Source organism: Pituophis catenifer, unplaced genomic scaffold, assembly GCF_029215685.1.
Source record: "Pituophis catenifer annectens isolate HBS135680 unplaced genomic scaffold, rPitCat1.0.hap2 SCAF_6, whole genome shotgun sequence".
In the NCBI taxonomy this organism is placed as follows: Eukaryota; Metazoa; Chordata; class Lepidosauria; order Squamata; family Colubridae; genus Pituophis; species Pituophis catenifer.
Window position 1 is genome coordinate 95855502 of NW_027256886.1, and position 144179 is coordinate 95999680.

Consider the following 144179-nt stretch of genomic DNA (forward strand, 5'->3'; position numbering starts at 1 on the left):
AAGAACTTGAATATACATGAAAAACTACAGTGTTTCCTTGAAAATAAGACCCTGTCTTATATTTTTTTGAACCCTGAAATAAGCGCTTGGCCTTATTGCCATGCGCTCAAAAGCCCAATTGGGCTTATTTATTATCAGGGGAAGTCTTATTTTGGGGGAAACAAAGTATATATTTAATTTATAATTTAATTTTAGTATGTATGTAGCATGTTTCATTATAAGATTTTATTTCATATAACTCAATATGACAATAAATGAACAATTTATCAGGAAGTTTTCTGTTTGAAGAACCTTCACATCAGGGAAAATGCAAGCTTTAGTCTTACTGGCAGCAGATCTTTTTAGACAAAGTCATTTATATAATTCTGAAGATTATTTCTCCTCAGTTTCAACAAGCGGGGGTGGGGGAGTTTTCCAAACTTGATCTAATTTCAGGTTTTAATAACCAGATATTTACAGAAACAATTTTTGTTAATAATAGTGTGTAATATTTGGGTGTCGTCCAAGTAATTTGTTGACTTGTTGTGAATCAAGAGTTCCTGAAGATTCTTCTGGAGTTGTCTCCTTTTTCTTTGCCTGAAAAGAGCACAAATAAATTTATGCAGTTACTGAACTGCAATGTAAATTCCCAGTGATTTTTCCAGTTATTGATCCCAATCATTAAATGACTAGAGTTAATTTTGACAAACTGAACTGGTATTGTCAAGTCTATTATTTCTCATTTATTACTCAAACTAACAATTAATTTGATGGCAAATGTAGAGTAGTTGAATTTTTAAAATCTATTTCTGGGAATATGAGAAAAATGTATTGTTTTGGTCATACATTGTGACTAGTTTGGTTGGTCTTATCCTGCTAGTTGTTTTTTTTTAATCTATTATTTTCTACAAATAAATGTAACAGAAAAAAACAGAATTGGCAATATGACTTTTAAGATGCATTCTGTATAAACTATTTTGACAATGCAGCTAGCTCATACTTTCTATAACCACAAGGAAAACAATGAGAAGCAAATATGTAATGTACGGACCATTTCAGCAATTATTTTTCTTTTAACAAGTTTCCTTTTTTACAAAGCATTACGACTACTTCCAATTTTAGGATTTAATGAAGCATAGGATACTTTCATGGTACCCTTAGTATAGGCATGAGAATTATATGCAGTCTCCCAGATATCCAAAGCCCATTTTGGGGATATGGCATACTTCCAACTGTTTCTCTCAATTCTATTTTGTAACAATAGTTTAGTAATTAGGCATATGCTACTTGCATTTTTATTTTGTTTTGTTAGCAATAAAATCAGCTGTTTGAGTATTGAGAACTTTGCCTCTGTGCTATTCTTCTCCTATGTCAAGGAGCACACTCCCAATAACTGGATCAATTTTAACTTTTTGGTTCTAAAAAAAGATGGCAGAAATCAATAGAGTTTCAAAAATGCTACTCTTTGGAATTTTTTTTAAGTTTCAAAGCTTAAATTGGGATGTTCCAAAATCACCAGAAGTAATGTCCCTATTCAGAGGTCAAAATAAACATTCCCAATTGAGTCATTTCAAAGCTGAACTAACACAGAAATATTTCCAAATTGCACCTCCCAGGGTTGTTCTGAGCTCAAAATAGTTTGCACAGTTCTTTGGCTTTTTTAAAAAAAAGGGGTTCAGAGTGAGGATAACAAAAAGTTAAAGCAGACTCTTTTTTCAATGAAGAAATGACAATAGTGGTAGTGATGTTACCCTAGTCTTGTTTCTTATTTTAATAATGTAAATGGCAGTATTATGGGATCCAGCAGTATCACCACTGACTACTTCCCCTGGCTGACAAGTATTTTAAATTATTTCAAGAGCAATTTATTTAGGATTTCATATGCTACTACCAGTACCTTGAAGCATCCATTGTCTCTGCTTATATTTGCTAAATTATCATTGCTCTCCATTTTAATTAGATGAAAGTTTATTAAAGAAATTTTAAATAAAATACTATGCAATTAAAACTACTGGTAATTCTAAGGCATTACAAACTCAATATATATAAGGAAAACAGTTTATAGAATATTGGGAAAAAATAAAATGCAATTACTTCTGCTTTTGCTGCACATTCAAAGAATGTATTAATCTCCTTAGCACAAGCACTGTCACTGAACTCATTTGCCTTCCAGCAAGCCATCATCAATGCCATCTCTGTAACACAACTTGCCTCTGTAAAATAAAAAGAAACTCCCATCATCCAGGAGTATTTTATAGCTTCTACAAATCTATTGCAAAAGAAACACACAAAACGAGGAAGAAGATACAGCAGGCATTGATCACAGCATATTATTCCAAGAGGCTGTTAACTTCAATTGGAATTGAAAATTCTTAAATAGTACCTATAATGGGAAGGAGGATGAGGGAGAAAGTCACTGGTCAATGGAAAGACATCTGATCAAGGTGGGCCAGATTCCTGTATGTAATGCCTGGCACAAGACAGATATTCGATCAGATAGATTTTAGCAGAATGGGGAGCAGCAGTACATACATGTTGGATGTCAGTACATATGTACATGGGGTAAGCTTCCCTCTCTAGCTTATACCAAGGAATGAAGTCCACAAGCCTTAAAAGTTGCGGAGGTTGAGAAATAACGGTGTATATGGATAATTCTGTTCAAATATATATGCTTGTCATACACCCTACAAAGAGCCCATGGAAACTCAGGTAAAGTCAAGATGATCCGGACTCCAGGTAATGTTAGGGGCACGAAAGTGACTTGCTGCCTCCTCTTTCCTGGCGGTTTACCCCCCCTTACCCAGCCATTATTTTAACAGACATTTCTCTCTCAATGTGCTTTTAATGACTTGTGTATGAAAAGAAAAAAGACATCTACCAAATCAACATCAGATCTGCCCCCTTAAGCACTGAGATGTGATTAAAGGAAATCTTTCTATGGAAAGGTCACGTTAATTTTCAGAATGATGTACTACTTTTTCCTCTTCCACCCCTTTCAAGAACTGCTTCTTTAACAAAGACGTCTTTTTATCCAGTGTGATCTGAAGCTTTAATGACCAGGTGGCTGCTTATTAAGCCTGAAGCACTTGATTAGATTAACAGAGTCGGAAGGGACCATGTAGGTCATCTAGTCCAACCACCCACCCAAGCAGGAGACCCTACACCATTTCTGACAGATGGCAGTCCAGTCTCTTCTTGAAAGTGATGAAGCTCCCACAACCTCCGAAGGCAACTTCTGTTCCATGGGTTGATTGTTCTCACTGTCAGGAAATTCCTCCTTATTTCCAGGTTGAATCTCTCCTTGGTCAGTTTCCATCCATTATTCCTTGTCTGGCCTTCAGGGGCTTTGGAAAACAGGTTGACCCCCTTCCTCCTCTCTGGGGCAGCCCCTCGGATATTGGAAGACTTGCTATCATGTCTCCCCTGGTCCTTCTCTTCCCTAGACTAACCAGACCCAGTTCCTGCAACCTTCTTTGTATGTTTTAGTCCCCAGTCCTCTCATCATCCTGGTTGCTCTTCTCTGCACTCTTTCTAGAGCAGAGGCCTTCAAACTTGGCAGCTTTAAGACTTGTGGACTTCAACTCCCAGAACTGAGGCGTAGCTGGCTGGAGAATTCTGGGAGTTGAAGTCCACAAGTCTTAAAGCTGCCAAGTTTGAAGGCCTCTGCTCTAGAGTCTCAACTTCTTTTTTATAGTGTGGTGACCAAAACTGGACGCGGTATTAAGTATCATAGCACTGCAGCCTCTGGACCTCGAAAACTACCCTCGGTTGGCTCGACTGACCCACCACAAACCGGGCGGGCGGGTTTGTGCGCGGGGACCGCTGGACGCCGCTCGCCTTGGCCTACCTCCGAGCTTCAGGTGCCGGTTGGAGACGCGGTCGCTCAGCGCCAGAGGCAGCTTCGCTTTGATCGGGCGACGCCTGCCCGGGACCCTCACGAGGTCGGCAGAGCGGCTCCTCCAGAACGAGATTCCACCAAGCGAGCCAGCCATGGCAGACCGGAAGAGCGGCCGCCACGTGATTGCCCGCGTACCATAGAGCCGCGCTTCCGATGTGGCTCGGGAGGAGGGGGGGAAGGCTGGAAGGAGCAGCCGGGCGCGTGAGGGGGAAGGTGGGACCCCTTTGCAGGCGGGGTCCTTTGAGGGCCAATGTGGGTGCGAGGGCAGGAGGGCTGGGGTAGGCCCAGGGGGAGGGACGTTGTGCCCAATATGTAATAAAGAAAACGGAATACGTACAGCCTGGAGCAGGGGTCTCCAACCTTGGCCGCTTTAAGACTTGTGGACTTCAACACCCAGAATTCCTCAGCCAGCAAAACTGGCTGAGGACTGCTGGGAGTTGAAGTCCACAAGTCTTAAAGCGGCCAAGGTTGAAGACCCCTGGCCTGGAGGATAGAAGGGAAAGGGGGCACTTGATTGAAACCTTTAAATGTATTAAGGGTGTGAATAAGTTTAGAAGGCAGAATTTTCAATATTAAGCAAAAATCAAGACGTGGGGGGGGGCATAAATCTTCAACTGACAGGAGGGAAATTCAAAAGGAATGTTAGAAAGAGGAGGGGAAGCTTGGAACCAACTTCCAGCCGACGAAGTGGGCCAATCGTCAAGACTGACTGTTTATAAACTGAGTTTACAAACATGTTCGAGTTAAATACATGTCTTATCGCCAGACAAAAAATAAAAATAATTAACAAATTAAAAAGAAAACAAAAACTCTCAAAGGGCAGACTCTGGCCCAACTGGGTATTTTTCTGCCATCAAGTTTCTGTTTGTATGTTTCTATATTTTTTAAAGGCTTGGCTGCGTTTAACTTTTCAGCAGAGCATATTTTAATGATGTGCAGCCTTCTCATTTCTAAAAGAAGTTTTCTTTTTAAAAAATCCAGAAAACGCCATTTTACTTCTGTCCCACATATACTCAGGTTAAATTATCAAACCATAAAGGGACAAACAACTAAGTATACATTGTTGAAATAAATCACCTGAGTGTCTGACATACATATTTAATGTGAAATGACAAAGTTTGGTTTATTCTTGTACAATATTATGAAACTTAAGTGAAAGGATTAGGCTTACCCATAAATCTACTTATGTATGGTATAGTAGTGTTAAAAACAGTAGTAGAAAAAATAGGTGTCACTGTTTCTCTCCCCTCCCAGGTTCTTCAAATTATTCTGTTTTTATAAAATGATTTTTTTCTATTCACATGTTTACATTATTTTAGGATTATAGCCTTATTGAAAGGAAAGACCATCTTTGGCTTGTTCAGTGAAAGATATGGTTAGAGCTTTTTGAACTCTGTACCAATGAGGTCAGTGTAATTTAGTTCTGCATTAAGATCTGTAGGATTCCGCCATGCTGTATTGGGGGTATATGATTAAAACCTTACCAATCGATTGTTCTTCCAGTTAAATGAGACTATGTCTCTGTGTAATTTCACATCTGTAGGAGTTCTGATCTTTGAAAAGAAAGACTGGCATTTATTGATGCAGCCATTCAACATAATCAAGTCTCTTCTACAAACCAGTTATTTATTTATTTATTTATTTATTTATTTATTTATTTATTTATTTATTTATTTATTTATTTATTTATTATATTTCTATACCGCCTTTCTCCCGTAGGACTCAAGGCGATGTACAGTCAAGAAAAATATAGACATACAAACATCATATAATTGCTAATTAAAATTATTACTTAGTTTGGTCAATTAAATAAAACCCAGAATTAGATAACATTTAAAAAATCATTCACATGTTTGTATGTTTAGCCCTGCCTGTTGGAACATCAGGGTCTTGAGGGCACGGCAAATCAACTTAGTGATTTCATTTAAAGAGCTGCTAAAACTTATTCGAAGGGTCCCAGCATGCAGAACATTATACGTAGCTGCCTGAAATCCACTGAGACACAAAAAAACATAACCCATAAAGATGGCAATTATTCACTTTAGCTATGATAGTGATAGCTTTATTGTTGCATTCTTCAATAGAAAAATTCTATATTTATATTCCTCAGTAAGATCCTGGTCTAAATACTCTTATTGAAACCTACATATGAACCCAATAATGTGTTTTTAAAATACCAATTTGTTACATTTATTCAGATTCTTTATTGATGGATTTATTCTATTCCATCCTGTCATAGAGACTGAAGGGGATGACTGGAAACAAATTTAATGTTCTCAGCTAATATATTTCCCTTTCTGTAATATACAAAGTATAGTTGCTTAAGAAAATTAACTTTTGTTTTAGAGCAGCGGTTCTCAACCTGGGGGTCGCGACCCCTTTGGGGGTCGAACGGCCATTTCACAGGGGTCGCCAAAGCCCTCTCTCGCCCCCCCACGCCTTCACTCACCCTCCCTCTCTGCTCTGTGGGATCGCCGGCCATTCGCCTACCCCGCCCACCCCCAATCTATTGCTGTTTCCTGAGTCCCAGCTGATGGCTAGAGGAAAAAAAACTGTTTAAATTCTTGCCGCGGGGCTTGAAAGGGCCGCCCTATAGCCAGTGGTGCAGCCGAACCGTTTGTTAAATTGCTGGCTTGCCCCGCCCCTCCGCACCACTATTTATTGCCAATAAATAGTGGTGGGCGAGGGGCGGGGGAGCCAGCAATTTAACAAATGGTTCGGTGTTTTTTTGTAATTTTATTGGCCCGCAGAGCTTCAGCATAGGCTAATTAGCCCTTGATTAGATCGGCTCCCGACTCTCAGCTGAGTTGCTCTCAGCTGTTTTGCTCAGGGCTCTGTTGCTTGCTCGAGCAGATTTTTTTTCCCCTAGCTATGCTGAAAAATAAAACTGAAAGTAAAGAGGCTGTTGGCTTTGCTGTTGCTGCAAGTTGGAAAATTAGGCAGCAGATTTCTTTTCTTTTTCCTCACCAAAAAAGGTAGGTGCAAACAATGGAAAATTTAGGGCAAAAGAGGAGAGTTCAAGATTTTAAAACACAAAAGAAAAAAAGCTCTATTTAACTAGGGAATTGTAATAATTGAGATACTATTAATTGTATATAGTGTTGAAAGCAGAAATGGTTAAGTTGTGGTTTGGAGGAATATATGGGGGAAATTATTTGGTTTATTATTATTGGTAAATATAATTAATTGATTTGTAAGAAATTGGATTAGATGGAAATAATTGGAATATTCATGTTCATATTGATTAATATACAAAAAAGGTAGTTATATAACTAATTGATTTATATTAAAATGTTGAATTTATATTAAACAACTGTAATATTACATAATTAACCAATGTGAGGATGGATATTAAAATAGATGACAATGGGAAGGGGCATAATATACAATAGAAGGGAAAAAATGAATTTGATTAAGATTAAAGATGAGGATGAAGGGTAATATTGGTTTTTTACAAAAATAGATGAGGAATAAATATGGCAAAAAGGAAATATAGAAATTGTAAATTTAATTGAAATGACTAAACACTGTTTAAATTTGTGAACCGGCCAAATACTCTGTTCAAAGTGTTGGAAGAAATCTCCTTCTAGGTTCTGCTCCAAGTGGGGAAAAAGACACTGAAAACATGGAGACTGCTTGGAAAGATGGTTTAATGGTGGACAGGATCACATGGCTTGAGTTCCTGAACAGAAAAGGGCAGATACAGTAAATCCTCGCATTTTTATGCTCTCTCTGGCTCTGCATTTCTTGAGGCCATGAAAGAGTATCCTGATTGGTTGTCAGACTCCCAGGGGGTGGGGATCTTAGCTAGCCTTGCTGGCTGATGGTCACATGTGCTTCCCAGGTCACATGTGATGAGTTTCTGTTGCTAGATGGGTAGAGAGCTAATCCTATCTTTATTGGATCTTGGGCAATTCCTACTATGGCTCTGCCTGAAGGAGGTAGATCTTTGTTATGTAGAATAGACTGGCCCAGGCCTTAATGGCCATTGACAAAGGGTGGGGACAGGAAGATGGGAGCTGCTTCAAAACATGCTTATCCCAGAGAAATATAATATTCTGCCTTTTTCATATTTCCTAAAATATTTCACTCTTCCAGGAAGGGGGTGGGTGCTAACTTCCTACAAAAGAAAATACATTGTATGTTTGTATGTGTATTTCTAATTATTGTTATTTATTCATATTTATTCTCTTTTATTCCTTAAAGTTTAACAATTCATTCTTTATCTTAATATCTTTATATTTGTTTGGGGTTGGCTTTCTTCCCTTTCATCTTTTTTATTGTACAGCAATCTTTCTCCTCAAACCTACCATCTGTCTCTTTTCTTTCCTTCTTACTTTCTCTTCCTCCCCCTCTTCTTCTCCTCCCTACTTCCTCTTCCTTTCTCCTTCTCCTCCTTTCTTCCTCCCTCTCTTACCCTCACTCCTACTCTAATTTCCCTTCCCTTCCTTCATCCCTCTCTATTGCTGTATCCTTTTATGCATATGGACTACTTAGAGGGCTGAAAAAGTTATTTCTGACTGGTCCTCGCACTTTTGACCAGTCCTCGAACTTACGACTGTCCTCACATTTTATGTTTTTGCCCTATCTTGTCACCATGGTGAAGAGAAGCAGTTATGAAATGAGTGACATGGTTGTTAAGAAAGCTGCACGGGCATAAATGTGAGGATGGTCATAAGTGTGAGGACCAGTCAAAAGTGCGAGGACCTGTCAGAAATGACTTTTTTCAGCCCTCTGAGTAGTCCCTATACATATAGCCATGGCCACCCAGTCACATGACCAGCTAGCCACGCCCACCCAGTCATATGACCTCCAAGCCACACCCACAAAATAAGCTACGCCCACAGAACCGGTAGTTAAAAAATTTAGAACCCACCCCTAGTTGGGAGTCACCACAACATGAGGAACTGTATTAAAGGGTCGCGGCATTAGGAAGGTTGAGAACCACTGCTTTAGAGGAACCATATGGCGATGGGGAGTGAAAAAAGTTGCAGATGCTGAAATCAGGTTAGAAAATTTCTCCTTTAATAAGGAGCCTGGATAGCTCAACAGACAGAGCACTGTAATTTAACACCAGCTGTCTGCAATTAAAGTAAGATCGAATCTCGCCAGGCTCAAGGTTGACTCAGCCTTCCATCCTTTCTAAGGTAGGTAAAATGAGGACCCAGTTTGTGGGGGCAATAAGCTGACTTTGTATAAATATACAAAAGGATGAAGGCTATTGCTTAGCGCATTGTAAGCCGCCCTGAGTCTCCGGAGAAGGGCGGCATATAAATCAAATTAAAAAAAAATAAAAAATAAGTATGTTGTATTTAGCCATACCTGTTAAATGGCTCTTTGAAATGAGGATTTTAGAATTATAGGAATCTTCTTTTGAATTTGTAAATTTAATGAATGCGAATAAAGTTAATTTCTCATTGTTGATATATTCTAATGTTTGACCTCTTTTTTTTTTATGTATGCTTTTGCCAATCATGAATTATTTCTTACATGAAGGTACCTTTGGGTACCTTAGCTTTAATACCTGTCTTTCTATCCATCCAACTGCACTGAATATTCCGATGAAAACTTTACAGTAACAAATTGTGGTTTCATGCCATTCAACAGATTAGTCTCACTATTTTTTTCTGGCTACCAGATACCTCTTGGAGACTAATTCATCACTGGCTGATATAAGGTTCTGGTAAGACGCTGGATTGGGATTGATGGTTTCTATATTTTTGAAAAGGTTTGCACACCTCCAACAATTTCAGAATCCAGAATAATTGCTCAGCATGTCTAATGCAGCCTGAAACAATATTTGCAGTCCTGTCACCATTTTCCTGTTCAGTATTATATCTGTAATGTCCTTAGGTCTCCCAGTGCCAGGTATGACATAACGTCTGTCTCAAGCATTTAATGAGCAGTATGGAGCATCTTGGCTTAGCATGTGCATTCATTTTATATCTGATAAATTATATTTGGTGCTTTTTAAACAGCACCAGAAAGTCTTCCTCTGTAATTATTCTTCTTGAATCCTATTAGATTTAGTTATTACAGGTGAAGGATACCATATTTTCCGGCGTATAAGACGACTGGGCGTATAAGACGACCCCCGAATTTTCCTGTTAAAATATAGGGTTTGGGCTATACTCGCCGTATAAGGCTACCTCTCTTCCAACGCACACCAAATAAAAATTAAAAAAACATCAACTGGCTCACCCACAATGTAAAAGCAGCTGTGCTAGACCCAAAATGGCCCCTGCAACAAGCAGGAACCTCACACAGCCACAAAAAGCCCAAAAACCCAACTTTCATACTTTACACACACAAAATTCCACATACAGCTTTGTGAGATTTTGTGTTTGTGTTGTTAGAGTGAAACACTACAGAAACACACTAAATCTCAGAAAGCTGCACAAATATTATTTTATTTTATTTTTATTTTTATATGAAAGCTAAATTTAAAACTTCCTAAACTTTAAATGGCTAGGTCTAAAAAAGAACAACTAAAAAAAACCCCAATTAACTATTTTTTTTAAAGATCTCAAAGGGGAAAAAAACTTACCCAATAGAACAGGGGTTTCCAACCTTGGCAACTTTTAAGACTTGTAGACTTCAACTCTCAGAATTCCTCAGCCAGCTTTTGCTAGCTGAGGAATTCTGGGAGTTGAAGTCCACAACTCCCTGCCTGCTTGATTGCAGGCAGGGAGTTGCTTGCTGATGGAATGGATTCAGGCAAGCGAAGCAAGGCAAGCAGCTAAGGCAGTGGTTCTAAACCTTCCTAATGCCGCGACCCTTTAATACAGTTCCTCATGTTGTTGTGACCCCCAACGATAAAGTTATTCCTAAAACCATCAAAAATATGTGTTTTCCAATGGTCTTAGGTCAGGGGTCCCCAACCTTTTGGACCTCAGGGACCATCAACTTCATAATTTTAAATTTTGCGGACCACTAATACGAATCCAGTGCACCGCTTGCTGAAGCACCTGGACTCCCAGTACGGGATGGGGTCCTTCAGGCACTCTCCCTCCTCTCTCTCATTCTCTTTCTCTCATTTTCGCTTTCTCTCTCTCTCTCCCTCTCTTTCTCTCCCACTCTTTCTCATTCTCTCTCTCCTCCCTCTCTCCCCCACTCTCTCATTCTCTTTCTCTCTCCCCCTTTCTCATTCTTTCTGATTCTTTGATTCTTTCATTCTGTCTCTTTCTCTGTCTCTCATTCTCTCTCTCACTCTCTCTCTCTGATTCTGTCTCTTTCTCTCATTCTCTTTCATTCTGTCTTTCTCTCTCATTCTTTGTCTCTCTCTCTGTCTCATTCTGATTCTCTCTCTCTCATTCTCTCTTTCATTGTCTCTTTCTCTCTCTGTCTCATTCTGATTCTCTTTCTCTCTCATTCTCTCGCTCTCTCATCTCATGGGCCAGCCAGTGTCTTGGGGCTGAGAGGAAGTCAAGCATCTCCCTGAGAGACTGAGGGCCAGAAGAAGTGTGGGAGCGAAGCACTACTTGAACTTGTGCGGCATGAGCATTCGCCTTGGTATATTTGCGCCAGCCGATGGCCAAGGCAGCCCTCATCTCTCTGCTGAAAGTGCAGCATCAGGATTCTGCCTTGGTATATTTGTGGCGCAAGGCAGCTTTCGTTTCCTGCTGCTTGGGACTCAGCAGTGGTAAATGGTGACTGGTCCGGGGAGCAGCTGGATTTTGCTTTCCATTGCGGACGCCAGATCAGCCCCCTGCAAGATCTCATCTTTCAAGGAGCGCTCCCTGAAGTGGGGCTGGAAACTTTGGTCGGGCTCCTTGAGATACGAGATCTTGCAGGGGGCTGATCTGGCATCCGCAATGGAGAGCAAAATCCAGCTGCTCCCCGGACCAGTCACTATTTACCGGTCTGAGTCCCAAGCATCAGGAGAGGAGGGCTGCCTTGTGCCGCAAATATACCAAGGCGGAATCCTGATGCCGCTCTTAAGCAGAGAGAAGAAGCCGGATTTTGCTCTCCATTGCAGACACCAGATCGCCCCCCTGCAAGCTCTCCTCTCTCAAGCAGCCCAACCAAAGTTTCCAGCCCCGCTTCAGGGAGCGCTCCTCGAGAGACGAGAGCTTGCAGGGGGCCGATCTGGCATCCGGATTAGAGAGCAAAATCCAGCTGCTCTCCGGATCAGACGCCATTTACCACTCTGAGTCCCAGGCAGCAGGAGAGGAGGGCTGCCTTGCGCCACTGGCTGGCACAAATATACCAAGGCGGAATGCTGTTGCCGTGCAAATGAAAGGAGTGCTTCACTCCCACAGCTTCCAGCCATCGCAAATGCCGCTTCTTCCCGCTTCTGCCGCCCCCTCCCCCACCACCACAACAGCACCATTCATTCCAGATGGCGAGGGCTGCGCTCGTTTTTCTGTATTGCACCATCTGCAAAAATGCAAAAATACAAACATTTCTCCGCGGACCACCAAAGGACCACCGGTTGGTGACCACCGTCTTAGGCGACCCCTGTGAAAGGGTTGTTTGACCCCCAACCACTGAGCTAAGGTAAGCAAGCTGGAGGGGGAAAAGTTTTTCCCTTCTCCATGGCTCTGGCGATACCAGCTGAGTTGCCTGATTAGCAGATCGTCAGAGCTTGGATCGCCAGACCCATTTAAGGCTCGTCAGAGCCTTTCGGGCTGGTCTGCCTGGTTACAGGAGAACGACACCCGGCGTATAAGACGACCCCCAACTTTTGAGAAGATTTTCATGTGTTAAAAAGTCGTCTTATACGCCGGAAAATACGGTACTTAAAATAATTACTTTTCACATGGAAAAACAAGCCTATACATTAAAAAGATATGGATAGGTAGCAGTTCATGCTGGAAAAAAAAATCAGGAGGAACAGGGAGCCAGGCAGTGTGCCTCATGCTCACATTGGTAAAATGTTAATATGAAAGCAAAATGGTTGAATTTCATTTTTTTTTGAACTTGTTACAATATTCAGACATTTTGACCTTTGTTTAAATAAATTATATAAATAATAGCAGTGAATGTTAAGCTCTGGATATTATATACCAAGTCTTAGCAAAAATTAGTCACAGTTCTCCTAAAACTCCACCTTGCAGATAACAAGTTAATTCCCTTTTTCTAGCTATCACCTTTGTTATTCTTCCAGATTTCCCACTATTTTTGGATTATCCTGTTTTTTGTGCAGTGAAGTAAGTTTCAAAACCAAAACATAGAATCAGGATTGAGAGGGACCTTGGAGGTCTTCTAGCCAGTTCCCTTCCCAGAGCAGGAATCGTCATACCATTCTGGACAAACGCCTGCCCAATCTTTTCTTGAAAACTTCTGTGATGGAGTATTCATGAGTTCAGGAGGCCAGCTGCTCCACAGTTTAATAACTCTCATGTTAAGGAAATTCCTCCTTAGCCAAGTTTTGTCAAGCGCTCCCATGTAAAGAGAAAACATAATTAGATGAGCTAATTCAACTTTATTTAAGGCTACATTAACGGAATTTTGCAAACTTCCTGCCACCACTTATAACTGTTTGAACAGTTAAGGTGGGTTCTTCCTAAATATCTCCCTTTGACCAGACAAGAGAGAGAAGAGCATCGGGGGCTCTTGTCTCTCTTGTCTAATCATATTTCTTCCCCTTGGAAGGTTAAGGTCATCCGTATATTTCATTACATTTTTACCCATCAGGTGCTAGAGAGAGTAGATCTACGGTATTCTCTCTTTGCTATGATGTTCCTTCATGTATTGGAAGACTGCTATGTTGCCATCATCTCTAAGCTTGTTGAGGTGCAATTGATTTTTTTGTAGTAGTAGTACAGATAGTCCTCAATTTACGAGTATAATTGAGCCCAAAATTTCTGTTGCTAAGTGAGTTACGACCTTGCTTGCCACAGTTGTTAAGTGAATCACTGCAGATGTTAAGTTAGTAAACGGTTGTTAAATGAATCTGGTTTTCGCATTGACTTTGCTTGTCAGAAGGTTGCAAAAGGGGATTACGTGACCCCAGGACATGGTAACCATTATAAATATGAGTCAGTTGCCAAGTGTTGGAATTTTTTCTCTCTCTCTTCTTGCATGTGGTGACACCACTGGCAGATAGAGCCATCCTAAAAACATCTGTTCAGATTTTATGAGCTAAAATGAATAAAAATATTACAGCTGTATCAGAATTAAAGCAACAGCAGATTCTAGTAACCTCACTGTTTCAGCCCACTTCTGAATCATTCTAGGCTTTTTTTACACTCTGTTTTTTCTCATCCTCTTTTCCTCTTATTAAAGCCCTTTAAATAAAGAAGCCCAATGCAATTTTTACCTCTTTAAAAATGCATAAAGCATATTGATTATCTAATAGCACAAGAACTGTTGTAATATTACATTCGCAGCTTTTCAAATTAAAAGGGAAAATAGTTATTTGCATGATCATGCAAGCAGGTTTCTCTCAGGGTCCCCAGTTTAGCCATATACATTTCCTTGAATAATTTGGAGGCAGAAGAATTGAATTTATTTCCAATCTTAAGTAATTAGGCTCTCAAAAGTAGGTAATAATTAAAGATTTATTTGACTGATATTCTACCTCTATTCCTGATGCCCAAGGCAGCTTACAGCCTTCATATTTATCCCTACAACAGCAATCCTGTGAGGTAGGCTGGGCTGAGAGACTGGACTGATCCAAAGTCAGGAAACAAATTTCTACCATTAAGGGTTGATTTGATCCTAATACTTCATGGTCCCAGAACAGCACCTTAACATTAGTACACCATTCTACTTTCAATTCTCAGTATGTACAAAGAACTTTTATTTACAGAATTAAAAAGGCTATATAATGAATTGCAGTAGTAGTTACTTTTTAACAAAAATATTTTATAAAAACAATTTCTCATTAAAATATTTCGGCAAAAATGTTATTGTCTTATTCCTGAATGGTGGGTCTAGTATCTGCCTGATTTAACACATTTAGCTGTCACGTAAGGCAAGTTGGTAAGAGTACATATTCTGCCCATTGTTCATATAACAAAGAATCCTAATTGGTTAGTTATGCTGAGTTCTTTTCAAGAAGATTGTGTGCATATAATCCCAAAACTTCCCTTGATGAGTTTCATTATGATGAATCATAGCTGTGAGAGCTTCTCCTTGATCAAGACTCTGCCAGTAATCTTGAAGCCACATTTCTTTCCAGCTGAAACATATAGAACAAAAATATTCTTTATATTTTTTTGTCAGAATAAAGCATTATTTTGCAACTAAATGGGAAGATAAAAATGAAATAGGCTGTTACTCACTTGCCAAGCTCTTGGCCAAACATTTTGGTATTAATCTGGAACTTCATGAAATATTTATTTCTAAAGTTAAACCACATATTTGCTACAGAAATTAATAGCCTTGTTGAAAGAAAAATCTGTAAACAACTTTACTATATGTATTTGGATCAGGTAATGTAGAAGTGATTATAAATAAGCTATTACAGCTATGATCTCAAACCATTTTTGCATGCAGTAAAGATCAGTAAGACTAAATATGATAATTATAATGGTAATTGTTTCATCCTACGTATTTATGGTTACGTTGCCTCTACTGTATTATGCATCTAATCACCTGCCTATGTTTTGCAAACTTCAACATTTTAGGAGAAGCAGATTTAAGACAAGGAAACCTCCTCCTCTTTGTTTTCCTGACTTTATGGATGAAGTTGCTTTCAAAATCAAAATCCACTTTTCAGTAATTATGCAAAAGTAAATGAAATTGTCCCTCCCATTAAATTTGCAGTTTTAAATTTTATTAGCGCTTTTTGCTTATCATCAATTTCATATTCTAATACTGTCAAGTTTGTTTTCTTTGCACTATGAAGCGGTATATAAGTCTAAGTGCTATTGCTATATATAGCTTAAATGTAATTATTAAAAGTGGTATATTTTTTCTTGCCTAGTGCCCCAATGAAATTATTATTTTTATTCAAGGGTTGGGTGTCACACAGATGCATGTTATTGTTTTAGGACCAGGTGGTCATGGTATTGCATATCTTGAGAACTCTTATTTTAACTAGTGGAGACTGCCATATGAGAGACAAATGTTGTAGCATGTTAAGTGCTTCATATTCTTCTATTAAAAGCACAAAAACTGGGATTGGTTGAAAAGCTGGCATTCCATAGTTACATTCTATAGTCTGCAATACTATTTGATGTCTGCATTGAGAGAATGATCAGAACTACCCATTCTTTAAGCTTACTTTTTTATAGTGAGAATGTTAATTAAATAATTGTATTTAAAATTTAATTTAAATCTAGCCATTCAGTGTAATACTAGGTTGTCCTAAAATGGCTCTAGAGTACAATATATTTAATAATATAATCGGATCAAGTCTTTCCAGTCCAGTTTCACTAATATGCTGCAATTTTGCCACTAGCTACCATAAGAATGCATTCTGTAGTTTAGTAACTCAAAAGATAAAATTTAATTACAACACTGAATTAACTTTATATCCTTAATAATAAATGCAACTACCTGTCTCCATCAGGAATGTCTTCAATATTGCCATAACCAGGTGCTGGTGAAGGACATCCCATGTGTGTGGTCTGTGCGATATGAACTTCCGGAGCTCGTGATTTCCCATGAGTTTTTTTGTGGTCTCTCTCTGCATTAAGTCTTGCATTTTCTCGGTCGCAGACGAAGCACTCAAATCCATTTAGATAATTAGGTAGGGACATGTCATTTATCCCCCATTCACGTTTCCTCATGTTCTCAAGCAAGAACTGGTTTGTAATACCATGTGGACTCTTGTACTTTAGATATTTCAAATATTCGTCTGAGTTCCTGTCCAAAAAATCAATATATTCTGCAAGTTCTTTAGGGCTTCCAAAATCATCAATAAGAATAATGGAATGATCAGCAGGCATCCAGTCTCGTACAGATGGTGAACCTCGATATACAGGGATAGCCCCTACATGCATTGGCCTCCAAAGTTTCTCTGTCATATAATCAGGACATATGGCATTCTCCATAGCCAGGTGAAATTTGTATTTAGAAATAAAATTCATGAATTCAGAGTCCTCTGTAGTGGCTGTAGAAGTGTCCATCAATCTCATATTGGGAAGTTTTTGGTTGTTCAGGCATCTACCATAAGAGTCTACCTAGAATAGTGATGATAATGATCTGTTACATTTTTCCCCATCTTCTCTTCTCCCCCCCTGTCTCAGTGCATCTTTGCTATGAAAGAAGCAACTAGAGAATTTTAAATATTCTGTTTTTGTCTTTTTTCATTAATACCCTGTCATTAACCTGTTATGTGACAATAACCTGAGGGGGAAAAATCACATCTAGATAAACTAATCACTTCCTCAGATAAACTCTCTCCTAGTTATCTAACATACATTTGTGTGGGAAGTGCACCCAAAAGAAGACAATGCCAGGAACCCCAGAAACAGTGCAGAAAATAAAAACAGCCTTTTCTTTTAGCAGAGTAAAGACAGGGAGGCAAGGGCTCAGGAGATAATTGCAAGTCTGGGTATTACTAGAAATAACAAAGCAGATTAGGAAAATACTCAAACCCAAGCTAAAAATAACTCACCAAGGCAAAACCAGAATTTCCTTTTTCCTGCCCCCTGACAGGATTAACCCCCAGGATAGGAAAGACAAAGGTCCTGGGACAGGATTAACCCATTATGGCATGAAGACAGCTTCAACCAAAGGCACACATCAAAACCCATCAAACTGTAGGAGCTTCAAAGGAAAATCAAGTATAAGAAGGCATGGGTTTGCCTCCCAAATCTGCTTGCAAGCCAGGAACTTGAGTTGTGTCTGCTTCTTGCCTTCCTACATTACAAGAATTCCGCTTTCTGACAGCTGGCTTCTGAATCCATTTCTTCTCAGAGTCTATGGCGTGTCCCACCTGGGAACGAACCCAGGAGTTTTTCTTCCAACACTTGACACTCAAAGTTCAAAATATAATAATGGCAAAATAGGAACTCATCAAAAAATGTGCTAAACTGATTACCGTAACTATTGGTAAGACCATCAGCTTAACCCGAACAAGCTTTATTCAGCAACTTGTCAGGATTCTCTCAACCAAGAGCAACTAACAGACTTACCTAACTACATGTCTCTGTCTATCTAGCATGTATCAATATCATATCTCATGCTTTTCACATGAAGTAATTTCCAAAAGCAGGTTTCACACACATGGGAGGAAATTTCAGTAAACTTTATTGAATGTCCTTTTAATCTACGCAGAACCACACAGTTGCACTGTGACTTGCATGCAAATTGTAAGACATAACTTCTACAATATAAATGATTATAAAGAGGATAAGCAGATGTAAGCTGCTGAGTTCCAAAACAAAAGATTATTGGTGAAAAAGTGAGAAAGCAGGGTAGTATGGTTAAACAATCTACAGGACCTAATTAATATTTGGATAGAAAACCACCAGGAAATCCTAGTAACTTGGAAACATGGACATATCCATGTAGACACGAGTCACTGAGATCAAACTCAAGTGATTATAAGCCAGTAGTCTGGCAAAGAAAAACACTTTATCTATTTAGAGTAAATCTGTTTTTTAATGTCACAGAAAAAAACGTAAGCAAGTTATTTAGCAAAAGGCATTTAAAATGCCAATTTGCGTAGTGGCTGAAGTGCTGGACTAGGAACTTTCAGCCTAGTTCCTGGAGGGAGAGCCAGCTTCCAATCCCTGGAAGACGTTGCTCTTTCTGCTAACTAAACCTCACAGGGTTTTTGCGAGAAGAAATAAGTACAAGGAACGAAAGGTTGCTGTAAAGCTAATAAATAAAATGCCACCAACTTTGTTCTAGCTTTGTTATCAAACAAGGAAACGTTCAATAAGCAATATTCCCACTAGATTACCAGAATGCCTGCGAATCCCTCCTTGAGCGCAGCTTCGCACTAAGGGCAACGCTGGAGCCGGCATCAAAATATTCCAATTCCGGCGGCGGCTCCGCGCCTGCCCCACAGCCTGGCTAGTCTTCGTCTCTTGTGAATCGACCCCCAGCCCTCTTCCCCACCTTTGCGCTCCCGATTTCAGCGCCGGCTGGGGCTCCAGCTCCTGCCTTCCCCTTCCCCAAGTGCCCCGGGGCCCGTCCGAGCCCAGCGCCGCCCCGCGCCGGAGCCCTCTTACCTGGATGTGCTTCATGAGCTCCCGCACGTATCGGTCGCGGTCGGCGGGGACGTCGCAGTGCGACTGCAGGTAGAGCAGCGGGGCCAGCCCCTGGCTGCGCAGGCGGTCCTTCTCGGGCAGGCCGCGCGGCGGTGGGCGGCGCAGGTAGGCCAGGTCGGGCAGCCACTGGAGGCTGAGCGGGAAGTCGGACTGGCGGCGGAAGGTGGCGGTGTGGTTGAAGAGGCGGATGCCGGCGCCGTGCGAGAGCAGGTAGTTGTTCATGGGCGACTCCTCGTGGAAGAGGGCCCAGGTCTGGTGGGGCAGCCGCGGCAGCGGGGCCTCGTAGGCCCGGAAGTCCGTGCCGTAGAAGAGCAGCGACCGGGTCCGACGGTGCGCTCGCACGCGGCGGTCCTTGGTGACCAAGCAGGAGCCCCGCGGGCAGTCGATGCGCGCCGTCTCGCCGGGGAAGTGCGGGAAGAGGCCGCCGCTCCACCATAACAGGATGGGCAGCTCCCGGTTGGCGCGGCGGTCGCGGTTCCCAGGCCCGCGGAAGGACGGCGCGGCAGCCACCGCCAGCCCGGCGTGCAGCTGCGCCGGCTGAAAGAAACGGGCCGCGGCGTCGGCGTCTCCCAACTCCTCCGAGGCCTCCCAAGGCCCCGGGGGGACTTCCGTGCCGCCGCTTCCCGCGTGCAGCGGGGCCAAGCAGCAGCACCAAGCGGCGAGCTGGGCCAGCCGGAGGAAAGCCATGGCCGCTTCGCCTCAGCGCGCCCCGGGGCGGCCGTCGTCTCCGGGGCGGGTCGCCGGCGGGGTGACATTTCCCCGCTCCGCCCCGGCGGGGAGAGAAGCGGACAGGGGGCTTCCGCGCCCGCTTCTTTCTTGGCGCTAAGGAGGCTCCTCCGTCCGGGTGTTCTCCCTTCAAATACGGCCAAGCGAGGCAGCGGTTCTGGGCCGGGCCCAAGGATTCCGGGAACCCCTTTGTCTCGCTGCCCTGGGTAGTCTTGGGCCGGCCGGCCCAAATCTTAAGGGAAAAGGCAAGAACAGTCAGAGATACAGAAAATCGCTCGGGTTTTTTTTTTTTTTTTTTTTTGGGGGGGGCGCAGCCTTAAACGTTGAGCAGCTAAATTTTGCTTACTTTCCAATATGTCGACGAAGAGTCAGTTCGTTAGCAGGGGGAAAAGCATATCGTGCAATCCTGATTGGCAGCCTTTTCTGCGTAATAAAATATCTGATTATCTTCGTATATTGATAATGTAATTCAATCCAGCACTAACATCTTTAAACAGAAACAGAGCTGAAGCAGCTTCTTGGATGAGAAGGAAAACGTCTTCAAAGAAAAACCAGAAAGTCCAGTTGCCTCTTGGAAAAAGCAGCTGTTCACAAAAGTGTTATTCACTATTAAGATTTGAGAATTAAGAAATATTTAAGATTTAACAACAACAAAACCATTGTTTTGTTCTATGGGATATTACAACTCAAATAAACAGTATCCACTCTGTGTAGAAAAATACTGCAGATTTGGAATCCTACGCCAAAGCATCCAAATGATATCAAAAGGTATTTTAATGGGACCATAAAACTTGATTGGCGGTAAACTGATCCAAAATGCAGTATCTGTCTTAGTCCATGAACTTAAAAAAGATTTACAGTATGATAAATAATGCCTAGGTCAGATGATCAGAACTATGATTTTAGGTGGTTTTTAATTATATTGATTTTTTTTTGGTCTTTATTACTGTAATTCTCAAGAAGTCTTGCAATTGTGGCAGGCAGAAATTAAATAGAAAAAACAAAAGTTTCTAGAGAACCTGAATCAAAATGAAAGTTTTGTTCTAGTATTTGCCAGCTATACCTTGCAGTCATAATGGTCAACATTATGACTGCAAGGTATGACCCAGGGGTCAGCAACCTGCGGCTCTGGAGCCGCATGTGACTCTTTCACCTCTCTGCTGCAGCTCCCTGTCACTCAAAATATGCGGCACAACTGCCAATGTGCAATACCCGTTGATTTATTGAGGTTTTCAACCCCTGGTAGGCCAACCATGGATAAAAGAAAAGTTTCAGAAGAAAACAAGATTTAATTCAACTATATATGCTAGTTTTGTGGCCGCTCAATAAATAGTCATTTTCTCCGGCTAAGATAGAAAGAATGTAAGACGGAAGGATTTACAGCGTTCTACAGAGTTGGGGAGAAAAAAATTATCTAGACAGGCTTCCAACCAGCCCAGCTTCCTCTCAACCCCACAAACAGTAATAGAAAATAAATGCCCACAGTTGTTAACTGCATTTCTTTTTAAATTTTGTTTTAAATAAAGTTAATTTTTGGAATCTTGTCTCTGATCCTTATTTATGTGCCCATATTAGCATGCCATCCATGGTTCAAAGGAATCCATGTTGTTTCTTCTCCATGTTTTCACTCCACAAGAAAGCTTGTGGAGTGAATTTCTATTATGTTGCATTTTTTTTGCAGTAATCATGATTTAGTGCCTACATGGAGCTATATCAGTGTTCTACAATTACTGCATTACTTTTTGGTTGGAAAGAATAACAAAAATTACAACTATTATTTCTTCCATCTCAAACTGAATGAGAGTACAAATTGTTTTAAGAAACAATCTTTCCATCCAGTAACACAGACCTGTTAAGAATATGCAATAACACAAAAATAGAAATATATTTTAAGAAATTCAATATAATGTATTCTAGATCACAGTATAAAAGTTCAATTTTACAGTAAAATTATCTTAGTCATGAAGAAAGGTAATTTAGCTTTAGGAAGGGATATTGTATTTCAAAATAGTGCTAGCATACTTTGCCTTTTCATACGATCACTAGTTTTTCTCAGCAAGCACTAATGAAAAATTAGGTTCATAGATTAGAAAATGAAATGCTTTTGCAGATAAGAACAAGTTTATAAGTATCTGATAGAATATTGTTGTAGACCATTGCAAATTATAGTTTATTTGCCATTGTGGAGCTTGGTAGAGTCAACCTGCAAGCCAGTTCATTCCCCTCCAAAGTACAGGTCTTGGAAAAAATAATCAGTATTTATTTGCTAACAATGACATAAAATACATCTTTATATAATTTTTTACAAATTAAAAGATGAATTGAAAAAAAGTGAAAATACACTTAACTTTTTAAAATTTAAATTCTAGAAATTAGAATTCTGGAAGTTTCATTGTTGATTGTTGTTTTGGAGATGGATGTTGTTTATTTGTTTCAGAGATTTCCAAATTTTGGTTGGGATAATATATTTGGCAAGAAGGAGAAGGGCAATCTTAAGCACACCTGAAATCTTTATGAATCTTTTGGAAAAACTCCTTGAGAGCGAATTGTGTACATTTTTTCGCTATGGGATGAAAGGGAAAGCTGCAATAGATCAAACAAAATATTTGCAATTTCTCTCTCTCTCTCTCTCTCTCGCACGCACACACATACACAAAATAGATCATGGGATATGAAACTGTACTCCCTGAATATTTAATCATTCATGTACATAAAACTTTCGATTTCAAATATTCAATCTCAACCCACAATTTGCCTAGGAAAGCTTCCCTTCTCTCCCCCCACCCTTTCTCAAAATTCCATGTTCCTATTCTCTTAATACATCCTGAACACTGCAAGACAATCTAAGCGTAGCCTTTTTTAAAAAAATAAGTAATCTCCTTCTACAAATTAATGAGCCTTTATATTGAGTATGTGAAATGTATTTCATTTTTCTATCAGAACTCCTTTGGCCTATTTGAAGCCAGAGTAATTGTTTATCAATGGAAAGATTGCCTATCAAGTAGGCCAACTTTATGTCTGAGCTTGAAGACTAAATTCAGTTATGACTATCCAACACTTAACGAACCAGTTTGTTATTTTACCAATGACCAAAATTATTTGGAGCTATTAAGAGCCTGAACATCAGTGGCATGATTTGAACTTTACGTTATGAGCATTTCTTCCCTATAGAGATCTCAGATACTTCAGTGGATACAACTCAAGCTAGCCATCTCCAAGCATATTTCTATGCCACTTTTTGACATCTTGTTAAAAAACATTTCTTTTAAAGGAGAAATCATGGTCATCTTCTTCAAGATACTTAATTAAAACCTAGCATGTGAATAGGAAAAAAAAAAGAGACAAAACAAGATACTGGCAAAAAGATGCTTCTTTTCTCAAAGGAGTGATGGCAATACCAGTTCACACCAACCAAAGACAGATTTGACTTTCCTAGAGACAGGACCTGCTTGTTTCCATTTACTTATTTCAAGGCAAATTTGTGTAGCAACACAATTACAGAGTAAAGGCATGTCAATTTTTCCCCCAGCTCAAAATTTGGGATCTTTTTAAAAAGACACCATTTTATAATTTGATTACAGTATATTGCATCCTCAAATTTTAAGAAGTTACCACCCTATCTGACATCCACTTCCCAACTGGGTAGAGCCGACCACCCATCTTTCCCTATTTGGCTCATTTTCTTTTCATAAAAGACTATCACATACACAAACTTTGCATCACCATCTAATTTTGGAGAACAATTGCTTTTTCTTCTGATGCAGAATCACGTACATTAACTCAAAGGAACTCGGGGGACAGTAGATTTCTGCCAATCTCAGTAAGTGACGTAGGTTTAGGACCCAGAATCAAAGAGTGTTTTTCATCACCCTATGTAGATGTTTTGATTGTTCATGTCTCTCTCAAAGGTTTTGGGAGATGCTGAAACTTTATGAAGTATATTAAAATTATGGAATTATACAGGTTTTTCTATAGTCCTTCCAAAAGGAGATAGGGTCGCTTACGAGGCAGTCAGTGAACCTATAGATGTGAAGTGCTGGCATCCAGCATCATTCTGACTCTAGCTCAGCAACTGGCGAATTTCTTTGTGCATGTGACAGAGGAAGTCCACATATGAAGCCCCCCCATTCATGCTCTTATCTTCCACCAAGAAGTGTTTGAACAGCAGATCTAGTTTGTCTTCCTGCTTCACAATGATGAACTGAAAGCAAAAAAAAAAAAAGGTACACAATTTGCAAATAAGTCTTTTGCCATCTGAATTTAATGTAGCCACATTCTGACAGTGAAAGCAACGGAACAATCCATGCCCAGGTTTGAACCACCACAAGCCCATTTAAGACGACTACTGTTTCTTTTAAGGCATTCAAATCAGATTTTTAATGCCTGGGAATTGTAAAAGACAATCAAAAATGATTGTCTTTTACAATTCCCAGGCATTAAAAATCTGATTTGAATTTTTGTTATAATCATAAAATCAAAACCAGTTACCTTCATGTAGCGTGATCTTTGAGCCTGGAATATATCAATAGTGGATCGCACTCTTTTTGAAAAGGGATTATCCAAAACTGGTAATGTGCACTGTAACAAAGTTATGGTGTATCAGATCAAGGACCATTTAAAATCATTTATTAAATGAATTTTAAAAACATAGGTGACATCAGTTACATTACACAAATCATATTAATCACAAAGTGTGAAGATGCTTGAAACAGTGTTGAATGTTTCACAATATTGAAAATGAAGGAGAAGAACAGCAGAGCCTTAGTAAAGTCTAATATTTCCTCAATGCTGGCTTTTCATTCCCTTGATCATGATCCTGCCAAAATGTTATTATTCATTAGAAAACGGAGATATCCAAGGTCAGATATGACATATACTTAAAATTAAGGCAATTTTCTCTTTATCCAATCCTAACTTACCATAGAGCTGTTGATCTGACTGAAAGATGAGACTCCAAAGAGGTTTTGGATCAGCCCCTGTTGAACGTTTACTCCTACCCACAAAAATATATTCAGGCCATTTTCTAGTAGGTATATGTCACCCTTGGAGAGACGTTCTTCTGAGTTTCTGATCGCTATTGGTAAGGAGTCGCTGCTATAATCTATTTTAGTCTGTAGGACAGAATTTGCAATATACATTACACATACTTTTTTTTATTTTTTACACTGAATATTCTACATAAATTCAGATGCAAAACACAAAATGATTATTTGTCGGCTGTGCCTGATTTGGTTTGGCACCTCACAGGCATCCTGCCATCAAAGGCTGGCGGGGGGGGGGGGGAAGGGAGGATGGATGAAAGGATAATAAAGCTGTATGTGTACGTGATGGGAAATTGGGAGGGGGGGAATGACATGGCAGACAGATCCTGTTTGTACTAACATCCCACGACCAGGCACCCTGAGAAAATGTGGATTACCCCCAAGCATCTCAGTGTTCTCAAAACATCTTGGCGAGCTCTGGTTGATTGGAAAGGGACTAGTCATGGGTGTGTGTGTATGTGTGCGTGATGGGCTGTTGGTGAACCTTTTTTGTGTCTTGCAAGGTGCAGAATTCAGAGCTGGTTTGACTTTACTGCAACCAACACCATTTGTGACCAAATGGAGTTGTGGGTCTTTCTTTCCTAAGGGATCAGATTGGGGCAGGTCTGTCATTATTTGACTATCTAATATATTCCAAGGGATATGCGTAATTCTAATTTTCTTAACTCTGGACTCCAGTTTACCTCATGATCGTACTCTCTAAGGAAATATTATTTAGAACTACATCATGAGGCATTCATTTAAATTTATATTAAATGCCAATCAAGTATAATTTACATTTTGGTATAATTATACTACATAAAATGTTTTGTGTTTTTTTTAAAAAAGAATGTTGTCATAGAACAACTTGTGCTGCTTATATAACAAATCTATAAAGAAATATTAGCATAAAAATGTCATTAGCCTCTTTGTGGACCATGTTTTTCAGTATTTTAAATTTTGATGCTCCTCTGTGAATGTCAAATGTTAGTTTAAAATATTTTTTCAAGAATATTCATCATAGGTGAGGTCAAGTTGCCAACTAGGGAAATAGTATATTCTGCCATTTGGCAAATAATTTGAATGAGAAATTTCCAAAATAACAGAAACAGTAAACAGCAATTTTCCCACATGTGTACTACCCTACCAAACAAAAGTCCTATTTAATTACATTAGTTTTTAGTTGAGTCTATACTTCAGACTTAGACAATTAAAACCCATCTATATTTAGAAGTACTCACCAGTGGTAACAGTCTAGGATAAAAGAAAACATGAGTTTCTGCAACATCCATAGAGCTGATTAGCTGGCGGATGTAGGAGCGATCATCAGTGGTGACCTCGGACCCAGGCTGGAGCACATCACTTTTCAAAACACAGTTCAAATATACAGGGAGAAGTTTCATGCATTCAGGAAGAATCAGCTAAAAGTGACAAGAAATTTTAAAAAATCATTCTTAGGGCAGGAAAACGTCAGTATATTAGTTTTAGTTTTGTACAACTTCATCCTCACCACTCATTTTGGCTTCAATGAAAAAAAAAAGATAATATTCAATTAAATTCTAGCCTTGCAATTTATCTGAGACTGCAACTATTTCATAAGTCTGTATTTAGATACAGAGTCCTCCACTTATAACCATTCATTTTAGCAACCATTCGCAGTTACAATGGCATTGAAAAAAGTGACTTATGACCATTTTTCACACTTATGATTATAGCAACATCCCCATGATCACGTGATCAAAATTTGGATGCTTGCAACTGGTTCATATTTATGACAGTTGCAATGTCCCGGGGTGATGTGATCAGATTTTTCAACCTTCCGACAAGCAAAGTCAATGGGGAAGCCAGATTCACTTAACAGCTGTGCGATTAACTTAACAACTAGAATTCAGTCTCCTGTTTTCTATTCTGATGCCTTAACTAAATCAGCTCTCTTGAACCATACAATATACAATATTCCAACCACAGACAAGCACTTTCAACTACTATGAGAATACCCCTTACAGTTCCAGCTTTGGTAATTGGGGAGATACAACTGTGGAAATGTATGCTTTGGGTATTTCTGAATTACTGTTTTCTGCAATTTAATGCTTGCATGGTGAGTAGGCTGTGCAAAACAAACAGGCAATGGCCGCAAACCATGCTTTATTAAAACCCATCCATGTATGAACACTTTTTCAAATATTTCCGTAATTGAGAATCTGCATGGTGTAATGATTAAGGTATTAGACTGGCTCTGAAAAGACCTTCAGCCGGGGCCAATCATTCTGCTTCAGCCCAACCCACCACCAGTGTTAAGAGTGCCAGGCAAAAAAAAACAAAAAACCCACCCCCCACCCCCGATCTACACACAGTAGTTCCAAATTACTGTTTCCTGCTAAATCCTATGCACAGGAATCTTCTCAGACTCAGCACCTGGGTAAGCTAGATAAAGTTTAACAGCATTCCAGGGTGGTTGCTAGGGTCTCTAAACTAATCCTTCATTTAATTCCTCCTCCTGGCTCTGCTGCTCTCTTTCCTACATAGAGTTAGCGTTAGTAGAAAAAGTAGGGAAGGGAATGCTGTTTACCCTACCTTGACCTTCTGTAGGAAAAATGGGACATAAATACAATGATCAAATGCAGTATGATATGAATACTGTCCTAAGTGTTTGTATGTACCACTGCAGGAGAAACCAGAATATCATAAGGACTTTTGTTGATTAAACAATATATTCAGGTAGTCCTCAACTTACAACTGGACACTTAGTGACTGTTTGAAATTCTGACAGATCTCCTCCCCAAAGCTACTTATTTGAAGTTTTAATGGCTAGCCCCGCCCCCTTGATAACAGCTGATAACATCTGCATTTTGAGTGCTCAGCAACTCGCCTGCATTTACGGCTGTTTGCTGTGTCCTGTGGTCATTTGACCATGATTTTTTTACTTTTTTTTTTTTTTGCCAAAAACTGGGCATTTATTTTTGGTTTCTGGCAAAATAAAACTCATTGTAGATTTGCTTAAAAACTGCCATGTTCTCTTTATAACTGGCTTTTGCTTAATGACCATGGTGATTCAATTAACAACTTTCATAAAAAAGATTATAAAATTAGGTGCAGTCATGCACCTAATTAGGTGCTTAACAATTGACATGAAGTAGGGCCAATCTCAGTGCCCTGATTCAGGATTAGTATCCATCACCAAGTTGCAGGAGTTACCTGTCCAGCAGAAGAAGGGCTAGCACAGTTTTTTCGATAGCATGCTAAGATCTGGGCACACTGATTGATCAATGTATCTCTCACGGTTTTGACTGGATTGTTCAGTACTCCACGATACGCTTCAGGAAAAAAAAGTTCCTGATTAGAAAAGCAGTTAGCTAAGCTATTCATCTGTTAAAGGAAATTATTAATATTGAGTCATTGGATACGAAATAGGCAGCAAATAAATTTTATAATAAATAAATAAATAAATCGATAAAATAATAAGGGCAACCAGTTATTTTCACACTGATGTTCACTGCCAGTGTGCTCTCTTATCTCTTAAAATCAATTATTTATTTACAACTCTATCTGCAGCACTGGAAGAATCCAGGAAGTTTTTTTCTTGCAGCCTGTCACTAAAAGCTTTTTGTGCTCTCAAAAACCAAGGTTTCCTTCCTATGAAACAATTACAAGATTGTCCTTACCAAATTTAGCCAAAAAGTTGATAAGTGTGTCTGTCTCACAGTTCCTATAAAGATCAGCCAGCTGTGTGCAGCAGTTCAGGGAGAGATTGTGAATGCGCAGACGCCTCTGTCCTGCACAACTGGTATATAATACAGCACACTACATGAGAGAGATTTATAAACAGAACTGTTAAAATGTGTACATCAAAGATTTCAGTCAACTCCTAGCTTCCCATTACTTTCTATGGATAGTACTGCTTTTATGAACAAACATTAGATGCCCCTGGATTGAACTCTCAATTCAATTCAATTCAATTCAATTCTTTATTGGGCAAGTGTGATTGGACACACAAGGAATTTGTCTTTGGTGCATATGCTCTCAGTGTAGAGGCATAGTGGGAGGGCATAGAACCAGGAAAAAGAGAGCCTAAGATCTTAAATTTACCCACTGAATGGATCATTGTTAGCCCTTCACACCTGTCCACCAAGAAAAAGTGTGAATTCTGTGCTAAATAAAGTTGATTGCCATTCGACTATACAAAAGTCTTCTTCCCCGAGAACCACTGCCTGCATACCCAACAGCATCCCTTACACAGGAATTACCTGAAGCAAGGCCCCACTTTCTTCTCTTAGCTTGTCATCATGTTTAAATTCCACAGTGATTGTTTTGTCACAGTCTAAGCCTGCTAATTCCACATCTGTTGTATTGCTCATACAGAAAGCTCCAAAGAAGTCTGTTGCTCGAATACCTAGAGAACGAACAAAAAAAACCTTATCCAAGATGAAATCTTTTAAGGACTGGGTGGTGGAGAATTCAGCAATTCTCACTGAACAAATTTTTGGGACGATTCGAGGCATCAGATAGTACCCCTGCAAGGAAAGGTATGCTCCTAAGCACTGATGAGCAAGTGCTTGGCTTTGATGTTACCTCTGTCTGGAGGACATTGAGGAAAGTTAACATTTGGAAAGTGGCAGGCCCAGATAATATCCTTGGGCGAGTTCTTAGGGAGTGTGCAGATGACTTGGCTTGTGTTCTTACAGATATTTTCAATCTTTCATTGCAGCAGGCCTTCCTATTTTAAGACTGCAATTGTTTTGCCAGTGCCTAAGAAGTTTATGGGCCTTAATGATTATCTTTAGGTTGCACTTACGTCCATAATTATGGAATGTTTTGAAAGGCTGATAAAGGATTTTATTGTATCTAGTCACAGAGAATGCTAATTCCTCCACTCAGTTTGACAGAAAAATGACAATAAAGGTTATCTTATCTTTTAACTTAGCTTGACTTATAGACTTAAGTCAGTCCAGAATTTAAGCAAAGGTGAGCGGCAGGACCACTATAGGGAAAGTCTGCAAAGTCTGCAGTTAAACCTTAGGTGTTCTCATTCACTGTAATGGTATGTGGGAATGACCTTGGGAATGACAGGAGGAAGAGACAGAGCCTAGGCAATGGTCTGAAAAATGAAATCTGAGACTGAAGGAGGTGTGAGGGGGACGGTAGAGAAAGCATCTCAGAAGGGACCTTCCCTATTTTTCAGAAGAGCAAAAGTAAGGGAGGTGAGAGGCACTTGCAAAATTCTGTTCCTGTCACTTTACAATAAAGGTAGTATTAGTATTCATAATTGGTGTTTCTTGTCTGGATCACTTCAAGGGGCTGATTCAGTATTTACTGATTAGATATATGTTTTTGATATATAGATATGTGCTTACCTGTGCTAGTACGTACTCTCATCACAGCATCAAATCCAATTTCTTTTTGAACATCTTTACGTAAATCATTCAAGAAGCGTTCCTGATCTGTTTCCACCTAAAATACACAATCAACATACATCACATGGTTGACACACAGGTGATTTGTAACAGACCCTGAATAGCATTCCAACTAAGACCACTGTCTTGTACATCCAGTTTATGTAGGATCTAAACTCTAAATCACTTAGAAACTCAGAGAACACATTGTTGCTTTAAAAAAGAATCATCTGCAATATACACTGTAGTCTACAAGTCCAGAACTTTTATTTTTTCACTGCAAGGTGCCTAAACCACAGAAATCCACCTGAACAATTCAAAATTATGCTGTGAAGAATAATCAACTTCACCGTTCTTTACTTTTTAAACTTATGTAGAAGTCAAGTGTATACCGATCTCCTATTGAACTAACTTGAGCTAGTACTGATTCTACCTGGCTCCTGAAATACCATATTTTTCGGAGTATAAGACGCACCTATCTTTTTTGGTGAGAAAAAGAAGAAAAATAAATCTGCCTCTGTCTCTGAGCAATTTTGCCTTGTTGCAGCAAACAGCAAACTTTACTTTCATTTTCGTTTTTAGCATAGCTTGATTAGCACAAGGAAAAAAAACTCTGCTCCAGCAATTTACCTCTTTGCAGCAAGCAGCAGAGCCCTGCGCAAAACAGGTGAGAGCAAATCAGCTGAGAGTCGGGAGGCCGATGGAATCAACTTGTACTAATTAGCCTGTGCTGAAGCTGAAAGGAGCTGTTTTTTCTTGCTGTTTGCTTGCAAATAGGTAACTGCTGTGAGGCAGAGGCCAAAGGGTGGGGGCCAGTGGGTGGGCGGGGCTACATTCGGTGTATAAGTATAAATTTTCATCCCCTTTTAGGGGGGAAAAAAGTGCATCTTATACTCCGAAAAATATGATAGTTTTATTACTTGCCCTCTCTCCTTTGAGACCATAATTGCAGCCATAAAGTAATATAAATGAATAGATGTTAAAGCCAAGACAAATCATACCTGAAAATATGTGTATTTATAAATGGAGCCACCAGTCTGATATGGAACAACCCCCAAGGTAGCTACATCCAAATACTGATTTGGGAAAAGGAAAAGGTCCACACAGCAGCCTTGGGCCACACAATCCTTGGCTAAGTTGTTGTAGAAATTCGTTTGAGGCTGAAACAGAGTCTAAAGCAGATAAAAAGGGTAAACAGAAAACAGGATAAATATTGACCAATTTGGAAAATCCCATCTTAGAATTATCTCCTTTGTCCTAAACATGTGAGCAAAAATAAAAGTAAAACCAATTAGGTAATGTTATTTCCTGCCTATAAAAGCCAGGTGGTCTAGTGGTTAAAAGGCATCAAGCTAGAAAGTGGGAGATTGGGAGTTCTAGTCTCGCCTTAGGCATGAAAGCTGGTTGGGTGACCTTGGGCCAGTCACTCAATCCACCTCACAGGGTTGTTGTTGTGGGGAAAATAAGAGGAGGAAGGTGTGTTGGATATGTTTGAATGGATTATGTGTAAAAATAATAAAGGTGGTATACAAAAATAAATAAATAGAGCCTCATATTTCAAAATTACCATATTTGTTGGTTGAATTACAACTTGCATCAACAATCTCACAAATCATTTTTAGAAATTTCTTAAGAAAACTTTGCAAAACGATTTAATTTTTTTCTAATACAGTTTTTTCTTCCAGAATTTTTGTTGCTTTAATGGATAAGGAAGCCGCAATTATCTTCCAATAAGAAAAGCTTAGCATTTCTTTCTTTTTTTTTCTGAAAAGACTTACGTAGAATGATCTCTAGGCAAAAAAATGGAAGAGGGAGGTTACAGTGGAAATACCATCAAAATAGTAATTTATTATTTATTTTAATCATACTCTTTCAGAAAAAAATACAGTTTAAAAACAGCACTGAAATATGAATAAAATATTATGTTTCAAACTGAGTCTCACTGATTTACTAAGCTCAGGTCTTGGGCAAATAGATTATTTGCTGAAAACACAATAAAGAAGAAAATGATTGAAAAAAGGAACCAGATGGGCTTTCAAAGAGCAGAACTCAACGTGATATTCAAAGGACTGCAGTTCAAAAGGATGCATATATTTGCTATGACAATTAAGTCTTCTGAATGTTTATGTTACAATTTCTCTTCTTTGGTGTTCAATCCATGATTTATATATGACTGGGTTTCTTTATTTGGCTATGACAACTGAAGGAAGAAAAAGTTCTAAGATTTTCCTATCTCAGGAATTTCATTCAGCAAATTTTGTTTTTCTGTCTGTTGTGGTGAGGGGCTTTAATCAGTGAAGATTTCCTTCTCTGCTGGTTCCCTTTGGAATCCTGTTCCTCCCCTCAACCTTGAGGTAAGGAAGGTAAGGAGGCTCTCCTGGCCTTCCTGGGCTGCCATCTCATTTGAAGCTCCCAGAGGAACACTAGCAACCTGAAGACCCTCCCCCTCTTTTTCATTATATAATATTCAATTTTACCTATCCTTGCCCGCATTTTAATATTCTTATATTCAGATTTTGTTTTTCATTCGTTTGTAAACCACCCAGATTCCTTCTGTGAGGGAGATGAGCAATTTCTAAATAAGCCAACAAACCTGGTTCAGGTTGGGATGATGGACAGATCATTGCAATGGGAAGAGTTGGAAGGGGGCGGGGGGGGGCAAAAGGCACAAAGCAATTAAGGAGACATAAGAAATCATAATCAGACTTCCTCCCTTAGCCTACTTCTGTTGGAATATAATCCTTTACCTTTTCTTTATCAGTATTCATCAGTTTCTTGTCATCTCTGTTCTTCAGCTTTCCTGGAGCCTCTGCTATAGGCAGCGATGTGTGAAATATGAAAAGCTTGCCAGCACAGTCTGCAGCCTGTAAACAAACATGGAAGGGTCCTTGAAGTGACCATTTGAGACTCTTTGGTCCTTAAGAGCCCTTCTCCACGCCATCATTTATATTAAAATGTAAAAGGCTTTTCAATGAAAAGCAAATGTGGCTTTTCAAGTGACCCATCTTTTACAACTGGCACTTACATACTGATCTTATTCCCAACATGTTGCAAAAAAATAATTTTAAAAATCCAAATATCAATTTATGTGAAGTGCTTAACATTTTATCCATTTTGCTCAAGATCCTCTGCATTCACATTACAGATTTTTCTGCCTGATAAGTACTACCTAGAATTATATAAAATTCTATATGGTTCAGTTACCATATAATAAATAAACTGGATTCAGCATTTGATATAGAGTGCTGCTGTCTTGAGAAGTTTACAGAATACTCAAAAAAAGGAAGAGACTGAGAAAAATCAAGTCAAATTAAGCTGCTGAGGAGCATAAAAACTAACCTTTAGAGCTTCCATGCCAGCCTGAATCACTGGAGCAAACACTGTTTCTGTTTCTCTTGTATCAGCAAACATTTCTGGGATCTGATCCAATAGGCTGCAAAATGATGAAAATCAAAGTCAAAGTTTAGGCAAATCTCTAGCATCAGTGTTCAAGTTATTTCTTATCAATTAGCATAGATGCTTTATTCAAGCCAATTAGAACTTCTGGAGGGAAAAACCCATCTACTGTATTTTGGGAGTAAGGTAAGAGAGTCCTTGTGGATTTTACTCCACTAGTTGTTGCTGACTATAGGAGATTGTGCTCATCTCCGTTTCTATTAAGCCATTGCTATCCAAAGACATTTCCATGACATCACTGAGTGCTGTTACCTTCCTACCAAAGTGGTACCTATTTATCTACTTGCACTTGTATGCTAGTTTGGCAGAAGCTGAAGCAAGGACGGGAGCTCACCACGTCATGTGGGGCTCAGGTCTTGAACCCAGACTGCTGGTTTTCCAGTCAACAAATCCAGCATTTTAACTGTCAGCCACCACGCTGCCCTATTTCTGGAGTAAGTCAAGTTTATTATATTTTTTGTATCTGCCTAATTTTGATCTACAGGGTAGAAGGCCATCACTTCAATATTTAAATTTGCACTTTTGGTCTATCAAAAAACTTCCTACTATAAAGCAGGGTAAAAAACAAGCATGGAAATAATTAAACAACTCAGAGTGTATAAGCAGGAACTGATCAAAAGCAGCAGTACTTTCCCACGATTGCTCTCTTCCTCCTCTTCCAATTCAGAGATTATTTACTTTTGCTTAATGGGATAACACTAAAGATGCCTTTAATTTTAAGAATAAATTCATGTTTTTCTCTCTCAATCCTATCCAACTTCAAGTTAACAGAGTACTCACTTTTTCTATAGTTCTAATAACCAGCGAAACAGTCCACTTTATGCAAAATGCTTATACCCCTTCCTGTTAATTCAGTTGAAAACAACTGATTTAACAAATCAGAAGGCACTAGCGCAGCAAATGTGAACAACAACAAAATGGTCATATTTCTAGCAAAAACTTAATTAAAAAAAAACCCCCCCACACTCAAAATGAGTGTGATTCTTAAACCTGGAGAGAAAATGACAGCACATTCTAGAAGAATGCCTATTCCTTGTGGGTGGAAGAACTGGGAGCGTCAATTCTGCCCCCTCTATAGGGAGTCACAAACTCATAATAATTACATGATTAAATATCTTGGAAATTCTGATCTCTTTTATGTACAGCTAATATTGTCAAATCAGTATGATTCATACATAGCAAAGTTTTGTTACACTGTCTGTAAAATTAGGCAAACCTTGATCGCCCACTGATGATTTCATCATCAATGGTAATATATTACTATGCTCCGATCTGTTCAGTTATGTCCAGTTTTGCTTTATTTTATTTTAATGTTTAATTTTTTGTGCAGATGTGCACTGTGCAATAAAGATTGATTGATTGATTGATTGATTAAATCAACTCAGCAAGCATATCTGAATGCTAAATTACTTCCTCAATTCAGATTTTTGTTCAGGAACAATGTTGTACATTGGTTTGAAGGACAAGAAATTAATTTAAATACCTATAGTAATTTGATCTCACCAGTTAAAAACAACAAAGCAATGTTTGATATTTTCAGCATTTCCAGTTATATGTGTTCCAGATAGTCCTTCCCTTCTTATGTTATGACAGATTTCCCCAGAGCTATTTATGACCTGTTTCTAAACTTAAAATGGCTGCACCACATGGTCATGTGATCACATTTTGGGTGCTTGGCAACTGGCTCACCTTTACGGCTGTTTGCAGTACCCCATGGCCACGCTTCCTCATGAAAGCCTTTTTGTGATGGCAATGCTCATTCTAATGATTGCTTACCTTGCCTGAGATGGCCTAGAACTCATTAAAAGCCTGGCACTTTCAGGTTACTAAGAACAATGAGAAGATACATATAACAGAATGTACAGGTAGTCCTCAACTTACAACCATTGCTTAGCAACTGTTCAAAGTTACAATGGCACTGGAAAAAGTGACTTATGACTGGTTCTTGCATTTGCAACTGTTGCAGTTTTCCCATGGTCATGTGATCAAAATTTGGGGACGTTTGCAACAGGCATGTATTTATGAGAGTTTCACTGTCCTGGGGTCACATGATCACCAGCCTCTGGTGATGCCAGCCTCTGATAAGCAAAGTCAATCAGGGAAGCTGAATTTACTTATGACTGCATTGTCACTTAACAAATGCAGTGATTTGCTTAACGACCATGACTAAAAGTTTGTTAAAAAGTGTGTGATTCACTTAGCAACTGACTTTCTTAGCAATAGAATTCTGGTCACAATTGTGGTCATAAATCAGGAATTACCTGCATCAATTTGCTAATGCTCATAGCATAGGTTGAGTTTTGCTTACCTGGTAAAAACTGTGCGAGACTCATTCACTTTCACAAGAAAACCATCAAGCAAAGGTACAAACATATCTGCTATATCCGAAACTACCATCATTTGCGGCTGTGCCAGGGAGCTCTTGACATTATAGAAGTGCAGAACTTTGTTGTACGTGACAAAACCCACCCGGATGGCTGATTCTTCCGTAGTTCCTTCTCTGTTAAAAAAAGATGATAAATATAGCAGGGGTCTCCAACCTTGGCAACTTTAAGACTTGTGGACTTCAAGTCCCAGAGTTCCTCAGACAGCAAAGCTTAAAGTTGCCAAGTTTGGAGATCTCTGAAATATAGCATAAAATGGGCTTGCAAAATCAAACTGAAAAGCAGAAAGACAACAGCATCAACAGATGATTGTACCCTAATATCTACTGACCAAATCCCAAGTTTGAGAATGCAGCTGGGAAGTCCTCTAATTTTATAGGATACTTAATTGACTGATTGGGCTGTTTCACTGAAATAGGTTGATTATAATCAAAGTTTATTATTAAAAATTAGTTCACTAGGACCACTATCTTATGTCAGCAGGTACCTGGGGAGGTAATCCAGGAGAGTCTTCAGTTCTTCACATATCAGCCTGACCAAGCCACTCCGTACTGCATTATATGACACATCAATCATGAAAATAAAAGCAGGAGGGTTGGGATATTTGTTATTCTGCAAGAAAGGAACACAAGCACAATTATTCATTGCACAGTACTGAGTCATTTTCCCATCATCATATGTCTTGAAAGAAACAAGCTTTAACAGTATTTCTGCCTGGACTAAAAGAAACTGCAAATGCAATTCTTACAGTTTTCCAGTACTGACTATTAGCATTATATCAGCATTTATCAACTTTGGCAACTTTAACATATTGTGAACCAACTCTCAGAATCCCCCCATATGATGGCCAGGAGAATTCTGGGAGTTGAAGTCCACCCATCTTAAAATTACCAAAGTAGAGAAACACTGCATTTTATCCTGACAGCCCTTTTATTTAAGGTGCTGGCCTCTAGATTCTGCAAATCTAATTTTATAAAAATAAGCCCCCTCCGACCCCCATAAGGGCTAATTCAAATTCATCAGAGCAATCCTTTGTGTTTCTTGGCATGTTGTAGCTGGTTCTCTTGTGTCTGGAACCTGAACTAGTTTCTACTGAGATTTACAATAATTTGATGAAAATTAGCCTCTCTGAAGGGATCTGTGGCTCCTTAAACCTTAAAGACAATTACTTATATCATAATTAATATTAATGATGGATGGTCTCTCTGCCCATTTAACTTGAGTGCAGCACTGGAAAGCCAATAGTGAGAAGTGGTGGCAAGGTTGAAAAAGTACAAAAGGAATGTTGGACACAACCCAGAAATAAAGGAAGAGTTCATTAGTAATTGACAGCTTAATCAGCCTACAAAAAGTCCAACAAGAAGATATTTATATTGTTCAGAGTTAATGTTAATGTTAATGTTATTTATATACCGCCCTTCTCCCGAAGGACTCGGGGCGGTGTACAGCCAATTTAAAAACATAAATATAAGACATCATTAAAAGTAATTAAAATCAATTAAACAGTTACGGCCAAAATTTAAAACCCCAAGTTAAAACTCCAATTTAAAAACCACTTAGATAGACAGCCCTGCCTGTCAGAACAGTAGGGTCTTAAGGGCACAGCGAAAAACCCGGAGGTTAGAGATTGTACGTATTTCCAGGGGCAATTCGTTCCAAAGGGCAGGAGCTCCCACTGAGAAGGCTCTCCTCCTGGGTATCGCCAGCCGGCATAATTTGGCCGACAGCACCCTGAGGAGTCCCTCTCTCTGGGAGGGAACTGGTCGGTGGGAGGCTATTGGTGGCAGAAGGCGGTTCCGTAAATACCCTGGTCCTATGCCATGGAGCGCTTTAAAGGTAGTAACCAACACCTTGAATTGTACCCGGAAGACCACTGGGAGCCAGTGCAGCTCACGCAGGAGGGGTGTTACATGGGCGCAACAAGTTGCGCCCATAACCACCCGCGCGGCCGCATTCTGGACCAGTTGGAGCCTCCGAGAGCTCTTCAAGGGGAGCCCCATGTAGAGAGCAGTAGTCCAGCCGGGAGGTGACAAGGGCATGAGTGACCGTGCGTAGGGCGTCCCGGTCTAGAAAGGGACGCAACTGGCGGATCAGGTGAACCTGATAAAAGTCCCCCCGGCCACAGCCGTCATGTGCTCTTCTAAAGACAGCTGTGCATCCAGGAGGACACCCAGATTGCGAGCCCTCTCTGTGGGGGGCAAAGATTCACCCCCAATAGTCAGCGATGGCACCAGCTGACTATACCGGGACGCCGGAAGCCACAGCCACTTGGTCTTGGAAGGGTTGAGTCTGAGCCTGTTTCTCCCCATCCAGACCCGCACGGCCTCCAGGCAGCATCAAGGGCATCATTGGGGTGGTCTGGGGTGGAGATGTACAGCTAAGTGTCATCAGCGTACTGGTGGACTCTCACCCCAAAACCACGGATGATCTCACCCAGCGGCTTCACATAAATGTTGAACAGAAGGGGCGAGAGGACCAACCCCTGCGGCACCCCCCAAGCAAGGCGCCTCGAGGTCGGCCTCTGCCCCCCTGCCAACACAAACTGTGAATGGTCGGAGAGGAAGGAGGAGAACCACTGCAAAACGGTGCCCCCTATTCCTAACCCCCTCAACCGCTGCAGCATGATACCATGGTCGATGGTATCAAAAGCTGCTGAGAGATCTAATAGGACCAGGACAGAGGAGCAACCCCTGTCCCGAGCCCTCCAGAGATCATCAACCAATGCGACCAATGCCGTTTCCGTGCTGTACCCCTGCCTGAAGCCCGACTGGTAAGGGTCTAGATCGACAGCTTCCTCCAGGTACTGGGGTAGCTGTCGTGCCACCACACTTTCAACAACCTTCGCTACAAAACGAAGATCGGAGACCGGACGATAGTTTGCTAATACAGCCGGGTCCAGGGATGGCTTGAGGAGGGGCCTCACCACCGCCTCTTTCAAGGCGGCGGGAAAGGCACCCTCATTCAAAGAAGCATTTATAATCCCCTGGAGCCAGCCTCGTGTAACCTCCCAGGAGGCCAGTACTAACCAGGAGGGACATGGGTCCAATAAGCACTAAGCCTTCCCAGAATCCTTCCCAGAATCCTGTCCACGTCCTCGGGAGTCACAGGGTCAAACTCTTCCCAGATAACATCCTCAAGACCAATCCCCGTCTCCCTCCCCGGACTCACCCAGTCGGAGTCCAAGCCTTCCCAAATCTGAGCGACTTTATCATGCAGGAATTGCACAAAATCCTCAGCTCGACCCTGCAAGGGATCTTCCCGCATTCCCCGCCAAAGAAGGGAGTGGGTCACCCTAAACAGAGTGGCTGGGCGGTTCTCTGTAGATGCGATAAGAGCGGAAAAATAGTTAGATTTTGCCGCTTTTATCGCCACTAGGTAAGTCTTGATATAAGACCTCACCTGTGTCCGGTCAGATTTGGATTGACTAGTCCTCCAGACGCTCTCTAAGCGTCTTTTCCGACGCTTCATCTCTCTCAGCTCCTCGGAGAACCAAGGAGCCAATTGAGATCGGCATCGGGTCAGAGGCCGCAAAGGCACGACGCGATCAAAGCTCCGGCGGCCGCACTATCCCAGGCGGCCACCACGTCTTTGGTCAAGTCATGTGCCAGGGTCTCAGGAAACGGCCCAAGCTCCATCAGGAACCTTTCAGGGTCCATCAGGCGCCTGGGACGTAACCATCTGGTCTCCCTGCGGTGGGGGGAAGCGGCTTAAGTCCAAGTGAAGGAGGGAATGATCTGTCCATGACAAGGGTTTGATGTCTAAGTCCCCTCTACCAAGATCATTCAACCACTGACCAGAGATGAAAATCAAGTCCAGAGTGTGTCCCCCTGTCCACCTTAACCAATGAATTTAACTTAATCCAGGGCTAAATATTCTGTCATTTTCCAAGGTTTTGTTCCTTGACCCTAATCCTGACAATAGTCAGGATTAATGAAATCTATATAATTCCTGCCTACTTGTTTGTGCTCTGACACCAACTGAAAAGGACTGAATGTTGACTTTCCCCAAGAATTTGTCATTTAGCCTACTGGTCTCTCACTGTAAATAAAATAAATAATAAATACAAGTAGAGATACCTTGCAGTAGTCAACAGTAGCTAGGTATTCATAGGAGCCCAGTGATAATTCAGGTCTGTCATAGTAGTCCACTCGCCTGCCTGTGTGATCCAAATGCTGGAAGTAATGAGATGGCACTGGGGGAAAAAAGAAGGGAGTAAATTTTTTTCTGCTTATTTTATTTCTTCTCCCTGTCAGACCAGGAATCTGTGAGTTTCAACTGTGAAGATGGCTCTTCAGAGTTCAGAGCAAGGGGAGCAAGTTTTTAGCCTTTATAAATGCTTCATGTAAGTTGACAACAATGCCATTTTACAATGTACTGAGTCCATCTTCTCTCCCTTGAGACTGCCTTTGAATTGAAGGCTTTATAGCTGGAACATCTGACTTCTGTATCTGCACCTTCCCTAGCTGTACGTTTTGTGACATCATTCCGAAGAACTTGGAACATTCTTTGAGCTACTTGTTGGTCCTTATAAAGATATCACCCACTTATGGATTTTGGATGTTTTATTTTCATAGATAGGGCTATAGATCAAATTTTATATTCCTGAGTGGGTTTGCTACCTACATTCTAAGATATTTTAATAGACCCTGCAGCCAATCAGTAATCAATAGTAATTTTCCTATGTCATTAAAATTTAATTTCCAGGTGGCAATACCTTCCAACAAAAAATGCAAACATATTGCCTTTTATTTTGTATTTATTGTTCTTGCATTACAATCTTTGCACAAGTGTTAAGAGAATAGCGGAAAGGCTTAGTGTGATCAGCTATGCTCTACTTTCTCATTTTTTTTGAGAGAGAAACCTGAATATACATTTTTAAAAATAAGACTTTCTGCATATTGTATGTTTCATTTCAATAAAGGCAGATTCCTCAATAAGCCAATTGTAAGCAACTGCCCAAAATTTAGGAACAAAGGATGATGTATAGTTTTCATCATTTAAATATAAATCTGTTCTTGGATTTTCCCATAACGATTTCCCAGATGAAATTCCTGCTTGGCAGCAAACTATCCTCAGCTTCTACAACAGGGGTCTCCAACCATGGCAACTTTAAGCCTGGTGGCCTTCAACTCCCAGAATTCTGGGAGTTGAAGTCCGCTAGGCTTAAAGTTGCCAAGATTGGAGACCCCTGCTCTACAAGGCCTCTTTTCATAGGAAGCTCTTACCCTCAGTAACGCAGCTACAGAAGCAGCACTGGAATCGTCTTCCTCCCTCAATGAACTGCATAAAAGGGCACATGTACGCCTTGCACCTGTTGCAACGAATGGGACCTGATTCTCCATGGTCAACCAAATAAGGAGGGGCCTGGAAAGAAAAAACACTGGATATCAGTACTATTTACACTCCTCCTTTCTTTTCCAATACATGATACTAAGAGTGCATTTTCTGCATCTGGCTCTAGTATTTATGTCCAGAGTAATTTCTTTTTTCTGTAGAGTGAAGCATCAAAGTTAACTCTTGGGATGGAGGAACTCACTGGGTAAACAAAAACCTCCAGAGAGGATTTTCTTTGCCCAGGGTCCATGATCTTGTAATAATGTTGCTATTTTATCTGATGATTCAGGCTATCAATCTTACCTCTTCTGCGGGAAGTGCAGCCAACGGTTTTATGACTGCAGCAAGAGGAACTTGAGATTGTTTAGCCATATCAGAAGTGCAGGGAATATTATAAGAAGTACATCTTATGTAGCGGGGACTTGCATTACCTTTAAAAGAAATCAAAACTTTACCTATATATTCTTCAATAGATTTATTACACACACACACACACACACACACACTCCACTGTCTTGCTATTTTTGAAGTGGAACTTGCAAAACAGTATACCAAACAATTATAAAAAGCAACTAAGTAGTCTAAATAAGACAAACATGATCTTCTTCAAGTGAAAGTTGGATCCTGCAACTTTATCCTGGGATACGTATATTTGCCTCCATTTGTGAAACCTAACAGTTAATAACTAGATGGACTAATACAGAATTAGTTTGCTATTTATTACTTTCCTCCTGGACATTTTCTTTTACTTCTCAATCTAGCCTGCAGATCAGATATGCCACAGTTATCTCTCATCCAAATAGGTTTGCAGCCATGATGGTTAGCCAACCAATAATAAATCAAGTAATGAGGCCCTTAACCCATTCCCAGCCCTAGACCTGGGTATACAGACAATTTTTAGAACTCTGTGAAAGGCCAAAAGGGTTAGGTCCATTATAATCTCCAAGGGGAGAATATTCCATCAGGCAGGGGCTATGGTACAGAAAGCTCATCTTCTAGTTCCTGCCAGTTGACACATTTTGGTTGACAGGATATGCAGCATGCCCAAACTGTTGGATCAGACCGGACAGCTAGAAACACTTGGAAAACGATGGTCCTTCAGGTAACCCGGCCCCAAGCCATGTACGGTTTTAAAGATGACAACCAGCACCTGGAAACACATCAGGAGCCAGTGCAGTTCACAGAGGAGTTGTGTTACATGTGCCATGTAGCTGGCACCATTTATTACCGGTACAGCTGCATTTTGCACTGGTTAGATTTTCTGAACGCTCTTCAAGGCAGCCCCATTACAGTAATCTAAGCAGGAGGTTACAAGGGCATGGGTGACAGTAAGCAGGGCCTCCTGGTCCAGGGCTTGTGGTATAAATGTTTTAATAAGTCCACAAAAGCATGATGCCATAGATGTCAACATTTGGACTACCTGTTTACCTATCTGATTTGTATCCCAACTTCCCTCAGGAGCTCAAAGTAGTGACTTTTTGATTTAAAATAAAATTTAATTTTAGAAACATAGCATATTTCTAAAATTAAATTTTATTTTAAATCAAAAAGTCACTACTTTGAGTTCCTGAGGGAAGGTGGGATACAAATCAAATAAGTAAACAGGCACTTCAAATTTTGATATTACAAAGCAGTTTTCAAGAATATGAATATGTATTTGTGCATTGGTATGTGTAGGTATGAATATATGCTTCTGTACACCTGTATCTATTTATCTATATCTTCTTGCACAATAGAACTCATAGCATTCAAACCTTGAATAGGAATGACTTACCCCTTAGTGTTTTAATGCTTATCATTAATTCAAGGAAGTCAGGATCTGTTCTCCGTATTCTTTTGGAGCTATGTATATTATTCTATGTAACAGTATTCAGAAATTTAGTGTGAAAATACAGCATGGCAAACTTTGTGGCTGAAGAGCACAATATGAATGCATAATGAAATTCTGAACAGAAAAATTGCAGTTCTTCACTATATAACACAACTAACTTAATCCAAGTGTTTATGCTGAACACAAAAAAAATCTTTTTTGATTGTGAGTTAGTTATCCTTGCCTTCGTGGATGCTACTTTACCTTGATCTTTCACCAAGAAATTTGTAGTGACAAGAGGTGGGACTTGCCCACGTACTCCTGTGATGAATGGCTCCGACCCACGGTTATTTCTGTCATCTTCAATAACCTGAATCTAAAATGGGAAGCAACAAGTTAGCACTACAAAAGTTTTTAGCAAAGGTTGTGATAATATAACTTACTACATTTTTAATCCCTAAAGGAGGGTATCCATTTTACACTTCTACTTGTTTTGCTAGGATTGAAAACAACAGTCCAAAATTAGTGGTGTAGCTAATACACTTTGCAATGTCCACTTCAATATAAGTTGTCTATAAAGTTTATAAAGTCATTGTTTACACTTTTTTCTTTTTGCAACTGGACAGTCAAGTTATAGCTGAGAATTTTATGCTGGATCATTACAACAGCATATTTGTTTATCAGGTGTTTTCTCTCTCCCTCTCACTCCCTCTCTAATATTTAAATAAACTGCTTTTGGAGTTTCAAGTTGGATGATAATCAACACAAAGGCACTATGTAAAAAAAATGTGAAAAAAAAATCAGCTCTCATTGAGATATGCTAGACTACCCTAAACTAGATTGTAAGAAGAAGTAATCCTTGAAACTAAGATAATCATAATCATCTAGAGCAGGGATGTCAAACTCTATTTCATTGAGGGTTGTGTTTGACCTTGGGGGGCCGGGGTGGGCATGGCCAGCTCGATGTCACTCATGTCAGGGGTGCTTGTGGTGGCTTAAGCATTCTGCCAATGAAAATGGAGCTTGGAAGTGCCGCCCGTGGCCCTTGCGAGCTCCATTTTTGGCTGTGATGGCTTCCTGCAACCCTCTGCCAGCCAAAATGGAACTTGGGAAGACTGCCCACAGCCCTCCAAGCTCCGTTTTTTCTGGCAGAGGCACTGTGGGCCGGTCCTTCGCTGTTTTCAGGATGGCCCCGCGGGTCAGATCTAAGCACCCCACAGGCCAGATTCAGCCCCCGGGCCTTGAGTTTGACACCCTTGATCTAGAGAAACTAGTTGTCAGAGAAAAGGCAAGTTCAAAATTATTTTGCACCCTAGTTTTCTTCCATCTACTTCCCTCCCTGCTACATGCCTAGATATCTATATTCTGTATGTTTTAGATGCAGCAATCCAATTCCTGAAAAACAATTCCACATTTTTGTTGCATACTTCTGAAAACTGTTTCTGAAAAAACGTAGGCCAGATTTTTCAAAACAATGACTTTTTTGGCTATCAGTATCCTGCTTCACCAATACTATTCCTTCACCATGGAATTCTGCTCCACTAAAACTATTCCAAAATTTTCTTCTGGGTTAAGAAGAATAGTAATAATAATTTGTTGCTACTACCGGATATGGATTCTACTCATAATCACTCAACAAAGAGCAATGCAACGTACTACTTAATTACTTTCTAATACTTGGATTATAAATCTATTCCTTATAATGTTATCGAAAACAATTTAAATGTAACCTTTTAATTTATCATCCAATTCACCTTTCTAACTGGAATGCTTCAACTTCCTTTCCCTATAGAATTAAATTATTTTAAACAATATCTCTTTATGATGAAAATGACTATAAGTTTCCCTTGATTTGAAACATACTTATAAAGAGATTGCACAGAAAATTGAAGTGACCACACCAAGACTTTTTTTTTTGTTTCAGCTGTAAAAAACTAAGCGAAGTTGGTAACATCACCAATCTATTTTATGTGTTGTGACCAAATTCAGCCCATTCCCAAGACAAAACAATGTAGGAGCAATAGGCAAGTGACATTTTTTGTCTTCATGAAAACAATATGAACTGACCTGCTGCTTAATTAAACTGAATTAATTAAAAAAAAATAGCTGTTAAATTCATGCTACAGCAGGTATTCAATACATTACATGTCCAATTTATTCTTAAATATTCATCCTAAGTATATGCTAAGTATGTCATGATTTCTCCAGGGGTTATTTGCTTACACAAGGCTAGAGTTGGAAGGAAAATATATAACCTGCTTATCTTTTGTGGTTTTAAATGCCAAGCTTCTATTGCCCCTTGATTTTTGATGTACAGATGATTTCCACACTTGCGGTATTTTATTCTGTTTATCAAAATGTGAGCAGAAAGAGAGGCAGAGGAAAGGTGATGGACTAACACCAGGGGTGGTTAACAAGGGGAATTATTTTGCGGATATGCACAGGCAGCCACCGACATGCAGACAAGAGCAGAGAGAGAGACAACGCACTTACTGGGCTAGGAATTGCATCAGGATCTATTCTGTGCCTGGGTTTCTGCTGAGGTGGCAGCTCATTGAGTTGCTTTTTTGTTTAAAAGAAAAAAAAGAAGTAAAATTGCCACAAAAAAGGGAAAAGAGAGAGAGTAGTAAAATAAAAAGTACCAAGCAGTGTTACTCCTGTCTATCTTAATTTCTACCACTGTTAAATATATTCATCAGGACAGTCTTCATGCAAAGTGGGGGAATAATACTTGGTTAGGTTTTCACATTTTATTTCCATGAAAGTACATTAGAGGGAATCTTCTTTTGATGGAGTTGGCAATTCTCATGCTTACTTCATGTTTTCAGAATTATAGATTGAGGTATGCTCAAGTTTTCTGAAAATGTCCTTAAAGGAAAAGCAGAAAAGAAAACAGAGCTGCTAACCACTTTCTTGTTGGTAAACCTCAGCTTTAAAATATAGATGGCTGTACTTCTTTTCATCAGCTAAATTGGCATTGCAACGGAAAAGGCATTCTCAGGTACTCTGGGGAGAGCCATTGCAACTACCACTGGATATTAACAAAAGCCAGAATACCATCGTAACATTCATTGCACTGGAGAGAGCAAGTCTGTGGTAATATGAGAGATTTGTGTCCTTTGAAACTGGTCACAGATTGAATCTTTGACTCTGGTCACAGAATCTTAGAATTCAGTCCGCAGCACTGTAGGGTTTACAACATGCTGTTATGCTAGTCAGGGTTCCCTTAAAAAAGCAATAAATGTCAGTATGCCTCACTTTAGTAACTATGAAACAGCCAATCACATGCCTAGTATGATTACTGGCCCCCATTTCAAATATGCTTTCCATATATCCAAAGAATCAGTCTAAGCTATCAAGATTATTCATGTGGACAAACATGGACTAAATATGATAGTGTTCCTACTAGTTCCTATCATCCTTTTTCAGCTCTGGCATGATCACAGGAAATGCAGTGGGCAAATTTGTGATAATCTAATCAATATGCTATTTCTTTAGAAGCACAACTCTGGAAGCAGTTAGAATGCTAAGAGGGATAGAAAAAGTAATGTGCAAAAATGCCCTTTGGCTGTAGGAAATGACTATGAATTAAGCAAATGCAGAGGAACCAAGAGTCTTGTTTTTCCTTCCGCATCACTTTCTAGAATAGGATGTTAAATTCTAAAAGTGATCTGGCTCACTTACTGGGCTAGGAATGGAGTCCGGGTCAAGTCGTTTGGGTGGAGGTGGTGCTGCAGGCTGACTTCCATAATTTGCTGGTCCAGGGAAAGCTGCACCATACATTGGTTGAGTTCCTCTATTTTGCCCAAAAGAACCTGAAAAAAATGATGCAGATATACCTTTATTTGAATGCATAACAGAATTTAAAGGGTCCAGAATATTAATCTCTCAATTGCTTTTACTAAACTCAGATTCTGATTAGACCACTCAAAACTTCAATTTGAACAATTTTACTTAGAATCCTAAATTAAACCCTAAATGAATAATGCTTTTCAGGATCACCTCTGAAATTTAAGCTGTATTAATTACTTTAATACATCTTGACAATATTTCCACAGAAAAGCTTTGTAAAATTAGAATTTCAGACTGGGTCAAAAAGGTGGCATACAGAATCTCCCATATATTATAAAGAATAAAGCAGCAGAAAATACAGAAAAAGTTGTGTTGGAATATTTGCTTCCCATCTGGATTTTCTGAATGTTTCCATATTTATCACTACCGTATATATTATCAGAGCTTCACAGATTTCAGTAAGCAAATAGCATTAGGTTTAACATGTTAATTTTAACAAGATAACAAATAAGACCCCCTTTCTTGGGGTTCATCTCACTGTGCTTTTTATTGAAAGATATCATGTTCCTGTTTTAGAAGTTTCACATCTGGGATTATCGTATTTTTCAGAGTATAAGATGCACTTGCCCCCCAAAAAGTGGGTGGAAATGTCTCTGTGTCTTATACAGCAAATATTGGGGGGAGGGGGGTTGTTGTGGTGCTGATCAGCTATTCTAGCATGGGTCACGCCAAATGGGTGGTGCCGAACGGGCTGCGGCAAACAGGCTACAGCAAGTGGGCCAGATGAATACTGGATGGATGCTGGGAGGCAGAGGCAGATTTTTTTTTTCTTGTTTTCCTCCCCAAAAGCTAGGTGCGTTTTATAGTCCAAAAATATGGTAATTACTTTTAGCATTAAGAATTCAATTCAGTCATATATAATAAAGGGGGGGTGGGAGGCTTTCTATACTGTATGCAAGAAAATTATAGGCCCCTAGTTTCTTTGTTTAGTATTCCTTAAATAAGCAGATCAACCTTCAAACTTTAAGTGACTTCTGTGAAATAATCCGTAAGATTTGAATTTTTTTTAAAAAAGTACAATTCTCAACTGTTAAAAAAATATTGCAAAGGCAGCTATGAAAATGACCACTAATTCACTGTTCATTATGCTTGGAAGCAAATTAATTTATATATGGAAACATATCATATCTTAATGTAGGAAAAATATTAGGTGACCAAAATGATTTTTTTTTAGTTTTCAAAATCAGCAAAGGAAAAATGTTATATGAAAAATGGTACCAGAAAATCTAGAGAAAAGAGCTACATGTACCACAGTAGAAATAGTACACTGGAAATTGTTTTTTTTTTAGCTTTAGATGAAGAAATTGATGTTTTATGATATGAAATTATTATTCAGCAGCTTAGAGAACAAAAAGAGATACTAGTATCTATTATACAACTCAAATGAAATAGTAAGATTCTACCAAACACCACCCCATCTCTCAGTCCAAATCCAATTCAGAGGGCCAAAAGGAGCCTCTGAATCAAATGCTGCAGGAGAAAAAGTGTAGGGAGCAGCTCACCCACATGAATATAAGCCTCGCTAGTGTTTGGATACAGCCAATTGACCTTTCCTTAGATGTAAGTTAGGGACCAATGAACAGATCATTTTTTACAACATACCATTTTGCTGCAGTGCATATCCTGGTTGTGAAGGATGGACGGGAGGTGGTCCCTGCAGTCCTGTTACTGGTGGCCCAGGAAGTGGTCCTGTCATAAGTGGCTGAGGTGGTGGTGAGGTCACATGATTTGGCTGTGAAGTGAGCAGTCCAGTAACTGGTTGTCCAGGCAACAATGCACCCTGCATTGTGGGAGGCCTTGAAATCCCCGTAGCAGCAGGATAACTGGATACTCCAACCCCAGCAGTTGAAGGTGGGGGAGCAAATAGGGGAGGTTGAGCGGAAGTATGCAGGGCTGATGGACCTGATATAGGTGGCTGAGCTATAGGAAGACCCTGAGACAAGGTGGTAGGAGGCAATCCATGAGATACGTTGGGAGGTGCTGGTCCTTGGCCTGAATATGGTATATATTGCCCAGATCCACGTGCAGTAAAACTTCCTGAGGCCGATGTAACCGATGTCAGAGGACCTGAGGAGGAGATGCATCAAACAAAATTTAATAACTATTTCCATTTTCTTGGTAGTCTTGGAAAACATACTGTATATTGATGACTGAATTTTGTAATGTTCCTTAACAAATAACTTGACTGATTTCATATGCTAAGAGTTACTTTCACTACACACGTAGAAAATACAGTACATGTGAAAACATACTGATTACCTCAATTACCTAAGCTTTAATGTAAGACATGTTTGAACAGCTCTTAAATTTGAATTGGACTAAAAATTAAGACTGGCAATAATGCCAATCCATTAAAGTCCAGATCAATTCAAATAGGCAATAAAGCATACCGAGTTCATATTTTCCAGGAAGTAAAATGAATTTTTGCTAATGCCAAAATTGCCACAAAAGGTGCCACAAAAGGAAAACAGATCAATTAAGAATTCAATTCAGTCATATATAATAAAGGGGGGGGGGAGGCTTTCTATACTGTATGCAAGAAAATTATAGGCCCCTAGTTTCATTGTTTTGTATTCCTTAAATAAGCAGATCAACCTTCAAACTTTAAGTGACTTCTGTGAAATAATGTAAAGCAATAACAAAGTTTTGACACCAAATTTAATTCCGCTGATTGTTAATGCATCATTTTAAAGTACAATATATTTAGTTTGGATTCAACATCTATTCTACACACACAGCTCTTTCAAATTCAAGTAATATATAAAGAAATGGATGACATACACTGTACTATTTTAAATCAGGAGCAGGCAAGCCACAGACCACATATGGATAAGACCACAAATACAGCTACAAATTTTAATACTATGATTTAAATCCATCTTTCTCAACATGGTACTCTAAACATATATCATAATATATGTCATAACTATCATAACTGTTATTCATAATCCATGGGAGAGAAGTATCACAAAGTCTCATTTTGAACCACGCGAGCAATATTTCTTTCCTTTTCTCAGCATCAGGCAGAATACTTTTTAATCACCCTTATGCTTTTTTCAGCACTGCTATTAAACCTATCCCCTGTATTTTTTATTAGGTTGTAACTGTGCATGTTGTCCTGCACTGTACTGATACACACTACAGAAGCTTTTATTCTACAAGTACGAACAGATGAGAGTTTCAAACAAAACCAATGGATGTGATTTTAAACGCTGTAGCAGGCTAAACTTTCTTCAGGGAAGTTTCAGGATAAACTTTCCTGAAGAAACTTCCAAACCAAACCACCCACATCATGCCAATGTTACCACTTCTCACCATAGCCCAGTCCAGCTGGGGATGGGACAGAGGATGTTCCCCTGCCTATCTGCATTTCTGCCACCTGACTAGTCAGCTGTTGGGTGCTTGTTGGAGGCAGTCCATATTGCTGGAAAGCAGGCGTGTGAGCCACAGAAGGAGGTGCTGTGCCCGCCATGAACTGTTGAGAAGCAGAGGCTCTGGAGGGAAGAGAATAAAGACAGCTCTTTATTGACATAGGTCACTTAGGTTACATCATTGCTTATACTTAGCCCTGGAAAGAGACAAATCCTTACACTTCTTGAACTGTGGTGGATCTAAAGTTCTTTTTCAATTCAGAACAGGAAATTTGAATAATTGTATACTATATGTCACTTTCTGACAATATCATGTATGGATAATGGATAAGATAAAGCACAAGGGGCCATTGTAGAAATAACTTTTAAAGTGTTTACATATAAAGTGTTTAAATTTGGATCTAAATTTCAGGCTTTCAGAGAGAATTTAACTAGAAGGAAATAATCTGTCTATTCAGACAATGTCAATTATCTGTGTATTGCACATCTTTTATATGTACTAATAGGATTGATAGAGGCACCTGTTGGCAGATCCTTAAAGAGGCCACACCTTTTCTCGAGATCACAAAGCTATGGCTTCTGACAGATGCAATGAAGACAACCATGCCAGGTTCAAATGGTGCATGTTATTATTATTTATATTTAAAGACCAGCCAAACAAAATGACTCTGGGTGACTTACAATTAAAACAAAAACACCTACAGTATGTATGTATGTATGTATGTATGTATGTATGTATGTATGTATGTATGTATTCAGGTGGGGAGGGGGAATAGAATGTCTAACTCCTTAGCATCAGAGCATGTGAATATAATACTATATATGAAATAGTAATGATCTCATGGTCACTTCAAAAAATCCTTTCTTAGTGAGCACCTAGAAGCCAAGAGGAACACATGTGGCAAATTTCAAGTTTGTAGGCTTTATGGTTCTGGAGATTTCATGATGATGTATGAGTGGTTTTTGCTTTTGCAGAATTGTGGGAAGGAATCATATTCTTCCCAAATAATATTTCAAATGAAAAAATGGATTTATTTCTTCAATACCTCCTCATAGTTTCTTATTCTGTTATAATTTCATTGCCTTTATTTGTAATTTCCTTAGCACTTTGCTGTTTGAGGCACCACTACTAGAAAGAAAGAAATTTCACCTTACTTGACCCACGTGGCCGCCCTGGAGCCAGCGAGAGGCCGCCCTCACCCTGCCCTCTGGGTGTGCTCAGGGAGCAACGAGTGTGCGGGTCCTGGCATCCCTGGGAATCATCTTGCCCCGCAGGCTGAGCTCCTCAAGGCTGCTGCTGCTGTGCTCACTCTCTTTGGCCAGGTTGCTCATGGTATGTGCAGGAGGAGAAAGTGTATGGGTCCAACAGAGGCCCACCCCATCTCCTTGTGAGGAGATCCGGCTTTGTAACCAAAGCATCCTTAGCGATAGGACGGGAGACCACCAGGAGAAGAGGGGGCAAGGGGATGGCGAAAGGGCAGCAGGGCAGTTGGTGGCCAAGTACTAAGGCAGGACTTCCTTCAGACCCTCCCTTCCTCTCATAATCTCCTTCCCTCCCTCCTTCTCATTCCCATCTGGCTTCCTTCCTTCCTTCCTTCCTTCCTTCTCATTCCTAACTTCCTTCTTATTCCCATATTCCTTCCTTCTCATTTCCATCTTCCTTCCTTCTTTCCCTCTTCCCTTTCCTCCTATCCCTACCCCCTTCCTTCCTTCCCTTCCTTCCTCCCTCATTCCCATCTCCTTTCCTACACACTCAGGAAAGGACAAGGGGAGGGGGAGAGATTGGCAGTGCTGCCGGTGGCCGTGGCTTTCCCACACGGGGCAGGGGTGGTCCTGGTGAAGAGGAAGCCTTGCATGCTACAAGGTCAGGCCGGTGAGTGGGGCATGGAGGCACTGGTGACAGGCGCACTACTGATCTACAACTTGTGGCAGCCCTCTGGGCTGGAATGCGGTCAGCCTTAAGATCTGACCCACACAGCTGCCCTGGAGCCAGTGAGGAGCAGTCCCACTGCCTTGGCCCCACCCCCTGGGCATGCTGCAGGAGGCAGTGAGTGCTGGGGTTCTGGGTGAAAGAGAAGCACTCAGAATGCAGTCAACCTGCGGGGCAAGATAGTCCCTAGGGACGCCAGGCCCCATACACTCACCGCTTCCTGTGCGGAGGTGGGGGGGACAGCCTCTCACTGGTTCCAGGGCAGCCCCACAAATCTAAGGCTGACTGCATCACCAGGTTGTAGATCAGTGTCTAGTTAGCTTGGGCTGGGCCGAGGTGCCACAGGCCGGTCCTTCACTGTTTCCAAGGCAGCCCTGTGGGCAGATCTAACCACATTGCGGGCCAGATCTGGCCTGGGGACCTTGAGTTTGACACCCCTGCCTTATAAGTTGAGCATTACACAACTCTAAAAACTTGCTTTCCACTTTTTTCCCAATGTTGAACTGGTGAGAATCAAACCGCCAAACTGTTAGCACCCAGCAGTCAGCAGAAGTAGCCTGCTGATGGCACCACCACGACTTAACTATTGTCGTGGTGTTGGTACTTATGCATAACTATTGTCACACACAATTCGTCTGCCTCCACAGTTTTCTGGACAACCGGGGAATAATAAAAGTTAATACAATCCTAGTTAAAACTACAGGCAATATACTGCAACTAACAATTGTTAGAAACAATAAAAATACAAAACTAAGGCAAGTTTCCTTAAAATAATGAAATTACTTAGCTTACTATGACTAAGAGTCTAAGGGGATGGCAAAAAGAAGCTAAGCTGTTCCTTTTAATCTAAAGAGCCCTAATGGCAGCTGGGGGCAGAGTCATAATCTGCACTCAATAATAGATTCCATTTCTAGACAACAGCAGAAGTCTGCACTTGAATTATCATGCCTCACCAGGATCAGGATCTGGCTATAACAGATGGAAAAAGAACATGGGAAGGATGAGAAAATTAAACGAGGAAGTAATAAAAACATCTATGAAGATGGAAAAAATAAGCCCAAGAAACATGAAAAGCAGAGACCCATTGTCTCATATATGCACAAGCTTCACTAAACTGAAAGGGATTTAGTTTCAAGTATATGAACACCAGCCGGGATTATAGCTGCACAATGAAAAGAAGTTGCCAGAGGTCATAGCCATCTTTTTCAGGGAAACTTAAGTTGAAAACAATGATATAGTGAGAGTACTTTAAAAGTACTCTCAACTGACACTGCAGAAATATAAAGAAGCATGCTTTTAAAGCCAATATCTCCCAATTTATTAAGAGCTATTTAATACTATTAGAATCCTTTTTCAATCAGAGGATACTATATGCCCATTATCGTTTTAAAGTTATTGTTTAGCAGCTTCGCATACAGGGGAAACTTTATTGATTGATTTATGGAGTGCTTTTTGCAGTTTCTATAATATAGCTAGTGTTGCATATTCTTAAAAATATGAAACTCTATATGAAAAAATAAATAAAACACCAGACTATACAACTAATGAGTATGGAATGACTAATTCCAATTCATGCTTATACTAGCAGCAGCACTATTCATTATAGATACAACCTCTCACTTTAGTGTCTCAAATGCTCTTTGAGCACCCAAAACGTTTTAAATGTCAGGAGTGAGAGTGCCAAACTTTTATCTCATCAGTGACTGTTGCACAAGAGCTCCTGCAGAAAATGCTTGCTTCGAAGTTCCCCATCATCTTTCAAGTGAGATCAGGAATCTCCACAAGCATAGGCTGTAGGCAAATCTACAACTTATGGCAAAAATATGGCAAGATAGAATGCCATGTTTTCTGTCTTCCCGTCCCACAAATATCAGGTTCACGTCCTGAGTAGACTTTTCTTAAATACCTTTGCACGGGAACTGTAGAAGCAGGTATCCCATTTCGTACATCTCCTTGTCCAAACTGACTACAGGCAGGTTGTTCAGAAGGGATTAATGTTCCAGATGTTGATGCAGATACTCCAGATGAGGTGGGAGGAGCTCTTAGAGAACCTAGAAGTATTGAATTCCATTGTCACTTACACATCAATTATCAAAATTGTTGGCATGACCATTCATAAAAACCACATGAAATAGACCCACAGCATTAAATGTAGTATATTAACTTTTCAGGTATATTTCATGCTACACAAGAATTTTATTATGAGAAAGAGAAAATAAAAAATAAAGATTAGCTACATATGACATTTGGCAGAGGACCCACCAGACAACAGGAGAAAATGTTTTTGTTTAAGAAAGAAAGAGTGATCTATGTTAATGACAGTTTAGTAATGAACAAAAGCATGCTGTTCTGTTCAAACTCTGCAATTCCTCATGCAGAAAAATATAGCTAATAAACTATAACTACTCTTCAGATGGTTTATTCAGTGTGACATGTGCATGAGGGATTCTAGCTTGTCCCTCTCACTGTTTTATCCTGATATAGTGTAATATACAGTAAGGGAAAGGAAAACTAAGTCTTGTTATTTAGTAGAGGAACAAAGGCCAAACTCCTTCAGCCGATTAGCACATATTAAAATAAATCAATCTTTATGATTAATGAACAGATCAGCACCGCAAGTTAGAAGTTCTAGTACACATGAATACTGTGCTTTTTTCAGTTAAATTACACAAAGGGCAGAAATAGAATTGAGAAAATATTGGCATTGTTTTCATAGCCCACTATTTCCTAGCTCTATTTTAACCATCAGGTTAAAACTGACTTACAATTTAGTGTTTCTCTATTTTTAGAAAACCTTTTGTTACTAGAAAGTATTTGTGATCATATTAGGATTTTTCCTTGCTGCATAAAACCTTTGGCCTACTGTCATACATTTATAGGAAATATCTGCAAATGCCTTATAGGCATACTCATTTCTCTACACTACAATAGTTTAATATTCAGATGAAGTGGAATAGTTAAAGCAAATGCATTAGAAAGTCTTTTTTCACATGATAAATGGAAAGCATTTACCTAGGAAGTTAGGAGCAAAGGAAGCATCAGAATCAAGAGAGACAGGAGGATTCTTAGAAGGAAACCCCAGGGAAGGATAGTAACCTAGAAAGGCAAAGGTATAATAATGTGTTTGTATGTGCCCATTAATATGTATTATGCCAGATGTTAAAAATGGAAAAACAAATATATTATATACATAAATGTAATAAATTATTTCTTTTCCCTCCCACCTAACAGTCATGTGAGTGAAAAGCAGCATAGGCAACAACAAAGCCTAACCAGAGGAGGGCTTTGGTTGTGGTATTAGCATTTAATGGCTTAGCAACATATTTATTTTAAAATAGAGTAGTCACAGGGGGAAGGGAGGGAACAGAGAAGCTATGTTTTCAAAGGTGCTTCTACAAATCAATACACATTAAAATGTTCTACTAGGACACTGAACTCAAAGTCAAAACAATCCTTTACAGTGAATGGAGATTTGAATGCAGCACCTATTTGCAAGTCCTCAAAATAGTTGTCTCTCTCACGAATGAATGTGTCCCAGGATAATGTTGCAGGGTCCAATGTGGGTCGATCACAGGGACCAAAGCTTTTGTCGTCTGAGTTTTTGAACTCATGCTGGAGCCCATCTTCAGAGAACGTGTCTTCAGAAGTGTGTGTTGTGTCTTTTCTTAGGACTGTTGTTCAATCCTTCCCAAAAGAGACATTTGACTAAAGGAAGTGCAGACAAATGCCACATTCACACTCCTGCATGCTCTAGAGCACTTTCCACCTTCCTACCCAAAGCACTGCAGAGCCTTGATTTCTACTAAGCACATCTCAAGCATAAATGTAAAAACAAGTGATTGAATACTGTATGTACTGGCCACTTCTAAATAATTGTTAACAGTTGCCACGATTATTGCTCAAAAATGTTCAGGCAGACCATCTCAAACTAGCTACGAAGTTGTATTTCTACTATAGTTAACAGAAAGCTGAACTGCATATATTTTGCTATATTTGTTATTGCTCTTGCTTTATATGAATCACATAAGTTATCAGTGTTTAATATGAAACAGATGCTGGATATCACAGTACAACAACTGAGAATGGAGTCAGAGCTCATTTTGTTTAGTCCATGGCACCAATTTCTTGCCACTTAGTTTCTGCTATTACATGGAAAATAATTTAAAGAGTGAAAATGGATAAAAGTCCATATATTAATTCTAACACTAACAACCAAGGGCATCAGTTGGAAGGTCCCTGTTCTAGCATTTGAACTGATAATTCTTTAGGTTTCTGATTATCAAGGGCTCACTTCTATCAATCTATCAATTAAGTGCTGAATAAACTTAAATTCATGCATTTTGCATCTAATCTGGCAATGCATACTTCTACGTAACAATTTTTAAAATAATATTTACAACTTCTCATAAAAAGGTCAAAAGTTGAACTACTTAAAAGCAATGCAAAACTTAAACTGCTCACATATTTACTGGCCAGCAATAAATATTGTTTTTACAGAACAGTTTTTTTTAAAAAAAGTAACTTCTCATCAGGAATAGTGCAAGATTTTCAAGTAATCAGTAGAACATAAAATTTCTATAAACTGGAGGTTTTTATTCCTTTTTGATGAATAATATAGACAAAAATTAAGTCTGAGGCATGAACTCTTCACCAAATTCCTACTAATTCATATCCCCATGCCTTAAAATTACAAAAGCCCTGCATTATCTGCCAAGTACGGAGAAATATAAATACGGCAAATGTGCCACTTTTGTCCATCATCGCTATTTCAAGAACAAAAACTAGTTTTCCAATAGCAAAGAACCTAATCTCTATTTCTTCAAACAGCCTTCTAGAAAAGTTTTATTGCCGACAGGCATAATTCCCCCCCCCCCACCCCCCCAATTTCTTGACAGGCCATATACCTACACATATCCCTATACCAGCCTCCAGATATGCTTGCCAATATATTATTTGCAACCTACCAAATTTCAGAGAGCAATGTTGCATAATATAGTGTTTTACAACCCACCCACCTCCAGTATTTCATAATGAGGAAGCTGTGTTGAAATCATGAAGATGAAAGTTATTAGCTTAAAATAGCTTACTCCTTCCAAGAGAATGAAGAAGCCCAATTCACCCGCTAAAGACCATCCTCTCCTCCTACCTTGGGGAGGGCCTGCTTGTTGGTATCCTGTCACTGGGCCATTGTAAGCCCCGTACTGAGAGGCAGGAATACTTTGCATTTGCTGTCCTCCATAGTCAGGCTGCATGTAATTTGCATATCCAGGCTGTGATTGCCCGTAAGGTGGCCCTGTGTGAGCTTGCTGGTTTACACTCATGTTCACATCCCCAGGCTACTCTTCACCTGTGGGAAGGAAAGAGAACCGTTTAGAAATCACTCAGAGTAATATTGCTAGGAAGAGGAAGGGTTGAAAGAAACAATTTGATATAACAATGCTTACAGTACATGCCTCTGTGGAGTATGAATTTATTATTTCACGTTATATTATTCACTGCTGTTCAATTTATTCCATATAAATAAGTTCTCATATACATATAAGAGTATGATGACTTGCCACCATTAAAGAAGATTAAGGCATAGCATAATTAAACCTCAAACTTCAATTTTCATTCACATTAGATTGTAATTCCCACAAATTTATTGATTTATTTAAGGCTTTTGTATATCATCTTATTACAGGTTCTCAGAGTGGCATTCAATAAATTTTTAAAAAATGAAGCGAGAAGGATATTAAAATATAAAGATATTTATAAAACTATCAGCAGAAATAAAGCAAAATAAAACCTCTTGGATTAAAAAACCTAAAGAAGATAGCTACGGCCCCAACGGGTCAGTTTGCAAAAAAGCACATTTAGCTTTGACTGGGGTTTGTCACTTGAACTAGCCAGAACCCATGTACATTTTATGTACATTTTAAACCTAAGAAAAAAACATGACTGTTTCATTCAATAGAGCAAGTTCTTCCTCCTTCCACCTATACAAACCTTAAATCTCTTAACACCACCAACACACTAACAACAGAATGGTAGCAATTCTGGAGCAACAGCTTATAGATAAACTAAATAAAAATCAGGCTCTCTCTCCAAATGTCTATCTTAACACAGTATGTAAGGTAAAGGTAAAGGTTCCCCTCACACACATGTGCTAGTCGTTCCCGACTCTAGGGGGTAGTGCTCATCTCTGTTTCAAAGCCAAAGAGCCAGCACTGTCCAAAGACGTCTCCGTGGTCATGCGGCTGGCATGACTAAATCCAAATGCACCCGGAACGCTGTTACCTTCCCACCAAAGATGGTCCCTATTTTTCTACTTGCATTTTTTACATGCTTTCAAATTGCTAGGTTGGCAGAAGCTGGGACAAGTAACAGAAGCTCCCCCGGTTACACGGCACTAGGGATTCAAACTGCTGAACTGCCGACCTTTCAATTGTCAAGCTCACCATTTTAGCCACTGAGCCACCGTGTCTTTATTTTTTTTTATTTTAATTTGATTTATATGCCGCCCTTCTCCGGAGACTCAGGGCGGCTTACAATGCGCTAAGCAATAGCCTTCATCCTTTTGTATATTTTATACAAAGTCAGCTTATTGCCCCCACAACTGGGTCCTCAATTTACCTACCTTAGAAAGGATGGAAGGCTGAGTCAACCTTGAGCCTTGGCGAGATTCGAACCTGCAGTAATTGCAGGCAGCTGGTCTTAATAACCAGCTTAATAACAGGGTGACTTAGACCACTGTACTACCAAGGCTCTTGTTATCTTCATATGTAGTCTTGTTATCTTCATATGTAGTATTCCATATATTAAGGTTGAAAGTAAAACATAAAAAGCATATAGACAGTTCACTTCATTCAGGACAGTATGAAGCTGAATTGAGGATGACTCCTCACAGGAAAAACTAGTTAGGCAATCCCATAAAATTCTGTATACAGGTAGTCCTCAATTTACAACAGTTCATTTAGTGACCGTTACAATGGCAATGAAAAATGTGACTTATGACCATTTTTCACACTTATGACCATTGCAGCATTCCAATATGATCAAAATTCAGATGTTTAGCAACTGACTCATATTTATGACAGTTGCAGTATCCTGGGGTCATGTGATCACCTTTGGCAACTTTCTGACAAGCAAAGTCAACAGGGAAGCCAGATTCATTTTACAACCCTGTTATTAACTTAACAACTGCAGTGATTCAAGTTAACAAATGTGGAAAGAAAGGTTGTAAAATGGGGCAAAATTCACTTAACAACTGTCTCACTTAGCAACAGAAATTTTGGGCAATTATGATATGAACAATTATGTTCATAGGCCGAGGACTATCTGTACCAGTTGAGCAAGATCCTTTGCACAGGATTCTGATTTAGATTTCTCAATGCATCAGTCTAGTTCACATGAATGTTAACAGCAACAATAGTAGCTCATAAGTCAGAGAAGTCAGAAAAGTGCTTATTGGGAAAAGAAAGTATTTGGGGAATGAAGGGACTGCTCAAAAGCAATCTATGATGACTTTGACTTTGCAGCCACATCAGACTTGAAAAGCACCAGCTAAATTAAGGATGTTAAATTATCCCTCCTAGGTGATCTTGCAACTGGATCAAGGCTACTGACATCACCTAAGGGTAGGCTCTCTGTTTGAGAGCAGATTGGTGAGAGTAGAGCAAGCATTTAGGCTGAAGAATTTATCCAAGTTTTTTTTAATGAATTCAAATTAGCCTCCATCTGCCCTTTCATATGCTGATGTAGTAGCTACTCTATCTTTACCCCAGGAGGGCCTAACATAGATTCTGCAAGCATTAACAATCCAATTTTTACTAAGACACATAATATGCAATGTTTGAAGATAAATAATATCCTCAATGGACAAGTCAAGGATTTTTCAATACCTCAAAGTTACTCTTTATTTCTCTTTAACATGGAATTATAAAATATATATCTACATCTGGGCACTAACCATGTCCCATACAATAGTTCAACCAAACTATTGGTTTGGTTGAACTATTTCAAACCAAACTTGCCAACCAAAGGGTAAATAATTTTTTTGGGAAGCATAATATTCATAAAGGAAAAGAGTTGAAGCTGAGTGCTTTACAGTTAAGTTTTGCTAATGTAAGAACCTATGAAAATCTGAGCTAATCCAGGCTAAATTTATAAGAGCAATGCTCTGTATACTATGTATTCCAAATATGCTTTAGCATCTGAAAACAGCAGAAAGGCACATGTGAGGCGTTGCTAGTTATGATATCCAGCCGAAGTAAATTGCATGAAAGACTATCTCGTACTCTTAATCCTAACAGACAGGTTCATTTCATCTTGGAAGAAAACCACAGCCACACATAATCACTGCAATTTTCAATCCACTTTGTGCTTCAACAACTTTATGAGAAAAACATCTCTGGAGAAAAAACACTACATGCTTGATTCTGATCTCTGGAGAAACTGAACTTTAGAATTATTATATGGGCAATCTGGGCAGAGGGCCACTTATATCAGTCAGTTATTTTGCTGATATAGTGACTGTTCCACACAGTACAACACTCTCACAGGATATGCACAGGTGGTATGCCATCTATAATACTGAAGGTATTAGCCTGACTACGTGGCTCAGTGGCTAAGACACAGAGCTTGTCAATCAGAAAGTTCGGCGGTTTGAATCCCTAGTACAGGTCTCCTGCGTGAGCAGGGGGTTGGACTAGATGACTTCCAAGGTCCCTTCCAACTCTGTTACTGATAAGGTAGATACAATCACATTATTTTGCAAGATCATCTTTGTTCCCATTTGGAAGGTTCAAGAGAACCAGTTCCACAGGTTTTGCTGCACTTTCCCATGTACCAGTTGTGGTATTCTACTATAATTTCTCCATTAGCATGACTGGATGAGGAAAGAGTAGATTTCTTGTTAATAGACAACTCCCCCTACATTCCTACAATGATTGCTACATTTTGCTCAATTTATTGTTTTATTACTTGCAAAAAATTTAAAAACATATTTATGTGCCCAAATGAACAATTAATATGTTTATATTTAGGACACTTAATTTTAGTAAGAAACTAGGGAAGAAATGCAACTAACCACATTTCTAACAAGTCTTCAAGGCAAGACTTTTGCAATGGAATGAATGCTTGTTCAATTCGAGTAAGATGGTTTTTTGACCAATGAATGAGAGAGGCCTTCCTTCTTTCCTTTCCTTCCTTGGAATTTATAGCAACCATTTTACAATTTTAAGAGCACATAAGGACAACTTCATTTCTTCTCAATTAGTTTCCACCCCAGTGGCAAATAACCTGAAAGCATATGAAAATTTACAAAAAACATTTGCGTAAAATATTATATGAGATAACTTCTAGGTAAAAGGAAGCCAACTATGGTACAAGACTATGTCATGTTTCTCACAATTAACTGAATTTCTTCCAGAGGGGGAAGGGAAGGAGGGAAGATTCTGTATGTATGAAAATTTTGCTGAATTTCTGAAATTTTAATTTATGGATGCAATCAATCAATCAATCAATCAATCAATCAGAATAGAGCTGGAAGGGACCTTGGAGGTCTTCTAGTCCAGCCCCTTGCTCAAGCAGGAGACTCTATACCATTTCAGACAAGTGACTATCCAGTCTCTTCTTAAAAACCTCCAGTGATGAAGCACCCACAATTTCTGGAGGGAAGCTATTCTACTGGTTAATTGTCCTCATTGTTAGGAAGTTTCTCCTCAATTCCAGGTTGCTTTTCTTTCCATCCATCGTTTCTTGTCCTGCCCTCTGGTGCTTTGGAAAATAAATTGACACCCTTCCCCCTTTTGTGGTAGCCTCTCAAATACTGGAATGCTGCTGTCATGTCCCTCCTAGTCTTTCTTTTCTCTAGACTAGCCATACCCAAATCCTGCAACCGTTCTCCATATGTTTTAGTCTCCATGCCTTTAATCATCTTAGTTGCTCTTCTTTGCACTTTTTCCAAAGTCTCAATATCTTCTTTGTAATATGATGACAAAAACTATATACAGTATTCCAGGTGTGGCCTTACTAAGGCTTTATAAAGTGGTACTAATATTTCCCATAAATTTGATTCTCTGTCTCTGTTTATGCAAGCAATGACACTGTACTTTACAATTGTATTGCTTAGTGATGGGAGTTCCTGGCCCCAATTACAGTCAGGAAGTGAGGACCAAAATCTTCAGCTACAAGCAAGGCAAGAACAAACAGATGCACTGAACTGGATAGCCAAGGAGGATATGTCTGGGTTCCTTTCTGATGGAGGAGCAACAAATGGAAGTTGTTCTCTCTGCCTGGAATTTTTTTTCAGGGTGGTATAGTTGGCAGTCATCTGAGAATCCCAGTAAAGATAACCACTAAGGAGCATACAGATAGTCCTCGACTTTCAACCACATTTGGGACCAGAATTTTGGTTTTAAGTTGTTGAAATGGCAAGCCAAAGCATCATGTGACCAGACTGGGTTTTTTTAAAAATAATGTTTAACTGTATTTTTATTTATTTGTTTTAGAAGATTTATATGGCTACCCATTCACTCTCAATGACTCTGGGTGGCTTACAAACAATAAAAACCTAATATGAAAATGTAACTGGGAAGAGACAGTCCCACAGATAACCTGGTCCCAAGCCATGAAGGCCAATAGTTGTTAAGCGATCATAAATCCAAATACTCTCTGCAAATGAGCAATTTTTGTCAGAAACCAACAAAAAACATTGCAAATAGTGTTACATGACCATGGGACACTGCAACTGTTCATAAATGTGAGCTGGCTGCCAAGCACCAAAATGTGGTCACGTCACCATGTCAAAGAGACCCTCCAATTGAATTTTCATAAACTGAGGAGTCCCTGTATGGCTTAGAGACACATGGGCTAAGGGACGCCAGGGGTAACTTTTTTTTTAATTCAAGTTTTTTATTTTATATGTTTATACATATCAATGCATGAACAGTGTGATATCTGGGTACATTTCAGTACAATATATATAGTATTACTCCTAGTTATTACATTTTCATTGTTTCATATTGTTTCATATTGTATACACGTATCTTTTACTATCGCCCTTCAGTTCTAAACCTTCCTTTTGTTCTTTCATATACTCTGTGTGTGTGTGTGTGTGTGTGTGTGTGTTTTCTTCTCTTATCGTGTATTTCTCGTGTATTTCTCCTCAGCCGGGTATTTTCCTATGTAAACCAAGATTTTCAAAATGCACCATAGCTCAGTGAAATCACTGATAAAAGCCTAGAACTAGTGGATGTGATTTCACTGAGCTATGGCTGCATTTTGAAAATCTTGGTTTACGTAGGAAAATACCCAGCTGAGGTATTCAAAGACATGTTTTTTTCACTTCCCTTAGTTCCCTTAGTCTTCACACCAATTTATATAAAAAATTCATCCTTCAATCTTTCATTATTTATTGTCTCAATATACACTCCTAGTACCAATCACAATCACAATTAATACATTAATACATAATGCTGTATCATTAATACATAATGACCAGGGGTAACGTTTACCAACCAAGGAGGACTCCTACAGGCAATGCATCCAGCCAGGCAAAAGTAAATGCCTTCAAAATTTCGGTATTGTGATGGATAATAGATAGGAGGCCAGCACAAATACTTTCAGATAAATCCCCAGAATTGTAAGGCTTAAATTAGGGTTAAATTGGTTTGAAGATGTCTCAGATATGTTGCTTGAGATATAATGCAACAGTTGATCAGGACTAATAACTAATAAACAAATGCTAATAACTAACAAGCAAAAGGCTGAACTCCCCAATTCACAGTTTGAACCAGTCTTCTTCAATTAAAAAAAATTGTTTGAACAGGCAATATAGGTATTCCTTGATTTACAATCATTTATTCAGTGAGGATTTGAAGTTATGGTAGTGTTCAAAATTAAGAAATTTAATTACAGCCATCGCTGCACCCCTGTGGTCATTTAACCAAAATTTGGGAGCTTGGCAGCCTATCTGCACTTACGACCACAGGGGCGCTTCAATTTCCCACCCACCAACCATCCCCCATCTATGCACTTTTGGTCCTCTGAATTCCATAGCTTTGCTTCTAAGCTGACTTTCACGGTCTTCTTGCTCTTACTGCTGACCAAGCATGCCTGGCCTGGCCCTTCATGAGGCAGCTGCTGGTCAAATAAGGTTTTCTTCCCAAGGTCACAAATGAAAGATGTGCTTCATGAAGGGCAAGGGCAGGCATCATCAGTGGAAGCAAGAAGGTGAAGTTCAGTGGCGATGGTGGAGCGCAGGGTGGCCAGGGCAACTGCAGGCTGGGCCGGCTGAGGTTTCCTGGGACAGCTGTGGCTTTGCACTATGCTGTTGGGGCAGCTGGGCTTCCTAGGTTGCTGAGTTTGCACTGTACAGCTGGGGCTTTGGGTTGCACTGCCAGGGCAGCTGAGACTTCCCAGGATGCTATAGCTTTAGACTGTATCCACAGAACTATAATTTGCATTTCATAAAAATTGGGATATAAATAAATAAATGCATAAATATATAAGAATTTTTCCTGTATTGTCCTTTGGTCAAACCCACCTCAAAGAATGAAAGAGTGCTCTATGAAGTACACTGAAGGAGCTGGGCAAGAGTAGCCTTGAGAAAGGATGGATATAATAGTGAAATAATCACTATTATAAAACTAATAATAGTTTTAAAAAACGCTTAACAGGAATTTTTTTAAAATTTTAGAAATGCAGGGCATAAGAGAAATAAATCAACAAAATATACGTTTAGATTCTGATCTTATGATTTGGTTGTAAAGACTAAGATATATAATGTTCGAAATATGGAACTATTATGGCTAAGTTACCTGGCATACAGCACAATGCACAGGTTTGAGTACAGCTTAAAAGTATTTAAATTCTCTTTGTTCCTACAATCCGGGATGGTCCAAGACCAGCTGAGATGTAGTGTAGCAGCCTTATCGCTATTGTGGATGTGGAGTTTGTTGTTGTTGTTGTTATAAATCGAGAAGTCGCACCTGCAGAGGACTCCCGGTCCTCCGGTCGCTCAGGGAGATTTCGGGCTGAGGCGAGGAGCAGGACCTCCCACGAAGCCCAGGACACTCGGAAGCACGAAATCGCCCGTCCCGCACGCAGCCAAGCCTCGCTTACGGCATTTCGTCAGAAGCCAGGAGTCCCGCAGCACACTCACCCATGACGGACAGGCCCCGGACACGTGGGAAAGGGAGGCAGGCCAGCTCCTCGCAGGTGCTCCCACCAAGAGCCGTCAGGAAAGGGGCAAGAGGGAAGACGCGGCCCCTTCCTGCACTCGCCGGCGAGAAGGGCCCTTTCGAAGACGGTCGGAGCCGACCGGCAGATGCAAACGTGAGCCCGGGCCGGCCGACTAGGAAGCCACCGCGGGGCCTCTCTCTTCGCCGACGGGCCGCCCGCGACAGGAACCAGCGCTCGGCCCAGGACTCACCACAACCAGCGGCCCCGGCAATGACCACTTCCGGTTCCTGGGCCGGCCGCTCCCCGGAAGTGCCCCTCCCAGTCCACTCTGCGATTCCTCCGAGCTGCCACGTCCTCACTCTATCAACGGCCCGCCCAAGAGGACGCACCATTAAGAAAAAACGGGAACAGGAAATGACGCCTGACCTTTTGCGGCCCCGTGATTGCTTGCTCGTTCCTGTTTCCGGTTTGTGTGTGCGGGGGGGGGGGGGAAACACGGGCTCGTGTTTTCTTGCTGTCTCCGCCAGAATCTCTTCACATGTGAATCGACGACGTAGATCGTTACGTCCGCAGTCCTCTCCGTAGCACGTTCAAAACGGGCGAATCAATTATGGGCCGCCGCTTTGACGCAGCGTAGCTTCTTACTCGGATTAGCTGCGTGGGCAAAATGTATAGAGGAGAGCCATCTGAAAGCTAAGCCGCGTTTGAAAAGCCGTTTTAAGTGGAGATGGCAGTCGTTGGTAGCTGTTGTCAGGGTTGTACCGTTAGCGTCAACTTCTGTTGTACAGGAATCAAAATCGGGAAATGCTCTTAAGAAGTCAAAGGTGTAATAACTACATCTTATTCCCAAAAAATCTGCCCTCCAACAAAACCCTAGGAAGTTAATACATGCTGGATTGGATACAAAGATACTGCAGCAGCTAAAGTCTAGTTCAGTCCAAGGTTTACTTGGAGAATTACATTAAAACAGTCAAGCGTTCACCATAGTATTCACTCTAGTCCTCCTTTTGCCCAAAATCCAGTCCTGCAGACTTAGTTGAGAAAAATGTAAAACTTCCAAGTTTTTCCCTACTGTTCTAAACTGCTAGGAGCCTTGTTCAATTGTTCTGCTCTTCTCAAATTCCTACTAATCCAGTGGGCAGTCATCTACAAACAGTGCAGTTCACAGTTTACCTTGAGGTAAAAACAAGCAGATCATTCACCATTATATTGAATAAAAAAATGATTCAAAACATGATCCAGAGGAATACCATTAGATAGATCCCAAAAACTGAAAATTGAATTCTGAATGGTAACTGGTTCATTTTCTGCTAAGAAAAGAAATTATCCTCCATAATAAACACCACCAAACTCCCCATTAATATAATTTACACAAAAACCCTCTTGCTATTCCACATCATGTGCTTTTTCATGCTGAAATTGGTATACAGTAATTATTTTTATGCATCTTGAACACAACGCCAGGTGGGACCAACAACAGCAAGCTAAAAAACTAGCCCATAGTCTGTTCTGCAGTCTTTCATCCCCTCTATGCTGTTCTATATAGATGATTCTTTTAATATGCTGCTGGTGATTTTAGTGGTGCTACAGAACTCGTTTCTCCTACTGTCAGTATCCTGTAAAGAACCGATTCAGTAAAGAAAAATTCCTTTATTTTTAATAATGTTTAGTTTATACTTAAAAGTTTGATATATTGCTTCAGTTTGTTTTATTACTGGTATTTTTAAATACTTCTGGTCTTTGGTGTCATCCTGATAATTTCCTAGAGTCCCCAGGCTTTTGCGTTTTAAGGGAAGATTGTCAAAAATATTTTGGAACTAAATTCCAATCTATCCCCACCCAGCACAACTGCTCATCTGCCTTTTATATGTTTCCCTATGTCCACATGTCTAAACAACCTATTTTAGCCTATTTTTACCAAGTCTAAGTTAGTGTTCCAATAACTTCCTCAATATCATGCCATTCCACAAAATTTGGAATTACAACCGCCATCATTTGTGACTCCCTATCAGGACTGCCTCTGATCAATTCCTAGGAAAGAAAACCCTTAACTCCAGAGAAAAGGTACTTTTACTAAGAAGAACTGAATGCAGAATGCAAGGTCTGAAGCAAACGTGCAAAAAGGACAAATTGAAAATCACCCCAGAGCCCACCACCCAATAGTCAGGCAGAGTCTAATCAATGTCCAGAAAGATGTTTTGGGAGTGTCTCTAGCCCAGGCGTTCTGCACTGCCTTCATGCATGCCATTCCCAGGACGGTTGGCCTTGAAGCTATGAAACAACCGAAGGTGGCCTCTCTCTCTTCCATGAATCTGATCCTCCTCATCAGTTCCCAGCATTTTCACTCACACCATCTACACGTTTCCCTTCCGAAAATGCCCATTGCTCCGTCCCTCCCCATTTCCATGGCAGCTGGCAGCAAGCTTGAAGGAAAGTGATAAAGCATCCACCGTAAAAGAAAAACCCGGAATATACCATATGAATTGAACTGATTGAAGTATTGAGCCCAGCAAACTTGCTTAAGAGATAATTTACATGGGGTCTTCAGAGTCTCTAGATTTTTATGATCAGTCCCTACCTTGAATGGCATTTTCACTCCCTCTAGAAAATGCCGCCAAGTAAGCAGAACGCACCATACCACATAGGCCTCCTCCCATGTCGCCCACCTCTGCTCAGTTTCGGTAAGTTTTTTAGAAGTGTATACACAACATTGTAGCGGGTCCTGGGCATTCTCTCATAATAACAGCCCCCACGGCTACATCTGCCTGAATTACAAAAGGAGCACTGGGTCAGGATGCTTTAGTACAGGCTCCACAGCAAACAGCCATCTGAGTTTTTCGAATGCTGCTTGGCATTCCATAGTCCGCTTAAGTGGTTGACTTGGCTTCACCTTTCCCTCACCCTTGGTTTTTAAAAGGTTGGTGATTGGTAATACAATCCTGGTGAATGAGGGGATGAACTGGCAGTAGAAATTAGCAAAGCCTTTTAAAAAAATCATAATTGTTTCCTGGTATGGGGAGGGGCCCACTCTTAACACTTCTCACACCTTTTCTGAGTCTATTTCTACCCCTTCATGGAATATGCAGTAACCCAGGTAATCAATCTTATCTTGGTGAAATTCATACTTGGAAAACTGCATACAATTTTGCCACTTGGAACCTTTTTAGAACTGCGCACACCAACTTCACATGTTCATCCATAGTCTCAGTATATATTAAAATATCAACCAAATACACCAAAACCCCTTTATATAAGTAGTCATGCAACACATCACAGAGGGCAGTTGAACACAGTTTTCCATTCATTGCCCTCCTTGATCCGAACTCAATAATAAGCCTCCAGCAAGTCTAATTTAGTAAGATTTTGCCTTTGGCTAAGTGCGCAAGCATATCATTGGGAAATGGGTAGACACTTTCCATGCATACTGTATTAAGTTCTCTATAGTCAACACATAAGCAAAGGGTCCCATTCTTTTTCTCCCGGAACAGCAATAAGGCTGCCACCCAAGATCTAGATGGTTGGATAAATCCATGCTTTATGTTTTTGTCTATGAGGTGAGAGTGTGTCGGAGCCTTTTTCACTAAACATGTCCTGTAAATCCCAGTACTCCCTGGGTATCCAGGGCTCACTTTTCAGGCTTTCCTACAATGTTTCCCCCAATTCCCTCTTTTCCTTGGCTTTCTTGTCTCTGGGTGCTGGAATCTCTACCCCTTTTTTGGCCATCTTTTGCCAGATTTGCAAGTTTACATAAGGGTTCCGTTTCTGAAGCCATGACAGTCCAAGCAGGAGGGGTCTCTCTATCTCTGACACCACTTTAAAATTTTGAGTCTCTGTGTTTTCCCATTCTCATTTACACTGGCTCAGTTATAAATGAGCTGTGCTCCTCCAGTCCTGTTCAGTTGGCAAAAAGTTATTGGCACCTTCAGCTGCTTAAGTCTCAGTCCCAACTTTTCCACCACCTCAAGGCTGACCACACACTTGGTGCAGCTCGAGTCCAGTAGAGCCAACATCCTCCTCTGGGTCCCTAATGAAGGCACTACTAGTTCCACAGAAATGGACATGGGGATTACATGTTGACTTACCAGGGGATCATTGTTGGAATCAGTTTCGCCCTCACCCAGGACAGTTGGATGTCCCGAGGACATGGACAGGATACTGGGGCGGCTGAACGCGACCACATGTTTATTGGACCCGTGTCCCTCCTGGTTGGTGCTGGCCTCCCGGGAGGTTACGCGAGGCTGGCTCCAGGGGATTATCAACGCTTCCTTGAGTGAGGGTGTCTTGCCATCCACCTTGAAAGAGGCTGTGGTGAGGCCCCTCCTCAAGAGGCCTGCTCTGGATCCGGCTGTTTTGGCTAACTATCATCCGGTCTCCAACCTTCCCTTCTTGGCGAAGGTTGTTGAGAGTGTGGTGCCGCGACAGCTTCCTGGGTACCTGGATGAAGCTGTCTATCTGGATCCGCTGCAGTCCGGCTTCAGGCCTGGGCATAGCATGGAAACGGCATTAGTCGCATTGGTGGATGATCTCTGGAGGGCTCGGGATAGGGGTTGTTCCTCTGTCCTGGTCCTGTTAGATCTCTCAGCGGCTTTTGATACTATCGACCATGGTATCCTGCTGCGCCGGTTGGAGGGGTTGGGAGTGGGGGGCACCGTTCTGCGGTGGTTCTCCTCCTATCTCTCCGACCGGTCACAGTTGGTGTTGGCAGGGGGGCAGAGATCGACCCCGAGGCGCCTTGTTTGTGGGGTGCCTCAGGGGTCGGTCCTCTCGCCCCTTCTGTTCAACATTTATGTGAAGCCGCTGGGTGAGATCATCCGTGGCTTTGGGGTGGAGTTCCATCAGTACGCTGATGATACAAAATTTGTCAAATTTGATGATTTGACAAAAAAAAAACTATAGAAGAAATGTAAGCAATGTTATAACAATAGTAATAGGTTAAAGTACATCTATACCAGTGGTGGGATTCAAATTTTTTTACTACCGGTTCTGTGGGTGTGGCTTGGTGGGCGTAGCCTGGCTTGGTGGGTGTAGCAGGGGAATGATACTGTAAAATCTCCATTCCCATTCCCACTCCACTCCAGGAGAAGGATACTGTAAAATCCCCATTTCCTCCCGATCAGCTGGGACTCGGGAGGCAGAGGATAGATGGGAGTGGGGCCAGTCAGAGGGGATATTTGCCGGTTCTCCAAACTACTCAAAATTTCTGCTACCAGTTCTCCAGAACTAGTCATAACCTGCTGAAACCCACCCCTACTTATAACAACTAACATCTCCACCCCAGGCCATCCCAACGATGCCCTTGAAGTGATGTCCCAGTGCCTGGAGGCCGTGCGGATCTGGATGGCTTCGACTCAACCCTTCCAAGACCGAGTGGCTGTGGCTTCCGGCGTCCCGATATAGCCAGCTGGTGCCATCACTGGCTTTTGGGGGTGAGTTATTGGCCCCCACGGATAGGGCTCGCAACTTGGGCGTCCTCCTGGATGCATGGCTGTCTTTAGAAGAGCATATGACGGCCGTGGCCAGGGGGGCTTTTTATCAGGTCCGCCTGATTCGCCAGTTGCGTCCCTTTCTGGATCGGGATTCCTTACGCACAGTCACTCAGGCGCTCGTCACTTCCCGCCTGGACTATTGCAATGCTCTCTACATGGGGCTCCCCTTGAGGAGTACCCGGAGGCTCCAACTGGTGCAGAATGCGGCCGCGCGGGGGATTATGGGAGCAAGGGGTCGCTCCAATGTGACACCTCTCCTGCGTGAGCTGCATTGGCTTCCAGTGGTCTTCCGGGTGCGCTTCAAGGTGTTGGTTACCACCTTTAAAGCACTCCATGGCATAGGACCTGGGTATTTGCGGGACTGTCTTCTGCCGCCGATAGCCTCCCACCGACCAGTACGCTCCCACAGAGTGGGACTCCTCAGGGTGCCGTCAGCCAGGCAATGTCGGCTGGTGACCCCCAGGGGCCTTCTCTGTGGCAGCTCCCGCCCTCTGGAACGATTTGCCCCCAGAGATAAGAAGGATATCGGATCTCCGGGTCTTTCACCACGCCCTGAAAACTTTTCTTTTCCATCAAGCAGGGCTGGCGTGAACCCCCCCCCTTTTTTTAGTTTTTTAGTTGTTTAGCTTTTAATCTGTCAATGGGTTTTAATTCGAATTGTTTTATAATTGGGCCAAAGTATATAATTCTTTTAATAATTTTAAATTTTGTATTGTTATGTGTTTTAGTTTTGGCTGTGCACCGCCCTGAGTCCACTAGGAGAAGGGCGGTATACAAATTGAATAAAATAAAATAAATAAATAATAAATTGATCAGGATGACTTCAGGCGATGTGCTTAGTTGACACACCAACTTTCAGAATTCTTGGGTGTAGGCCACTACTAGCCAACGACCTTGGGTAATGATCTTCAACTGGGTCTGGGCCAGTGGGTCCTCAAAATGCTTGTGGAAGGCTACCATGAAGTGATTGTAATTCCATAGCTTGGGGGTATCAATGTTATGGAGGGACACCATCCACTCGGCCACCGCACCCTCGAACCATGGTCATGCTCCTCACTCAGGCTGTTTCTGTCCCCAATTTAGCCCTATACTTCTGCAAGTAGTTCCAAACTTATGCCAGGAAAAAAACCAATTGTTTGGGGTCGCCCCCATACTTCACTCCCAACGCTGGAACTTTTGGGACTCGGTGTCTCTGAGGAATGGCCCCTGCAGGTGGATGGGCTTATGCAGCAGCAGCTAATGGCAGCAGTGATGCTGGAGCTGGAGCCAATCCAGACGGAGTAGGTGTCACTGTCACCATGGCTATCAGCGTGACAGCTCCATCCACAGCTTGGCTTGGGGAGCCTGAAAGGCCATCTTGAGCAAAAGTTTCCTGGGCTCTCCGATTTTTGATTGCTTCTTGCAACAGGTATGAGGCATGACATCCTCTGGATCTGAGTCAGGAGGGGGGACTTCACCTCTGTCCCTTTCATGCCACTCTTGCCTGTGGGAACATCTGCTTCCTTCGGTAAAATCACCAAGGTTCGATCCTCTGGCTCTTCTTTTCGTCCCACATCCAGTGACCACCTGGACTTGACACCTCTCCCTCGTTCATGCCAACTGCTATGGCTGAAATCAATTCCTGATCCAATAGGTATTGATTTCCATATGGAAATGTAAGCCCAGACTTGGTTGAGGAAATAGGCGAGTTTCCCTGGAGTCCCATCAAAGGTTGCCCCGAATCATGGGGGGGCCGCTGTTAGCGAGGCCTGTTGCTGAGCTGGTTGTTGTGCTTGTGCTGGGATTGCTCTGGCTGCTGGGCTGGAATTTGCTGTGGGACTGCGGCTGGTTGTTGGAGCTGCACAGATGGTTGGGGTGATACCGGCAGGGGTTCCGGAACCAGTGGCTGAAAGTGCGCCGGTTGATAGATGGGCGCGAACTGTAGGACTGGGACAGGCATCCATTGGCATTGCACCCATCCCTGGCCACGGTAAAATGCCCATCCAGGAGGAATCTGGTCTACCAGTGGTAGTCTGAATGCCAGCTGCTGGGATAGAGCACTTGGTCCCAGCAGGCCCAGTTGCAATCCTTGCAACATCACGCCGGGCTGGCTCAGGAAGCTTTGTTGCTGGGCCACTCTGATCCTGATGGCGGCTGTCACTCCAGTAGCCTGGGCCCGTTGTGGGAGGCTGTGGAGCGATCCACTGGGCACCAAATAAAAAGAGGCAGATGCCCTGCTCAGCTGCGCTGTGGCTTCTTGGCTCGGGAAAGTGAATGTAGGTTGAGCCGGGGTCCATTTGGGCTGCTCTGTTCCAAATGCTTGAGCAGGGCTGGTCATGCTGAGTTGATTAAACTGCTCTGGGAGACCAGCCAGTGACTGGGTGTGCGACGGTGGTGGAAATCCCCATTCTCTGGTGTGCTTGCATCATAGTTGGCTCGACATTCTCCATTCGAAGGTTGGGATCTGTCCTGCTTGGCATCGACCCAGTTGTGGTTCCGACAGTGCTGCTCCAGTGACTGCTTCCTGGAGCAGCATGGCTCCTGCAGCTTTGTCCCACAGGGTTACATCCAGTTGCGTGGTCCACTCAGATGCTGGCTCTTTGGGCCAGGCACCCAGCTGGCGTTCTCTTTTTGCGGCTTCCTCTGCTTCCACCACAGCTTGGGAAGGATCTTCCCTGAGTCGTCACACTGCTTTGGTTCGGGTTGACATTTGGGGCTCAGTACCCTGAACAGCATGCCAGTATGCGGGGAGTTGGTGAGATTTTTTAAGCAGATTCGGGTTAATGTCATGGTTCCAAGTAACATCCCAACGAAAGATAACTCCGAGGCTTGAGTTTCCTCAAAGTTCCATTTTATTAGAGATGTCATATCTGGGAAAACCCGAATCTGAAAGCTTCCAGGTTTTCCCCATCCAAGTGAAAGTTCAAGTCCCTGCCCAACACCCACAAGTCCACCACATTAGGGGTGAAATTTATTTACCTTCCCTACCGGTTCGGAAGTGCACGCACAGACCCTCAACGCATGCGCAAACCCTTCTGCACATGGGCAGAGGGTAAAAAACAGGTTACTTCCTGGTTAAAACCAGGAAGTAACGACAGCCAGGTGGGTGGGCGGAGCCTCGCGCTCCCGTTGCTACCGGTTCTCTGAATCACCCGTCGCCATCACCGAACCAGTAGCATTTCACCCCTGCATCACATGATCCAATCATCCACCGTCCAAACTGGAGATGCCTCCCAGTCATCCAACTCCAGGTGCCAGGGCAAGGTGTCCATGACTCTCTGAGAAAGAAATATTATTCTGACTATATGCCTCCGATACTCTATACAATCCCCCCTCCCATTTTCCCACAGTAGAAAATGTGGCAGGCCTGAAGGCCCAATACAAAAGATGGCTTACTGTACATACCATTTGTATGTACACTGAGCTTATTCATCAGAGACAAATTCCTTGTGTGTCCAATCACATTTGGCTAATAAATTATTCTGTTCTGTTCTGTCTTCTTTTGTATAAAATAATCTGCATCAAATCATCAGCATGAAGAATGCAGTAAGTATGGACCTACAGTTAGCAACTGAGGATGCAAACAAGGAAGAGGGAGGAAGAAAAAGGTAATCAATGGATGTTTTTGCTTTATACTTATCTTTTAATATTTATTTCTTCTGTTAAGAATTCTTTTTGTATGTGTGTGTTCAAGTCAGCATTGACTCCTGGCAACTGCCTGGATAAATCCTGCTATTTTCTTGGCAAGATTTCAGATGTATTCTGGGGTTCCATGGTTCCATGGGAGTTTCCCCGTACTGGGGGGAATGCAGCCTGTTTTCTATCAGCAGATTTTTATCTCTTATTTTTTTCCTAATAGGTTCTGAAAAAAATTAAAAATCCCCATTACCTTGAATGTTTACTCACAACAGTTTGAGGATGTGTATATATTAATATCCCAATAAAGACCAGTGCTTTACAATTGATAATGAGAACATAAGAATTACAAAAAGAGAGAAAGAGACCGGCATTTTCACAGGGTGCAAATGTTGCAGACCCATTCCTTGAAAAGAATCATGATATTTTTCATATATGATAGATGCCAGGTCTCTAAATGTTATTTAAGTAAGCAGTTCCTATGTTGTCACTGAGGGGGCTTTGGCATATCTTTTTTATTTGGTTTTTACTTTTACTGTACACTGCCGTCTCTCTGTGAAGAGATGGGCAGTTCAAAAATGAAATTAAATTAAATGAATAAAGAAATAAATAAAAAACTACTATTATTGTGTAGTCAGAGCAGGTTTACAGAAGTGCAACAAAATGATCAGTTGATTAAAAAGTATGTTCCGAAAGAGACAAAGGCAGGAGCTGGCTTTGTAGCCTTGGGAAAAAAAAGAAAGTGTAAGAGCTTCCTGACAGTGGAAATGATGGGCTCCTCTGGATGCTATAAACAGAGGGTGAATAATGATTTGTTTGGGGATTCTTGCGCTGAGGTGGGGGTAGACTTGATGGCTATATTGCATCTATTATAGTGTATACTGCTCAGAGCCCCTCCTTGAGGGAGTTGGGCAGGCTAGAAATAGGAAATACAAATTAACAAAAATTTTAAAAACTTTCCATCTAAAATAAAGTTAGATTGCCAGAATTGCTATATATGGGCTACAGAAATCCAGATGACCACTAGATGGCACCAATTTTCTATTTAGATTTTTGTAGTTGAAATATGGAACTGTAAGATCATGTCTATTCATATTGAAGTGACAAATGTCTGAAAATATGTAATAAAATCTAAGCTATTCATAAGATAAATTTACGGAGCCTTCCCCCCTCCTGATTAAATTACATTTTCATTATGAGTAGATATGGACAAGAAACACTTATACCTCTTCTAATAATTACAGTTCAATCGATATATCAAATACAATAATATAATCCTATAGCTTTATAAATAAAACTGATTTATTGGAAATAAGGAAATAATTCCTCCCCTTAAAATAATATTTTTAAAGGAAGGAATCCTTAAATTGATCTTAAATATTAATATCCTCCCAAAAACCTGATCCATCATAATAATACTATCCAACTATAAAAGAGTATAACCAAAATATATGCATTTTATTCAGTGGTGAAATGCAAATTTTTTGCTACCGGTTCTGTAGGCGTGGCTTGGTGGGGTGGGTCATGTGACTGGGTGGGTGTGGCCAACTTTCTTTTTTTTTTACTTTTTAAAGCATTTTTTTACTACCTATTCGCCCGAAACGGTATTTTAAAAATACTTTAAAAAAGTAAAAAAAAGAGATTCCGACGATCACAGCTGTGTTGCACGATCATCAAAACCTTTTTTTTTTTTTACTTTTTAAAAGCATTTTTTACTACCAGTACACCTGAACCGGTAGTTTTTATCACTACCAGTTTGTCCGAACTGGACCGAACTGGTAGCATTTCACCCTTGATTTTATTGTATCTCCAATATAAGGCCAATAACCAAGCTTTTGTGTTTAATGAATTTAGAACAACAAGAGTTGGAAAGGACCTTGGAGGTCTTCTCCAAGGAGGTCTTCTAGTCTAGTCCTCTGCTCTGGTAGGAGACCCTATACCAGTGACAGCTAACCTTTTTACTGTCGCGTGCCAAAAGCGTGGGAAGAGCGGGGGGGTGTCACGCACGCGTGTGCCCACATCCATAATTCAATGTGCTCCGCCCCCACATGCATGTGCATGCGACCCCCCCTTTTGGCACGCAATGGCAAGGTGGGTCCGGTAGGCCCATTTTTCGCCCTCCAGAGGCTCCAGAGGCTTTCTAGGAGCCTGGGGATGGCAAAAATGGCCTTCCCCACCCCCCTGGAGGCCCTACAGAGACCAAAAATGGTCCATTTCCTGACTTCCAGTGGGCCCAGAAGGCCTGTTTTTTGCCCTCCCCAGGCTCCAGAAGCTTTCTAGGAAAGTTACATTCATCAAGAATCATAAGGACTTCCGGTTTGACGTCGCAGCAAGACAGTCGGGGAAATAATGGGCTCTAACGAGCCCCGCGAAAACCCTGCCTGCCGAACCGCCACCGATGGGTCTTCCTGAATAAACAAACAGGAGAACTTAAAGAGCCAGCTTCCCTCCTAATTTCCTAAGGAAAAAATTTGATTCTAATGATTACCTCTGTGCATTTGATAAGCTATATAACAGCGGTGGTGATGGGCCAGTTAGGGTCCTTCCGATCCTTTGCCAAAGATCCCTTCCTTGCGAGGGTGTGGAGCGCCCGGTCTTTCCCTGGACTTCAGTGGGAAGCCTAGCTGGCATGCTGGAGGGAGGCCCAGAAGGCCACCAAGCATGCCAGCCAGGCTCCCTGTTGAATTCCAGGGAAAGACCGTCCACCCTGACCGGGGGCTCTAGCACTCCCAGGGATGTTTGGGGAAAGGAATGTGAGCAGAGAAAGAGAAAAGGATAAGCAATTGGAATTAGTGTTGCTCCTCACTCCTCTTCATTTCCATCCTTGCAAGCAGCCTGGCTTTGAGCCTGTCCTCCTCAATGGCCAGTGGAAGTAGCTGACCTCCCTGATGTAGCCTATGAATAAAAGGGGGACACAAAAAGCCCCACAGTCAGACTCCAGAATGGCTGAATGAACGGGCAGCTCTCCTTCAGGGCAGGGGCCAGCAGGCCCCCTGGGCTCCCCCACATCCTTTGTGGCATAGAGATGCGAACCAGCCCTTGTCTCAGGCACTTTGGACAAAGGGGGGGGGTCTTTCTTTCTTTCCCTTCCTTCCTTCCTTCCTTCCTTCCTTCCTTCCTTCCTTCCTTCCTTCCTTTCTCTTTCTTTCTTTCTCTTTCTTTCTTTCTTTTTCTCTCTCCCCTTTCTTTCTGTTCTTTCTTTTTGTTTCTCCCCCCACCCCCCGCTCTTCTCTTCCCATTCAGGGTGATGGATCTCTCATCCTTTACAGCCTCCCTCTCTCCCCCCATCCTTTGTGGCAAAGAGATGCAAACCAGCTCTTGTCTCAGGCACTCTTTCTTTCTTTCTTTCTTTCTTTCTTTCTTTCTTTCTTTCTTTCTCTCTCTCCCCTTTCTTTTCTTTCTTTTTCTTTCTCCCCCCCCCCCCGCCACTCTTCTCGCCTTGGGAGGCTCCGAACTGACAGGCGAGCAGCTCGTGGCGATGCGAACCAGCCCTTGTCTCAGGCACTTTGGACAAAGGGGGGTGGAGTGTTGTTGGCCCTTCTGAGCCTCCCTCTAAACTGCAGCCCCCACTCTTCCACTCCCAAAGCCCCTAAGTCTCTGCACCGATTGGCTGGGTGCGAATTGTCCTGGGAGGCCAAAAGCCTGACGCGAACTGTACTTCGACGAATGGGCCCCGGCTAAGGGACTGGGATGGAGGAGCCGTGGCCGATGTGCCAGGGTGAAAGAGGGGGCGGGTCAGCCAAGGAGAAAAGTTTGTGGCTAATAACGCAGAGGCGAAAACCTTAAGGAGAAATAGGCAAGGCAAAGAGACTGAGCCAAAAAGTCCCATTCTGGTGTACACTTGATTCCCATATAATACACTCCTCCTTGTGTCTGGACTATTTATTTTGAGTAAGTTGCACCCTTCAGTCTGGCATTCCACTCATAAGTTTCATCCCACCAGGTTTCAGGAACACCCAGTAAATCTGCCTTCCGGCATTAAGATTTCTAATTCGTCTGATTTGTTCTCCATACTCCATATATTTGTACAGAGTCACTGGAAAACTTGGGTAAAAAGCTTGACCTATTCTTTCCTGTTTTGAATGTTCATTATTGGGTGCCTCCTCATCCTGTGTCTGACTACCGTGTATCAGTTCCATTCCAATATGCAGTATTGTATTTTTTTCAGAGCCCTCGTCTCCTTCCTCCCAGAGGATTCAATGTAAAGCCCTCTGGATTAGTTTTCTGAAGCACCTTCCAAACACATTTTCTCAGTTCTCAAGAGCTATAACCTATCTCCTGCCTGGAATCTTTCTTTACGAAAATGAATCTCATGATGAAAGAACCTCATCTGTTCTGTATTACTGTCTTTCTTCCGTTTGTTTCTCTGCCCTTCAGTTCTCACTAATGTTGCTGATGCTTTGATGGGATTCAGGGCCCTCTCTCATTGTTGAGATCAGAATCCAAACTATAGGATCATGGCAATGGAGGTTGGTTTCAGCAGAATCTCAAGTGGTTCTCCCAAACTCTTTTCCTAACAGTTTCTCTTCTCTTTGAAAAGGATGCCATCCAGTGAGACCATGTAATCCTTGTTATCTGTTTGAGTGATTAATAATACAGGCCAAGGCTAGTGTTTCTCTACTTTCTCTACTTATTTATTTCTGTTCATTGTTTTTTTTTTCTATGCTTATTTTAATAGTTTTTTTTTAACATTGCATCCTTGTTTTAATCAAGTTGTCACTATGTTCTAATCATGGCTATTCTATAAAATATTTTTTATTCCTATTAAATTATTTTTGCCCCTCTGTTTCAAGTTCAGAGCTTGTCTATTTTCTGTGTTTGGAACATTTACCATGTGAACAGTAAACAATATGAGCTTTAGGCCCCACCTTTTCCTCATGTTTTATAAAATGTGGCTTGTTCTAATATAATTAGTCTCTTAGTTTCTCTTAGAGTGCCTAAGCTCTGGTTTAAAATATTTCATGTTGTCATCTTCTTCCCTGCAAGTTTCAGTTTGAAACTTTCAGTTTCAAACAGTTTCAGTTTCAGTTTCAAAGTTTCAGTATTGCTTAACTTTACTCTGCTTTGGCCAAATAAATTTTCACAGTTCTTAAGAAAAATGTCTGTCTCCCATCAGTAGTCCTTCATCCAGAAACATAAAATAGTTTCAGATGCTAAATCTCTCACTGATATTATTTTTGTAAACAGCGGTTGGCCTACAGTATATATCTTCTTTCTAAGCTTCTTTCATGAATGACAAGGGCAGACAGAATACCATCTATTATTGCAAATTCTCGATCTTGTTATAACTTCAAAGTCCAAGATGATGTGATAGTAGTTAGTCCGGATTGTATCATTCATCCCCACATGGCAAACAGGGAAGGATAACTCTTAATGGCTCTGATGAGTGTCAGGTGCGTTTCTTGTATCCAGACTTGTTTTGTGCTTCAGTTTTTCATAATAAGGAATTATCAACTATCTTAATTTTTTCTCCTGTAATAGGGATCTGTCACATTCTCTCTTTAGATTCAGCAGAGTTTCCTATTGTTCCAGAATACCTTCCAAATATTTCTTTGACAACCACTTTCATCTTTTATGCCCTTTCCCTCCAGTTTCCTACTTGCAAGGAGTTATTTCTTGCATTGTTTCCTGTCTAAGAAATATTTCTATTTATTTATGAAGTACAATACAGGTACTGATAATCATTTCCCCAGCTCTCTTATGTTTTCTTCAAGCATTTGCAATGAGCTTTAACTTAAATCTTTTTGCAGATTCTTGGGTTCAAATAATATGCTGTCTCAGTTATAGAGAAAAAATGTAATGATCCCTCGGTTAAACCATTTTGCAAATTTTCCTGCCAAACTCTTGTTTGCTTCAGTTCTGAAACGGACTGTTTTGATTATGTGAAGCAGCCTCTGCTTGGTAGCAAGAAAGAATCATTCAGTCATACACAGTGAGCAATGAAGCAGTTTGTAGGACATATTCTTTATTGTGTTCTGATTTTTTCCATAAATCAGCCTTTGAATATCCTTAAAAAGGAGTTTTGTATGGTCCAATACTTTGGTATTTGCTCATCTGCTGTTGTGGAATGGGCTGGCTGGGCCAGGGGAGGTGGATGTCTCTGGGACTTATTCCTAAATAACATTTCACAAAGTTCCCTCTCCAGCAATTGCAGCCTTATCACAAACTGACAAGTAGTTCTTAGGAACCTTAGGAATGGTTAGGAATTTGAACTTAAATTTCACCCCCCTTCAATTTGATTCACTACATGAAATTGGTGCTCTCTGATATTGGGACCCACAATTAAAGGATTCTTTAAATAAACCAAAATGGTAAGAAAGCTAAATTCTCCAAAAGAGCTAAGTACATTGCAACTGAAATTTCACATTCTCCAAATATGTATATTTCATCAGCCTTCCTTCACTCTTCAGTGTACTCTGTTCAGATTAGTTTATTTATTGACTTGTAGATGTTGCTGGGAAGCCTAAAAGTTTTTGGCTCAGAGCCTCATTTCTCTGTCCTTGTGTTGGTGAGAAAAAGGCAGGCAGATCAAAGTTGTGTAAATCGTTTGTCACCATTTTCTGGATTCTGCAAGGATTGCAGAATACATGTTTAGTGCATTTCATTCTAAAACTACTAGAAAATTATATTCTGAGACTTATAACAACTCTGGAACCATCTTTTCTTTATTCGGTTGTTGCCAGCAGTACAGTATTGTAGCTGAGAGATTTCAGTTTGGAGAAAGCATTTTAAATCTCTGCGGCTGTCGTTTTAGTAAGGTGACCTTGTGCCCGTCACTTTTTCTCATCCCTAGGAAGGCACAATGGCAAACCACTTCTGAAAAACTTTGCCAAGGAAACTGCAGGGATCAAGCAAATCTGTTGCTTGATTATCTTCTCCAGGATCTTCCCAGATATTAATGTCAGGCTGATTGGTCTGTAGTTTCCTGGATCAGGTTTTTTTTCCCTTTTTTGAAAATGTGGATCACATCAGCTCTTTTCCAGTCCTCTGGTACTTCCCCAGTACTCCAAGATCTTTGAAAGATATAATACAATGGTTCTGCCAGTTCCTTCAGAACACTGGGATGTAATCCATCTTCTTGGATTTCTACTTTTTCTTCTTCAGTGGTATTATGGTAGACTGAGCTTTTATAATCATATTCTTTAGAGCAGAGGTGTCAAACTCAAGGCCCGTGGACTGGATCCGGCCAGCAGGATTCTCAAATCTGGCCCACGAGGCCAGCCTGGAAATATCAAAGGACCGGTCCATGGTGCCTCTTCCGGCCAAAACATCCACCCATTTTTGGCCTCCTGCAGCACTCTGCTGGCCAAAAACAGGCCACGCAGGGTGTTCAAAGGCCTCCCCCGGCCCCTTGCTGGCCAAAATGGAGCCACCGTGGGTTGGATCCAGCCCTCCCCACCCCATTTCCCATGGCTTTACTGTACTTACTTTTTGAAGAGTTCCAGAAGAGGCTGACCCATGTGGCAGAGAAGCCAAAGTCTTTTATTCAAAGCCCGTGAAGCTGTAAGAAGGAGAGATGTAAGGAAAACAGCTTTCTCCATCTGAATAAAAGACCGGCTTCTCTGCCATGAGGGCCTGCAGGTTTAGCTTGGGCCCAGTCTGGCCAGCAACGAGCAGCCTCCTGCTTGCTGCTGACTGGCTAGTTTGAATGAGCAGCTTCAGGGATTGGGGTGTGGCAGCCAATCAACAAGGGGCTTGCAGTTCAGCCCGATGAGACAAAGGAAGCAAGCTCCATGTTGCTTGGCTGCTGCTGCTGGATCAATCCCTGAAGCAGGAGGCTGCTGTGGCCCAGTCCAGGCCTTTTCTACTACCAGAGGCCTACTGGCCACATGGCCCCAGCTGAAGTCTTTTACTCAGAAGCTGGTGAAAATGTTTTCCTTAGATTTCACATTCTTACAGTTTCGCCATCACTTTGGGCTTCTCTGCTAATGGATCGGCCTCTTCTGGAGCTCTGGAGATCTTCAAAAAGTAAGTAATATATGGGAAATAGGGTGGGGAAGAGTAAGTGGAATCTGGGATGCTAACAAAGCAGGCCCAGTCTGTGGAGACCTGGTGGGGCAGGATGGGTAGGGAAACAATTGTGGGGACCCCAGGGAAGCATAAGGTATCTCAGTGGATTGGGGGAGGCCTTGGATGGCCTGCTCTAGCACTAGGCCCCGCAGGCTCTTCCCCAATCTGAGATACCTCACGTGCATTCAATTAACAAATACATTGGGGAAAGCAGGGAGTGATCACATTGATTTAATGTGATTCAATCAAATGAATCCTCGGGTTACGAATGTAATTGGCAGGCTCTATTACATTCGTAACTCGATGATTTCCTGTATAATGAGAGTGAGGGAGGGTCTCAGGGAAGTGCTGCCTTAGCACTTGGCCACCACAGGTGTCCCCCCCCAAGTCCCGTGCCACGTCCGCCATGCCCACGCCCACACCCACCATGGCCATGCCCGCCCAGGCATGCCCCACTCGAGCACAACCCTGATGCGGCTCTCAATGAAATCAAGTTTGACACTCCTGCTTTAGACTTTCCCCAGCTTCTTGGGTTGCTTTCCCTTTTAAGATTCTCATCCCTTGTGTCCTTCCCAAGCTCTCTCTAGGTTGGTTGAAATCAGCTCTTTTAAAACCTAGGACTCTGGTTTGGTTTTGCTCTTTTGAGGGTTTTCTGCATTATATTGAATTCTAATCTAATATGACATGGTCATTCTCCCCAAGGTTCCTGCAACTTTAACCCCCTCTCTGTTAGTAAGAATTAGGTCCAGTGTAGTTTCCCTTTGGTTCTCTCCTCTACCTTTTGGATACCAAAGTTGTCAGCTAGGTTGGTCAGGAACCTATTTGATCTCCCACTTGATACAAAGTTTGTCTCCCATAATAACTGATAAAAAAATGAAATAGTACATTAATTGGTTTAAGTAAAAATCATCTTGTTACTTTGTTCATGGACCGTTGCATAATACATTACTATACATGGAGCATGCACAACCATACTTGTGCATTACACTATCCGAAGGGAAAATCTCTATGAGTCCTACTGAAGTGACTGGCACTCATTGTAATGTGTTGCTCAGATAAGCTTCTCACTTCACTTACTGCAAGAAACAGAGGTGGCTTTGATGAAGGTGAAACAAATATCTTAAAAAGAATTCTTATGTGGGCAATAAGTAACAACAGAGAAATCTTTCAGGAGCTTTTGTAATTCCATGTTTTATTGCAGTGCTTAAATCAAACCCTCCCCAGCTGGAAAAGAATGAGAAAAAGCTCTAAAAAGACAGGAGGTGAGCTATTTTCAGCCATGAGTCTGGAGTGAGACATCCAGGATCTGTTTCGCCAGGAGGTGGAGAGGACAGAGAGTGAGATTGACAAGATACATGTGCAAATAACTCTGGCGTCTTACCAAAAGGGGTATGAAACGCCTGGCAATGGTCTGCTCAGCAGCTGGACATTTGGAAGAGTATCGGGTGTTGGGCTTTTCTCTGCCTGGGAAAAGGATGGGGGTGGGCCAGAGAAAATCAAACATTGGGAGGGACTAGAGAAAGTAGATGCTACTTGCAGCAATGGACAAGTAGCAATGGACAAGTAGCTCCTCTAAGAGCTGGAGATTTATTTTGCAGCCAAGGTGTTTGTCACACACACAAAAGGGATACTGAGGTGATGGGAGCCGAAGACAAAGAAGAGGTGCTTGTAACTCTCTCTGGAGGAGGCCCCTGGGGCTTCCGCTTACAGGGAGGCTCTGAACAGAACAGACCCCTCCAAATATCCAAGGTAGGACCTTCTAGCTCTCTAGAGTGGACACAGACACTGGGGAAAGTGATGGGAATCTATTTGCTCCATTCCAAGTCATTTATTTTCAGGACTCCAACAGTCTTCCTTGAGGTTTTGTTAGCTGAAGAAGCACATTTTAAAATTTAATCTTCAAAGACTGAAAGTAATGTGCTAAATAAGAACCCAAAATTTACTGTTCCCCAAATGGATATTTTTAAATTTTATTGTAAAAATTATTTACTGTTTTTTTCCCAATAACTGGTAAATTTAATTTCAAATATAGTACAACTTCTGTAAAAAAAAAAAAGGTAGATGGCAAGCAATATCTTAAAGTATTTTGCAATTTCTCTTATGCAGAGGGGTTTACCTCTTCCAAGTAATGTCTATTGTAATGAGTACATCTTCCAAAACCATAATTCAAGATTTAAAGCAATATCTTTACCCATATACATTTTTCAACTCAAACTCAGCTGTTTAAGCTACCAGGTTTTTAAAAATTGGGTCAAAAATACACAAACCATGTATGGTCATTAGGATCTGAAGAGTGTTGAAAAGAAAAATGGAATTTTAAAAAAGGCAGTGGCAATGTTGCTTGAATTCCAGAGTACTTTGGTCCTAAGCAGTGTAATAAAAATGTTGAGAACTCAGTGATGAGTTTGTGCCCTGAAAGTTGTTTAGGAAAGTGTTTCCCCTTGAGAACGTTTAAACTGGATCTGTATCTGCCACAGAATCAAATTAATCTGTATGCATATACATCATCCTAAAATTAAACCACTCTGAAACCTATGCAATATAAAAATCTTGTCTTATAAAAGCAAATTGTTTCTAACAGAACCTATGGTGATGGCATAATATTAATTATATCAGAGTTGCACTGTACTGTCTAATGTTTTCTCTTCTGTGAAGTATCAGATGATTTATCAGAAATGAATATCTCGAATGCATTTTATTCCCATATTGCTTTTCTGTTTATGAATCTATAGAAGCTGCCAACAGCAGATCTGTAGATCTATTTAAATTAATAATAAACATGCAAACAACCTATAACTGATACTAATATCATTACCTAAGATCCTTAGGAAATACGCATTAAACATTGTGGTAACACGAACACGTCTGTAATAACTGGCCAGAGAATACTTCCACTACTGTTCTCTAATGTCGCCTAACTTCAGAACTGAAATGAAGCTGAATATAAGTGAACTGTTCTCACCATTTTAGTTATGTGGATGTGATAGTCCTTTTCTTCAGAGAATTAGCAGCTCTGAGAATTGGCAACCAATTAGAAGGTTCTTTTTTGGCAAAAGGTGAGTGGAGATATCTCAGCCAATTTATAACCACTGCCTATAAGCGAAGGCCTCATCATATCTCCTTAGTTTCAAGTAAAAAACCCACCTCACACATTTTTCTCTTCCCATGAACAAAATCTGTAGAACAAATGTGAATCATCTCATGGGTCCATCATAGTTTGTATGACTTAGCTTACTCTCATTTTAGGTTTTCCTTCCATCATGGCCTTGCCATGATGATGAGAGAAAATAGAAGGCAGGATGAGTCGGGACTTACAGACTAAACTATTTACAGCGGTTGTCCTACTTCATTTACGAAATTTAAGTTAAAGTTATAATGGTTATTGAATTGTAAATGTCTTGTTGCTGCTCCTTTTCCCATCTTATTTTTTTTACTGCAGTAATTTTTTAAACTTTATTTGCATTAAGAACAGAAATAATATAACCCTTTTTTATGCAAATATGGATAGGAAATACACATTGTCCTATTTGGGTGTCAGGATTGAGGACTGGGAGTTGTGAAGGTGTAGTTCATCTATAGGAGTTGTGAAGGCAATGTAGTGAAAGTCTACTTGCAGAAGCCATTTGTTGCAACCATCAACCTGTCCAGAATTAACATCAGGAGTAGTCAGGCTCTTTGAGGCAGGTCTGCAGGACAATGGTAAGACTGGGGTCCAGGCAGAAAAGAATCCTGGGCAAAAAGGTCTGCCCGGCAGTTATGGTTCAGGGGACAAAAGGATTAAATTGCACACCCTGACAATGGGATGCCTGCTCTCAAGCAAGCTGTACTGGAAGCTGCTGCTCTCTTGTCTTCTCAGCTGCAAAGGCAGATCAAGTTGCCCTTTAGTTCCCTTAATGTCTTTCTCTTGGAACTGAGCACTTCAGCACTCAATGGCCACCTGATGTTGCTGCTGTTGCTATCATCTGCGTAGCTGTTTCTTCTCCTTCTCCCCCTTCTCTGCTCAAGGGACTGATTCTGGCTCAGACTCAATGGTGGTCTGGTTTTTAGAGACAAGGTTTCCATAGAGTATTTCAGCCTCTCTTCCCATCCGAGGAGTCTCCCATGATACTTAAGAGGTCATGGAAAGGAGAATGTTTCACATTACCTGGGCCTTGGATTTGGCATAGCATGCTGATCCCAACAAGAAAGTTTTGCCCTTTCTTCTAAGTTTTGCACATGGGATTAATCAAACAAAACAATAAATTAAACTGAAATATGGTTGGCTAATTTGTGGCTTAGTATTATGTAGCCTGGCTTCATTTGTACTCTTGGTTAGTTTCATGTTATTTTGTCTTTTTTTTTTTTTACCAAAATCTTTAAAGTCTAAGCAAAAATGTTTCACTCTAACCCTAAAAGTTTCCAGTTTGCTTCTTGTCACAGTATCTTTTTATATCTCTGCAGCCAATCACAAAATACCTTTTTTCACAGAAATACATTTGGCATTTGCTCATTTTCAAACAGAGGTGAAGTTCAAACCACAGAACACAAATTTTCTCTTTTACATCTATATTTTCCTGCTCTAAGAATGCCAAAGGGGAGATTAAAAACCAACCACAAATCCATAGTTCTCTCATTTAAAATTACCTTTCTCAAAAACAGTATCTTTCACTCAATGCCCTCTTTCTCTCTCCTACTATTTTATAGCCACAGAAAGATCTACCTGCCCTCTTTTCTCCTCTCTTTTGGGTTACCCTACTTCTTTGTAAGAAGTAGTCTCTGAGCAGAGGTTGAGACTTCATTCATGGGTCCATGAGGCCTTCCTGGCATGTGCTCTCTCCTTTTCTCTAGCTGAACTTTCCTTACAATGTGAAACTCTGTTATACACCTGGATGGCATTTGGCCTAATCCACTCTGTCTTGCATTGCACTATGTGATGGATATGCGTTAGGGCCATATTTAGTTTCTGATGACAGGGAAAGAACTAAACTTCATGTTATTTACATTTACTTAAACTTTAATATAGTTAAACTTTAATATAGTTATTGTAATTATTGCTAGGGTTAATAATAATTTTCCCTTCTATATCTGGCTACACTTGAACCTTTCTGAGGGGCATAAATTCAGGGGATCTCAGGTTTTCAGCATCTAACAATTGTCTTATGATTCTGATCATTATTAGGCTAATGTTCAGCATGCCCTCTCTTATTGCAATATATAGAACATAAGAAAACAGGACATGATCTTCTTCCCTAGGGCACTTCTTCAGGTACGCGATAAGTGCTAACAGCTCTTTGGAATGTCCTTTTGGATCAAGGATTGGACTCATCCAAGACTAATACAGGTCTTACATACCCCTTGATGCTCTGAGGTTTCCAAAAGGCTGTGCATGTTGAGCTGATTAATTTTATCCCTGCTTTCAAAAAGAGAAAAAAATAAGTCTCAAATTGGTTAATCTGATGCTGACAACATTGTAAGCATTGTAAGAGCTGAGGTGGCACAGTGGTTAGAGTGCAGTACTGCAGGCTACTTCAGCTGACTGCTATCTGCAGTTCAGCAGATCAAATCTCACTGGCTCAAGGTTGACTCAGCCTTCCATCCTTCTAAGGTGGGTAAAATGAGGACCCAGATTATTGGGGGCAAGAGGCTGACTCTGTAAACTGCTTAGAGAGGCCTGTAAAAGCACTATGAATTATATTATATGGTATATAAGTCTAAGTGCTATTGCTATTTAAAAAAGAAAACATTCCTTAGCAGAAGCAAGCATGGATTTAACAAGAACAGCCCCTGCAAGGCAACTTTAAACAATTATTTAATTTAAAAAACGTAATCAAAATTTCTTCAAAAACATTGGTTATTAGTTTTTTGGACAATATATTTAAAGCCCCTTCATGATAAGGGGACTAGCAAACATGTTATAGGTCAGGATCAAGATTGAGGAGGTTGTTAACAAGCTGGGACCAACAAGATGAACTAAACATCAATGGGTTAAGAAAAATCAAAGGAACACAAGTATAAGACCAAAAGAAAAGGGAACTACACTGGACAGCCATACTTACAAAAGGATGTGGATGACTTAGGGGAATCACAAACTGAACACGAGCATATGTGATGCAGCTGAAAAAAATGGCAATTCCAGGCTTAAGGGACGTCTTTGATCACAATAGGGCCCAAAATTTCCATTGGTAAACGAGGTAGCTGTTAACTGAATTTTGCCCCATTTTACAACCTTTTTTGCAACAGTTAAGTGAATTATTGCAGTCGTTAAGTGAATATGGCTTGCTTGTCAGAAGCTGGCTGGGAAGGTTACAAATTGTGATCACGTGACCCCAAAATAATGCAACTGTCATAAATACATGCCTGTTGCTAAGCCCCCAAATTCTGATCACGTGGCCTCTGGGATTCTACTACGATTGTAAGTATGAAAACTGATCATGTCACTTTTTTCAGTGCCATTGTAACTTCAAATGGTCACTAGACAAATGGTTGTAAGCAGTGGTGGAATTCAATTAGTTTAACAATTTAATTATTAAATTAATTTAATTTAGTTCTCCCAGGATCAGGCTGGCTGTCGTGGGAGGCGTAGCCCATCCTTGTCCTCCAGCTCCGCTGCCCATGTGGGATGAGCCTCCCACGAAGGCCAACTTGACCCTGGGTGAACTAGTTGTTAAATTACCTCCCCCTATCAAAGTGGATCCTGGGCGCTGCGTTGCGTTGCAATGGAGAAACGGGCAATGGAGCAGCTGGCACAAGGGAAGGAGGAGGGAAAGCGGCCTTCTCCTTCTCTCGCACCGGCTGCTCCATTGCCCGTTTCTCCATTGCAGCGCAGCATCCAGGATCCACTTTGATAGAAGTGGGTGGGTAATTTAACAATTAGTTTAGCTGAACCGGTGCGAACCGGCTGAATCCCACACTGGTTGTAAGTCAAGGACTTACAATGTATTGGCAGAAGTACAGGGTCAAGTTCTGTAGAAATCATTGTTCTTCTTTATTCATGTTGGTTAGGCTACACCTCAAATATTCTGTCCATTTCTGGACAAACTAGAGCACCTCCAGAGGTGAACAAAGATTACAAGGGGTCTAGGAATCTATATCTCTGTGCATGTTTATGTGTGTGTATATTCGGACCAAATGGGAGCGTTGCACATATCTAGCCTTGAGGAAATTAAGAAAACTTGCTAATTGTTCAACTATCTCAAGCAATGTCATGTAGGAAATAGGAGAGAGTTTGTCAGTTTTGCCCCAGAAGCTAAGAAACAATGTGTTTGGCCATGCTAAAGAATTTCCAGTGATAAGCTCTCTTCGACAATGAAACATTTACCTTAGGAGATTGGTTTTTCATGACTGAAGACTTCTTTAAGCAGATTTTGTATGGCGTGAATTAATCCTGGACAATGATTTGGACTGGATGATCTCACACATATTTTCTAAATTTACATTCTCTGGCTGCAAGTCTTTTTTCACAGAAATTGCTAGGCAAGATTATTTTTATTCTGTACCAGTGCATTTGAGTTATTTTGCCTAAGTAAATAATTTTGCATTTACTGTATTTCTGAAACTTAAGCCAGATGATAGATTTTAAAAACTAATTTCTGATGATGGTATTTTAATTTGGATCCTTACACTGAGCAGGGCATAGATTTCCTGACCCAAATGGCATGTCTATTAAGAGAGATGGAATGCCATGATATTTGTCAAATATATAATTGTGTGTTAATGGTTATTATAATTGTCATGTGGATAATTTCTTTTGCTTAAATTTATTTCCAGTGCCTTCTCTGCTCACCTCATGATGATGTTATCTATTTAGTTGAGTCCCACTCAGAGACCCACCTGAGTTTCTTGTGGAAGAGCATGGCAGATGAATACCTATTGTAAGGATATAAAAACAACAGAAAATTATCATGTTTCAGACAGATACATAGATAAAGCAGATAGAAACATAGAAATAAAACTCAGTGAAGGAATCTGTTAGTTTTATATCAAAATATTTATATCAAAGAGACTATCAAAGATTTATATCAAAAGTATTTTCTTGACATTCATATCCAGACATTTTAAGTTCTGGTATCCATTTATTTGGGTGCAGTCAGGCTGTCAATCCCAAAAAACTCTCTTGCCTGGGGATGCACGTGCTCTCTGGCTTTGGGGCTTTTGGGTTTTAATCAATCCCATTCCTAACATAGCCATAGACACTTTTGCCTCTCCTTCACCATTTCATGTTTTGGAGGCCTGGATGCTCTTCCCAGAAAGTTAGGAAGAAAGGAACAAAAAAGCGGAAGGACATGTAGTTGGGTAAGGCCAGGAGGCGAGCTGCTTGCTCTGCTGCTTGATCTATGGTTTCATGTTCTCATTCCACATTTTTTAAAAATGTTAAAGGCAGGGGAAGGGCAAAGACTGAGAAAGGCCAGGGTGATGGCACTTGTACTAATAGATGCAGCAGATGGAATGGACTATGGCTATTTTAAGATGGCAGCAGGAGCTGGACCCCAGAGGCTGATCAAAGTCCAACAGATTCCTAGCCAGGTCATAGCTCCCAAAACAGATACTTCCCCTTTCTTCTTGTCTCCATTTTAAACTGATAAGAACAGATATTGCACTTTTACTGTAGTGACACTCAGGACTGTGCCAGATGTGAAGCTAAACTCTTAAGGAGCCAATTGCCTTCCATTTAATTAATAGCTTTGTGGGTGGTGATTTTTAATAGGGACTACTGTGTAGGAGGTGGTGTAATCTACATTACTGGTCCTGCAATCCAAATTACAATTACACCAAATTGTTATTAATTAAAGAAAGTTGAATGTCTTAATGGTTCTCTGCATTTTTAATTATCACTTTTAGCTTGATTGATTAATAGATTTTTCAGTCCTACTGTATCAATTGTGGTTTCTTCATTATACTTCCTAATCAGAACATAAGAGTAAAAGGTTTGAAAGGGACTCTGGAAGTCTTCTAGTCCAACCCCCTATTTGAACAGGATACCCTATACCACTCTGGATAAACAGTGGTCCAATTTCTTCTTAAAAATCTTAATCTTAAAAATTAGAGCACCAGTGGTGGGTTTCAAATTTTTTTACTACCGGTTCTGTGGGTGTGGCTTGGTAGGTGTGGCATGGTTTGGTGGGCATGGCAGGGGAAGGATACTCCATTCCCACTCCAATCCAGGGAAAGGTTACTGCAAAATCCCCATTTCCTCTTGATTAGCTGGGACTTGGGAAGCAGAGAATAGATGGGGGCGGGGCCAGTCAGAATTTTTACTACCGGTTCTCCGAACTACTCAAAATTTCCACTACCGGTTCTCCAGAACTGGTCAAAACCTGCTGAAACCCACCTCTGTAGAGCACCCATAACTGGCAAGCTGTTCTACTGATTAATTCTTCTGTCAGGACATTTCTCTTTAGTTCTAGGTTGCTTCTCTCCTTGATTAGTTTCCATCCATTGCTTCTTGTCTTGCCCTCAGGTACTTTGGTTGCCCCTTCTTCTTTGTGACAGCCTCTTGAACATTGGAAGACTGCTATCATGTCATCCCTAGTCTTTCTCTTCATTAGACTAGTATACTAAGTCCCTGCAACCATTCATCATATGTTTCAGCCTCCAGTCCCCTAAATCATCTTTGTTGCTCTTATCTGCACTCTTTCCAGAGCCCCAGCCTCTTTTTTGGATTGTGATGACCAGAAGTGGTGCAGTGTTCCATGTGTGCATATTCCACTAGTGTAATATAAAATGGTGCTATCACTTCATGTGAACTTGAAATTATCCCTTTGTTGATGCAGTCTAGGGCTGCATTGGCTTTTTTGGCACACTGCTGGCTCATACTTGTGACAGCCTACTAGGTCTAGGTCACTGCATTGATGATGTTACCTCATTTGGGTAATGGAACATCTGTAAGAAAACAACCAAGCTCAGAGAGCACCAAGGACTCTTCATTTCAACCCTGAATAGGAGTTGAAATGAATATTTGAATAGAATACAAATATTCTCCTATATCCCTTTCGCTGTTACTGCTGTTGAGACAGGTTCCACCCATTCTATATCTGTACATTTGGTTTTTCTTGCCTAAGTGTCAAACCTTACTTTTCTCACTGCTAAATTACATTTTGTTGGGTAGGACCCAGAATTCAAGTCTGTCAAAGTCCTTCTGAATTTTGAGTCTATCTTCTAAAGTTTTGGGTAATCCTTCCAACTTGTCTGTAAATTCGATGAGTTCAACATTTGTAATTTGTGCTTTTAATCTTACTTTAGCCAACAGCCTTTCTAAAGGCTTTTGCTAATAGCATAACTTAGAATTTGTTGTCAGGGCTTCTATTAGTGCGTGGCATTTTGGAAGTATATATTTGGGGATCTCCCAACATTAGCTCAACAATGTCTGTGCTGCAGAAATCCACTAGATAATGACAAAGCTTTAGAGATTTCCCTACTCTTATGCTGCCCTGTACAGGTAAAGGTATGCTGGCCAACTATTTTGCTAGATTACCCTGTCTCAGATGGTCAGACCATCAGAGTTCACTCTCTCAGGATGTTCTCTAGCGACATGACTCTGATTAGGTAGGTCTTCCCTAGCAAGAAAGCACCATGCCCACAGTCCATCTGGCCTTGTTCATTCCAGAATTCCAGGTTAGAAATTAGGAAACTCTGAGTTTTAATCCTGCCTTAGGCATAAAAGTCAGTTGGATGATCTTGGACCAGTCACTATTTCTTAGCCCAATCCACCCCACAGGATTGTTGTGTGCAAAATAGGAAGAAGATTGATATGTTCACCACCTTGAGTTAATGGTATTTATAAAAATAATTAAAGTAGGATTTAAAAAATCAAAAAAACTGTTGGGCCCTATGCCGTGGCAGATTCTGGGGGATTGATTCAGCAAAGCCTAAAACATCAACTGATTCTGTATAAGCCTAAACACAAAGTGCAAAATGGTATTATTTAGAAAGCATTTTGCTTTTAGTTTGGCTGTTTAAAAAGGGATGTCAATCTTGTACAGTTTCTTTCAGTTTTCTTATTCTCTGGCTGGTGTTGGCTTTGATGGTGTCTGGGTTTTTTGGTGACCTTGTTTCCTTTTAGCTCTGACCATTCTAAGCAGAACTGCCTTTTCCAATGAGTTTGATTGCGTGACATGGCTGAAATAAGTAAGGCGGAATTTTGTGATTTTGCCTTCCGGCAATATGTCTGGTTTTCTATGCTCCAGTAGTTCCTTGTTTATCATCTTTGCTGTCCAAGGAATGTGCAGGAACCTCCTCCAACACCACAGCGCTAATGAGTCGATTTTCCTCCTGCTTTTTAAAAAGCATTTCAGGGCAAAAGCAAAGACATATCAAATGAGAATGGTTCCAATGTTATTTATTTGACTTTGACCATGTCTTTCAGCTCTGGAGGCATCAGTCTTTGATTGTATGGCTTTACTGCTTCATGAGTCTTACTGTGCATGGAAATCGTGGTACTTTATGGGTTTATTTTACTTAGGAACAAGAGCATATGTAGGCCCATCTTGTTACCACGAATGACTGTCCATTACATCCTTCAAAGGAACATTATTTTTCCTGCCTCTTCTTGCAAGCAGCAGGAATATCTAACTACTAAGACTCTCATATTTGTAACCTTTAATTGGGCGAAACAATGCATCACAGGGCAACAATTTTTGAACCAGAATACCTCAAGTGGACCAACTTACAGAATGCATCCATGACTCAGTGGATCCATGACTCCAGGGGAATTGAAATTTAGCAAATTTTATGAAACATTTTAAAAATATCATAAAAGAGGTAATGACATAATACAGATGTCATAAATCATACCCTCTGGTCAACTTGTTCAACCCCTGATGTTGACTGTTCAGCTTTCAATGCAGATACACCTCTGAAAATCTCTCTGAATTCAAATTCTATTTGAATTGAATTTGTAGATGGGTGAGGGAAAGGAAGAAACAAAATTTACAAGGTCATAATTACTGAAAGTTTGAATGACTACTATTGTGAGAACAGTCCATTTAAAAAAAGACATTAAAAATCCTGGACAATATTTGATTTTAATATTATGCCTGATAGATGACATGTCCTCCTTTGATGATAATCTTTGGCAACCCTACAAATGCACTACCTGGAAAATAGCTGATCAGTGTATTGCATATGTTGATGGGTGAATTTAAATCTGTGTCCTTGAAGTCTTTCAAGGCTTTTAACCTTCTCATAAAACCCTTTTTGATGACCCCTCTGTGCTAGATTCTTGAATGTAGCTATAGACTTAGAAACTAGAATTGGGAAATTGGCTTACTGTAGTCCTCTGGGCTTGCCTGGGTTGTTCCTGATCTTACCAAAGCACCAGAAGGCAGGACTAGAAGTAATGGGTGGAAACTAATGAAGGAGAGAAGCAACTTTGAACGAAGGAGAAATTTCCTGATAGTTAGAACAATTAATCAATGGAACAACGTGCCTCCAGAAGTTGTGAATGCTCCAACACTGGAAGTTTTAAAGAAGAAATTGGACAACCATTTGTCTGAAATGGTATAGGTTTCTTGCTTGAGCCAGGAGTTGGACTAGATCTCCAATGTCCCTTCCAACACTGTTATTCTGTTATTTCATTACCCATGGCACACAGGCCTATATACTTACCAGTTTCTTTAAGAGGTTAAAACAAAAGATATACTGTATGTGGGCACAACATTTAGCCTTAGATTCTATGTGCTTTGGCTGAGGCTTATTGCTATTGATTATATGAGTGGCAGTAATGAATAAAGCCTCTGAAAAGGGGGACCTTGCATGGGCAAACATCTTAAATTCACAACAAACAGAATATTCGGGACAGACACCTTCCTAATTCACAGGAATATAAAAAAGGGTAAGAGGTCCAGCCCAATCAGACTTGCAGGATTCTGTTATCATTGCCAATCTCAATAAAAGTATTCTTTGCCTTCCTGGGGAGTTGATTTCCTGATCTGTAAGACTGACAAATCCTCAACAAGACAACTGTGTGGGCAAGAGTTGTCTTACTGTTGTACACCCCTACATTATTATTATTATTATTATTATTATTATTATTATTATTATTATTATTATTATTTTTCATATTTGTATACCGCCCTACTCCCGAAGGACTCAGGGCGGTGAACAGCCATAATAAATACAAATACATATAGAAGTTAAAAACTATTAAGAAACAGATTAAGTAATTTAATAAGTAATACATGCCAGGGTACCTCAGCCTTCTGTCTGTATTTCTCTGTTGGCTCTCATTGTCTCTCCTGTGAAGCTTTTCTCAAGGCAATGACCAGTATATTTGCCTATTCAGCTTCTATTTGTGAATTGTTTTATCTGAGTACTTGTTAATGATAACTTTTATATGTTTTAAAATATTTTAATAGTTAAAATAGCTTACCACTAGCAACAGGTTTTAGGACATTGTGTTACTGGCAACATGTAGACATTATATAACTGTTTGTTTGTTTGTTTGTTTGTTTGTTTGTTTGTTTATAAAAATGGTCAAAAATGATCATGAGGGTGGCTGCGATACTGTGATGGAAACTCCCACCTATTTTTAAATGTGTGACATAAAAATGGGCAGAGCTTGCACCACACCATCATGGGCACTATATTGCAGTGGTGAAATTCAGCCGGTTCTCTCCAGCTCGGGTGAACCAGTAGCGCTGGCGGCGGGAGTCTCCACCTACCCGCCCAGATATCATCATGTCCCATTTTTGACCCTCTGTGCATGCACAGAAGGCTCTGTGCATGCGTGGAGAAGGTGTGCATGAGCACAGCGCGTGCATGCACACGAGCTCACATTTCCAAACCGGTAACGAAGGTAAGTAAATTTCACCCCTGCTATATTTATTTTATTTTTATCATACCCTGTAGATATGCCTAACTGGACTTCTGCCCAAGACTCTCTCACTCCCTGTTGAAAAGTTGAATAAGTGATGGTGGCACTTCTGGACTGCTGATCCCTACTTCACTTTCCTTTTTTTAGATTCGCAAGAGAAGTAAAGCGTGTCGTGGGGGCCTAAGGGAAAATGATGAACTTCTATCTGTTAATGGAAAGCCATGTGCCAGCCTCTCGCATGCCACCACCATGCAGATCATCGATTCTTCCAGTAGCACCCTCAGCATTGTTGTTACAAGGTAAGGGAACCACTGGTGGGGCTGAGTGAAAGATTGATTACTCCAAACCATTTGGATAAATTGAGTATTTTTAACTGGAACCGCACCGTTGAATGCTTTTCATAAAGTTCTGGTGGAATCATACCTGATTTCACAAATGTCACCAATTATCTCTCTCTTCCACTCAGGCGGAAGCATGCATGGAAAGATCACAGTACAAAGCAATGCCAGGTTCTGCTCTGATATTTATTGTACATATTTTGCAGAAATGTTCATACTAGAATGAGATCTATGAGACTCTGATGCACAAGCATTTAGACCAGGCTGAAGCCCACTTCACAGCATTTTGGTAGTCTCTTCTAAGCAGGATGTCAGACTTGTTGTATCAGCTTTCCTATGCAAAATTCATAATAACACCTGGAGTGTCTTTTAATACCTAGTTGTTGGTACTGTATAGTACCAGAGTATTCGGGATGTAGGGCCCTTAATATTGTGGATATTATGGCTGAAATATAATTCCATGATATAAATTCAATGCAATACATTGTGTACATTCAGAGTTTTTATCTTCTAGATTTCTTACCTTAAAAATGTTGTTAAACTAATACTTTTTAAAAAATGCTTGGTGTAACTTCATTGGGATATGAACTTCAGGATCAACTGAGATTTTTTGTATATGTCTGATTGTTTTATATGTGTGTATAGTATTAGTTTAACATTTAACATTTCTAAGAAATCTAGAAGATAAAAGCTCTGAATATACGATATGTTATATATGTGTGTGTGTGTGTGTGTGTGTGTGTGTGTGTGTGTGTGTGTGTAGGTCTTTGACGTTTTGACGCTTCGCCAAGACACTTCCAATTTTACGCGGGAGAAAACCCGAATAACCAAAGACCTACATACAAATACCCACAAAAACCTCAGAAAACACACACACACACACATATATATTCTTTCTAGCCAGGTTTTACCTACATAAACTAAGTTGTTCTACAGCCCTGGTTCTGTGAAATCTCATTCACAAGTTTCTGGGCCTTTTTTCTGCTGACAAACTGCAACTCTGTGTTGCTCTCTGGGAGACTCAGATAGCTATTTCTGCCTTTTAAGGCGTCATCAGTGAGCCACACCCACTTCTCAGATATCCTCCCTGTAAAGGTACAATGTGTCTTTTTCTTTTTTGTAGGCTTTTATGTGCATATTCTTTCTAGCCAGGTTTTACCTACGTAAACTAAGTTGTTCTACAGCCCTGGTTCTGTGAAATCTCATTCACAAGTTTCTGGGCCTTTTTTCTGCTGAGAACAACTTAGTTTATATATTTTATATATATATAACAAATTAGTATGTCCCTGTCAATGTTTTGTCTCAGCAATTTGTTAAAAATCTTTGAGATGAAGATATGTTACAAAATCTTGAATGTATCCTGAATATTGCTTTTTAAAAATATTTGATAAAGTCCACACTAAAAGCTCTTATAGAAAGTTAGTAATCATAGGGAAAGGATCCTTGCAGATGATGCTGGTGGCTTAAGTTAGAAACAAATAAGGAGCAAGACGAGCTGTGATGTCATTCAAGCCGGCAGCTGCTAATGTAAAATTGGTACAACTGGAGAGTCTCAGGGATTCCCAGCAGTTAAGCTGAGAAGAGTGATTCTATTTCAAACAAGTTCTGTTCTAGTCACACATTCTTTGTCTGTCTGTCTCTCTCTCTCTCTCTCTCTCTCCTCCCATGGAAGATTCATGGCAGCATTATAGATGTCTGTAAATCATGGTATGGCACGTTACCAGTTCTGCAATATTAGCTATGCTGGAAGGAGGTACAATATTGTATGGAAGCTAATGAAAAGCAATGAAAAGCAATAGAGAAGCTTTCCTGAATATAAAATGACAGAGTTTGAAGGCCATCTTGCCCAACAGATTTTGAGTACAGCACCAGCTCAGGATAGGAATCTAAATGAAAGGATTCCAGGCAGAAGGCTAAGGAGCTCCCATTGTCTTTCTGAGTAATTGAATTCTAACAAGCAGGAGCAATTTCCTAACTATCCCTTGGAATGTACCTTTTTGCAATCCAAGCCTCTTATCCTGCCCTCTGGAATGAGAGAAGTCTGCTTTGACCTTCTTCTGTCTGATGTTTTTCTGGCTTCTTTGAAGAGTTCTACCATATTTTCCCCACAAGATTCTTCCAGTTCAAGACCTCCACAGGATTTGTACGACTCCATAATGTGTGAGGCTTTCAGTCATCTTTATGCATAGAGATGATTAACATTGGAATTTAATCAGAGCCATTACTGCTCCTGGGGGAGGAAATGGGTCAGTTTGCTGCATTGCTTCTCCATCTGAGGTTCTCCACTAGTGAGAATTGCATCCACTTCCTTGCCCTCATGGCATCCACTCCCTGGGGTCTCCCTTTTTTTCCACAAGTGAAGGCACCAGGCCATCTTCTAACTGCTCTGGAGGGTGGTGAGGCAGGGCACTAGTTAATTACTGTTTTATTGCCCCATTAACCATCTGGAGGGAATGCTGGCCCATTTGGGGAGGAGAAAGATGAGGACACTTCAAACTCATGAAAATTTGGGCTCAAAATGAAGCCCGTCCTCAGAGCCTTCCTCCACTTCAGAATGATGGTCTGCCATTCTGTCTGGACTATGCTTAACATGCTCCTCCATTGGCGATTGCCCTGCTTCCTTATCACCTTTTCCAGAAAATCCAGCAGCAGCCCCTTTCCTTTCTGTGGAAGGCTTTGAGGATTTGAGGTTTTCATAGATAGACCTTTCATATGTGCACTCTTGCTTTTGACATTTTCCCATCTGGTGCATCTGCTGGTGGACGAGTTAAAATGAAGAAAAAGAAAGCCTGGTTTTACCCATCGTTCTGTGACTTGTTTGGAAGAGAAACTGGCAGAATTGTTGTCAATGTAACATGGTTATGAAAGAAGGGAAGAGCCATTTCATCATTCCATCGATGAACTTCTAAGAGAAAAAGTGGGGAAAGGCCCACCATTCACTATGTCAACAGGGAACATCCTCTAGTGCAGGGGTCTCCAGACTTGGCAACTTTAAGACTTGTGGACTTCAACCCCCAGAATTCTTCAGCCAGCTTTGCTGAAGTCCACAAGTCTTAAAGTTGCCAAGTTTGGAGACCCCTGCTCTAGTGCTTTACCAGTTCAGTAGAAAAATAGAGGGACAGAGCTGTGGTCTCTTTTGAAAGGGGCAGATGTGTAGGACAGATGTGCACCCAGGACAGAACAGCCTGGGGTGGGGGAGCCAGGACAGTAGGGAAGGGAAATCCATTTCTTTGTACATAGTAATCAATTTGATAAGGAAACTTTTGCCTACAAAGCAGTGAGCATAGGAATCAAAACAACACTATTTGCGCCATCAGATAGCTCTATTTTTGATGTGTAGTACAAAAAGATGGGCAGAGTATATATGTTTTCAGTGGACTGGAGGTGATTAAAAAATGATGTAGTGTGTTCTTCTCCTTGAAAAGTGGTTAGTAGTACTTTTGCTGGGACAACTTGGTTGTTTAAATCAGCTGTGAAAGTGGCCATTTAATGACCGTCAAGTAGTAAAGCAATAATCCAGCTAAGAGCAAAATACTGCAAAGAAGTTCCTCTAACATCCAACTCAACAGTGCATGCAGAAGGATGCTCTGGTTAAAAGGATCACATTCCCTCTTCCCTTCCCCAAACATTCCAAAATCATCCTATAGAATGGCCAAGGTAGATTCCATTCCAAAGTTTATCTTGAAGTGGGATTGAATTGGCTCTAGAAAATAATTTTATTCTAAAAATGTCTAGGGAGTTGTCTGGGAACTACTCATTTGAGTATCAGGCTCATAAATACAATGTTGGCAGGCCGGCCAGTGGGGGTTATACAGTATCTTCCAGGTGTCTTCTAGAGGAAGCACCTAATTCATATCTCATTTTTAAAAGCTAGTATCAGTTTCAGCCTACTGGTAACCCTCAACTTAGAACCATCCAGCACTGGAAAAAGTGACTTACCACCAGCACTCTCACTTACAACTGTTTCAGCATCCCTACGGTCATGTGATGAAAATTTGGGTGTTTGACATTTGGTATACATCATTGTCCCGGATTCATGTGATCACCATTTTTAACCTTCCTAATTGTCTTCCAACACGAAAAGTCAATGAGGTAAACTGAATTCACTTAACAACTGTGTTATTAACAACTGCAAGTGAGTCACTTGACAACAATGGCAAAAAAGGTCATAAAATTGGGCACGACTCATTTAACAAATGCCATGCTTAATATCAGAAATTCTGGTCTCATTTGTGGTTGTAAATTGAGGACTACCTGTATTAGATCTAATCTCCACTCTGCTCTAAAAGATAGTTAGCTGAGCATCTAGTCCATTTCCATAGTCTTTCAAGTAGTCTTCTACTACTTAGGAATTCTTCCATGTTCATTTCTATATTTCAGGTTCATTGGATGACATAGAAAATTTTGTGGTGGTAAAATTATGTTTGTCAATATTATCAGCACAAAATAGATTTAGAATTGCCCAATTGATGCCAATCTGGATTCAGTTGAATTTGGCAAAATCCTTTTTCAATTGCTACTTGAGCCATCCTTTTGCTGCTCATTAGTTCAGGTCTATGGAAAGGAATTTCTCAGAAGGAGAAAGCAATTGAATATATGGATCAAGCTTGGAACACAATAGACTTATATACCACTTCACAGGCCTCTCTAAGTTTACAGAGTCAACATATTGCCCCCAACAATCTGGGTCCTCATTTTACTGAGTCATAGTATACTTAGATTTCAGAATATTCGACAAAGTAGACCACAACCTATTTCTTGGTGAAAAATGTGGAATAGACAACATCACCACCAGATGGATTTGTAGCTGGCTACACACTGTACCCAACAAGTAGTCCTTAATGGTACTACATCTACATAGAGAGAAGTAAGCAGTGGGGTACCACAAGGTTCCATCTTAGGTCCAGTAGTCTTTAATATCTTCATAAATGACTTAGATGAGGAAATAGAAGGAGAACTCATCAAATTTGCAAAGGACACTAAGCTGGCAGGAATACCCAACATCCCAGAAGACAACCTCAGGATCCAAAAAGATCTTGACAGACTTAAACAATGGGGCCTATCCAACAAAATACATTTTAATGTAGAGAAAACCAAAGTTTTACACTTAGGCAGGAAAAACCAAAGGTATAAGTACAGATTAGGCAAGGCCTGGCTCAAAAACAGTAACTGTGAGAGGGACCTTGGAGTCCTAGCGGATGATCACTTGAATATGAATTAGCAGTGTGTGGCAGCAGCCAAAAAAGCTATTATAATCCTGGGTTGTATAAACACAGGCATAGAATCAAAATCATGTGAAGTATTAGTACCACTTTATAAAGCCTTAGTAAGGCCACACATGGAATACTGCATCCAGTTTTGGTCACCATGCTACATAAAAGATGTTGAGACTTTGGAAAAAGTTCAGAGAAGAGCAAATAAGATGATCAAAGGCCTGCAGACTAAGACATATGAAGAACAATTGCAGGATTTAGGTTTGGCTAGTCTAGGAAAAAGAAGAACTGGGGTGACATGATAGCAATATTCTAATGTTTGAGAGGCTGCCACAAAGAAGAGGGGTGGTTGTAATGTATATAGTTTTGGCGGGAAAGTTTGAATGTTAATTGCTCTCAGCTGATTAGCTAATTGCCAGGACTGTAAGGTATATAAAGGGAGCTGTTTCCCTGTATCAGTCGCTGGATTCACACATGAAGTAAAGAGCTGTTGTTACTCACGACCTGGCTTCTGTGTCCTCATTCACCCTACTTAACATTGCAATGAGGGTGGGATTTTGAGGCAAGGAGCTAAGTAAAGAGCTGAGGCCACGAAGCAACAGAGAGAGCTGAAGCCTAGAATCCAGCCAGGCGGACAAGCAGAGCACTCATAGACACAAACACGATGTCTGCTTACATGCCGCCAACGCCTTTCGACCCTGCCAGAGAGAAATGGGGATCATACATGGCTCGATTCGAGTGTTTCCTGGAGGCCAGCGACCTACAGGGGCTCTCAGACAACAGGAAGAGAGCTCTGTTCTTAAGCCATTGTGGACCCGAAGTGTTCGACATGGCTGAGTCACTATCTAAACCGACCCCGGTTCAGGCCATCTCGTGCAAGCTCTACAGGCTGCGCTGAAGGCACACTATGCCCCGGCACCTTCCAAATTTGTGCAGAGGTACGAGTTTCACCAGCGGCTGCAGTGAGAGGGAGAACCGATCAGTGCGTACATGGCTGCACTGTGCAAGGCTGTGACGCATTGTGAATACTGAGACCTCGATGACGCGCTCCTAGAGCAACTAATCTGTGGTGTTAGAGATATTCGCCTACAGAGAAGGCTGCTCGCCCGGGCAAACCTAACCCTCCACATTGCGCTCGACGAGGCAAGGGCCTACGAATCCTCCACAAAGGCTGCGGAGACACTACAGCGACCAGCTCAAGCAAGGGCAACACAACGGTCAACCCCGGTACACCACGAGACGGTCCAAATTGAAAGCGAGGAGGAGTCGGACGAAGACGTCTTCCGGACCGAGAAATACCAATGGGACCAGAGAGACCACCGAGAAGCCTGTGCGAACTGCGGAGGGTCCCACCATCGGCAGACCTGTAAGTTCAAGGATGCCATATGCAGACGCTGCAATAGGAAGGGTCACCTGGCAAGGATCTGTAGAGCTACTCAACCAGCCAGCCACAAGTCACGGGCCGTCTCCAACCAACCAGAGCTGGCACCACAGAGAAGGACCAACAAGCATGGTGACTACAGGAAGGGTGCATAATTCGAAAGCCACAACACCTGCACCATCAGCAACGGCCAGGCAAGCACCGCACCGGCGAAAAAGGTATATACGATGGTCGAAATTGAAGGAAGCTAATGCAAGATGGAAATCGATACCGGCTCGCCTCTAACCATCATGTCATGGTTCAACCTAAGGAAGACTGTCCCCAACGTTAAGAAACATCAGCTACGACACCAGAGGCTCGGACTACGTGACTACCTGGGCAACCGCATCCCAGTGGATGGAATCGGCGTGTTTCAGGTCGAGTACGGGGAATACCAGAAGAAGCTACCCCTCACCATGGTCAGCGAGAATCTTCCAAGCCTCCTGGGACTGGACTGGTTTAATGCCCTGGGGATGGGGTTCACCGGAGTCCTCAATGTAAGCAGCATCCTGAAGGATGACCTGATGCAGGAGTTCCAGGACATGTTCGACGAACGGCTCGGCAAGTATATGGGGACCCCTATTTCATTTAACCTCAACCCCAATCGGCTTAAGCCCAGGAGGGTACCCTTCACACTAAAGCCAAAGATAAACATTGAGCTAGACAAACTAATCAAACAAGGGGTGCTAGTTCCTGTCGACCACGCCAAATGGGAGATCCCAATTGTGACCCCATTTAAGAGCCTTGGTAGTACAGTGGTCTAAGGCACCCTGTTACTAAGCTGGTTATTAAGACCAGCTGCCTGCAATTACTGCAGGTTCGAATCTCGCCAAGGCTCAAGGTTGACTCAGCCTTCCATCCTTTCTAAGGTAGGTAAATTGAGGACCCAGTTGTGGGGGCAATAAGCTGATTTTGTATAAATATACAAAAGAATGAAGGCTATTGCTTAATGCATTGTAAGCCGCCCTGAGTCTCCGGAGAAGGGTGGCATATAAATCAAATTAAAAAAAAAAAAAAAAAGCCTGATGGGTCTGTGCGCATCTGTGCTGATTATAAATGCACAATTAATAAGGCTCTCCAACAGAGCACTTATCCGGTACCTATTGTGCACCATTTGCTCCATTCCCTGGGCCCTGGCAAGATTTTCACAAAACTCGATCTTGCGCAGGCGTACCAGCAGCTGCCGGTAGATGGCGCTACCACAGAGGCGCAGACTATCGTAACTCACAGAGGTGCCTTCAAATGTACTAGGCTCCAATTCGGTGTCAGTATAGCTCCAGGGCTATTTCAGAGCACAATGGAGCGGCTGCTGCAGGGTCTGCCAGGGGTAATCCCCTATTTCGATGATGTCCTCATCACCACAGCAGATGAACAACAATTGAGAGATAGACTGAGGGAAGTGCTAACAAAATTCAGGAGTGCTGGCCTCAGAGCCAAATGCAACAAATGCATGATCACAGTCCCCTCTGTGGAATTCCTGGGGTACTGGGTAGACGGAACTGGCATTCACCCCATCGAAAGTAAAATCAGAGCAATTTGAGAGGCACCCACCCCCAAGAACAAGGCGGAACTACAGGCGTTTTTGGGCCTTCTAAATTTCTACGCCATTTTCCTGAGGGACAAGGCAACAGTAGCGGAACCCCTGCACAGGCTGTTGGCAAAGAATACACCATGGGTCTGGGGAAAAGCGGAATCTACTGCATTTGCCGCTGTAAAGAAACTTGTATCTGCAGAAAGTTTTCTTATACAATACAACGCCATGCTTCCCCTTGTGTTAGTCTGCGATGCATCCCCTTCTGGAGTAGGGGCCGTCTTGAGCCACAGACTACCGAATGGACTAGAGGCGCCCATTGCTTACTATTCCCGCACACTGTCCAGCGCTGAGCGGAACTACAGCCAACTGGACAGAGAGGCCCTAGCAGCCGTATCCAGGGTTAAAATGTTCCATGGATATTTGTTTGGCCAGGACTTCGACCTCGTCACAGACCATCGGCCGCTTTTGGGCCTCCTGGCAGGGGACTGACCCACACCTGCTACCTTGTCTCCCCAGATGACACGCTGGGCAATCTTCCTAGTGGCATATTCATATCGCCTGGTACACTGACCAGGACTGAGTTTGGGACATGCCGACACCCTCAGCCACTGCCCACTACTGGACATCATAGAAGACCCCACACCTGGAGTTCCAGTCTTACTCATCGACGCGTTGGACTCGGGGCCTCTCACTTCTGCGGAAGTGGTGAGAGCCTCTGCCAGAGACCACGTGTTAAAGACAGTCATGAGTTGGGTCACGAGGGGATGGCCAGGAAAGACTGAAGGCGGGGAATTCAAAAGTTTTATGAACAAACATGACGAATTAGCCATGCAAGGGGATTGCTTATTGTGGGGTGATCGGGTCCTTGTTCCCTTTTTTCTAAAGAAAAAAGTTTTACGGTTGTTGCATGAGGGACACCTGGGGATTGTAAGGATGAAGGGGCTGGCCAGGAGTTATGTATGGTGGCCACAAATGGACAACGACATCACTGAGTGGGTGGGGAAGTGTCAACCCTGCCAAGAGTCCAGGCCAGATCCCCCCACAGCACCAGTAAAAGAATGGGAACGTCCCCAGGGTCCCTGGTCAAGAATCCATGTAGATTTTGCTGGCCCTTGTCACGGCCAAACCTTCCTGGTCGTAGTCGACGCCTACTCGAAATGGCTCGAGATCAGGCTAATGAAATCCACTACCACTGACGCAGTAATCAGGGTGCTCAGGAAGCTATTCGCCACCCATGGGTTACCGGACACGCTTGTATCAGATAATGGGCCCCAATTCACTGCCACACAGTTCGAGGGGTACCTGGCAGAGCTAGGAATCAGGCACGCACTGTCTGCTCCATTTCATCCGGCCAGTAATGGACTGGCTGAAAGGTTTGTGAGAACGGCTAAGGAAGCACTCTCACGATTAGGCCCTGGGGACTGGCAAGCTAGGGTAGACAAGTTCCTGGCGACCCAACATGCCACACCATGCACTGCCACCGGGCACAGCCCGGCTGAACTGCTAATGGGTCGGAAACTCAGATGCATACTAGACAGGTTACACCCTAACTATTCCCCCGACAGTTTCAAGGGATCTGACAAGAAACTGAGGGAGTTCCAGATAGGGACACCAGTGTTTGCTAGGAACTACGCAGCTGGGCCCCTATGGGTAGCAGGGACAATTACGGATACAACCGGTCCCAAGTCTTACACGGTAGACATGGGAGATGGGAGAATATGGTGAAGGCACATAGATCAGCTACGAAAAAAGGTAGTCGCCGAACCAGAAATCATGCCTGATGATCCGGTCCCTAACTACCAACCACTTCCACTCGGCTCAAGCCCGAGACAAGCGGAGGACTTATCTGAAGACTTCAGTGTCTGGAGCCGCCAGTCCGAGGAATCAAGACCAACCCAAGAAGTCAACGCCCCCAGAGAAATCCAGGAGGTTCCATTGGCGGAGCTGGGAGAAACAGAAGGCACCTCCAATCTGCTCAACGCCACGCCTCAGACTGAACTGCACAGTTCTACTAGGGTCCGGACATGACCTGGTCATCTGTGTGATTTTGTATGCAAATGTGTATCCCAAGTGCCTTCTGGGAAGGGAGGGGTGTAATGTATATAGTTTGGCTGGAAAGTTTGAATGTTAATTGCTTTCAGCTGATTGGCTAACTGCTAGGACTGTAAGGTATATAAAGAGAGCTGTTTCCCTGTATCAATCGCTGGATTCACACCATGAAGCAAAGAGCTGTTGTTACTCACAACCTGGTTCTGTGTCCTCATTCACCCTACTTAACAGTGGTGGTCTAATTTTTCTCCAAAATACCAGAGAGTAGGACAAGAAACAATGGTTGGAAACTAATCAAGGAGAGAAGCAACCTGGAATTAAGGGCATCACCAGAGGTGTTTTAAAGAAGAAACTGGACAGCCACTTGTCTGAAATGGTATAGGGCTGTGATGGCAAACCTATGGACCCGTGCATGACTTGCGTAGCCATAATAGTGGGCATGCCAGTTCAGCTCTGGCGCGCACATGTGCACCGGCCAGCTGATTTTCAGGCCTTCTGGGCCCACCAGAAGTAAGGAAACAGGCTGTTTCCTGTCTCTGGAGGGCCTGGGGGATGGGGGTGGGGAAGGCCCGTTTTTCTTTCTTATCTGGCTCCAGATCCTCTCTATGAGTCTAGGGAGGGCGAAAACAGCCTTTCCCACTCTCTCTGAAGCCCTCAGCAGGCCTGAAAGGGCCCATTTTCCAACTCCCGGTAGGACAGGAAGTGACTTTTTTGCTATCCCCAGCCTTGGGGACAGCAAAAAAGTCACTTCCTGTCCCACTGGGAGTTGGGAAATGGGCCCTTTCAGGCCTCCAGAGGGCCTCCGAGGGAGTGGAAAGGCTGTTTTCGCCCTTCCCAGATGCATAGAGAGGATCTGAAGCCAGGTAAGAAAGAAAAACAGACCTACCAGGCCATCGCATGCCAGAAGCAGGGGGGATGGGGGGTTGCGCGCGCATGCGCAGGACAGGGCTCATAGAAATTTGGGTGTGGACACACGTGTGCGCGAACCTCCCCCGCCCCCCCTCTCCTAGCACGCGATGGCAAAAAGGTTAGTCATCACTGGTATAGGGTCTCCCCTGCTTGAGCGGGGGATGGACTAGAACACCTCCAAGGTCCCTTCCAGCTTCTATTCTATTCTATTCTATTCTATTCTATTCTATTCTATTCTATTCTATTCTATTCTATTCTATTCTATTCTATTCTATTCTATTCTATTCTATTCTACACTTAAGCCTTATATTTTCCATCTGGATGCAGAGCTTTACATTTATCTCAGCTGCATTCCATTCTTTTCAGTTCAGTGCATTGCTCAGACCTGTCTAGATATTTCTGAATCTTCTTGCTTTTATCTAAAGAATTAGCCACCTCTTTATGTACCTTTTAAAAATATCTCACCTAAATCAACTAAAACACTCTGAAGATACAACATGCAGGAGAGAAACAACCTGGAATTAAGAAGAAACTTCCTAACAGTGAGAACGATAATCCAGTGGAACAACTTGCCATCAGAAGTTGTGGTTGCTCCATCACTGGAGGATTTTAAGAAGAGGCTGGACAGCATTTGTCTGAAATGGTGTAGGGTCTCCTGCTTGAAAAGGGGGTTGAATTAGAAGACCTCTAAGGTCCCTTCCAGCTCTATTCTGATTCTGATTCAGTGAAAATTACAGTAAGACACTGGAATGCTTTAGCTACAGCAAACCCATCTGAGTGGGGTTTTTTTTATTGTTTATCCCTTCCTACCTGGTTAGCCTGCCATACTATCTTTGAGAGATAATGCATATACAGTACACACTTTTTGGTTTGCTGTGCCACAGGTCCCTGACTGTTCCTTCCCTCATCACTAATCAGGTCAGTTCAGCTTGCTGTGAATGTTTTATTACAAGGTCATTTTAAGCAGTTCACATGTGCGGTGTGTATGTGCGTGCATTTCACAGGTTTGATAGTGAATACAGCTCTTATGTCTATGGGAGGGTATCTTTTAAGAGCATACTCGTAAAAGTGTGCTCCTCCCATCCAAGTAATTAATCAAAATGGACAGCAGAGGGCCAGAGATTCATAGAAAAGGACCTTGAAATGAAGGCAGCTGTAGAACACAGTCTAACTTCTGGAAAGTATCAAAGGTGGAACGTCAAAAGGGAATCCTTATAGTTTCATCTCAGCAGCCAGTAGGATGAACAGATACAAAAAAGTAATGTATGAGAAGTGGATCTTGTAACCTACACAACTGATTAAAATTCTCTTCCTTTTCTGATCTCTCCAGGGCAACAACCAGAGATCTGTCTGGGGCAAGATTACTGCGCTCCCCTTCTCCTAAGCAATTGCAAGCTGCCTCACTCACTTCTCCACTAAACCGAGCCTCCCAGGGACACCGTTCTGAAATAGGAGAGCCCCAGAGTGCCCCAGAAACTGAGCAGTCCCAGCGGCAGCAGCTCTTGGAGAACGTGACCTCCCCACCAAACAGTGAAGCATACTATGCTGAGACAGACAGTGATGCTGATAACATCACCCAAGAAAAGCATCGGAGAGCTCGCAAGAAGACTCCCCGTTCCCCCCCAAGGGGACCAAATAACAAAGTGGGTGAGCCACAGGATGAAGTCTCTGAGCAGAGTGGCTATGACAGCACACCTGAAGTGGTGGCACGAGGTGGAGAAGGAGAAGGGCTTGGTGGAGTGGCTAAGAGGGAGATTGTATTTCACACAGAAAATTACACTGATGCACCTTTCTCAGAGAGAGAAGTTTTGTTACATCCATCGTTATCTGAAGAGATGGAGGATGCTCCTGAAGCTATGCTCCTTCCACATGCAACTAGGACAATTCGAGCAGAGCGCCACTTGATCCCCATGATAGGTCCTGTGGAGCACCCTGTCGATGAAGATCTGACTACCAGCTATGCAGAGAAAGCAAAGCAAGCCAGTAGGTGTTCTGTAATGCTGTTCTTTTCCCCTACTAATACTTTTTGTAAAATTTCATTTTAACTGGTATAGAGATTCCATTTCCTGAACCGTGTTGCTTTGTGACATCCAGACCCAGCAAGGAAGGGGTGTGAACTGCACAGAAAATACACTTTTGTTTGGTTAAGAAGAAATATTCTCAAAGTCAAAGACTAAATGTAGACTGATTTTTAGCTACACACCTTCCCAGCAAACAGCAAATTTTGAATCTCCAGGTAAACAGGATTCATTTTAGGATGAGTAACCACAGTTTGCATGTTGGAGGTTCCTAAAGGAATGCTGGGAAACTCTGTAATTCAAAGAACATTTGAGGGAGGGGTGCAGAATAGCCTTCTCTGCCTGAGGCTGTAGAGACCCGGCACCAATCAAAACACTTTTTGTGAAGCAACTGATCCACACTGACAGGGTAAGCCACTAGTATATGAAAATAAAAGCAAACTCCACTCCCTTCTAGTACTGATGATGTTACCTAGTTTGGTAGTGAAACATCTGCAAGAAAACTATCAAGCTCAGAGAGTACCAAGGACCCCACAGTTCAACCCTGAGCTATAAATATTCTCTTCTATCGATAAACACTTTTTGGTTAGAGGGACTCAGAGCCTTACATGAGATGGCTCCCAGTGGATTTCATTCTAAATTTTGGTATGATTTCTTTAAATAAGAAATGTAGAATTATAATGGCTGAGTATTTTATCCTTCATACATCAAAAAAATACAAAGCTAAATGATAAACAAATAAAAACCAGATTTGAAAAAAAGGAAAGGCCCAGGAAAGAAAAAGAGTGAAAGTATAAGAAAGAAAGAGGTAAAGAAGGAAAACTGAAAAAGAATGACTTCCAACTTTCTTTGGTACAGATATAAGTAAAAAATATATCAAATTCTTACTCTTAAGATTAACATTTTACATTATTTCCATAATCCTATATCTAATCATCAAAGCCCCAGGTCAAATTTAATTTCAGTTTTTCACAAAAAGTTCAGTAATGGTTCATATCGCTTTAATCACTATTTGTTAAGGAAAGTACAACTGATTTATTTAATTGCACCAAACTCTAAATAAATCAGGAATGGAAAATAGTAAACTCTAGCCTAGACCTATGCTTCTCAACTTTGGCAACTTTAAGGTGCATGGATTTCAATTCCCAGAATTCTCCAGGCAGCATCAAGTTCGCTCATCTTAAACTTGCCAAGACTGAGACGTGCTCATCTACAGATAGGGATTTTTCCATTCCTCTTTTATTGGTTCTTACTTACTTATGAGCAATCATAATGCAAAATCCTCACTCTCACCTCAGAACCACCACAATTCTCTCACTAACCTGCTTTCCAATGTTCTCCTGCGTGCAGAGCAGGGGTGAAATCTACTACCTTCCCTACTGGTTTGGAAGTGCGTGTGCGCCATCATCATGTCTGATTTTTGACCCTCTGCGCATACGCAGAAGGCTTTGCTCATGCGCAGAGGGTTAAAAACCAGGAAGTAACGATATCCAAGCAGGTGGGCAGAGCCTCGCGCTGCCACCGCTACTGGTTCACTTAACCACACGCCAACGATGCTACCTGCTCATGCAAGCCAGACAGAACCGGCAGGATTTCACCACTGGTGCAGGGCAACAAAAGAAGACCATGAGACGGCCAGTTTAAAAAAAGTGCAATCAGACCTTCCAACTTCTTGGGCAAAAAGATCTTGTAAAGTTAGAAGGTCTGAAAAAAAGATTTCCTTTCTATTGCAATTAATCAACCCAAGGAAAGTATACTAGACAAATTGCTAAGGGATGATCTCAATTCCCTCTTGATGTAGTTGAGAGTTGGATGGGCTGAGAGTCCTTAGTTCCTCCCACTCAATTGGTTGCTTCATTGTTATCATGCCCCTCTTGGAGCTTTCTAGAAAAGGATTTTTGGACCTCAGACTCAGCCTTAAAATGTAGTGCTTAAGGTGCTATGTGAGAAACGAAAGACCCTGCGTTCTAGTCCTGCCTTAGGCACCAAGGTAGCTGGATTACCTTGGGTAGGCCAGCCATTCTCCTAGAAAGAGGCAATGACAAGCCATTTCTGAAAAACCTGCAGGGTGTAATCTAGGCAGTTCCTAGGAGTCAAGATTGACTTGAAGGTACATAAATTACATTTATTTGCTCTATGGGCTTTTCTCGCAAGTTGTTCATCATGTCTTGGAAATCTTATTGACTGTTCTTATGGAACATGTTCTAATGATACAGCTTAAAAGAAGGAGCCCAATTAGTTTTGGCTGGGTGAGCAAAAACAGCTAGAGACAGACAAACCCTAGCTGTTTTTGCTCACCCAACCAGAACTTTGTGCCATGTAGGGCTTTATAGATGAGCTAGAATTTGCTAAGTTCCTTTAACTGGCTGAGGCTGGTGCTGTGCCAAATAGCATATTAAAAGTTTTCATCTGTCCCTGCCAACAATGGCTTTTCCATGGCTTTGCTTTCTACTCTTGGTATTACCTGGGCAGAAAGATAGTGCTAGGTTGCCTACACTGATTTACTTAAGTATTTATTTATATAAATAATTTCTATGTTTACCCGTCTCATTACTATGACTCAGAGTGGTGAACAGGAATGTAAAACAAAACCAAACAGAATAAAAAAATGTACAATAATAATATACAGGTTGTCCTGGAGTTACAACCATAATTGAACCCAAAATTTATGCTGCTAAGTGAAACATTTGTTAAGTGAGTTTTACACCATTTTATGGCTTTTCTTGCCACAGTTGTTAAATGAATCATTGCATTGGTTAAGTTAGTGACATGGGGGTTAAGTGAATCTGGATTCCCCATTGACTTTGCTTGTCAGAAAGTAGCAGAAGCTGATCACATGACCCCAGGACACTGCAACCGTCATAAATATGAACCAGTTGCCAAGCATTTTAATTTTGATCATGTGACTATGGGGGTGCTACAACGGTTAGAAGTGTGAAAAACAGTCATAACTCACTTTTTTCAGTGCCGTTGTAACTTTGAATGGTCACTAAATAAACTGTTGTAAGTCAAAGACTACCTGTATGCCAGAGGTCTGATCATATGGATCATTCCATTTTACAATCAATAAAAAACAACAGCCAGAAAAATAAACCAACCAACAAAGTGTTGTTGGAAGAAATATCCATCTGATTCAGTTGCAAGCAGGGAGAAAGACACTGGAAACATGGAGGCTGATTGGAAAGATGGTTTATTGATGGACAGGACCACATGGGTTTGAGGTCCTGGGCAGCTGAACACATGGAGTGGAGAGTGAGGGTTATTTATACCTTCTCTTGGGCCTTGTCCTTGAGCTTCCTGTTCCTGTGGCAAGAGCATGTATTCTATTGGTTGCTATCAGACTCCCATGGGGCTATGCAGGGGTCATAGCTGAGGTTGTCTGAGCTCCCAGGTTTGGTTGAAGCTTGGGCTGATGCAATGAAGGGACTTGTTGTGCAGTTCCTATTGTGGCTGAATGGCTTTGCCCTGAAGGATAATCCCATCATCCTGGAGCTGGAGGTCTTTTGTTTTGTAGATAGGCTGGCCCAGTCTTTCTTAATGGGCACCAAATATCTGCTGGGGGCGGGGAGCTATTTTCTCTCTTTAAAACATGTTTCTCCTTTTATCATCCAGGGAAATATAATATTCTGTCTTTTTTGATATTTCCTAAAATATTTCACTCTTCTAGGAGATGGGTGGGTGCTAACTTTCTATAGTGTTAACACACACCTGCTTCTGGGTTTGGCTTATATTAATTCACTCACAGCCCTGGACAACTGCCACACTCAAATCACTTTCAACAGAACACTGAGGCCCAACTGATTTTTTAGAACACACAGAGACCCAGTGAGTTTAAAATAATAGCAAACTTTATGGAATGGAAGCCAGTCTGGATCCAAAGAGGATTCAGAGAATGGGCAGGCTTGAGGATCCCTTTGATCCTCCAAAATCCTTGCCTTGTTTTGGTGATGGGACTTGGGGAGGGGTTTCCCATGGACAATTTCTTTTGCTGATCCAGGTGACCTTTTTTTCGTTTGTTTCCTTAATGACTTGGTTCTTCCTTAACTACTTTCCCTGAGGGAGGTTTTTCCTGGCTTTTGTCACTGTGTCATCATCATCTTTAGGTATGACCACTTCAGCCTAGTCTTTACTTAAACATTTATTTATATAAACAATTTCTATGTCTATTCATCTCACTACTTTGACTCGGAATGGTGAACAGGAAAGTCAAACAAAATCAAACAAGCAGAATAAAAAATAAGTACAATAATAATAATATATTATTTATATGCCAGAGGTCTGATCCAAAGGATTATTCCATTTTACAATCAGTAAAAAACAGCCATAAAAATCAACCAAGTAGCAAAACTTGCCAAATCTCCCATACAAATTCTTAAGGGAATAAACAATATTCAGCACCATGTGGATTGCCAATAAAGTCAGGGCCATCTGTATCTCTAGGGAGAAGGTACTGTGGAAGAAAAGGCACAACTTCTGCATTGCTCACTAGAAGATGCCCTGTCAGTTCTGATGGGGTGAACAAAAACAGCTGGTGACAGGTGACCACAGGGTTGTCACAGATAATCCTATCTAGGCCATTTAGAACTCTATGGGTCATAGCCAGCACCTTGAATTGCGCCCAGAAGCTTCCTGGAAGTCTGGGTAATTTGCAAAACAATGAATGTACTGTGGAATACTCCAAACTGTCTATATTACTCCATTCTGGACAGCTACAGCTCCTGAATACGCTTTATGGGCAGCTCAACATAGAGCACATTATAGTAATAAAATCAGGTGAGTGATTGTAAGTAGAATACAGTTGGAGTACAAAATGAACTTCTGGAAAGGCTGTGAGACTCAGAGGACCTGCAAATTATACACTGTCTCTATTTGGTGAATTCAATCTGACTCAGAGGTAAAAATGGAAAGTCTCCCAATCCACTGGGCCTCAAAACTCACCCAGAGTTTCTAGCGTTGAAGTGAAGTCTGTCCTTCTCCATCCAGATTCCTATTCCTCCTACTTCCCCCAGACAATGGGAAAGAGCCTTGATGGCATAACTTGATTTGACCCAGGATAGATATGTATGGTTGGGTGGGTACCAACAGTATATTGATAATATGACACTCCATATTGGTAATGACCGTACCAAGTGGCTTTATGAAGACATTAAATAAGAATAGGGAGAGAATAGAATTCAGAGGCACCGTGCAAACCAGGATGATAAAGGCTGAACAAACTAGCCCAGCTGATCAGTCAGTGACAGGATGAAGTAGAGGGAGATCTCTCAGATGTCATGTTAATTCCTTCAGGTTCAGCCCACATCCCTTCTCCAACCCAGGGATCTCTCAACTGGACTAGTTTTAGACACAGATTTGTCAGTTTTCCAATAAGACCGGTAGATACATCTTCTGACCTAAGTGACAGCTGATCAGTGCAGAAGCTACACCCAACCTCTACCCTTTGTCAAATCCATCCTGTCAGACTTTAAATATAATGATGGGTCATAGTTGTTTTTATTTTGGCTTGCTGACACTAGATGGCAGGAGAACAAAGTCAAGAGAATCTATCGGTTGCTACCCTTATATTGTCTTCCAGCAATGCTCTGAGGACAGGACAGCTCACAAGCCTTGGTAGATTATAAATTGACAATCAAAGGCATATAAATCACCAGCATATTTTTCTAGCAACTCAAGAACGAATATTACCTTTGCTACCGGTTCAGAACTGTGAGCGCACGGGTGGCACTTCTGCACCTGCGCAGAACCATCTGCGCATGCGCAGAGCGTCCGTGATGACGTCCGGGCGGATGGGCGGAGCCTCCCACTGCTGCCACTATCAGTTTGCCCGAACCGGGGTGAACCGGTAGAAACTCACCACTGGAATATTCATTAATACAATTGTGAGGAACAGCCTCATAATCTCCCCCCCCCAATTTATTGATGAGATGAATGTAGATTTGGAATACACATTGTTAAAGAGGACATGGAAAGATTTGCTAACTCTGCTTTACTAAAAATAGTAAAGGTTGTCTGAAAGAGCTTAATATACAGTAGTTATTCATGTTCTAATCTATTTTTTTTAAAAGTCCATTTATAGAAAATGAGGGTAATGTCTGAATCAAAAGGATTTTGGTGGGGTAGCATTATGTGGCTATTACAGATAACATTAAGGTTTTGTTTAAGTACTGTATTTCCTAACAATAGGAAAATATAGAAGGAATTCCTGCCTGTTAGACATTTCTATAGGACCACTATTCACCTGAGATTCAGGGTCTGCACTTAAAAATTGGCTATATGATGGACAGAGTACCACAATGCCATTCTTTTGAATCTGTGTGTGACATTAGGTTGTATCTGCCATTTTAGGTTCAAAAGATTTCAGGGATATTTTATGCAATGTCTCAGCACAGACAGCAAAGGCCCCATTAATAAGCCAGGAGCATGATTGATAGTTTTCTAACTATCTGTTTAGGACCTATTCTGTAAGCATACATATTCACTATTCACATGCACATATCAGATCTAGCAAAAAGGAAGAAAAGTGAAAAACAAGGGCATAAACAGAGAGTGCCCTTGTCTTTTACTTGCTAGGTCAATGCAAAGGAGGTGGGAGATTCCAAAGAGCATTTTATACAGAAAAATTCCCACACCTAATTTCCATCTCACATTCTGTGGGTCTTGATACCTCTGCTGATCTTTGCATCAAGTATTAGTTCACACTTCGTGCTGCCGGATGTATTTTCCCTTTGATGCTTTCATTTCTTTTTTTAAAGTCTTGTTTATCATTCCTGGTCTTGAGATCATGATAAATACTTCCTTTAGCTTGTTTCTATTTAACAGCTCTAAATAGGACAGGTTAATGGTTTAGTCCAGTGGTGGGATTCAAATAATTTAACAAGCGGTTCGCCCACGGTCAGATTGGCCGTCATGGGAGGTGTGGCTCATCCCCATCCTCAAGCTCTGCTGCACATGCAGGACAAGTCTCCTGCGACAGCCACCCTGACCCTGGGAGAACCGCAGGAGTGAAATCCAGCAGGTTCTGACAGGTTCTGAAGAACCGGTAGTGGAAATTTTGAGTAGTTCGGAGAACCAGCAAATACCACCTCTGGCTAGCACCCGAGTGGGGAGGGAATGGAGATTTTGCAGTATCCTTCCCCTGCTATGTGCACCAAGCCACACCATGCCCACCAAGCCACGCCCACAGAACCAGTAGTAAAAAAATTTGGATTTCACCACTGGAGAACCGGTTGTTAAATTACACCCCCCTCATCAAAGTGGATCCTGGGTGCTGCGCTGCAATGGAGAAATGGGAAACAGAGTGGCTGGCATGAAGGAAAGAGGAGGAGCAAGGAAAAGAGGGAAAGTGGCCTTCTCCTTCCCTTGTGCTGGCCGCTCCATTGCTCATTTCTCCATTGCAGCACAGCCCCCAGGATCCATTTTGATAGTGGGGGTGGGGGTGTAATTTAACAACTGGTTCGTCGAAACTGGTGCAAACCAGCTGAAGCTGACCACTGGTTTAGTCTCTATTCTTCAGCTTTCTTATCTTGTTTGCTCCCCCCCTTTTCTGATTAGGTAGTAATACAAGGATACATACAGAGAATAGAGAAGAAAACTGTTGAAGAGCAAGAAAACAAAGATAAATAAAAAGAATGTATATCATTTGCCAATCTTCACACATATACAAAAACACACATCACTACTAAGACCATTGCTTGGATTCCTTTCCTTAGGAGAAATCAATTGAGATTTATGGCATTTCTCTATAAAAGATGTATGTACATAAATAATCAATAGCTTATTCTTTAGAGGAATATTTACAAGGAACAAGAAACCACTTTGGTAAAAAACAATGATTGAAAATAGGAATGAAAGTGAGGTTAGAATTCATATGGACCCTAGATTATATAGTTCGTTAGCTGCAAGTAAGGAAGATTTGAAGAACTCATTAAGGAAGTAAAAATGAAAATTTAAAAATCCAGGTTAAGGTTAAATATTAAGACTGAGGGAATGTTATTCTGCCCACTTTGTGAACTCACAGCTGATGGCAAAGAAATGAAGGTAGTACAAAGTTTTGTGTTTTTGGACTGCAAAGTAGATGAAAACAGATATATGCTGTAGAACTAGAGAGGATATGAACACTAGAAGAAAAGCAGTGACAGAAAAAATAATCAGCTAAGCTCAGTGTTAAAGTGTTAAAGCAACGATCTTTCCAGTGGTAATTTATAACTCTAGGAAGCTGGTCATTAAGAAACAATGAAAGAAAGAAGATAAACACTTCTGCATTTGGACATGTTTACTAAGGATACAAGAACATTAAATAAAAGCTGATTTTTCTGTTTTGGTAATGATTAGCGAGCAAAACCCCACATACTTTGAGCTCATTATATGAACAAATGTTGGACTAGAAAAAAATAATGTATTTGACAAGTTTCAGGAAAGTAAAAGATGAAGAATCCACTGGATAAAGTAGATGGAAGTATAGGAACAAAACTCCATCTGGTTCAGTTCCAAGCCAGGAAAAAGGCACTGGAAATAAAATGGAGGCTGATTGGAAAGAAGGATTCTGTTTATTGATGAGCAGAACCACCAATGGCATGTGGTCCTGGGGCAGCTGACTGAGTGGCTAAATGAGTGGATGGGTCTTTATAGGTTTCGGGGGGTTTGGTTTTGAAATGCTTCTGGGGATGTGCACTGTAGTGAGTCTGGTCTTTAGAATTTTGGGAAGGGGGGATGCAAATTTTAATCCCAACATTTGAAGCTGAAGGTGTTTTGTTTGTGAATAGATTGGCCCAGTCTTTCTTAATGGGCACAAAATATCCATCTCTAAAGACTTCAGACATCTGCTTTACTATAATATAATATAAATGTTATGTTATGTTACGTTACGTTACGTTACGTTATGTTACGTTATGTTATGTTTCTACCTCTTGTAATATTCCCCAAAATATTTCATTCTCTAGAAATGCTTCCCACTGAAGCATAATTTCAAATTATTGCCAGGAGCACCTAAGTAACAATAAACAGAGGTTGTATATAAGATGCCAGGCCACATTGTTAATAGCTCAATAATTTTATAAAATCCCTTGAAATTTATATATGTTTAGGCAAACTATTCTGGATAAGCAAAAGCAATATTATGCAAAGCACAGAAAAAGCAAGAAACAGTGAGCAAAAATTAAAGGCAGGAAATAAGAGAAAATAAAACATTCATTATGCCTGTCCATACCTTTCTGTTTTGCAAACTATTTTCTTTCTACTGTGCTCATGTACAGATTCATACATAGTTTTTTATTTTTGAAACTTCTTAGCTAACTTGAGATGCCTAACTTTCACTTCCACTTCATATAACAAAGGCAGAAGTATTTTTTTTCTGTTAAGAAAAAAAATCATTCTTGACAGACCACATATTACTGCTGTCTTCCTAACAGTGTTAACGTGTCATTTTCCCATCAGATTTCCAGGGTAACCAGTGATGGCAGGAATTGCAGACACAAAACCAGTTGGCTGTCTTTTTGTCAAATTTTAGAACCAACTGTTTATAATAACTGGCTAAGCCATCCCTCTCCCTTTAGGGCAAAGGGATGCCACCTTTCATTAACATATGTTTAGGCATGTTCCAGCCACAGTATATTCCTACCTTGGTGGGGTGGAACAGAGTTGAGGGAATAAAATTATCTCTAATTCTTTTACCTTTGTTTGTATTATGTGCAGAAGTAACCCAATGCAGCACAAGAGAAGAACCCCTGCACTTACCACACAGATTGGATTCATACAACATGGGTGGATATCATGTGGTTGGATTTATAGTTTAGTTGTTGCATGAGTAGAACCAACAAAGCGAGAGCCAGCATGTTTAGTGATGAAGATTTTAAACTAAGATAAGAGATCTATGTTGAAATGTATTCCCTGCCATGAAAGTTTTCTGAGGGTCTCTGGAATTTATTTATTTATTTATTTGTTATTCATATTTCTATGCCACCCACTTACACCAAAGACAGTATACTAAATAGCATATTGCCCCCAACAATCGGGGTCCTCATTTTACCCACCTCGGAAGAATGGAAGGCTGAGTCAACCTTGAGCCGGTGAGATTTGATCCACTGATCTGCTGAACTAACAGTCAGCTGAAGTAGCTGCAGTACTTCACCCTAACCACTGCGCCACCTCAGCTTGTTAATAATCCCTCTGTCTCAGCCCATGAGACAGTGTGGAGCAGAGCTGGACCAGGAGCATGGAGCCTGAGACTTTAGTCCACTCTGGGCAATTTTGCATCAATCCTTTCCTCTCAGTCGAACTTCTCTCCTAGAGATGTTGGCGTGGGGAAAAATAAACAAACAAGAGGAAGACTGCTTTGAGCTCCTGGAAGAAATATGTACATCAGACAACTAAATATCTCTTTCCAATCAGAGACTTAATGAACTGAACTGCTGGTGTTTGTGGAAATCTTTATAAAAATTACTTTTTTCCAAATATTTTTAAAACATTAATCAGAGAGAAATCACTTAGGGAATGCAGAATATCCTTTCCTGATTGAAAGTTTCCAAGTAAAGATTGGACAAATGTCAACATGGATACTTTGAAGAGAGATAGTTTATCTTAGCAAATAAATGCATAGTGTATATTACTCCCAAGTTGAAAAGAAATGCTGAATTATTAAAATAAGCTTAAATTGTTTTAAAGTGATTAAAAAGAAATGAAAATGAGTTAAAATTAGAGCCGAGTGATTTAATTTCCTGATAGCTTGCCAGGAGTTTCAATTACTTTAAAGTGAATCTATTTATCTCTTTTGAATAATGTACAGCCATGACATGAATCTGGGCAAGGCATGCTCAGCTGTTCTCTTCCATCTGATTGTCCTAGAAGGGTGAGCCATGTTCTGCATCATAATTTATTTTCATAAGTTGAGTCAGTACAGTGAGATGTACCTCAGAAAAGCCAGATGCATCATATGTGGCATTTCTAAGGATACAGAAGAAATATTCAGGACCGTGGGGCAATCAAAAGCTGCAAGTTGATTTTAACTGCTATAGCTATTCTTTGGCCTGCTTCAAAAATGTTTTTTCTGAAAAACAAGCACCTAGAACTTATTATATAAATTAAAATTTGAATAGATAAGCAGATGACAGCCAACTCACAATCTATGTGTAAAACAGAACATTCTAGGCTTATCTTCATAATAATAATAATATAATGAGGAAGACAAAACTATTATTACCAACTCTACACAAAATGGCACATAAGTCAGGAGAAAAGAAACATAAAAATTAAAAAAGTTTGAAACAGTCTGTATATTCAGTTGTAACCTGGAAATATGTACAGTTTGAGTAGGACCAGTTTAGATACAACATTTAAATGTTTGCGGAAATGTTATTGACACCAATATAAAATGGCTGCCATTATAGGTCTGCTAAATCACAAGCATACATTGCAAAGACTGAAAAACAATTTGCCAAATAATTTTGGGGGCCTACAGTTTTCTGCTGTAAATGAAACTCATTTCAGAGAAGGCAGTCCACTAAGGACAGATGGCTTTGCCCAAGATCCTGAATCTGTGTCAGAGCTGAGACTGAATCTCACCTGTATCCTTCTCTTCTTCAGGATCACCCAGCCCCTCTTCCCCTCCTTTCCTTAATTTCCCAGATATGATCTCCAGTTACAAGATGCGGAATTATAAGTAGGGCCATCAGAGAAATGAGAAAGCCTTCCTTCCGCTTTCCCCCTCTGGGAGTCTGCTGTTGGGGCCTGGAGTGAGTTGCCTATGCAGCAGGGCTGTGTCTTAGTTCATTCTTTATTGTCTCTTTTCACACCACAATCACTGGTTTCTCCTCTCATTTTTGTCCCAGTTGACTTGTTGCTTCCCCGATTTTTGCTCATGTCTGCTGATCATTTGAGGTTTTTTTCTGTATTATATTCAGCTTTATATTTTGCTACCATGCATTATTGTCAGAGCAAAGGGGAGAGTACAACAAAATTGAGGAGTGTCTAAGTAACACACAATTTGATTTCAGAAATAATCTTGGTACACGAGATACCCTATTCAGCATTCAAATTCTTGTACAGCGCTGTAGAGATGCCAATCATAGTGTTTACATGTGCTTCATCAATTTTGAAAAAGCATTTGATAAAATAAGACACAGCAAACTATTACAAATCCTGAGACAAGTAGGACTAGATGACAAAGACATCCGAATAATAAAGAATCTATATTGGCATCAGGTAGCAAATGTGAGATTAGGTCAAAAATACTCAGATGATGCAGAAATACGAAGAGAGGTCAGACAGGGCTGTATTCTGTCTCTGCTGTTGTTTAATATCTACTCTGAGTCAATTTTCAACGAAGCACTGGAAAACATTGATGCTGGCCTCAAAGTAAATGGTGTTTCCCGCCTGGGAAAGCAAAGGGAAATAATCAACGCCATTAAAAAGCGAAAGTTAAAATATTTTGAACATGAGATGCAATACCCAGAAAAATATGGCATCCTTCATTTAATTCTCCAGGGAAAGATTGAAGGCAAATAAGGTCCAGGCGAAAGAAGAACATCATGGGGTCAAAACTTAAGGGACTGGTTTGGACAAAACTCAGCAGCACTTTTTCATGCAGCTGTTGACAAAAATAGGATTGCCAACATGATCGCCAATGCCTGATGATGGCTATGGCTGAAGAAGAAGAAGAAATGGGGAGTAGCAGATATGAATATGCCAAGATGCATCCTGCAAGCCCACCTTAGGCCAGATCCAGAATAATCAAACCCATTTCATTTGCAACACATTCAAAATTTGAAATTAGTATGTCTCTTTCATTTCTTGGCCTTTTGGCTAAGATCAAATGTAGTGTATCCCTTTTCCCGAACAAGAAACAGCTATTAAGTGAGAGAGCTTTCATCCAAATCAAGTACTTATTTTTGTGAAGAAAGAGATATGGTCAATTGTAATGAGATTTAATTAAATATTATTTATTTGTATCTTTACTTGTTTAAAAAACCTCACAATTTAGTAATAATATTGATAAAATGGTTAACAAATAACCAATCAAATACCACTAAAATCAATAAAACCAGTAAGAACAGGGTAAGCAACATCATCCATCCTGTTAGTTCTGGAAGAGCTCAGCAATTTATAAATCCACAATGAACAGGCAGGGATTAGCCTGGCCTTTTATGATGGGGGATATGCCCTATTTGGGGCAGCGTCATAGAGAAAGCTCAGGCTCTGTGTTTAATGTACATCTTCTAATGAGGCCTCCTCAGCATTTAAGGATGTTAAAGGAAGAGGTACAGATAGTCCTCAATTTACGATCACAATGGAGCCCAAAATTTATGTTGCTAAGTGAAAAATTTGTTGTGAATTTTGCCCCATTTTTTGACTTTTTTGCCACATTTGTTAAGTGACTCATTGCAGTTGTAAATTAGTAGCATGGTTGTTAAGTGAATCTGGTTTCCCCATTGACTTTTCTTGCCAGAAGGCTGCAAAAGATCATCATGTGACCTCCGGACACTGCAAGAGTCATAAATGTGAGTCAAGCATCTGAATGTCAAACATGTGACCATGGGCTTGCTACAATGGTCATAAGTATGAAAATGGTCATAAGTCACCTTTTTCAGTACTGTTGTAACTTTGAAAGTCACTAAATGAACTGTTGTAAATCGAGGACTACCTGTATTCCTTCAAATGCATAGGTCAATATCATGCTGAGTCATCAGCATGCAAGCAGGATCTTGTCTCATATTGTGCACTGTTCCCTCCTAATAGCTTTCTATCAATTTGAAATGAATGCATACCCTAGTGAAAATTCATAAAATCCCATGGCATACTTGTAAATAGGATCAAGCAGAAATGACATTTTAATAAAACAGGGTTTTTTTCAGTAGCATAAAAAGCTATAAAGAAGTCTAGAATAATCAATAGGAGTGCATTTCCTTGGTCTCTATTTTTCTAAAATAGGCCATTTTTCTAAACTTGGGGTTAAAGTTAGATTTTATTTTAAAACTGAGCATACATGGAATATTGCTTATTATGAACAGGAGAATTAAGTAGGCTTTTCAAAATTATTTTTGGCTCAGCTGAACTTCTGTCTTTTATTTCTAAATTTGAGAAACCAGCCCAAGAACCTTCACTGTTCCAACTATTTCATTCTGCAATGGCAAATGAAAATGAGGGAACTCTTACTCTGAGATTACCCTAAGAGACTATTTTGGTTATTGCAATATTGGGGATGAGGAACTATTTTCCAAATCCCAATAATTTTTGTATGCATTTATATAAATTGAATTTGGTCCATACAATATATAACTTGTGTCCTCATATGCCACATATCCATGTCCTTTCTCAGAACTTCCTCCAAATGCTACTCTGTACAACAAATGTTGAGGTTGATCTCTCTCTGTGTCCTTCTGTTAAGAAAGGTCTTGCCAAGTACTAGAGGATAGATACGAAAGTTGGAGACAGGCATAGGGTGCCTTCTGTAACACATCCGCTAAAGAGGAAAATGCTTAAATGCTTACACTGAAAACGGTCATAAAGAATTTTGCAGTATCTTATTTACAGTAGATGTCGTATATATGAAGCATCGCCCAAAACCAGCTCACATTTTTATGATTGTACAACTACTCTAAACTTCTATAAACATGAACAAATAAATTCCAAATTATCTTGTTAGCATAAAATTCATTTTGATCCCATCATTTTAGTGATGGAATATTCATTTTCTATCTGCACTGAGCATTCTACATGTCTGATCCTTCTCTAAAGACAAGATAAGAGAAATTGGGTAACAGAGAAAGCTATTGGTGTTCATGAAGTTTTGTCTCACAGAAGGCCTCCCTGAAAAATCAGACAGGAAGCAAAATTAGATGAGTTAATTATACACTATTGTTAGGATAGATTAACAGAATCTTGCAAGTCTGGTGGAACAAATTTCCCACTGCCACTTTAAACCAAGTGATCAATTAGAGCAGATCTTTTCTAAATTTCTTTCTCTGATTGTTAATCGACTGGAGGCTCCTCTTTCTCTTCTCTGTTTTTTTCCTAGACAGCACCTCTTCCCCTCATCCCACAAAGTTCCCACATAATCCATTTCACTCTGATACTGGCTGCCAGAGTAGGGTATTGTTGAGGCTGCTAGGTGGTGAGCAAAATCATATTTTCAAGATGACCTTCATCAGAAATAAAACAGATGGGAAGTTGTATAAGAAATACCTAAGCTAAAAAAAATCCAGGAAATTTCTGCCATTTTTCGCTCAGTTACAGCAGTTTTTGACTCCATATAGAAAGACTAAGATTTATTGCTGGATCATCCTATCAATGAACTGATTGAACTGTGAGTTCCATGTTCAAATACCAATTGTAAAAATCCAAAATTGAGATGATTGGCAGTGTAACAGTCAGATCCAGCAAGTTGAATGGCAACAATGCATAGGATGAATGCATCACCGCAAGTTGGTAAAGGAATGTAAAGAAAAATCTCTAATGTCATATTGCCTTAGTTGCTGACATGCCACCTGTTTTTTTTTTACATTTCTTCTGTCAGGATAGGGATGGACAAACCTCCAAGGTGAGGATCATCCGGATTTTTTTTCTGTATCTCCATCAGATCACAAAGTATTTGTATTTAGGGTAGGATCAAATCAGGAAACAGACACTCTGTTTATTCAGATTATTATTACTATAGATTTTAGGGATTACTGAGAAAAAGCATGAGAAACTCAAAGTAATCCCACCTTGATTTTGTTGAGGCAGATTTTAATTAGGTATAAAATGGTGCAGAGAGAAAATCTGACAGGCTTTCAGGATTGATGTCAGCCGTTTGAGGTAATCGACGTCAACAAATAGACAAGGCAGCAATTCAAAGAATGTTTTTTATATGTGGAAAATAGAATCGGAGAATCTTAAAAGCCTGTCAGAGTTTCCATTTGCCCCATTTTATACCAAATAGAATCAAGGCAGTTTTACCTTGAGTTTCTTTCTCACACTTTCCAAGACTGAGTAGCTTTTTCTCCTCTTTAATGGTTCGTCCATTCCTTTACCAAAGTCACCTCTATATTGCTTTACACATAGTTATGTCCTAACGATTTATGACTGAAAATAACTGGCACAATAATTTACTGCCATTCCTGATTACAGAACCTTGTCTTACTTTAATATGCTGATTCAAATTAGAACAGGAAAATTAAAAAAAAAACACATACAGCTATGAAGGCAAAGAGAATTATGACAATCATGACAAGATTGGTTACTTTGTGATTCAGAATAGTACAATATTTAATGTTTGGTTATGGCCATTTTAGAACAAAAGAAATTAGCCTTAAGAGGAAGAAAAACCCAATTTTTAAAACTCCTGTGCATTTAATATACAAAGTGTATATTCCTGGTTTCTGTTATTAATTACAAGTAGATAGAATCCCTGGACTTTGTGTCTTAGGTAAGTGAATGCCAGGGGGAAAAAAATCTAAATTACATTAGATGCCTTTATTCTATTCAGAAGTGTGGAAACTTGTGAGAAACGGTCTGCCTTATTTTAACCCCAGCTATGAGAGGAGGATGGGAAGTGGAGCAAGTGTTTGACAGTTGACAATGTCCATCACCCTGTTTAGTGATGATGCCTGGGGGGTAAAAATAGCGAGAATGACCTCATGGCTTTTAGCAGCAATACTGAAGAGACAAAAGAGCAGCTTTAAAAGGCCAGCAGAGTTGCAGTCAAAGGACCTGGACTCTTAAGGTTTTGATTCTGCTCCAGAAGGGAGCTACTCTACTCCTTCTCTCTCTCTCTCTCTCTCTCTCTCTCTCTCTCTCTCTCTCTCTTATGGAGAGCTGGGAGTTAAAAACAGTATGTGACATGCCCTGCTCTCCAGGACTGGATGCTGCTATCAAGCACTTGGACCAACCATATGCAGGTACCCATTTCCTTTGTGCCCTGAACTTAGCAAGCTTCTTCTCTTTCTGTATTTTTGTTTCATAGGGATGTTTGCCTGAGGAAGGAAACTGAATTAGGAAAAAAATAATAATTAGGAAAAAGTCGGATGAACAGAGCCAACAGTGGGTTGGAAGCTGCTTTGAACCAATGTATTGTGCAGTCCCTAGTTTCTTTCAAGAGAACAAGAATTTATCATGATAATATTACAGCTATTTCCACCACTGATGCTGTTTTCAAATGGCTGCTCTGGGAAAATAATGCTGAAGTGTCTGAATCATTAGTCTGTAATGGAAAAGGTTTGTTTTGCTAGAAATGTTACACTATTCTTCTTTCCATCCTACTTCCTGCTTTCCATGATAACGAGGGCTGTTATTATTATTAGCATTTGATTATAAAATAAACTATAAAACAAGGCAGCTTTTCCATCCTCATTTCTTCGACTTCTTAAGTGGAAGCATGGTAGTAACTGAAGGCAAATGCTTACCAGTGTTTTATTGTCATCTAACCACTGCTGTGCCAATATGAGACTGCTAAAGAGAGGTTTTGCAACATCTCATCAATGTACAATTTAAAAAATCTTAGGGCAATTTAAAAAATCAGAGTTATAATACAGGAAGCACTGCTCACTTGAAACTTCCATAGTACTGTACTTCTATATTGGGGAAGGTGGATATTCTTTTTTTGATAGATATATTTTAATAATTTAATAGAAGTATTTCTACTTAGACTAGAAAACCTCCAAAGTCCCTTCCAACCCTATTATTCTATGCTATTATTCTACTCCTATTCTCATTAGGAATATAGAGAATTATTAGTACTTTTTCTACCTCCATTTCAATGGATTATTATGTCACTCTCCTTAACTTTCAATCTGCTTAATAGCAGAACTGATAACATCCCAGTATCAACATTTATCTAAAAGAGTGGAGATGCCAGGAATGTTGTATAGACCCTTCAAATCTTAGCAAATCCCAAAAGACTTCTGAGCTGAGGGCCTGCAAAGGGACTTGGATCAGACATGTCAAACTCAGATTTGGCCCATGATGTGGTTAGATCTGGCCTGTGGGGCTACCCTGGAGTCAGCGAGGGGCCAGCCCCCACTGCCTCTGCCCTGGCCCAGCCCAGCCGTACACTCCCCCTGTAAGCACACACGGGAGACGGCAAGCATGTGGGCACTGGTGTCCCTGGTGAAAGGAAAGTGCTTTCCCACACAGGGGCAGGGTCAGTCCCCAGTGAAAGGAAGTGCTCATGAGCTGCAGGCATGTGGTCAGCCTATGGGGTGTCAGACAGTGCTGTCTTGCCCCACAGGCTGACCGCATTCTGGCCTGGATGACTGCCACAAAGTTGTTGTAGATCAACAGGTAATAGAGCCCCAGCAGCCACACCTGCCACCAGCACCTCCACCGCTTCTATGGCCCACTCACTGGCCTGGCCTTGCCCACTGGCCCTGCAGCCCACAAGCACTTCCCTTCTATCAGGATGGCCCAAACCCTACCTCATGCCCCTGTGTGGGAAAGCCATGGCTATCGGCAGTGTTGCCACACTCTCCTCCTTCCCTCGTCCCTTCCTGGGTGTGAAGGAAGGAAGGAAGGAAGGAAGGAAGGAAGGAAGGAAGGAAGGAAGGAAGGGAGGGAGGAAGGAGATGGGAATGAGAAGGAGGGAAGGAGGGAGGAATGAGAGGGAGAGAAGGTCTGAGGGAAGTCCTGCCTTAGCACTTGGCCACCAGCAGCCCTGCTGCCCTTTCGCCATCCCCTTGTCCCCTCCTCCTGGCCTCTTCTAGTTGTCTCCCATCCTATCGCTGAGGATGCTTTGTTTCAAAGCCAGGCCTCCTCGTATGGAGAGGGAGTGGGCCTCCCTCTGACCCATGCACTTTGCTCTTCCACACCCACTATGAGCAACCTGGCCACTGAGAGCGAGCACAGCATCAGGAGTCTCGAGGACGAGGTAAGCTCAGCTAGGCGCCCCCTCGGGGAAGCGGGGCTGGGCTGGGCTGCACTGCAGAGCCCCAATGCCCCGGAACTTGAGAGCAGGCTGGGTGCTTGCCCTCTGCTGCCCAGGGCTTTGAACAGTGTGTGCCACTGCCCGAGAGTCCTCCGCAAGGCTTTGTTGGATGAGGCGTTGGAATTCACCCTGGTCTCACCTTCCTCCACTGGAGACTTCTGGATCTTGCCTCCCAGTCTTGCCTGGACCCTCACAGGAGGCAGAGGATGGCGCTCCTGCATGTGGAAGTGCAGAGGAGAACATTTGCAGGAAGAAGGTTCCTCTGAGTCCAACTTCTGCCTTGACGGATCTCTGGAGAGATGAAGGAGTGGAGGGGGAGCTGTGTGAGGGAAAGCTGCCCCAACAAGACAGCATCCTTATCACACACAATTGAAAATGGGGATTCGAGAAGGGCCAGCCTCCCTTGTGCAGGACCGGGCAGCACTGCTTCTCTGCCTCCTCCTCTTGCTCTCCAGAGATCTGTCAAGGCAGAAGTTGGACTTGGAAGAAACTGCTTCCTGCAAACTTTCTTCTTCGCGCTTCCACATGCAGCAGCATCGTCCTCCGCTTCCTGCTTTGCTGGGACAGGGAAATGCCAATGATATCTGGGATTGGGAGAAGAATGTCTCCTTAGTCGTGCTGTTTGCGCGCACACACACACTCACTATTCCAAGCTTGGAGACTTTTATTCACATCTGAGTTTGCAAACTGCCAATCATGCCTTGGTTTGGGGAAAAGGCCCTCTCCTTCATCTCTGGATAAAATCCCCCAAACTTAGAATGTGTGTACGTGTTTATGTGTGTGAGCGCATGTATGCGCTTGGCTGCCAGCAGTTTGGGGAGGCACGAGGAGCTTGTGGGGCACCAAATTGTCCCCATTTCGAGTTAGCTGGTGCGACTTGTTCCATCCCGACCCAGCTGGCCCAAGTCAGCCATGCCCAGTGAGTGGCGGCAAGATGGCCATCCCACTCAGCCACCTAGTCATGGCAACCTGGCTGTTATCACCCAGCCACACCTACCCAGCCACGCCCACCTGGCCTCTGTGAGTCATCATAGTCTTACATGCAACTGGCCTTTTAAGAGCAACCATAATGCTGATGTGGCCCTCAATGAAATTGAGTTTGACACCCCTGGCTTATAAAAAGCCTAACAGTGCAACTAGGAGCTAACTAAACTAACTCTTTTCTTTTTGATGTATTAGGGCTCTATTTCCCCTTGTAGGTTTCTTTCCAACAGGTGTAAACTGGTATCTTTCACCTGATGGACCTTGATGTTATAAAGTGTAATAATTTCTGCGTATATTAAATAGCTATCAAGAATTTACTAGCTTGAATTTTATTGGGTCAGGTCTAAGTTTCAATTGCTCAATCATAAAGGCTCTCTGGAATTTACTGCCAAAGATTTCCTTTCCTCTATCAAAGTACTATGACATTCTTGCATTCCTTTGTTAGAAGAATGCAACCTTGAGGATTATTAATTTGGGAGCCAAGAACATTCCTTGTCATCGGTAAGGCTATTTTGCCTTACCGATGCTACAAATGTGCTTCCATGTAGATTTCTTTATAGAACCCTGATTGTGCTTTTTGTTGTTGTTCTTTACAGAGCTTAATCGTGGTGACAGCATGCAAGAAAAAAACATGAAGGAAGCCAAAACCAAATGCAGAACCATTGCGTCCCTGTTGACAGATTCCCCCAACCCCCACTCCAAGGGAGTTCTGATGTTTAAAAAACGCAGGCAGAGAGCTAAGAAATATACTCTAGTCAGTTTTGGGAGTGTGGAAGAAGACCGCTGCTATGATGAAGAGGATGGAGTCTTCCCAACTAGTGAGTCAGAATTTGATGAAGAAGGCTTCTCTGATGCTCGAAGTTTAACCAATCACTCAGATGGAGGCAACGCCTACCTTGACATTGAGAAGCCCAAAGGCCATCCTGCACAGGAGCAGGCCCAGCTACAGCAAGGGTTGAGTGAAGCCTCAGGGAGAGGAGCACAATTATTTGAGCAGCAGAGGCAGAAAACTGGGAAGCAGATGTTGGAAAATATGTCTGCCCAGAAACCAGAGGCAGAGCTCCCAAATTCAACCATTCAGTCTACATATAGCATGATGGGTATTGAAGCACCAATGCCATGGAAAGCGGAAAAGACGCCCCTAAGTGTCCATTTAGAATCTGCACAAGTTTCAAGTGAGCTGCCACCACCTAATCCTGCTCAGCTCCAGTCTCCATCCATTATCTTTGGAGAGGGAGCCCAGATATCTTCAAATACTTCAGGCATCTTCAACAGGTCTGCTCGGCCTTTCACTCCTGGCTTTTCTGGGCAACGTCCTATGACATCATCTGTTATGTTTAGACCTTTAGTGCTTAAAAAAAGTAGTGAGAGGGTAGGTGACCAGAGAACAGCTGCCCCTCCTGTTTCCCCTGTTTTTTCAGGAACAGTCCTTCCTGCTCCTCCATCATCAGAGCAATCTAAAGGCACAGCAAGTACATCTGTGTCTCTGTATATCCCAACTACACCATCAGTACAGACAGCAGCAGATGCAAAATCAGCAGAAGTTAAATCACTTTCCAAAGCAGGTAGAACCTCCACTGCTTCTATATTTCTCTCGTCCTCTTCTAAACCAGCTGTGGATGCAGTCATAGCTACATCTACCGTATTACCTTCTCCACAAACCCAGGATTTTGCATCTTCTCCTTTTTATGTTAGTCCAGTTCCACAGCCCCTCAATCAGCCCTCAATCCAGCAATTTGCCAGTAATGTCTCTGCTATTCCACGACCTGCTTCTGAGCCCTTGGCCTCCAGGGAGCAGAGGGTTGCAGTTCCAGCTCCCAGAACAGGTATCTTGCAGGAGGCCCGCCGCCGAAGCAGCAAGAAGCCCATGTTCAAATCTGTAGAAGAGAAGAAAAAGAATTCCCCAAACCCAGAGTTATTATCCCTTGTGCAGAATCTTGATGAAAAACCCAAAGGGGACCACCAAGGAGCAGGATTTGAGTCAGGCCCTGAGGAAGATGTTCTCAGTCTGGGAGCAGAAGCCTGCAACTTTATGCAGTTCTCAGGCCGGAAGTTCAAGACCCCACCTCCAGTAGCCCCTAAGCCTCAGCAGTCAAGCACCCCTAATGGAATGGTGAACGGCTCCTCTCCTGCACATGGCCTGTCTCATTTGAAGGGGAAAGGGGCAGAGCTTTTTGCTAAGCGGCAGAGCCGAATGGATAGGTTTGTGGTGGAGGCTGTACCAACATCAAAGCCAAGAACTCCATCTCCTGCACCTTCTCTTCCCTCTTCCTGGAAGTATTCACCAAATATTCGTGCCCCACCTCCCATAGCTTACAACCCATTACATTCCCCATTTTACCCATTGGCAGCTAGCAAATCCCAGGCCACAAAGGCAGAGAGCAAAATTAAAAAAGCACCAAGCCACAAATCAGGGATCAAAGTCATTGACTTCCTCAGACATCAACCATACCAGCTAAATTCTGCCATGTTCTGTTTTGGGGAGACTCCAAACACTGGTGTCCAGACCCCCACAAGTCCAACAGTTCAACAGTCCAGCTTGTCTTTCACACCGGCCAAGCAAGCCCCTGTGAAAACAACCAGGACCTATGAAATTCGTCGTTTTTCCACCCCTGTCCCAATGCCAATTTCAAGTGGTGTGGCTCCCACAGTGTTAGCTCCTCGTTCTGCCACAACATTGGATGAACCAGTTTGGAGAGCAGAAGTGACCTCAACTTCTGAGCCTGCGTCCCCAGGGCCATATCAGGGAGTTCCCCTCCAATATCAAAGTTCTCCTGAACTCAGTGAGAAGAACAGAGGTGCTTCCTCCAGCTGGCCCAAATCATCCCTCAATTTCCAGGTAGCTAGACCCAGGTTTTCAGCATCCCAAACTGGAATGCAGGCACATATTTGGAGACCAGGATCTGGTCACCAGTGAAAGAGTTTTTTTCTGTTTGTTTTAATATCTTCAATTTTGTAAGTGAGATTAGTTTTAGCTCACTGCTAATTGTGCTCTGAATTGCAAACTTAGGTTTGCTTCTGGGCAGTGTGCAAAATGGCCATAGGCACAAGCCAGATGTTTAAGCTAAATACTTGTCTTTGTGGTTCCCTTCTTCTGTTTAAACCTAATTCCTATAAATTAGATCAGTGAAGACAAACGAGACAAACTGCCTTTCTTCCTAAACCCAATCCCTCTGTTTTTTGGGTTTGAAATTCTTCAACAGGATTCAACAGGGTTTTGTTTTGTTTTGTTTTTTTGGAGCAGCAAAATAAAATAGTGAAGGTAGATAGCTTTTTCATTTACATGGCAGATGAATGAGACTCATCTTAAACAACAGGAAGCAGTCCAAACATCATGAATAAATTTTACCTCTGGAGAATTAACAGCCTGCTTCCATCTAAGCCCAAAGGTGGACAAAGAAATAAAATTGCCAAGAGTGGGGTTTGGTTTTTTTTCCTTTATAGGGAAACATTCCCTCAGTTCCCCCACATTTTGCCCTTGGATTAGCATTCTGAGACAAACGGGGGACTCCAGTCTGCTTTGCAATGTAAATGTATGTATGTGTGCCTCTGGATCAGTCTTGGCTTCTGGCAGCTGCCTGGACAAGATTTTTTTTTTTTGCAAAGCTTTTCCGAAGTGGCTTACTATTACTTGTTTCTTAGGGCTGAGAAAGTGGGACTGGCTCAAGATCACCTGGCTCAGCTGGCTTCAGGCCTAAAGCAGGACTAGAACACAAGTCCATGGTGCTTTATAGTTCTGTGGCCAACATTTGTGGCTAAGATGTTTGACTGAGACCCAAATTCAAGGTCCTACTTAGCTCTAGACCTCTGGGTCAGTCATTATCTTTCGGGCTTCTTAAAGAGCTAAGGGAATGAGGAAATTAAGGGCAAAACATCATGTGTTCCATCATGAACTTGTAGAAGAAAGGAAGGCAAAAATACACACATTATATACAAATAAAGCAGAACATTTGAAAGGCACTGGTTCACATAAATGTATCTGCAACCTCAGCCTGTAATTACTAAATGGGACAGGAGCCAAAAACTAAATCCTTCCTTCTCAGAGTCTTAGCAAAAACTGTGCATGACTTTTAGGGCCAGGAAGAAAGACTGAAAGGGCTGGGAATGAAAAAGGCATAGAAATGATCTTCTAGGTTAAGCAGCTGTGATTTAAATACAGCCAGAAGACCTTAGTCTCCCTATCTTCTTATGACCCATTTTTTCCTAACTGCAAGAAAGATATAAATGTAGAAAGTTTACTCATCAGGTCTTTTCCTGGAAGCCATTTTCCATAAATCAGAAAAAATATTTTCTGGAGGTTTCTGAGAAAAAAAGAATAGGTTGAGAGAATTCACGGGAGCAAAACACGAAGTGTTGACTATTGAATTTGCTAAAATAAAGGATGGCATTCATTTCTTATTACGAGAGAGCAAGTAGAAGGGGGGAGGGAAGTATGAGCAAGTGTGAAAATTCATGAGGTAGGATTTGCATTCATATCTAAGATGATTGATTTAATTACTAAGCCAAAACATCAGCAAAAGTCCTTATAGGCTCTTGCAATTTAATTAAAGATAACAAGTGAGGAGAAGTTATTTTACAGCTACTTGAAATCTTTAAATGTACCCAGGTAGTGATGCTAGAAGCAAGAGGATATTAATCCCAGGATTACTCTGCATTCACTCAGTCCCTTGAAATTTTGTGATGGGGGTTGTATTAGGAGTGCAGTGCATAGGGGAAAACACTAAAAATATAATCTTACCCTGGGTCCTCCTTTGCCAGCAATCACATCTAGATCCTTGAGAATTTGGTGTCAAATACCCAACATTCAGTCCAATTTTAAATTAGCCCATTTACAGAAAATTTACATGAGCTAAAGTCAAAGGATTGGAGTGTGCAAATAGTGTATTTTATCTCAGATATCAGGATCTTTCCTAGGCTGCATGGCTTGACATCAATCTAAACTGCAGTTCTTGAACTGGCTGTCTGAATAAGCTGCCAGAATTATTTATATTATTTTGACAGTTCTTGTTGCTATGAATGGGAAAGGAATTACATGTAACTTAGTTTATCTGGACCTTCATTCAGTGGATTTCATACTTTAGATACAACAGGTAAGATTTTAATTCAAATCTCTTCTTCAAAACCAGTTTTGCCTAAAATTGTCCAGGCAATTGTTGCAAGGTATGCCATTAATGTAATCATATAGACAACAATTTTTTGAATTTTGCATCAATTTATACGTTTTGTGTAATTACACAAATCATAATGTAAAAAAATTCAGTTAGTTCTCCAAACAATGTAAATTAGTGCTAATGACATAAATTGGATTTAAGGGATAGTTGGATTTAATGGGCTACACATACACATCTGTTAAATAGCTTTATAGCTTTGTTTATGCAACATATTAAACTGGAAAACATGGTATTTGAACATTTGCAAGCTGCCATATAACTAGGTCACAGCCTTTTAGCCCTTACCACTCTGTCCATGTTGGGTTTCCTATTGGGACTTCTAACAAACAGTTCTGATTTCTGAGATTCTAGAGCAGGATCAATTTCAGGTTCCATTGACACAGAGAGCCTGTGTTCAGAGAATTGAATAAAGAGCCATAGGCAATTAAGGACTTTGTAGTTTAGCCTATCATGCAGAGAGACAAAGGGCCTGAAGAAAGCTAAAGAACTGCCAGTTTAGGAAAACTTAATGCAATTGCCAAATCTCTTTGGGATGTTTTAAGAAAGAATCCTTGATGATGAGGCACCAAAAAGCCACCTAACTTTAATACCAAATAATATTTTCAATAGGCAGGAGAATTCTGGTAAGATTTTAAATAGGGAGGATGGTGGAATGAATTCCAAAAGAAATAGCAATTAGCATAGATTAACCAAGAATTTGTACTATCCAAGACTGAAACAAATGGAGATTAAATGGAGGAGACTTTGAGATCCAGTTTCTATAACCAAGTCCAAATTTTATAATGCAAAGTCGAGCATTGCTAGGACTCATTGCAACCTTTTGGATCTCATGGAGTGAAGTGTGACCATTCAGAATGAACACACCTCTCAGAGCAGAGAGTGTCTGTTGTGGGTCTCGAGAACTTTTCAGAACTGCTCAGAAATACCAATTTTCAGTACAAGCCCTATTAAGAAAGTAAAGGATCTTACCATGGGAATATAGCAGCTGAGCTAGCCCTTTCCTCCCTCACTACTGAATTTTCTGTTAACTGGATAATAGATATGAAGTTGTGGTAGGAAACACTGCCAAAAGACGCACAAGCAGTCTTCAGCTAAGCCTCCGGGAAAGGGACAACTGCAGCTCTTCCAATCGCTGATTGAAGAACACTAAAAAGTGAATTTTTTACCTGGAATGCAAAAAGACACTTTGGAGGATCTTTGCATCTTTCTGATCATCACATTGGCTTTCTCCGCAACAAACTCAAAGAATGATCTTTGCTAGAGTGCTGTTTGTGACTCACAATGATGCTTCTCCTGCTTTTTCTGAAGAGTGACCATTTCATGTTGAAGAAAGGAACCTGCCAGCTGGAAGCTTCCCCCCCCCCAACTGTGTGAGGCTGAACTTCTGAAGTAATAATAGAACTGACACTGTCATTCAAGTTTTTTTTTCTTTCATTTGAAACTAAAAGTCACTTTCCAAATGCTTGTGCTGAGGAATAAATTTCTGATATGCACTTTAATTCTTCTCTGCGTTTGGCTTTTTCATTCTCATATTCCTATTATGCTAGAAAATAAAATGAGTACAGGTAATCTTTGATTTACAGCCACAATTGAGCCTGAAAATTCTGTTGCTAAGGGAGACATTCATTGAGTTTTGCCCCATTTTACGATAGTTCTTGCCACCATTGTTAAGTGAATCACTGCAGTTATTAGATTAGCTCTTAGGGATTGAAGTCTAAAACATATTCAATTATGCCAAGAAAATAATAAGGAAAACATTATAATTAGAGTTGCACAGCCACAGTGACAGCCAGAGTACACCATGAACCATGAACCATTGTATTTTATGGGAGCTGAGTCTTCCAGATAAAAATTAGGAACAGCTTGAGATTTACAGTAGTTAGCTCTGAGGTTTGAAAATTATAAATCTGATGTACATTCTATATGAAATGTGAGACAGATTATTTTCTCTGATTATTGTTTGAGACTGATTATTATTGGAAGCCAAATAATCCCAAAGCAACATGAAAACTGAAACCTTGAAGTTAGATTAAACAATAAAACAGGAATGGCCCATGTTCATCTTTCTCTTATATAATCAGCGTGTTCTAGAATTTCATAATCTTCCTTCCTTGGCCTCTGAATATCAATCTATTTCCTTGAACTTTCTGGTGGAAAACAGGGAGCCACTACCCTGTTAATATAAGCTTCAGTTTTCCTCAACTTGCAACCAGGTGCAGGCTGAAGCTCAAAGCCATAGGAATACACGGGAATTGCTATCAAATGCATAAACCCGTCGAACATACTTATGATTTATATGTGGAATTAAGGATAATCTCTTAATTTAAGATCACTTAACTCTGGGATGCATGAATGAATTTGATTATTGCTTTCCATTTCTTCCAATACAATAAAATACTGGAAAGAAATTCTGTGTAGGGGCTCAGAATTCTGTTACCAGCAGGGTAACTTTCTGACAATTGAACAGAACAAAACCAAAACTAGAGTGGGGGACCAGCTGAAAAAAGAAAGTTTAAATTAAAAATGGACCAATTCCAGATAGGTTTGGAGGAAATTCCCGCCCCCTCCCATGCTTCCTTATGGAGGAGAGAGTTGGACTACCGCTTCGAATGTGGCTGACTGTTCCATTCTAACCTCTCCCAACTTTCTCCTGGCCAAATGATACAGAGCATGTAGTTCCTCTGCTTCATAGGGCTGATCGGGTCTTCCTGCTTGCTTCCACATGAAGGTGAGCCATGTGCTGCTTTAAGAGGGCAAGAATTTCCCTAGCCTGATGGGAGACAACCACTACCTGAGTTCTCCTCCTGTATCAATATCAATAACACTTAGACTTATATACCTCTCCACAATGCTTTACAGGCTCCCTGAGCAGTTTACATAGTTAGCATGTTGCCCCCAACAATCTGGGTCTTCATTTTACTGATCTCAGAAGGATGGAAGGCTGAGTCAGCCATGAATTGGTCAGGATTGAACTCTTGGCTGTGACCAGAGTTAGCCTGCAATTCTGTCTAGCCTGCAGTACTACATTCTAACCACTGCACCTCATGGCTCCTCAACTGCTCAAACACAAGTATTTCCCCCCCCCACCTTTGCTGGCACAAGCATGGCAGTTCAAGCCTATCTGCCAAGCCTATCATTCCATTTTACACATCTGCTTCTTTTCCAATTGGAACAATTCCTCTAGCAAGTCAACCCACCGGTCCTTTCATCTTGGCTGTTGGATTACCTGCCATGAAAGGCTGGCTTTTCTAAAATATAAATGGTCCTTGGTAAATAATGGCATTTGGGACTGAAATTTCCACCACTAAGCAATGGGAACATGAAGCCATTGAGCAATAGAAATTGCAGTCCCAATTGCCATAGTTAAGCAGATCACTCTGGGTTGTTAAGTGAGGACATTGTGTGATACTTTTGTGACTCCTGTCGGCTTCCCCATTGACTTTGCTGGCAAAAAGGGTTGCAAATGGTGATCCTGCGACTGCAGGATGCTGTGATGTCATAACTAAGCTGAGTGTCATGCCCCCAGATCATAATCACATGATTGTGGGATGCTGTGATAACTGGAACTTTATGAGTGTTCATAAATACCATTTGTTTGGCATCATTGTAAATTTGAATAATAAATGAATGAGTGGTTGTTAAGAGAGGACCATCTGTAGACCAGTGTTGTAGTGGCACGGTGAAATAGTGTTTTCTTTGTTGTTCTTTTTTTAAACCAAGATATATTAGAATGTAGGACATAAATAATAGGATTAGAAAGTCTTCTAGTACAACCCCTTGCAGGAGATCCTATACCATTCCAGACAAATGGCTGTTCAGTCTCTTCTTGAAAACCTCCAGTGATGGAGAACCCACAAACTCCTAGAGGCAAACCATTCCACTGATTAATTGGTCTCACTGTCAGGAAATTTCTCCTGAGTTCTAGGTTGGATCCTTCTTTAATAATCTTCCACCTGTTGCTTCTTGTCCTGCCCTCAACTGTTTTGGAGAATATGTCAACCCCCTCTTCTCTCTGATAGCCCCTCAAAAGTGGAAGACTGCTATCGTATCACCCCTAGTCCTTCTCTTCATTAAACTAAAAGGTAAAAGTAAAGGTTCCCCTGCACATGCGTGCTAGTTGTTTCCATCTCTAGACTAGACATGTATTAATTATGTGGTTTATCCTCTCAGACCTCTTATCATCTTTGTTATTCTTCTCTTTTTCTAGGATCTCAACATTTTTTTAGTATCATGATGACCAGAATTGGATGCAATATTCCAAGTGTGATCTCACCAGTGTAGTATAAAGAAATACTATTACTTCATGTGATCTTGAAACTATCTCTCTGTTGATGCAATCTAGGATTGCATTATTTTTTTTGGCAGCTGCAACATACTGCTGGTTCATACTAAAGTGGTGTTCTATTAGGACACCTGCAATAGATCTCTCATACAATTGCTACTATTGAGCCAGATAACACCTATTCTATATTTGTAAATTTACTTTTTCTTATCTATGTGTAGGATCTTAACTTTTCTCATCATTGACTTGCGTTTTGTTGGATAGGGCCCAGCATTCAAGTCAGTCAAGGTCCTTCTGAATCTTGAGTCTATCATCTAAGAGTTATCTATTCCCCCTAGCTTGGTATCATCTGCAAATAGTGATGAGTTCTCCTCCTAACCTAAAGAGTACTGGGCCTAAGATAGAACCTTGAGGTACTGCATTGCATGCTTCCCTCCATGTAGATGTAGTTCCATTGAGGACTACCTGTTGAATGTGGTTGGTCAGTCAGTTGTGAATCCATCTGGTGGTGGTACTGTCTATCCCACATTGTTCCTATCAAGAAGTAGACTCTACTTTGTCAAATGCCTTACTGAAGTCTAAGTAAACTATGTTCACAGTGTTTCCCTTATCTACTAATTTGCCAAAGAAGGCAATAAGTTTGTCTGATATGATCAATTTTTTTGACAAATTCATGTGGCTTCTACTAATTATCTTGTTCATTTTTAGGTGCTTACAAATGCACTGCTTGATTATCTTTTCCAGGATCTTTCCAGATACCATTATCAGGCTGGTTGGTCTGTAGTTTACTGGATCCAGTTTTTTTCCCTTTTGGAAAAGAGAAACCACATGTGATTGGAACCAGATCAACTCTTTTCCAATCCTCTGGTAATTTCCCCATGTTCCAGAAGCTCTGAAGGATTATGTTCAGTGGTTCTAAGATCACGTATGCCAGTTCCTTTAGAACTCTAGAGATGTAATTCATCTAATTCAGATAATTTGAACTCATCTAGACTGGATAGATGTTCTCTTAACCTTTTCTTGCCTATTTTGCCATGCATTTCTATTCTGTGGTGCTGCTTTTGGTAAGTTGGTCTAATGCAAAGAATTAATTAAGCAGCTCTGCTTTCTCCCTGCTACTCATTACTATAGTGTTGGAGATGGCCAGGCTGAGCCCAAGGGAGGGGTCAAATGCATCATAAATCACGAGTCCCTGCGCACCCACAAGAGATCTAAGTCCAGCCCTCTCATTTCCCTTTAAAAGCCAGTTGGACAGATTCTTGTAGCAAGCTTAAGCTTGCAATAAATTTTTAAAGTCATTTGCACTGCCTGAATCTCCTAATATCCCTGGCGCTTGACAGTTATCTCCCTGCCATGTTCTCCCAATAGTGGCCCAATCGTTTCCTTGACTTTTTTCTTGTTTCTAACTTGTTGAAAGAAACTTTATTATTTTTCGCATTTGTTGCAAGTGTTAATTCATTCTGAGCCTTAGTTTTCCTGTTTTCATCCTTCCAGATTCAGGCTATTTATAGTTATTCTGTTCTAGTTATATATCCCTCTTTCCATTTTTTATACTTGTCCATTTTTTCCTCTCAGTTTGTCACAGAATTCTTTATGCAATCTTGGCTTATCTGGGACCTCTTGTTTTATTCTCTCTGTGGCATTGTGTTAAATTGGGTTTCTATAATCTCATTTTTCAGAGTTTCCTAAAAGGGGTTGTTCCTCTGTCCTGGTCCTGTTAGACCTCTCAATGGCTTTTGATACCATTGACCATGGTATCATGCTGCGCCAGTTGGAGGGGTTAGGAATAGGGCGCACCGTGTTGCAGTGGTTCTCATCCTTCCTCTCTGACCATACGCCGTCTGTGTTGGCCGGGGGACAGTGGTCGACCTCGAGGCCCCTTGACTGTGGGGAGCTGCAAGAGTCGGTCCTCTTGCCCCTCCTGTTCAACATTTATGTGAAGCCACTGGGTGAGATCATCTGTGGTTTTGGGGTGAAGTGCTATCAGTACGCTGATGACACTCAGCTGTACATCTCCACCCCGGACCGCCCCAATGATGCCCTTGATGTGATGTCCCGGTGCCTGGAGGCCGTGCGGATCTGGATGGGGAGAAACAAGCTCAGACACAACCCCTCCAAGACCGAGTGGCTATGGTTCCTGGCATCCTGGTATAGCCAGCTGGCTCCATCGCTGAGTATTGGGGGTGAGATCTTGGCCCCCACAGAGAGGGCTCGTAACTTGGGTGCCTTCCTGGATGCACGGCTGTCTTTAGAACAGTGGTTCTCAACCTTCCTAATGCCGCGACCCTTTAATACAGTTCCTCATGTTGTGGTGACCCCCAACCAGGGGTGGGTTCTAAATTTTTTTACTACTGGTTCTGTGGGCGTGGCTTATTTTGTGGGCATGGCTTGGAGGTCATGTGACTGGGTGGGCGTGGCTAGCTGGTCATGTGACCGGGTGGCCATGGCTATGTGTATAGGGACTACTCAGAGGGCTGAAAAAAGTCATTTCTGACAGGTCCTCGCACTTTTGACTGGTCCTCACACTTATGACCATCCTCACATTTATGCCCGTGCAGCATTCTTACCATGTCACTCATTTCACAACTGCTTCTTTTCACCATGGTGATAAGATAGGGCAAAAAACGTAAAATGTGAGGATAGTCGTAAATTCGAGATCTGGTCAAAAGTGCGAGGACCAGTCAAAAATAAATTGGATGAATACAAAGTGGCTGAAATATGGCTGACAATAGGGCTGGTGAATCAGCAAATTCTCAAGCCATGACTGTTCAGGCTTTTCAAGAACTTCTAGACTCTTTTACTTCTGCCCTGTTGGATACAATTGAAAGGGCTTTTTCAAAAAGCAGCTTGGGAAAATATAAGCAGTTGTTAGAGGGACAGCAGGAAATTATTCAGAGGAATTTGTTTTTGGAAGATCAAGAGATGGTCAGGATTAAAAGACAGGCTGGCACAGTTGAAACAAAGGTTTTGGTGGACGTTTCCATTCAATTGACAGAAAAGCAACAAATAGTCTCTTTATTGCAAGTTGACAATCTTTATGGCAACAAATTCTGGTTATATGGACAAAGAAAAGGACTGAATGATTATACAAGCAAGAAGAGACGAAATGGGGATTTCAAGTTAGAAAACGCGACCTCAAGAAGAGAGCGAGTATTTCAGAAACATCAACCTCAAATCACCATTTTAAAAGTTTCAAAAATAAAATTGGGGGGACTGTTGAAAGAATTTATAAAAAAAAAGGATTGGAAAAAATATAGAAAGAAGAGAAGAACAGAGGATTAAGAAAGATATCTTCCTGTGGATTTTGAAATTGGCACCGGGCAAATATGTGTTTTAATGGTATTAAGAGATTTTTAAAATGTTTAACATAAGAATATATTATTTTAAAAAGATATATGAGATAAATTGTATAAGCTTTTAAGATGCCTAACCTTTTGAAGCGAAGAGGATTAATGTTAATTTCAGAATTTTATTGCAAAATGATAATTAGTTTTGGATAGTAAAAGGGCTGCTCTCTAAAAAGTTAGAGGTATTAAGACGGTTAATTGAAAATTTGAAAGACATCCTCCTGTAGATTTTGAAATTTATATTTGGTAAATAAGTGTTTTAAAAGTATTAAGAGATTTTTAAAATGTTTAACATAAGACTATATTATTTTAAAAGATATATGAGATAAAATGTGTAAGATTTTAAGATGAAAATTTTTTCTTTTTCTTTTTCTCTTTGAAAGAAAGAGGATTAATGTTAAACTCAGAATTTCACTAGGGAGTAATGTTCAAAAAGAATGATGTTCGAGGGTATAGAAATGGAATTTATTCATGATTTTTACTGTTTGTAAGACTGCTAAAGTATCGGATTATACATCAAGAAAAAGTTTTTTTTTATAAGTAGGAAGAATGAATTTAATTTAATTTGTTTTGAGAATTTATAAAAGGGAGGTTGATGAATTGGAGCAAGGGGAGTGAAAGAACATGTGGGAGTTTTGAACTTTATAATTAGTTAGTTTATTTTAGCATATGTTTGTTAGATGCTATACCCTGTTTTTGCTCTGGGAAGTCAGGCGGGTGGGGAGGGTGGGATAAGGGATGGGGGAGGAAGTGGTGAATAGAGAAAGTTTTAGCAGAAGAAAGTATCTACAAGTAGAATACAGGAGTTGCTCAGACACTAAAGGAGGAAAATATTTCACAGCAAAGAAGTTAGAAAGGAGAGAGGAGGAGGGGTAGGAAGAGGAGAGGGAGGGTGAGGAATGGAAGAAAGGAGAGGAGGAAGGGAAGGGAAGGGGACAGGAGTAGGAGTGAAGGTGAGAAGGGGGAAAAGAGGAGAGAAGTGGGGGAAACGAAAAGGAAGTAGGATGAGGTGGGAGAGGAGGCAGGAGAAAGTAGAAGAGAAGAGGAGGGAGGGAAGGAAAAGAAAGGAGGAGAAGAAGAAGGTTTGTTGTAGAATGAGGGAAGAAAGAGAAGAAGAACAACTCCGAATGTAATTAAAATGTCTTATTTTAATGCTTTCTTTTGTATAAGAAAATGTACAATTTCTATTATGTGGGGAAGGGGAAAGGGTGGGGGGGAGAAAATTGTTTGTAATTCTTATAAAACTTTTCAATTAAAAAATAATAATAATAACAACTTTTTCAGCCCTCTGAATAGTCCATGTGCACAAAAGGACTACCCAGAGGGCTGAAAAAAGTGATTTCTGACAGGTCCTCGCACTTTTGACCGGTCTTCGCACTTATGACTGGTCATCATTTATGCCCATTTTAGCATTCTTAACAACCGTGTCACTCATTTCACAACTGCTTCTCTTCACCATGGTGACAAGATAGGGCAAAAACGTAAAATGTGAGGACAGTTGTAAGTTCGAGGACTGGTCAAAAGTGCGAGGACCAGTCAAAAATAACTTTTTCAGCCCTCTGAGTAGTCCATATCCACAAAAGGACTACCCAGAGGGCTGAAAAAAGTGATTTCTGACAGGTCCTTGCACTTTTGACCAGTCTTCGCACTTATGACTGGTCATCATTTATGCCCATTGTAGCATTCTTAAC

At 41.1% G+C, this 144179-nt stretch overlaps 4 protein-coding genes across 6 annotated transcripts; 1 reads left to right on the forward strand and 3 right to left on the reverse strand.

Moving 5' to 3' along the window:
- Nucleotides 1-203: 203 nt before the first annotated feature.
- CHCHD1 (coiled-coil-helix-coiled-coil-helix domain containing 1) lies at nucleotides 204-3988 on the reverse strand. The gene is made up of 3 exons (XM_070945300.1): nucleotides 3827-3988; nucleotides 2074-2192; nucleotides 204-576 (listed from the first exon to the last, which is right to left on the reverse strand). Exons 1-3 carry the CDS (start codon nucleotides 3969-3971, stop codon nucleotides 472-474), a joined length of 369 nt encoding a protein of 122 aa, XP_070801401.1. The 5' UTR covers nucleotides 3972-3988; the 3' UTR covers nucleotides 204-471.
- A 10374-nt stretch (nucleotides 3989-14362) lies between these two features.
- FUT11 (fucosyltransferase 11) lies at nucleotides 14363-19680 on the reverse strand. The gene is made up of 3 exons (XM_070945333.1): nucleotides 18955-19680; nucleotides 16328-16953; nucleotides 14363-15005 (listed from the first exon to the last, which is right to left on the reverse strand). Exons 1-3 carry the CDS (start codon nucleotides 19678-19680, stop codon nucleotides 14858-14860), a joined length of 1500 nt encoding a protein of 499 aa, XP_070801434.1. The 3' UTR covers nucleotides 14363-14857.
- A 1924-nt stretch (nucleotides 19681-21604) lies between these two features.
- Nucleotides 21605-65679, reverse strand: SEC24C (SEC24 homolog C, COPII coat complex component). Of its 3 annotated transcripts, XM_070946488.1 has the most exons (25): nucleotides 65415-65679; nucleotides 57414-57614; nucleotides 55280-55363; nucleotides 54174-54318; nucleotides 50282-50460; nucleotides 48569-49033; nucleotides 46799-46929; nucleotides 45608-45676; nucleotides 43379-43490; nucleotides 41608-41735; nucleotides 41196-41334; nucleotides 40047-40162; nucleotides 36458-36582; nucleotides 35895-36086; nucleotides 33470-33563; nucleotides 32878-32994; nucleotides 31132-31302; nucleotides 30092-30188; nucleotides 28985-29130; nucleotides 28403-28541; nucleotides 27936-28054; nucleotides 25982-26161; nucleotides 24639-24830; nucleotides 24208-24297; nucleotides 21605-23920 (listed from the first exon to the last, which is right to left on the reverse strand). In XM_070946488.1, exons 2-25 carry the CDS (start codon nucleotides 57586-57588, stop codon nucleotides 23780-23782), a joined length of 3546 nt encoding a protein of 1181 aa, XP_070802589.1. In that variant the 5' UTR covers nucleotides 57589-57614; nucleotides 65415-65679; the 3' UTR covers nucleotides 21605-23779. The 3 variants fall into 3 exon arrangements, with proteins under 3 accessions (XP_070802589.1, XP_070802591.1, XP_070802590.1); XM_070946490.1 differs by lacking the exon at nucleotides 55280-55363; XM_070946489.1 differs by lacking the exon at nucleotides 45608-45676.
- An 18340-nt stretch (nucleotides 65680-84019) lies between these two features.
- Nucleotides 84020-136358, forward strand: SYNPO2L (synaptopodin 2 like). Its single transcript, XM_070946422.1, has 4 exons — nucleotides 84020-84294; nucleotides 96482-96633; nucleotides 109128-109780; nucleotides 130285-136358. The coding sequence occupies exons 1-4, from the start codon at nucleotides 84184-84186 to the stop codon at nucleotides 132603-132605; spliced, it is 3237 nt and encodes a 1078-aa protein (XP_070802523.1). The 5' UTR covers nucleotides 84020-84183; the 3' UTR covers nucleotides 132606-136358.
- Nucleotides 136359-144179: the final 7821 nt, after the last annotated feature.

Excerpts from the sequence above, each read along its gene's own strand:
- SYNPO2L (XM_070946422.1), top strand. The coding sequence starts at position 84,184 with ATGGGAGCCGAAGACAAAGAAGAGGTGCTTGTAACTCTCTCTGGAGGA. Across the intron at positions 84,295-96,481 it reads GACCCCTCCAAATATCCAAG|ATTCGCAAGAGAAGTAAAGC; the intron begins GTAGGACCTTCT and ends TCCTTTTTTTAG. Across the intron at positions 96,634-109,127 it reads CTCAGCATTGTTGTTACAAG|GGCAACAACCAGAGATCTGT; the intron begins GTAAGGGAACCA and ends TGATCTCTCCAG.
- SEC24C (XM_070946488.1), bottom strand. The coding sequence starts at position 57,588 with ATGAGTGTAAACCAGCAAGCTCACACAGGGCCACCTTACGGGCAATCA. Across the intron at positions 31,303-32,877 it reads TGAATACTGATAAAGAAAAG|ACTCTGTTTCAGCCTCAAAC; the intron begins GTAAAGGATTAT and ends TATCTGCTTTAG. Across the intron at positions 28,542-28,984 it reads AAAGTGGGGCCTTGCTTCAG|TGTGCTGTATTATATACCAG; the intron begins GTAATTCCTGTG and ends TCTCTCATGTAG.
- FUT11 (XM_070945333.1), bottom strand. The coding sequence starts at position 19,680 with ATGGCTTTCCTCCGGCTGGCCCAGCTCGCCGCTTGGTGCTGCTGCTTG. Across the intron at positions 16,954-18,954 it reads AGCTCATGAAGCACATCCAG|GTAGACTCTTATGGTAGATG; the intron begins GTAAGAGGGCTC and ends TCACTATTCTAG. Across the intron at positions 15,006-16,327 it reads GACATTCCTGATGGAGACAG|CTGGAAAGAAATGTGGCTTC; the intron begins GTAGTTGCATTT and ends TATATGTTTCAG.
- CHCHD1 (XM_070945300.1), bottom strand. The coding sequence starts at position 3,971 with ATGGCTGGCTCGCTTGGTGGAATCTCGTTCTGGAGGAGCCGCTCTGCC. Across the intron at positions 2,193-3,826 it reads CCGGCACCTGAAGCTCGGAG|AGGCAAGTTGTGTTACAGAG; the intron begins GTAGGCCAAGGC and ends TTTATTTTACAG. Across the intron at positions 577-2,073 it reads AATGTGCAGCAAAAGCAGAA|GCAAAGAAAAAGGAGACAAC; the intron begins GTAATTGCATTT and ends TGCTCTTTTCAG.